The sequence below is a fragment of the Citrus clementina genome, unplaced genomic scaffold, assembly GCF_000493195.1.
Source record: "Citrus clementina cultivar Clemenules unplaced genomic scaffold, Citrus_clementina_v1.0 scaffold_3, whole genome shotgun sequence".
Lineage (NCBI taxonomy): Eukaryota > Viridiplantae > Streptophyta > Magnoliopsida > Sapindales > Rutaceae > Citrus > Citrus x clementina.
Window position 1 is genome coordinate 704,606 of NW_006262339.1, and position 133,207 is coordinate 837,812.

Sequence of the window (133,207 nt, forward strand, 5' to 3'; positions counted from 1 at the left end):
TTTTGCATTTTACTTGGGAATGAACATTTAGGTCCTGTTTGGTAGGAGTGGGCATTTCGGATTTCAATTTCGGTTGCAACAATTTCGAGCTTCAGAATTCACTTAAAATGGGTTCAAAAATTAGTTCCGTTCAAGTCGAAATTTAGATTGGTTCGATAAGGTTTAAATTGTAACTTTGGGTGTAAAATTAGGTTTGGTTTACCCAAGGCCCCTAAAGACCTGAAATTGTAATAAAAAGTGACTCGAACTCTATTGAACATGAAGTTATCTGATTTCTTCTTTCTTCTTGAATTTGAACTATAACTTCTACATAATCAACGAGTTTGTAATACAGTGGTATTCATGGCCTTGTTACTTTGACAAAGGATTCTCTACAATATTTTAAGCCCATCAAAAAAGAAAAAAAAAATCTCAATCTGCTAAATATGGAAATCAAAATACCATGGATTTTAGATGGAAGAAAACTGCGAAGCGAACTTACATTGATGAAGAAGAAAAGTTGTGCGAAGACAATTTCGAGAGCTTTCCTCTTTCAATTTGGAGCCAGAATTGAGGATTGAAGCCATTAAGCTGGGATTCTTTACAAGAATCAAAGGGGAAAAAAAGTCTTCATGGGACATAAAAGATGAAACAAGTCCTAAATCTCCACAACCGTCTCTCCAAAACTCAAAACATAATTGGAAAATAATGTATTAATAATATGAAACACGGAACAACAATAGTAGTTTCCTCTTAATCACAACTACAAGTGAAGAGCTACGACACCGACGAGATGGAAGCTGCAGTAACTGAGCGCCGTTACTGTAAGAGAGTAACAATGACAAGGGGCGCTGACGGGCTGATTGCTGAAAGTGACGACTGGTGGCAGCGTGAAGCGACCGACGGCAACAGCAGCTAGTGAGGGAGAGATAAGTTTGGCGGTAACTAGTATTTTTAATTTTGACTTTTGAGGAAGAAATGGGATTGAGTTTTCATGTCAACAATTTTTTTTTAAGCGTAATGCGATCAGGTATGATATTCAGTTTGATTACGAATTGAAACTGATCGATTTTTAAGATCAAATCAAATTCAACCGAAAATTGAAATTAGTTTTGACGTTGGTTCAACTTAGATTAAATATTCACATCAATAACTTTACTTATTGATATTGAGATTAAACAGATTTACTTTAAAAATTACAATATTAAAATATTTAATTAACATTATTTACTATGAATTATTGATAAATTATTTATTTTCATCCTAAAAAAATTATAATATCTTTATTATTTTTATTAAAAATATTATTTAAAACTCATATATATTTATCAGATACTTTTAATTTTTATTTTGTATTCACTAGTCAGTACGTGAGGGCTCTAACGTTCATGTGCAAGCATCAAAACGCATGGAAAGTAGCCCTAAACGACATGGTTACTGTAAGCGGCGAGCACAAACCAAAAGCCAATTGAGTATTTATTTATTTACCCACCAGAAAGGACTGGCAGTTACTTTTACCGTTACTCTGATGAAATTTACGAAATTGCACCAGAAACACACAATTACCATATCACCCTTTCCTCATCATCAATTTGTTGGTCTGAAGATCCCAACCTTCCTGTCGGTTGCGAGTGGTAACAAGTTCCAGTCTTTCACTCACTTCTCTCTAAAATTAAAAACTCTCTCTCACTTTTATATAAAAAGTTCACCAAACTTGTACTCTCATTTCGATCCGAAATTCAAAACCCCAACTCGAGACCATGCCCGGTTTAGTTTCCGTCAAAACTCCACCGGACGCTCCGCCTCCTCGAATCACCGTTCCGGAGCCCCGACCGGAGCCCCCAACGACTCCAGTTCCGCGCCCCAAGCCTCCCTCCCCCTCTCCCTCATCCCGATCGAAGGCCACCCCAAGCCCGACCCAATCACGAAACAAGAAACCGCCCCCGGATTTCACCGACGCGTCCCTCGACAACCCCGATCTCGGCCCGTTTCTTTTAAAACTCGCTCGTGATACGATTGCCTCCGGCGAAGGCCCGAGTAAGGCTTTAGACTACGCAATCCGAGCTTCCAAGTCGTTCGAGCGTTGCGCCGCGGCTGAAGCCGAGCCGAGCCTTGACTACGCAATGAGCTTGCACGTGCTGGCTGCGATTTATTGTAGTCTAGGAAAGTTCGAGGAAGCTGTACCAGCTCTGGAGAAAGCCATTTCGGTGCCGGACGTCACGCGCGGTGCGGATCACGCGCTGGCCAAGTTTTCTGGGTATATGCAGTTGGGTGACACGTGTTCGATGCTGGGGCAAGTTGATCGGTCGATTGGTTGTTACGAGGAAGGATTGAAGATTCAGATCGAAGCCTTGGGAGAGACGGATCCTAGAGTTGGAGAGACTTGCAGGTTTCTGTTTTTTCCTTAAAAAAATAAATCTTTTGGTTGGATTTTATGATTCTAATAAATTTCGTAATTTGAAATTAACACATTTACAAAGATTTGGAGTGGGAATTTGTCTTTTTTGATAGTATTAGAAAAACAAGGATTAGTGAGAATATTCTTAAAATTTCAAAAATTTGGGAAACTCAGTGTTTTCTTAGGGGAAAAAGGGGACCGCAATTGTGTCCCAAGTTCTGTTATGATTGTTCAATTACTGTAGTGAAATGAATGTACTGGAATGGTTAGGTGGAACATTTATGTTTGGTTTGGATCTGTGGAATCTTGAAGAAATGGAAAGTTGAAATTTTGAAATTGACTGCATATTAAGGTTTGCATTATTTTTACAGTTTCAGGGTTATGCATTTGCAGCTTTTTGTTGCAGTGCACAAATCAATCAAAGATCTGAGAAGCCTTTGAAAGTTAATATTGCTGTTTGTTAAAGCTGAAAATTTTTATGGGATTAAGTTCTTGAATATTTCACTGAATGTTTAATGTTGGCTGTACATTGCTTGATTAAATTAATGTTTGCAATTCAGAAGGAAAAGTGATATTACATTTTTTTTTTTTTTTTGGGAGAGGAAAAGTGATATTACATCTTGATACTTAATATAACAGATACTTGGCCGAGGCTCATGTTCAAGCAATGCAGTTTGATAAAGCTGAAGAATTGTGCAAGAAAACTCTTGAAATTCATCGTGCACATAGTGAGCCTGCATCTCTTGAAGAGTCTGCTGACCGCAGATTGATGGCTCTCATATGTGAGGCAAAGGGAGATTATGAAGCAGCTCTAGAGCACCTTGTCTTGGCCAGCATGGCAATGATTGCGAATGGACAAGATAATGAGGTTGCTGCTATTGATGTTAGCATTGGCAACATTTACCTGTCGCTATGCCGCTTTGATGAGGCTGTCTTCTCTTACCAAAAGGCTCTCACCGTCTTCAAGTCCTCAAAGGGTGACAATCACCCTTCGGTTGCCTCTGTCTTTGTGCGCCTTGCTGATCTATACCACAGGACTGGAAAGCTCCGTGAGTCGAAATCCTATTGTGAGAATGCCCTGAGAATATATGCGAGACCTGTGCCTGGAACCACAGCTGAAGAGATTGCTGGTGGGTTGACGGAAATTTCAGCCATTTATGAGTCTGTAGATGAGCCTGAGGAGGCACTGAAGCTCTTGCAGAGGGCAATGAAGTTATTGGAGGATAAACCAGGACAGCAAAGCACAATTGCTGGAATAGAAGCACGGATGGGTGTAATGTTTTACATGGTTGGGAGGTATGAAGAAGCAAGGAGTTCTTTTGAGAGTGCTATAGCAAAACTTAGAGCAAGTGGGGAAAGGAAGTCGGCTTTTTTCGGAGTTGTGTTGAACCAGATGGGATTGGCTTGTGTCCAGTTGTTCAAGATAGACGAGGCTGCTGAGTTGTTCGAAGAAGCAAGGGCAATTCTGGAACAGGAGTGTGGGCCATGTCACCAAGATACCCTTGGAGTATATAGCAATCTTGCAGCAACATATGATGCTATGGGAAGGTATTAATCTTTCAATACTATTCCCTTTTTTTGTCTGTTTTCTTTGGACCACCTTTAAGAAAATTATTAATTGGCTTTGACCTGGCTTGTATTAGTTGTAATTAATTTGATAGCATCATGATGAGGATTGTGTTTGTATCTTTTCATATCTCCTGATATTTATTGAATATCTGCATCCGCATAAAGGAAACTGACATCTATATCATGAGAACTGAATATCCTAGTTCCCCGAGTATTCAGTAACAGAAAAAAATTCTCTATGGAGGTATTGACCAAATTATTTAAACTTGTATTCCCTTTCTTCAACCATTTGGACAATTAAAATGATGGCAGAGTTTAATAATTTGAGTTATGATAGGCTGGACTATATTCCTTATCAGTCCTTACGTGGTCATACATTCATGTCATTAGTGGATGGCTTATGCATGATTTTCCTTCCATAATTTTTTGCTCTATGTCATTGCAGCCTGGTGACACATGTTGCATTAATGTGTTTGGTACTCCAAAAGTCAAAAATTTGTCTGATTTGAGCTGTATTTTGATGAAATTACTGCAGAGTAGCAGATGCCATTGAGATCTTGGAGCATGTTCTTAAACTGAGAGAGGAACAGCTTGGAATTGCGAATCCTGATTTTGAGGACGAGAAGAACCGGTTAGCTGAACTTCTTAAAGAAGCTGGCAGGGCACGCAATAGAAAAGCAAAATCACTGGAAAATCTCATTGATCCCAACTCAAGGAGGACAAAGAAAGAAGCCACAAAGAGATGGCCAGGCTTGGGTTTTAGAATTTGAAAAAAAAAAAAGAAGACATTATCTTCATCACTTCGACTTTCCAGAAGTGCACGCTTTGTAACATAGAATTTCATTTATGTATAGTGTTCAATGTTGTAATTTGGTGAGGTTTCCTGTTTTTTTAAAGCTTTGAGATCCCATTGGTTTTCTTCTTTTTTTTCTTCTTTAAATTGTTTTATTTGAATGTCCGTGTTGTACCCTTAAAATTATTGGCTGAAAATGAACAATCATCAGAGTGAATAAATTCCTGATTCATGTTTTGATGGCTTCGTTTTTAGGAACTTAACAGTCCGCTAAAGATGAGCCAAAACGAGATCCTGACCTTACATGTCAGTTATTCATTTTCACTAAAAATTGACCTTACATGTCAGTTGCTCATTTTCACACAATTTTTTTTAGGATGTAAGTAACACTAAATGTGACCTTAGGTAAACCACTGTTTTTATTATTAGTAATGTTAGGAACAAACTTTTTATTATAAGTAATGATAAAAATTTTAAATCTCAAAATTACAACTAATTAATTTCTTTCTCTTTCTACTCACGATTCTATAGATTTTCTCTACTCTCATATTTCTGCAAACAAAACTTTCTATTTAACTGTCTTTTCGGTTCTTTTTTTTTTTTTTTTTGCCTTTCTTAGTAAATAATAATCTTTATTTCATGCCTTAGAAGACTCGTCACTATCTCAGTTGTGCTACCATAGCCTCTAGGGAAATTATAATAAAATTTACACCCAGTAACTCTTCCTCGGCTAGGCTTGAGAAGAAGAATAGGTGAGCAAGTATTAGTAGCATAGCAAAAATGCATTTCTCATCATTAATACGGTTTTCGCAGTAATTGTGTCCTCTCGGGATAATTGACGACTGCATCTTTAATGGTAAAATCAGTGAGGACCTGAAGAGATAATGGTCTACTTTGCTGTGGAAGTCAAGTGGTTTGAGTTCACTTATCTCCAACTCATGAACTTAGCCAATACAAAGCTCTATGAATGTCATAGCACCCAATTTTCCCGATTCAGTAGCTTGATCTATGGTTTATCATTTACGGGCGTTGATAAGATACTCATATAAGATTTTTTTTTAATATATTCATTACCTTTTTTTCATTGGTAAAGATTAATTTTTTTATGTTAATTAACTTTCTTGTCTGATAAAAATTTGTTGATGTTTATTTTTTTAATAACAACTATTCCTCCTCTTAATTTATGATAACTTATAATGAACTAATTATTTACAATTAAAAGAAAATATTTGAAAGAATTGATGAGAATGAAAAGAGAAAAAATGATTAATAAATAATTTTATCAAAAATTATTTTGACAATAAAATTCTTAATTAAAAAGATGGTGTAGAGAGAAAATTAGTAAGTTCAAATAACCCTCCCTTATTTTTTTAATATCACTATTTATCGTCGACAAGAGATTTTATGTAAGGAAAATACTTGGTGTAGAGAAGCACAAGAGAAAGACGAGAGAAACAATAAAGAAAGGGATAGAGAGAGAGAGAGAGAGAGCAAAATTCTCTCGTCTTTCTCTCATGCTTCTCTCTCTCTCTAGCACTACTCTTTATGTAATCTTTTTCTGAAAATTAGTGGGGAATCAAATAAAATTGATTACAATTATTATTGCTTAGTTGTAACTGGACAAGAATAGTTAGCGTTTCTTTATAATTTCTTCTGTCACTGTTTATGATGTAAATTTATTTTATCATTTATAATTTCTTTATATTTATGATTGATATTTATACCCATAAATTAATATTCTTGGTTCTAGAAAATGAAGAAGAAACAAGAGGATGACAAGGAATGAAATTTAATTCGGAATCTTAATGCAATACATTGTATTAGTGGTACCGATCCAAAATTACTTAATTTGTGGAACCTGTGACCTGTAGGTGATAATATTCCTGCTTCTTATTTCCATTTTCATGCAAGTATTCATCTTCATTTCTTGAGCACTATCATGATCATCAATTCATACCGTCAAATTGTGATTCCTTATCAGAATTTGATTCAGTACTGGCCCAGAGGCAGAGGAATATATTAACACGTTTAAGCAGCACCATTGACATTTGCTTTCCCCTGTTTACCGATGGAGACTAAAACCTTCTGCCCACCAGTCTTGGACAGCTAGCTCTCTTCTGAAACTGTTTTCGAACTTTGAAAGATGCAAAAATATGGTGATGAATGTGATAAGCTTTTTCTTTTTCAAGATATTATATGTAATGTAATTGATAATTTGCTGATCTCAGGGAAGCATCCATTCCGTTGTGACAAGTGTAACAAGCAGTCCAATTAGCATTAAGGTAGGGAGCGGAATCGCTTTTTGCCTGATGAGTTCAGCAAAAATTGTTAGGATGAAGAATTAGCTTTTGACCTTTTCCAGCCCTTGAAGATAAGAGTTTTTCTTTTTTCCTTTTTTTTTCCCCCAAAAGTTGAGCCCTCCTAATCTCTTGTTCATGGAATAGTAACTAAACCCAATCTCTTGCTAGCTGCTAATAATGTATCTAATTTGTTTAGTAATTCACTTTTGTTTAATAGAATCAATATGAGTTTAAGATCTAATTTCGGTGATGATGGGCAGTTTTTTTAAGACTAAAGTTTTAAGTTCGAACTTTACAAGTATGTGTGAGTTAAATAAAAATAAATAAAATAAAATCATGAGTTTGAGTCTCTTTACATTCATTTTTTTCTTTCAAAAAATTTAGAAACAGTAAATATCTCTTCAATATTAGTAGAGTAAATTATATATATATATATACACACACACACACAATGTCCCAATATTGTAATAGATTATTATAATTTTAAAATAGAATATTTCTCTTTATTAATAACAGTCCAATTCCGAACTAATCAGGCTGATTAACAAAGAAGGTCCCATTAGAACACAAGGACAACGGCGTAGGGTATCTGGACAATTCTACTTTTTATCCGTGGAGTTCATAACTCTAAAGATGATTTTGCAGGATAAAAGCAATAATGATTGTGCATGAAATATATTCTCTGACACTCTCACCAACATTTCCAAAATTGAGCCAATTTTTTCTGCTACATGCACATAACCCTCCTTTTACGACAAGCTACAGCTTGAAAAGGTTCCAAAAAGAATTCGATGCCCATCTTTCCGATCTCTTCTCTTCTTTCATTGACTAATTATCTGTCCTCTCTATTTACTTATCCGAAAACTTGATGCCTGTTAATCCTACACAATTATTTTTTAGGTAACTATTCTGTTTTTTCGTGGAGATAATGCTATATATATATAGGATTACTTTTGAAACCATTAACTAATTGCTAAAGTAGTTAGCACATTGTTTAGATAAAAAGCGGGACTGGGAAAGCAAACACTGGAAATCTGTACTTAAGAAGAATGAGATATATACAGCAACACAATCAAGTTTCACTGCAGCAATAAATGCATGTTATAGAGTCACATCTTAGCCATGACCGACCTATGCAAAATCATCATATTCACGATTGATGAAATGAAATTCAGCTAAATCTTGTCACATGGCCTATTTTATCTATAATCAAACACAACACGTTGAACAAATTTGTACAGTGCCACCTTTGTATGCTTCATTTAAGATTCAAGTGATTATGACTTATGAGCACTACACATACCCAGCTCTTATATCGCCCCAAATTGTGAAAAACCCTATTTTAACGCTACACGAAGCAACATCTTCCCACTTTTAGTTACATGCATTCAGTTCAGGTTAATCAAGGAGGCAGGGAGGGAGCTGAGTTCGATATTTTACATTATTATTAGAAAAAGAATACTCATATCTCTAAGGTTTTCCCTAATGTACAGGCAGCTAGTTTACATTTTAGGAATGAATATGTACACCTCTTTTAATTTAATTAATGTTAGAAATTTACACGGTAATAAGATTTGTTTCGAAGAAGAAGTAATGGAGGAGCCACATGTGCGATGATTGACCACTACATGCAACTCAAATTAAGAGAGAATTTGTCTTCATCTTTAAAACGTTGGAGACCTGTACATATTACATGTACATTAAGATTAAGATTAGGGTAAATTTTGAAGGTGTGAGCGTTGGTTTTCTTCGTATATTAACAGAGTCAGGAAGACAAGTGTCTCTGACAAGCAAAGTTAAAAGCCTACGTGGGTTTTGGATAAGTTCGGGAAAAAAAAAGAAAGGAAATGGATTCAATTGAAGAAATTGCTGGCAATTGGCCAATAGTCCCAGCAGTACTTATGAAACGCCAATAGAGCAATAAAGGGGCTGCCTGAAACCTGTATTTTGAAGGATCTTGAAGATGGTGCCACGAAAGAAAAGATTAGGGTTCCCACTCTCTCTCTCTCTCTCTTTTCTCTCTTCTAGTCTCTTTTTATTTTTTAAATTTACTTTAAAAAAATTGCTTAATTATCAATAAAAAAAAATCAATTAACAATATAAAAATTCAAAGCCCAATCTTAATCACTCGTTTAAAAATGAGAGACTAAAAGAAAATAATTAAAAAAAAATCCTTCACGACTTGGTATTTTTTTCTTCCTCTTTCATAATAAAGACACTCTTTTCTATGTATAATTTTCACGACACATTACATTACATGTCATGCAGGTGATATACTTGCCAAAATTTAAAAAAAAAAAAATCTCATATGAGAATGAGACAGAGCAACACCGAACCTCCTCTTTAACTTTATTGCCATACCGCTATTCTCTTAACTCATTCTCTATATATAACCACCTCTTCTATTTCTTTCTTCAGGTTCTAATTATCTTCATAAATTCTCTAATCCCTTTGCTTATAAGCTCTCTTCTTCTTCTTCTTCTTCTTCTTCTTCTTTAGCTTACAACAATGGTTTCTGCAGTAGTGAACACTATTCGAAATGTAGTGGGTATCATAGGTAGGTAAATATTATATTATGTTGCCGGCTAGTATAAGAAATTTACAATTTTTTAGTGTTGTGTTGTGTTCTTGATTTGTAGTATAGAGAGGAATAATGCACGATTTTACTTTAGTTGGTGGGGTAAACAGATTTTGCATGTAGCATTTTAGCCCTTACTTCTCTTACTAATTGGCGTTTTTAAATTTTCTTTTTTTTTTGGGAGAATTTTTTTTCCCATCTGATTAAATTAAACTGATGCGGGGTTCCTTCTGTTTATTTTCAGGAAATATCATCTCTCTCTTCTTGTTCTTATCACCAGTGTAAGCGAAAACATGTATTTATTTATTTGATTTTGAGAAAAGTATGGACTCAACTTAATTATAATCTTTTGTTGTTGATGACTGTGATTTTTGTAGTTCACGAGTCCCATAACCGTAAGTTGTCACTTCACCATGAAAGACAGTTAAAACCCCACGTTATCTGCCATGTTTGGAATACATCAAGGGGCATTGTTGGGTTTTCGAGTAGCATTCATTGAAACTAGAGCCGTAACTGAACCGTTAATTAATATTTCCACCGAGAAGTAAATTGCGGTTATCCTTTAGGAAAAGTTTAAAAACCAATATCTAGGTGCCAGATTTCTTGTCCTTTTCTTCCCTTCCCAGCTGCAACTTAATTCCATTCCTAACAAGATGAGTGGAGTTTGAAAACATATATGTTATTTTCAAGATAAGAGATTTATGATCTCAATTAGGAGAAGGTTTTTGGTGTTTTTTTGAGCATTACTCCTTCTCCATTCAGTGATATGAATATGAATATTATCGTGATTGGTTGAAGTATCGTCGTATGAATATGAATATTATCATGATTGATTAAAGTATGCACGTAGCAAAGACCGAAGAAAAAAAATCAGTACCCAAGACTTATCCCTACACTAGTTGACGCTCATAAATTATCAAGTAATTATTTTTTCTGTATTCGGTTGACATAGTAGTTATACATGATACACCAATTAAAGGTCTGTCATGTTAAGTGCCACGGAAGTGGTTCCATACATCCCAATTAGTACATAACTTACTTGGTAAGATTAGTCGTACTGAAATTAATATGTTAATTAGTTAATACACAAGATCAATTTTCAATTTCTGCACAATCACCCCTTGAGAAATTGAATGAAAATGAGTTATATATAATAATGAATTATGAATTGATAAAGAAAAATGATTATTTGATAAATGTAATGGTTGGTGCAGGCCAACATTTGTTGAGATAGTGAAGAAAGGGACGGTGGAACAATACTCGGCAGCACCATACCTGGCGACGTTATTAAACTGCATGGTATGGGTGTTGTACGGGCTGCCGATGGTGCACCCACACAGCATATTGGTGATAACCATAAATGGGTCGGGCACGGCCATTGAGGTGGTTTACATAATTCTGTTTGTACTCCACTCTGACAAGAAGAAGAGAATCAAAGTTATGTTGGTGGTGCTTGTTGAGGTCATATTCGTCGCCCTTGTCGCCCTTCTTGTGCTAACCCTACTTCACTCCACCAAGCAACGCTCCATGGCCGTCGGTATCATTTGCATTCTGTTTAACATCATGATGTATGCTTCACCCTTATCTGTCATGGTCGGTACTGATAAATCTCCTTTTATTGCCTTTTAAATATTATTAATTCATTATGATTATGATTCTAATTCTAATTCTAATTCTGATCACCGTCTCATATTTTTATTATTAGAAACTCGTGATTACCACTAAGAGCGTGGAGTATATGCCATTTTTCCTTTCCCTGATGTCATTGGCTAATGGCATTGCCTGGACTACTTACGCTTTCCTTCCTTTCGACCAATTCATCGCTGTAATTTTCTCTTTAACTTGCTAGGTCTTCATTCATACGTAACGCAAAGCCTCAATTTGTTTATTTGCTTACAATTTAATTATTTTGGTGGACTGGATTGGATACCAATCATCAGATTCCGAATGGGCTGGGGACGTTATTGGGGGTGGCCCAGGTGATTCTCTATGCCTGCTATTACAAATCCACGAAGAGACAGATGGCAGCAAGACAAGGCAAGGGCCAGGTGGATTTGTCGGCTGTTGTTGTGTCCGAGTCCGACTCTGGAGATTCGAAGAAGATTGGCACCGCAGTTGCCGATGGAGGTTGATGCGCGTGCGCCCCTACTCTATTCTCATGACGGTGGTTAGCAGCAATCGTGGGAGCCAGTCAGCCAAGAGCTCAAGGATATGCGTCGTTTTAATTTTCAAACTCATCTTTTGAACATTTTTGCTTTTCAACTCTTATTTAATTTTTGTGCTTCATGGTGTCTGGTAAATGTAAATCCAGATGGGGAATGGGCTTCCGGCCCTCGTTCTCATCGCCAACTTTTTCTTGCCAGCCAAATATTTGAATAATTTCTCCATAATGTGATGTGTATATATATTAATAATCAGTATTAGAATTTAGATAAGCTCTTGGGAAAAGTCCCCTCGGCACAAATGGACTGAGTTAGAGAAGCTGCAACATCTCCCATGTCATTCATGGCATGGGCCATTTTGCTCGTTGTTGGTTCTAGATGAGCTTTTTCGCTAGACCATCCTAATTGGCTGCAACGACCATCGGCAATTTATAGTTAAATTGTTTGCTTTCCATGATTTCTCAAATGAAATGCTTTTGCTAGCAAACAAATGAGGGCAATGAAGATTAAGTAGCTTCCCCTCAACGACGAGTTAAAAAGAGGTTAAAAAGAGGTCATTGCGTTCTTTAAAATTTACATGACAATAACTCTATACATCTACACAATTGTGAAACGAACACACACGTCAGCCCAAAACTATGGCGACATTTATTTTTTTGTCTAAAATCTGAATAGATTTAAATTAGTCTAAATTTTTAATATAACTAAATGTCTGAATCTAAATAATATCTTTATTTTTGTGTCTGAATCGCTGATAATAAATATTAAGTTTTTTGTTTTTTAACTTAAAAACTTACAAACTAATATTTTTACATTTATGCATTTACAAATTATAAATGTTAAAAAAATAATAAACATCTCAAAGATATATTAAGAAGATAATATATTACCATAACATAAATTATATTCAATTGAATACAACTCTTTAATATTCTATATTATATATGTTAACTAATTTTATTACAGTTTATGATGTTTTTATAGGAAAAATATCCATAAAAAATTAATGAAAATAAACAATGCTAATTTCAAGAAAATAAAAAGATAAAATAGTAATGATATACCATTATATATTATCACAAGTGATATAGATATGGGTAATAATATAAATTATTAAATTTTATTTAAGTAAGGATGAAAATTAATTAATTAAATAAAAAATATTTTGAAAAATATCTTTTAATGATATAATTCAAACTTTTTAGATTAAGGAAAAAGTTAAAAAAATAGTTTAATAATTTAATAATCTAATTGCTAAAAAATTTTATTACGTTGAAAAAACAGACAGATTTAATGACTTATTATAATTAAATCAACTAAATCATTAAATTAAAAAAAAAAACAAAAAAAAGGCACAATGACTTGTAGAAAACTAAACATAAAAGGCAGTAACTCTTAACACTTCCACTTGCTCGGGAATATATACACATACATACATATATACATACATGTATCAACTCAAGACTGAAAGTCTAAAACCAGAGAGCCAATGAAAATGTTAAATGCAGTTCAGACTTACACGGCGACTTGTTGAAAACTAAACATACATATTAACAATTAAGACTAATGAAATTGTTTATGGCTTGACCGGAAATTTTGTTACTGCTGGAAACAGCCTCTTAGAACCAAAATCTACAATTTCACCCTCCAAGTGCTCTATGACTAGGACTAGGACTACAAAAATGAATTTCTAAGACTAACATATTTACAATCTAATCACAATTCTCCAGTGCTTTCACAGGAGCTTCCGAGATTGGCCATTATGTCATGAATTGACAATCTGATCATATTGCTCCCAGATGATCTTGAAATATCCAGACACTCTTGCAGGTCAGCATCACACGCGATCAAAACCCACTCTTGATCATCATCCAGATACTTAATATCAAAAGTACCCAACTCCAGTTTTAGCCTCTTGGCCACTTCCTCTTTCAACTCAAGAATACCACAACTTAAGGATATCCGAAACCTTATTATATCTTCTCTGTAAGTAGCCTTTATTGTCACACTCTTCATTTCCTGCCTAGAATACACACGTGGCATTGTTTGAGAAAGAGTAGCCAGATGTTGCTTAGGAGAAAGCTCAGCACATGGCAGGTTTGCACAACTATTTTCGGGTAATCGCTCATCTACAATTGCATCTGCCACTGCTGGACACAGGTTTCTCAAATCTTTTGAACTTCCTGCATCCTCGACTAACAATCCTCCAAATGGTTCTTGAGGTTCTGTCGTCACAAGAGCATCAGGTATTGAGAATGCAGCACTTAGATTCATTTCTCCCACAGGCTGAAACACCAATTCAAGGGAGCCCCCTACTTTAAAGCGCGGTTCGTGGATAGAAGAAACAAGTACATCCTTTGCGGGTGCACTTTCATTTGCAGGGTTACCTTGGCATGAACCATGAGAAGTAGGGGACCCAGCACTCTCTTCCCTTGATCCACTCCCTGTTTTGGGGCTGTTTTTGCCTTTACCTATCTCTGGTGAAAGTGCATTTTGCTCATGAATGTGTTCCTCATGAGTTGACATCCTTCCTCCCGATAACCGATCTTCCAGCTCTGTGTGTCCATCACTCCCAGGTGTCTTATAAATGGGAGATAGAATTTTTTCACCAAGAAGTTCAGGTTTCGAGTTTGGTGAATTCTGTTGGTTGGAACCATTCAAACCAGAAGGCCAAGAAATGGAATTAACAGCTACTGGGAGAGGACTTGTAGTGAGAGAAGTTAACCCAAATGTGCCATTGGTACCTTGGACAGATTCAATTACACGCTTTAACTTGGTAAGCGAGCGGTTAACCTTGTTGATCTTGCGAGATGGCCACCTAGAAATCCCATGCTGCCTGCAGATACGCTTCATTGTTGTAGGACAAACTGTAAAGCAAGAATCTTACTCAGAATAAAAAATAAAACCAACATTGCATAAGGAACACACAAGTCAAAAATGAAAGCAAATCTATGAAATGTAATAAGCATACCACCAAGGCTCTTTGCAGCATCTTTAAGACTCCCGGCAAAATACTGTTGGAGAACTTCTAGACTAATTGATTTCTCTGTCTTTCCACGTTTTCTCTCTGATGGCTTTCTCGTATTTTTGTTCTCTAGCAAAGAAACAGGGTTGTCGTTCCCACCAACATTTACGGCATTTCCTCTACTATTCATATAATCAAAATTCTCCATTAACTGCTGCTCAGGTATGTCCAGTTGCCCCAACTCTCCTCCATTGGGTAATGCATGAGGCTGGGGTGGTGATCTCACAGATTGGGGTATTCGGATAGATTCCATTCTCAGATTAAGTTTCTTGTCTGCAGTAGCCTCACCCTCAATGATTTCAATAGTTCCTTCATCATCTTCAAGATCAATCCCAGAGGCAACCTTAAGACTCTGGAAATGTTGCTTCATGGTTGCCAATATGGAACCTAACAAAGTCTGTTGTTCATAACTGTCAGTTATGGCAGGGGGCAAAAAAAATTCTAGAATGTAATCATCATCCCCAGTATAAGTACTCCGCAAGCAGATAGCAAAACAACTTGTTAATCCGAACATGCGAGCATAGTGTACTAAGGGGTACTCAGTTTTGCAGAACTGAGTGATATCTTTGCAGAAGCAAGAGCTGAGGGAGAAAAATGCCCTCCCAGCAACTCCCTGATCTTTCTGTAAGTGATGCTCAACACAAGCTTCCCGGAAACCCCACATGTGACCATCTACTACATAGAAAGCGACATCAGTTGTGGACATGCAGACTTGTCCCATGCAACTACCATCAATGCTACTACAGCTCTTCTTCAGACCACCACCATAAGCCAGAACACTGCGATGCCTGCAAGGAACCCAGGTCTGAGCCAAAGGTAACTTGTGTGTTTCACACACAACTGATAAAATCTCCAAAATTTCAGCCAGTGCATTTTGGCGACCCTCATTGCAAATCTGGTTTAAAAGCATTGCCAAGTAGATACATCTGTGAGAACAGAGGCAGAAAAAGAAGAACAACAGATTTATCTTCTAATTGTTCAACCAAGCACCACATTCAACATGCATTATGGTCTTAACTAACCTGTGTGCTAGGATAATCCAAAATTTCTGAACTTTTAAGATTTACTGCCTGCAGAAAAACTGAAATAATGTGACTGAAGAGTCTTGAAGAGTAAATTTCTACATATTCTGCAAAGAACCATGTAACATGATTGATTGAAATGTGAATACGCATTATGAGCAAAGCAAAAAATTTTCCAAAAAGAAGGCACCAAAGAAAATAAATAAATAAATAACATCATGCAGAGCTCATCAAATAAGAAATCAAGTCGGACTTTATATGGGAAGCAAGGGGAGAAAAACCCAACCTCAAGAGCTTTGCAGACTTTATCAACCTCAGGTGCATAATTAATCTTTTGAGATGTCATTATGAGCTCAATAACAGCAACACAAGACTGCCCAGAAGGTTCAAAGACCGGCAAAGCCATGGTTCCCCGGACATTATGATGAAGAGCATGATCAAGCCGTGAGTACTCTTTGCTGGAGTAGTACTGCACGTTTGGAGTCCACTCTGGCAACTTTTGCCAGAAAACACGCCCAGGAAGCCCAAGCTCTCCGTCACTCTCGCCATCCACAGAAAACATATACATGAGAGAGACCATCCTATACTGATGTAGTCCGTTACTATGTGGATCAAGAACAAAGGGTTGCCCTGAAGTTGTTAGTACATATCGACCCCCAACTTTGACAGGCACCCAGACTTGAGCTAAAACATGTTGCTCTGTCGAATCTTTGAAGTACCGCAGTGCCTGAGTTATCCTCTCCTTAATCATACAATAGCCATCTGGATTCTCCAAGGGCATCAGTGCTGAAAGTGGAGAAGGAAACCTTCTGTTTTCATCATTATCTTTTGGGTTCTCAGTTTCTGAATTCGGATTACCTGTATTGATTAGCATTTTAACTCAAATCAAACTAGAAGAATCCAGAACTTCAAGTGCTGTATCAAACTATATGTTAATCTGTTATCATTCACGATTCAGTTAATATACTGTTGACCTTCAAATGACACACACCGCAGTCAAAGTACAAGAGAAAAAAAAAGCTTTCCTACAGTTTAAAGGAAGAAACCCAATTCAGGATAAATAAATTAATAGTATGAAGGGGGGAAATATGGAAGCCATTTATTTTAGCCAACAAAAAAGTAAAAAAATAAAAAATATATATATATAGAGGTTCCAAGAATTGAAATGGGATGGAGCAAATTCAACACCCCCCCCCCCCCCCCCCCCAACCCAAAAAAAGAAAAAAAGAAAAGAAAAGAAAAGGACAAAGTTTAAAACACATGAACCAAACTAAACTAAAAGTACCAAACATAAAAGCAAAAATTTGAAAGGTACAAGTTTTTCTACTCAGACAGGAAAAAAACCAAGTACGGGTACAAGTGTAAATATTTGAGATAAAGCAAATCCAAACAGACGAAAATAATCGTTTTAAGGAAAAGGAAAAAAAAAAGTGAATGAAAGGAAAGGAGACAAACATTTGAGAAAGAGCGGGTAATTAACGTGGCCAGAAAGTTTATCATCGTTGTCAGCGTCAGAGAAGGCCCAGAGAGGAGAGCAAGGCTGTTCAGAAATAAGAAACGGCGACATGGGGTTTGACACAAATCCATCTGATCGGACGGCCAAGGATTGTCGAGATCAAGGTCAACAACATCCACGTCCATGATCGAGGAAGCCATGAACGTCACCTCCTTTGTTCTCGGAGGAGCAGGAGGCATGTATCGGGTCTGGTTCTCTTCGTCCGGTTCAGGCATTATCCCAGGCTTTGGTTGTGGCTGCGACTTTATAAACAAAACAAAAAGGGAAATGATTTGTGAGGCAGCAAATGGAGGAGAAAGAGAGAGAGAGAGAGAGAGAGTGGGAGTGGGTAGCAGGGTAAATTTTGCAAAGTGTGAAGTGATTCCATCAATTTTTTATATTCCCCTTTTTTCATGGATGGTATCCTAATCCAACAGTTGACACTAGTTGCAATTCAAGATTAAAAAATTTTCAGAAAGTTATCCGCTGCTGCTCCTTACTATCGACGTACTCGCTGCTCTTTTTTTTTTAATTATTATAGGCAGGGTGCGGTTAAATTACATAATGTTATATTATTAAATATTTTAAATTATTAGATACATTTTTTAATTATTATAATATTATGTAATTTATTAATTTTTTAGATAAATTCTTTTTTTTTCTTTAATTCTCTACTTTGGATATTTAATTTGATTTTTAAATTAATCCGATCGAAATTGCAGATTTCCTTGCAGATGTGTGCGGCGAACATGAGCCGGTGAACGGTATCTGAACTTTTTGTACATGCCGCTGCCATCATGGCTTATGTCAATATTTATGGATGATAATAACACCCAAGCTACTGTAAGTTTTTATAATTTCTTGAGGAAGGATGTCCTTGGTCACTTTGCATCAAATAGATCCCTATATTCCATAAAACGACTAAAATAATTCTATAATTTAATTTTTCTCCAGAATATGGGTAAAGATTGATATTTATTTCTCAGAAACAATAGTGTAGAATAAGATTTGTCTCTCACCTTTATAACTAAACTAACTATAATATAAGTGTCATACTATTCAAATTGCATTGTAACGTTGAAATTATGGGTACAATATTATATCAAAGTATTATTCCTTTATTTGTTTCAATTATCTTTTTAATCGCGTTGATGCATCTGCTAATGTGAAAAGTAAGATATTTGGTAAAATAGAAGATCTATCTGTTAATTTTAATTTTATTGTCATATTACAATTTGTTCCCTTTTGATTTTATAAAATTACTCTTCATCTCTTAACTTTTTTATTTTGAGGTGTGTTTGGCATCGTACATGATATGAGATTGCATTGCGTTATGATTGCACCATAATACATTGATTACTGCATTATATAAACCCGACAACAAGTCGGGTTATATAATGTGTTCGGTAGTTTGCTAAACTAGATTTTCCTCTTTTTTTACCTTTTATTTGTAATGAGTAAAAAAAAAAGTTTATAATTTAATGATATATAATGTAATAATATTAATTTTTATTTTCTTTTACTTTTTACACTATCATAGTTAATATATATGAATAAATTTTTAATTTAATACTACAATATTCAATTATATTATATTATAATAATTAATATATAAAATAAATTATTATTAATTATTTAATATAACTAATAATAAGTACTTAAATATTAATAAATTTAAAATCATATTAATTTAAATTAATAGTAATATAAAATATATTACATATAATACAATATATATTGCATCAAACATAATATTACATTATAACTTAACTCACCCTAATATAATACAACTAATGTAATGCAATACTATATGTCAAACACAACCTTAAGTTATATTTTATAACAGTACTATATATTGGGATTACCAAAATGACTAGTTAAGTTAATTTTTAAAACTTCAGAAATATATGTATTTATTCTTAAAATATTAGGGATCAATTTATACAATAAGGTGAACTTTTGGGACTTTTAAATGTCCTTTTATCCTGTCAATAGTTGTAGTATTGTACTAGGGCAAGCACTGAGCAATCATCTTATACTTTGATTATGAAGAAACTAAGTTGAGTCGCTCTTTTGTTTTATGATTTTACTCGTATTTTTCTTTCATGTTACTCTTTCTGTCTTTCTTTAAGAAATTAGAAATGCAGCTTTCTATCACGACATTTTCTCCTGAGCTATCGCTTTACATCATTTACATTTTAATTCGCTTATATGATGCATTTATATTTGGAATGAATCTCACCCAAGGCAAGGATTTAATGGTAATATAATCAAATTTCCAAACAGATTTTATCATTAAACATTTTTTTGGAGGGTTAATTTCATATTAATCACCCATAAAATAATAATCTTCAAAATATTCTTAATTTTTTATAAATTTTAATTTATCCTCACCGTTGTTAAAAAAAATTCATCAATCTACCCGTCGGTCTTTTGTCTTTTGAATTAAAATAGAGATAATTCAAAATTTATAATAATTTAAAAATAATCACATTATAAAGTAATAATTCAAAATTTATCTTCTTTTTTTTCCTTCTGTATTGTAAAGTTTAACTTTAGATGTTCGTTAACCGCAAGCATTAATAATTCAAAAATTTTAATAATTTTAAAATTACCACTTCATAAAATAGTAATTCAAAATTTATCTTTTTTTTTTCATTGAGTATTGTAAAATATTTCTTTAGATGTTCATTAACGGCAACCGTTACGTCATCATTCCTTTTTAAGGAAAGTGTCGTAATCAGATGGAACACAAGGCCATAACAACTAATAAAACATTTTAAATGCAAAATAAAAATTACAAATGCGACTAACACGAATGGCCAATGTTAAAACTAAACATAATTTAATGGGATAAACATTATTTCCATTAAAAATTTGTCTGACTCCACAAAGGGGGTTACATCATTGGTTGTAACAAATTGCAAGAAAAAGCATGCCCATAAGTGGCAAAAGCAATTTCTTAATTAAAATAATTAAGAACCTGTTTGCTTTAACATGATGATTAGCTTAAAGTCCTAGAGCCACTCTTATTGTCTTTTAGTGCTTAATCATTGTTTAAACATTCTTATTTAAGCTCTTAATTTAGTTGATTGACGAAAATGTCCCTCGCTAGGTTATAATTTCAAGCAAAGGAATTTGACTTCTACTACCCTTTTAATTTAAGAAGTGGTGGAAAGTCGAAACAGGGTGCCCAAAACAGTGAATTAAAAGGTTAAAATAAGTGTAAATATCTAGAAGTTGATGTCGAAAATAATAGGTATTGTGTGTAGAATACTAGAATATGTAGTTTAAAGACAGACAATGCCAAAGAGTTTTCAATTGAGAGTATCAATGAGATGGACTTAGCGGATGTCAGTGGGACCATTAGCGATATTGACAAACTAATCTTATCAATTCAGCCTAGAGGTGGAGGGTCTCAGCGGCTAAGCATGTGTTGTGTTGATGCCGCCATGGCGTTATGAAATTGGCTTTCGCAGATTTTCATTAACGTGCTGTGAAGCCTAGAATCTATCTTTTCATTGTGTCGCTGCAAGCTTGGTTTCTACTATCTGCACCATTTTAAAAAATTATAGATACTGATACAAAAAACTTGAGTGTGCAGTATGATGAACTTAGGGGTGAGCAAAATACTCGAAGAATCAAACTGATAAGTGAACTGAACTCGTAGTTTTGATTTCATTTTTAAATTTTAAGAAAAAATTGAAGCAGAACTGAATTCAAATTTCAATTCGGTTTGATTTAAAATTTTTGATAAATTAATTCAGTTCAATTCGATTTCATAAATAATTAAACCGTACCGAACTGTGACAATTCCAAGATAAATTATGAAGGGCGAATGACAGTGTATCAAATATTGTGGTATTTCCACCAATGGGGTCGAAGCCCATTGGCAACTCATGCGCCTAATAACCTTGAGTGCATGAGTTCGAGTCCCAGCAATAAACTCTCCTTCTGATAGGAGTTTATTTGGCTCCCTACCTTGGGGGTAGAATATATTTTCTTTCAATACTAAGTGATGGTAGTTATTCAGACTGTGATATATTAAAATTAATAAAAAAAAGAGTCCCGATTACATTTTGATTGTAATATATCAGTATTTCAAATAAAAAATTTTGTGGTTTTTCAACCACAAATTTGTGTCCAATTTTAGATGTAATAGAATCTTGTTAAGATTGACTTCATAGAACGTTCGATGAGTATAGCTACGTGGAAATTTGAGAACCAAGCACCACTTTGCGCCCGAGTGCGGCACCCAGATATAGTCATGACATGAGTGGTCAGCAGAGACAACCAAAGCCAAACAGAACAACATTTATAATGTGTATGCGCATGTGGGAGCCCCTATGTTACAATTAATGTAATATACACACTCAACAACGACCACACAAATGATGGACCCACACAATTTATGTGGTTGTTGTTGAGTGTGTATGTTAGATTAATTGTAACATAGCATTTGTCTGCGCATGAATGTGTTTTAGCTCAGTTGGTTTCAACTTGGGAGTCATTTTCTAAGGCAGGAGCATTTACGCAAACTATGGCATCCCTAGATATTACTTCCCTTGGTATGAATACAAGTTCAAAGGAAAGAGACAGGAAGTAACGTGTCGTTTTTGTGCTTTTCTTGCTTTCAAATATGCTAAATGACAACAAAATTGCAACTGCTCAAGTGGGCACAATTGCCCCACCACACTCGTCCCACTTGTCTCCGATTTGTTCGTAGTCTCTTTTGTTGAGGCTGAAGATGCATCCATTTAAAATTCGCACAACTGGCATTAAAATTTATCCTGTAAATAACACACTGGTTTTAAATGGCAGCATATTAGAAAAACTTATATGTCGTCAAAATTCAAAATGACCTTAACATTTCTGATTTTTGGAGAACTATGATGAGATAAGGAATCTGTTTGCTGGTGGTACGAATTCTGGTGATGGTGGGCAAAATATATTCCTTCCGCCTTTTCTTCAAGTTGAAAATTGCTAATCCCCAGGTTGCACGAATTCTGTACCAGTAGCATCATAAAAGGTAACTTTGGCATAGAATATGTACCTAATTCTGGTTCTTTGGGGATCTGCAGAGAAGTGAGAACCAACAAGATCATGGCTGATAATGTTTTCTTTGTTCATTATACTAGAAGATGGTAGATTTTTCGAATTACAAAACAATTCAACGCATATACAAATATGAATCATATTAAACTTTTTTTACAATCATCTAATACGATGGATGGATGAGAGGACCAGACCATAAAATATAGATTTTCTAGATTACATTAAAGAATTTGTGCACAGAATGACTAAAATATAGAATAAAGAAAGAAAATGGAGAATCATTGGATCCAAAATATATAAGTTAGCAGTAAACATTAAGAGGAGGTCGGCACTTTAAAAAAAAAAACAAAGATTCAGTGACACAGCTTTAGCTAGTGCGCAGATAACTTTTATCAGTGCTTGACCACGTCAAAACAACATTATAAATAGGGGAGCTGCTAATATAAATAGAAACCTTCAGCCAAATAGTTTATGAAGTCAACCAATTTGCTGAGCATAAAATTATTTTTCTTTGGTAAGAGAAAGCGACATGGAAAATTATATAGTATGCCGATGACATAAGCATGTTAAATGCACTGCGGCGAGGCAACAGCTAAAGAAAAGATCACGTTGGCCATCGATCACTCCATTGACCATCACCGTACATGTACAGGATGTAGATGGGATTCATTAATGTCAACATGTTGCAATATCATATTCTACCCATAATAGGAAACAAGAGAAAAAGAAAGTCAAAATTTCCAAGAGTTTGGGGTCAAATTAAAGCTTGTTATAGCGTGACAAAACAAAACTAATGCAGCTGGAGCTGGCCTTAGCCTGAGTTTGATGAGCCACTGAACCATTAATCATTTTGACTCCAATCAAAATAATAAGAAAACCCCCGGTAAAGTATCTAAAAGACAAACTCTGCAAATTAAGAGCAAAACAATGAATAATTAATTGTATTTTTTTTTCTTTCTTGATCAAAAGAATCATATGGTCAATGCATAGATTTAATCCTACAGAAAGCAATAGGGTTTAAAAGAATTCTCTGACCTTATTGAGGAGAAAAGGATAAATAAGACCAACGTTTTACTGTATTCATGGCTTCAATAGAACCTTGCGGTAAGCTTGGGCCAGGAGAAGAACATAGTTTTGGCCCAAATAGGAGTCCGACATCTCTTGGAAGTATAAAAAGATAAAATAAGAGTGGAACTACAACCACCCCTCAAAAGTAGGGGTGGCAATGGGGAGGGGAGGGGAGGGGACCAATCTTCCCATATCCATCCCCGATATTTTGCATATGTCCCCGTCTCCTCCCCGTCCCTGTTAGAATTACTTGAGAGAATCATCATTCTCTTCCCGAATAATAACAGGGGATCCCCGAGGGTCTCCGGTCCCCGAATAACTAATAGTCTAATACATTTTTTTATTTTCGATTTTAAATTAATCATATTAAAATAAACTCATACCACTATTGTAAGCTCGTAACCAACTTTGACAGCACATTAAGGCCTCCAATGTGCTTGGATGAAGTTTGTTATGGTATGGGCTCACAACTCTACCACTAGTGTTAAAAGCTTATTCAGAAGCAACTGTTGTAATTGGAATTGCCAAAATATCTCTAGCAATTCGAGCTAATGTAGGATACCTATTAGCATTTGTCTTCCACCAACTCAAAATATTAAAATCTTCCATCCGAGGTATAACTTTCTCATCCAAATATAAATCTAATTCATTTGCAACAACTGCACAATCTCCATTGTTTACATAATCATCAAAACCTGTCATCCATTTGGTTGCTTTCTTATAAGAATCCCCTGTAGATCTAGTAGAAGAACTACTACCAGTATAATCAAAGCAATAAACAGTTGGTGAAAACTTCAATTAATACTCTTCAACTAATTCTGGGCAAATGGTGACCACTTTCCCAACATACAACTATTTTGATATTTATTATTTTTAACAATATTTATAATTTTGTTATTTATTTATTAGTAATTTTAAAAATAAAATTAAAATTAAAAATTAAAATGGGGAAATGGGTAGGGGATGGGGATTCCACCTCATCCCCGTCCCCTCCCCGAATAAAAAGTTGGGTAAAAAATTTTTCCCGTCCCCTCCCCGAAAAAAAAAATTGGGTATAAAATTATCCCCGTACCCTCCCCGAATGGGAAAAATCCCCGAGGTTACCCGTCCCGTGGGGATTTTTGCCATCCCTACTCAAAAGTACTCTCAACACTTTTTATTTTTATACCCAATAAAATATTAAAAATAAATATAAATTTTTCTAATGACACCTACCTTATTCCATAACCTTTGTAACTTTAGAAGTCAGAGAAGATGATGATTAACTGAGGAAAAAAAAGCTCATTTTTATAATTATTTTCTTGAATTCGCAGCCACCCACCCAAAAAAAAAAATTGAGATGGGATTCTAGAGTGAGAAAGCTAATAATAGAGAAGAGAAAGAAAAATATAGGCTCTTATCATACCAAGACAATTTCACTTGCAGATCAAATAAAAATAATGAAGAAAGTTGATGGATTCCAAAATAAAATGAATAAAAGAAAAAACCAAGTTGTTGCAGTTATCAACAATGGCACAGATGATGCACCAACAATAAACTAATGAATTTAAAAAACTATGAGAACTGTAGTTGATGAAGCAAGACAATGATGGGTAATTGATCTTCACAATCGTAACAACAAATCATGAATACAAAAAATAAATAAAAATGGAATTCGTGAACCCATATGCAATAGCAAGTTCTTTGCTCTTCCACTATTTTGAATTGGATTGAAAAAAATTAAAAAAGGATATTCTACATGTGGGTGCCAAGATTTCGTAATGTGTAGAAAGTTTGCACAAGACAAGATGAAATTGTGTGAGGTTTTCATGTAATTTTACACAAAGATAAAATTGTAAATCCAAAGAAAGTGTTTCATATTAGAAGTGTGCTAATAGCATCACTCATAAAATAAATACAAGAATTCAAAATCTTCATACCTCTTGACTAGCTACAATGGCCCAAGGTTCATAAGAGTGATACAATTCAAACTTTTCGTCCCGCAGCAACATGGTGTGAAGGGCCTTTAGTTCAATTGTTAAGTAACATCACTAATGATTTATCACCTGTTCATACTGCTAACTTGCTAAGTGATGTCACTTAGTATAGTTATGGCCCAGAGTTAAAAAAAAAAAAATGTAGGATTAAAATAAAAGTTGATAGTGTATGGTAAATATCATTTCTAAATAATAATTTTGACAAAGTAGTAAATAATTATAGATTTTTTATCGTAAAGTGTGAGATAAAATCAATTTAGCTTTCAAACTAAAATAGGAATTGTTTACCAAATACTTGACTGCTGCAGTTCAAAAGTTACGACTATCCAACTACAATATCACACAGGGCATAAATCTCGTTGCAACGATTCCTTCTGTCTTCAGTACAAATTAAAGCTAATACAAACAATAGGGAAAATACTGCAGTTTGGTAATTGATCGCATGCACACTATTTTTACTTTTCTCATGCTGGAAGTGGCTATTTGATTTGTTATAACAAACTGTGCATTCTTTGCAGGATTTTATTTAAAGACAAATGGAAAAAAAAAACTTAAAAATGGCTTTCTTTACACCGTGCTTCAAGATACCAATAAGCAACCAGTTGGCCGATAGCTGGAAAAAAAGTTTGTCAAATCCATCTTGTGTCAGAGTTGCAATGACAGCAGTTATCTAAAACTCCCTCTAGCAAAATGAGGTATGTTGTTATCTTACTAGCAAGACCTTATGTGCTTTTACCAACTAATTGTATGCTCAAAATATCATGTACATGAATGGAATCAATAGCAAACTGTGATGCTTGTGGCAATTACATCAACTATAAGACTTGTTGACGCATATTTCTGGTCAACTAGAGAATTAATTTAGATGAGGGCGATATAATAAAAAAACAGAGAATTAACGTGGTTCGGCTTTTGACCTACGTCATGGGTAGAGAAAATAAATCCTTAATTAAGATTGCGATTACAATTCAACTCTCCCTCTCTTTACTACTTTTTTTTTTTTGATGTCTCATACTATGGGAGACCTCTGCTTTTATAGTCTTCTATAGATAAAGTAATTTTCTAACTTAAATTCTTTCTAACTCTCCTCTATCTTATAGGATTTTAATTACAAAATATTTTTATATTGTTATAGATTGTATCTATGTCAAACTTTATTTAATTTGCTTCTGGACTTAGTAATGTCCTTTAATTGTTGACTTTTATTTTGTTGGACTTGATTCAACGATAGCTCCTCTATTTGAATTTGGTTTTTTTTTTTGTGCGGTCTATAATTAAAAATGAGTCAAGGGTCCCCATGGGTTAGAATCCACAACTTTTGCCATCCTCAACTCTTCGAAATCATGGTTCCTGCTCTCTATTTTTGGGGGAGCATGATTCTGCTCTCTGGGGAGCCTGACTCTCCTGCTCTCCATTTTTAGGGCACCATGGTTCTATCTTTTTATAGGTTGTATCCGTGTCAAACTTTATTTAATTTGCTTTTGGACTAAGTAATGTCGTTTCGTTGTTGACTTTTAAATTGTGAAGCATCCAGCAGCGACCCAAGGGCTCAACCTCTCACCTGTTTCAAAGAAGCAATTAAGGTCAACAACTAATGTCAGATTATTTCCTAGGCAGGCCATTAACCAAAGCTGGCCATACAAAGGCAGGATTCTGAGAGGGGCGTGGGGAAATCTTCTGAACTTTTATTTTCTGCATACTACGTTCTCTCGATTTGAATCCAAGGGCTTAATATTTCAAGTAGCACTGTGGAAACATCTTTATTAATGTCTCTAACATTCATACATGTTTAGGCCAAAATTACTGACAAGAAAAGTATGGCAATCATGGAAGCAAAAAATGATAAGAAACTTGCCTATTCTAGCTGCCTTCCAAAAGAACCCTCGGAACCTGCCAAAAGGAGACATTCATAATAATACATGAATTCGACCATTCTATCGAAAGAGCAACCAATTTTATTCTTCTGTTGGGTGTATAGTTTTAGTCAGAAGTTAATGCAAAATAACGTCCGAAATAAGAATTAATGCTCGAGATTTACAATTATTCGGCCGACCAAAATCAGAAATCAAATTTTACTTATGAGCTAATCAACAATATAGAGGACTCTGATCGAAGATCAATTAAATCTAAAGATCTTCCGATAAGCATGTGCACAACTGAAAATATGAACTCAGAAACGAATGAAAATGAGAATACAGAGCTTACTGATCGAACGGAAATAAAAAAATAAACAAATCAAGACAAAAGCGCACAGAGAAAGTAAAATAACGATTACGGACCCGGTTTTTCAGCTCGAGGATGGTAGGAAACTGCAGCTTCACATAAAAAAAAATAGAATGGAAATTAAATAGCGCCGACTGCTTAAAAAAAAAAAGCAGCTAGTTATTATCAATTACAACTTCTAAAATAAACAACAGAACTAATAACAAATAAATGATGAACTGAGCTCGTCAGATGGATTTTCCATTAACACATATATATATAATATATAGCCTGGTTATTATTGATTTGAACTGATGAACTGGTTGCTACTTTTCCAGTGCAGTTTTGATTTTGTGTGCTTCGGTTTCTGCAGATCTACATGAAAGATAACGGGCTAATATATATACGCGGCTACGATGTCGTTTTGGTTTCCCAGACGTTAATTTATTTGTTTTTATTAATTTGGATGTTCTCCTACTCATATCACTTTTCTTTCAAAAGGAAAAATTACTTTTTTAAGCAACAAAATGAATCAATGAAGAAAAAAGAGGTTTATTTATTTATTTTTATATCAAAATATTAAATTTAAAAAGATTATTTTTGAAATAAGTAGTAAATATAAATGTATAATAACCTTGCAACCCCGCTATAACTACAAAAATAAGGAATTAGTGTCATTTGAACTGCAACTAATTTGGCAAGATTTTTATCGCACAGCCATTTGTATGTCTGGATTATTACTTATTCGTAAGTACCATAAGAAATAAGATGTTAAGCGCCTTTCAATTCAATGCATATGAAATCAGAGTTTATAAATCAAGATAGGAAATAACGAGAAAATTAGAAGTCCAAAATCAACATAATTTGTTTTTATTATTCTCGAATATATGTTCAATTACATAATATAAAAAGATAGATGCATGAATTGAAAGCTCACGGGGAGAACAGGAAGAATAGCAAAATCCCTCAGAAGCTACGGTTCATTCTCCTATGCCCTATCTCTATCAGGGCACTTGGTAGGCCATTGCCTCCACTTAGTGAGCCAGCAATTAAGCTCCTCTGCAGGCACCAATGGAATACCGAGTCTTGAGATAACTTCAAATGCGTCATCCCTCATACGTTGGCACCACCCTCATCTTTCTGGGCTTTTTACTCATCCTCAATAAGAAAATCTGCTCAGTAAAAGTTATCAGATTGGGTTTAAAATCAAATGCTCATAACCGTCTTGACTTCTGCTGTGGAGGGTATCCAGGCAGCCCCATTCCTGGATCTTTCCTTCTCAATTGTTGCTGTTGATGTGCCTGGCCGGGCATACCCCGCTGCATTGGCATGTTTGCAGGATTCATTCCACCTGCTGCTCCTGCCTGACCAGGAAAATTATATGTCATCATGCCCTGAGCTTGCATCCTTTGCATGCCAACACCAGGCATTGGCCGAGGGACATTTCTATTTGACACCGCATGAGCACCTGCCATATTCCCAGGAACAGGTCCAGATGCTGGTTGTGGAGGCTGAAGGGTAGTTGTCCCTTCAAAATCTGTATTTGAGTCTACCGGACGAGTTGGATAATTCACCACTTTATCCCCAGGCTGGGAAGGTACAAGTGCATTGCGCCCTGGTAACGGTTCAATCCGGAAATATTCATGCTCCAAAGCCTGAGCAGCTGTTATACGCTTTCGAGGATCATATTCGAGCATCTTAGATAAGAGGTCATATGCAGGACTTTTCGGAGAAAGGGGAACTACACTATGAAGCCCATTAGTTTCGTACTTGCGTCCTTGAATATGCAGTGAATCTGATTGCCAATGAGGAAGATTTGCAAGAGTTGGCCACTTCTCCGGTGTTGGATGCCCTAATATTTTGAATATCTTGTCAAGCTGGTCAAGCTGGAATGGATTCTGTGTGGATTTGGCTTCTGCCCCTTGAAATAGTGGCTTCAAAGTCAAAAGCTCAGCAAAAATGCATCCAACAGCCCACATGTCAACAGCACTCGTATAGTGCTTTGCCCCAAGAAGCAACTCTGGTGCACGATACCAAATAGTTACCACAACCCCATTTTCAGACAAGAACTTCAGGGGTGCTTGATAAATTCTAGCAAGTCCGAAGTCTGCAATTTTAACAACTCCTTGTTCTTCTCCCTCACCCATAACCAAGATATTGGATGGCTTGAGATCACGATGTATGATCCAATTACTATGGAGATAATTCAGTCCATTAAGCAGCTGCCATAGAATTGATTTCACAGTGTATGGATTCATGGTGTGGTTAACCTTGTCTCTGTGATGTCTAATGATTTCATAGAGGTCATATTCAGCATAATCAAAAGCCAGGTACAGTGACATGTCTGCATGATTAATGTGCACATTAACAAGCTTCACAACATTCTCATGTGTAATCTCCCGAAGCAACATGATTTCGCGGATAGCAGTAGGGGAGACACCATCACCATCTTTGGATTGCTTAAATTTTTTTATGGCAATTGCCTTTCCACGATTTGCAGCAGCCTTGATTCTAGCCAGAAATACAAGACCATATGTGCCTTCACCAATCTTGCCAATTAGATTATACTGTTGCAGCCATTCTGGCTTCTCACCGTGGTTAGAGGTACCTGTGCCACCTCTGCCGGTACTGGTGTTGCCATCTCCCATGGTTTCTGGGATAAGGCAGACAGTCTGCACCTACTAATGTAGTTTTCTAGGGTTGACAAGAAAAAAAATAGCACCGTTTGCTGCCGCCAATAGTAGTTTTAAGCGTCCTGAAGTTTGAAAAGGAATAAGTACAAAGTAAACTGACGAAGATATCAAGAAGAAAAAGTTATAGATGTAATGATTACCAAAACGCATGTCACCCAGTAGTAATGTTTTACATTTATCATACATATGAAATAATGCTTCAATCTACAAAGATTACTTTGAGCTCAGATCGGAGGATTGTTATAGATGGGCCAGCTGGCAGAATAAAATTTAGAGATCGTATGTGCGTGTATGAAGTAAGAAATGCCCCTATCAGGTAGACTGTTATGCCTCTACCCTAGTGTCGGGGCAACAAACTTTTATACCCTTATTTATGATAAGGATACGCTATTATTTCCTCGTGCCATTTATGATCAACAAACACAAATTACAGCATCTTTCTTAGATACATAACAAAATACAAAAGAATTATTCCTCTCTTCCGTCCAAAAAGAAAAACTCCCCAGAATACCATTAATTACAAAAATTCTAGAAAGATATATGATGCATTTATGACTATAGTATCAGTTTTTTTCTTCTGATGGAAAACCAGTTTGAGTATAAAGTTACAATCTTAGCTGAAAATTGAACGCATAACTAGCGTCAAGAAGGTAAAAATTTACCAATCACAGGTAGCCTCTTGTTTCCGTAAAACATTAACTCACAAAAGGATAGCTCAAAAGGCATATTTGCTTAACGCTAGCAGTTACAACATCGAAGTAGCTCAATAGCTTTGCTTGAAGCCCTTAGGATGATCACATAACAACTAAAATTTTGTAAAACATACCAAAAAGAAAAAAGTTACCATTATCCATAACTGAAAGAGAATAAAAATATAATATCACCATTATTGATTATACTTTACAACAACTTTTTTTTAAAAAAAAAAAAATCTAGTTGGATCCTAAATGAGCAGCACATGTGGAAATCAGTAAAAAAAATTCATAATTCAGAAAAAAAGCTTCAGAATTCAGATCCAAATAATTCTGGAGTTCACTAACTCATTATAAAGCAAACTTATAAAATCAAAACGGCAATCGAGCTGAAATTCAAACAATTAAAACGCAAATAAACATAGAAAGCATAAAATTTCGTCAATAAAAGGAATTACGGAGAATTACCTAAAGAACACGTGACGTCAGAGCAATGGCGTTTATAAAAAAAACTTATCGAAGCTATACGATTTTTTATGTGGAACAATATCGGAGAACATTGCCTTTGGGGCGGCCTGACTGGGTTTTTCCATCTTCCTTTTTGTTTTAGCACAACTCAATCTGTTCTCCAACCAAAACGTTCCACGTAAGCATTTTCCATTTAATGCTTGCAAAATTACAAAAAAGTCCGGATGCTAGCCTTCAGGTAATTAATCGACGTCGTTTCATGAGCTAGCTCACCTATTTGGTTTCCCGCCCTCCCGGGGGTATTGTTTAGAAATTAGAATTGTTTTTGAGTTTCTATTCAAAAAAAAAAAAAAAAAAAGGGAATTGTTTTTAAGTTCCGGAATCGCCAGACTTTGAAATTATTGAAATCTCGTGAGATTTGAAGAGCAATGGAGGATGAAAAAACGAAATGGAGCGTTACGTACACGAAGCACGTTAAGCAAAAGAGGAAAGTTTATCAAGACGGTTTCTTAGAGCTTCACATGTCTACCAACAAGGTACTTCTTTTAATCACTGTAACTAAGAATTCTGGTCATTCTTTAATTATATTGTTACGTTATAAGCTCATTCCTAGCTAATTGATTTTTAATTTGTTAATATTAATGCAGATGAATCTGTATGATGAATGTGAGAAGCTATTGGAATGCAGAATCTTGAAGAAAGATGAAGTTGTTAGCTGTGGTCAATCGCTGACGTTTAATGCTTATCTTGTCGATGTTGGGGATCCTGAAAGGGATTGTAAGCCTATAACCGATTTGAACTTTCGAATCAGAGATAAGAAGATTAGTGAGCAAAACTTGAGAAATAATTCTATATCTTCTGGTATCATTTTCAAAATCCGTCCTCTGAATTTATTTAATATCTTGAATACTTAATCATGTTTCCGTTTTGTTGCCTTACATCGTTCCTTTTCCAATTTTAGGAGACAGAAAGATTGATGTAAAGAAGAAAAAAGCACAGCTAAGTCCATCACAAAAATTTATTAGAGGTTAGTTTAAATATATATATGCCTAATTTGATTGATGCAAGGCAGCATTTGTTTGTGAATACAGATTGATGTATTTCTGCATATTGAATTGATGAGTGATAATAATTAATTTAGGTTGGATTATAATTAATATGTTGACAAGTCATTCATAAAAGGTAACCTCATATGTGACATGCAGAGACCTCTACGCCTAATGCTGGTTATTGAGCATTCAGTATAGTAGTCTTATAAATGTTGTTTGTATTTCAGATTTCAAGAAGAGGGAACTGCATAAGTATGGAACACCAAGGAGTAGTCCGGAGACTACAAAATCTGAAACAACAGGTCAGTTATTGCCTTACTGCTTGTGCCTCTTAATAAATGTAGGACATTTTTTCCAACTTGTTAAATTATATGCTCGTTGTTTATTTTCCGTGGATCTGATGATATAGAGAATTGCTTTAATGAGTCAGTGCTGAATTATTGCATCTCACATGTTATATTATCTCTCACGGGTGTTTTACAACTTCCACTTATGTCCAGTTACCTTCGTTTTCTACAGTTTGGTTAACATGTCATTTCACTAGTGCAGAATGGAAGGTCCTTTACACTTCTCAAGTAACTCAAAAGGCCAAGAAATACCATGATGGTTTTTTACGCCTTGCAGCTTGTGGAACCCTGGGAAGGCAGGTTGTACTCCTAAACTTCTCAAGTCTTTCCCCAACTCAAGGCCAATCATCTTGCCCTTTTTATCTCAATAAATTGTCCACTATACTTCAAATTGTTAGTCAATTATTTTTGTCCTATTACTCTCTATTAAGTCAATCTATCATACTGTAGTGGAGCTTTTGTTCTGTGGTATGAAGTTGAGTCAGGCCCATCATAACTTAATTATAGGTTGTCTGTTCAGATTATGCTGTTTGATGAAACAAGGAAACTCTTGGACAGCAGATTTCTTAGGAGAGATGAAGTAATAAGATCTGGTGAATCTGTATCATTTGATGGTCATTTAGTTGAAATTGGTGAGTGTGAAGACATCCATGAACCCTTAGCCAACTTGAAGGTTCAAAGAAGCAGTTGCAACATTGCTGAGAAGTCAGAAGAAATGCAGAGACAGCAAAAATGTATTAAAATCAATAACTCTGATGGTGAGGGTTACCATGAATATTCTGACTTTTGAAACCATTGTCTTATGGTGATTGTTGATCTATTATTGTTTCTCCCATTTCAGTCAGATGCTTAAATACTGTTTGATTTTCAACTTTCCCTTAGTCTTACAAATTCATGGTTCCAGATGATGCCCTATAGCCTAAGAAACTGTTGAAATTTTTCAGTGTTCAAGAGGGGGGAAGTGCCCGCCTGTGGAGCATGCCAGAATAATCCTGTCACAATGGAGTCTATTATAACTGGTAATTTTGTGAATCCGCTGCTGAATCGAAAATAGTGAAATGTCTGAACTGTTATTCTGCCCAGTCATATACATTTATTGACACTTTTCTTTAATTCCAAATTGACACTTCATGCTATATGTTTCAAATGACTAAAATTTCATTATTAGCAGAAGCAAATGGATGACTTGAAGCTCGTACAGTATCAAGATGTCCTTTGGGGTTTATTGCATTTGTTCTTTTTGGTCTAATATCCTTCTCTCTTTTCCATTTCCTCTTTCAATGTAGAATGGCAGGTCATGTACACTACACATGTAACTCAAAAAGCCAAGAAGTATCATGATGGTTTCCTAAAACTAGTTATTTCTGGATCCCTACAGAGACAGGTTGATATTATAATGATTATAATTTATTTTTTCAGAAGGCCAGTGATCTTGGTTTTATGATCCAAGAATCTAATTGAACTTGTGTGCTTGGTGGCCACTCCAAAAGTAGCTCCCCACTTCCCAATCTTTGTTTTGTGATAAATGAAGATGCCTTTATGTTTAATACAGATTTCTGCCTTTTCAGTCATTTTAGAGGTGTGGCTAATGCTAACAATTTCTTTTTTGGGTATCTATTTAGGTCAAGCTGTATGATGAAGGCAGGAAACTCTTAAATAGTAGGTTCCTAAGAAAGGAAGAAATAATAAGATATGGTGAATCAATAGCATTTGATGCTCATTTAGTTGACATCGGAGAACCTCAAGCAAACCTTCAAGTCCAAGTGGATATGCATATTCAAGAAAACAACCACAACGTGTTTCAAAATGCTGGGATGATGCGCAGAAATCAGAATTTTCTTAAAGCCGACAAATCAGGTAAACTAACACTAGCTTTTATGCATAAAATTTTGTGTTCCTTTTTGTAGTTAGGCATGATCTTTCTCATGATCAACCTTCATGATAATTGTCTTCAATGTGCAGGAAAACCTCAAAGCGAGGCTTCCTCAAGGGAAATTGCCGATTCATCTTGTAGCATCTCTGCTGTAGATGGGAGCAAACTGAGCAAGGATGTCCCCGCAAACAAGCCTTTACGTGATTGTATGCTCATTCTTGCCTGGTCCATCCAGTGCATCAACTTTATTCGAGTTTGAGTCATTGTAGTTTTGGTGATTTGTAACTTCAAGAATCATATGTGCAGCCATTCAGATATTGTCCATTCTCCAAAGACCTATGGATGTGAGGAGCAATGATGCAGGGTCTACTGATAACAGCATGATGGGGCAACTATCATCCAGTAAGGGCCTTAAAGGTTCAGACGTTGTTGTAGATGTTCCTGACGGTAATCAAGAATCATGTAAAAAGGGCATTGGTGGACCAAATGAAGTTGAGGACATTGAAAATTGTCCTGATCTTATGTCCTATAAATGTAAGTTTAGGAAGTACTTGTTCTTTTGCATTATTCGCGGTTTAGTATTCCAAATTAGACAACTTTAATGTATTAATTAATTATAGAAAATCTGACGTCGGTTGGATTGTGCAGCTATGGCTATTGGGCCTGGTGATAATAGAGGCATTAGTTCTGAGGAAGCTAAGTGTGCAAGCAAAGTGGATAAATTACCAAGCTTCGACCTGGGATTTTGAGCATGGGATACCACATAATGTATGTTATGTTCGCTCATCTGGTCGACGCAATAAATCTTTGACTGACAAACATGTGCAAGCATATAATTCATTCGTTTGTAATTCTTGTATTGTTGCCTTAGTCTAAATTCTAATTGGCCGTTGAAGGAGCTGATCTGGTAGACCGGTAGTATTGCTTTGACCCCCGCTTTGTTTATAAATTGGGCTTTGGCCCATAAACCTTTAGCGTTAAGGAGACGAAGACCCATTCATTTCTTAGGCTCTTATCTGAAAGGTCCAAACATGTCTCCAGTTTTTCCTTATTTTCAGTTCTCGTCTAAAAATTTGTACAACGCAGAATCCTTTCTCGGATTGCGCATGCTCAGCAAGGCCTTAAATAGTCGTTTGCTTTTGCTCGAATATTGCTCAAATTCTTTGCTCCTGTCTTTTTCAGCATTCGTTGACAAAGAAACTGATCTTCGGGGCTCGGAGGGATACTGCAATTTGAAGCAAACCACTCGAGTGAACAAGTATATAGCGCATCGTACATTAAAATAATAAAAACCCCAAGAACCTTTTTGAATACCTACCCGGCGATTGGCGCTAGAATTGCTAGGAGAGGGAGATCTCTTAAGAAGAGATCCTAAACGCGTAAGAGAAAAATGGAGTGGAGAGGCTGCTCGTCTCTCATTCTCTGATTTCAAAAGATACATAATCACTAGTTTAGTACATAGTCTCCAGCAACAACAATTTAAACATAATAAAAGTACTATTGCTAAACAAAATTCATTAACACAGACCTGGTTTTCGGTTGTTTGAATTTCTTATGAAAGACAAGTTCCCTTGCCTTGAAAATTGTTGTGGAGATTGTAATGTGGAAAGCATTTCTCTGCAGAGAGTACAATCTTGGTGAGACTATGGACACAAGATTCAACGAAAAATGAAACTCTCCTGTGATAAAGATTACCTGACATATAATGAAGGGCTCTCCATAGTTGTTGCTTGTGCAACTACGTAAAACAATCATACCAACAAATCAAAAGATTTTTTTTAAGTAGTTCAACATTGGACATGATCACGCATGAAACATTAATTTTGCATAATCAAGATTGAAGACAAAAATTACCACTTCTAAACTGACTGCAACACTCCTCTTCAGCACTCAGGCTGCTACTGTGATACCTTGATGTGGGCTGCCCAAAATCATCTGTAGTCTCTTCATCTGCATAATCATGTCAACAGTTCAACACATTTTCCTTTGTTGTGCTTTTAAATTCAAAGGTTCAATGAAGGCAAAAGAGCAAACAAACAAATAGTGAATTAATAAATAAAAAGTTAAGTAGGGAATTTTCCTGGAAAGATGTAACGCTTATGGTGCTTGGGAGTTAATATTATTGATGATTGTTGACAAAGGCCCGCTTGGTTGATGAAGTCTTGATATGATTTTACTCTCGAAGTTGCCAGGCAAAAAAAAAAAAAATTGTTACCGACATTGTAAGCAACTAATTTTTTTGTTTTGGTATTTCTCTTCTGTGAAGAGAAAGCACTTTTACAATTAGCAGAAAAGAGAAGGTGGGGGTACCTGTTCCAGGCAAGTGAATTGAAGCTCTGTTTCAGAAACTTCACCAATCTTTTCATCTAAAAGGTTGTTGACTTTAAACGCTACAGAACCCAAGTGGTCCACTGTATTGATCAAGGCCTTGATGGCGTAATCTTTTAAAGTCTCCACCACTCTGCACATTTCTAACAAAAATAAATTTTCATTTACAAAATGAACATCCACGTTGCAGCATGAACATGGGATATTTTGACTGCGTGACTCACATTTGTTTCTGATTCTGTTTCATGTAGGATACTTCAAAAAAATCTGCTGCAGAGCACAATTGTTTCCTTAAGTTCTTCAAATCCTAAAATGAAAAAGATAAAAAACAAAACATCCCGTGTCAGGAAAATGAAATACAAATCCCTAATGAGAATAACACAAAGATGATCATGATTGCAAAGAGAAATGTGAAGAGACCTTTAGCGTGTCTGAAAATATCAAGCTTTGCTGCATAAAGAGTTCATCGTGATTGGAAGCTTTTTGAAGATCACAAAATGAGGAAGTTGAAGCCATTCTAAGATACTGATGAGTGATGAGAGCTGATACAAATTCACTACAGAAAGAACTTTAAATTTAATACCAAAATACCATAAACAAACACAACTAAAACAAAGTTGAAAGAGAAACTTTATAAGCTCAATAGTCTCTTAAGTTACCCAGCGATTTTTTTTTGAGAATAATAACTTTTGACTGAAAGAATGGGTAGTTATTTCAGGATGTAGAAATCATGCAAGCTGGCTGGCTAAAGTTCGTAATTATTGGAAGGTGACAAAGGTCATCAAGGGGACAAGAAGAAAGCAGAGGAAATTAGAAAGTTTGATTATTGTAGTAAAAAGTTCAACTTCCCTCGTCAAAGCAAAAGTACCAGCAGTTGGGGTTGTTGCTCCTATTTCTTCTATAGGCTAATGCGAGAAATTGAGAACGATTGCTTTGTAAACGGGACGGTGTTAGATTCATAAAATTCGGCCACATGTCGGCCATGTGGTGGTTTGATTACATTTTCAAATATGGCCGTGGGGCCCCGAGACAAGTATTGATTGCATCAGTGATGGTGATTGGTGAATACGCCTGAGTTAAGCAATCAAACCATTTTTGCTGGGAGATATTAATTCGGAAAGATGGAGTTGGTACAAAAGCATGCAAAAAACCCATGAATGAGTTGAATGCGGCTAATGGCACAACCTCACAACCCACTTCACATCGTTTATAATTCTCGTCTGTAACAATCATGAGCGAGTAAATAGCCCATTCTTCATTTCAAGCGCGCGCTGTACTTCCTTGAATGTTCAGCCTACAGCCCTACCTCACTAATTAGTTATTACAACGACTTTAGCGATTGGCAGTAGCTACCAGCTAAGCTATTCCAATGGTCCTATTAGGCATTCGGGATTCGTGCCATTATAATGGATTTGACTGTACAAGTCTCACATTGAAAGTGGCTTAAGCTACATAAACAAGCAAGATCAAAACATGGCGTGCCCCGCGTGACATTCCAGTTCGAGTTCGATTGAAGCTTAACAGGAAGAATAATGTTAGAGAAGTCCCGAGTGTTTTTGGTTGTTGAGGGTTCATTATCGGACGGTTGAAATGCTCTGAGCCTCTTGACTTGTGCTAATAAAATTAGCTGATAGTCACTTTTCAACGTTCGCCATTGGATAATTAATAGTGGTTGCAATAGTCTAACCGTGCCTTCGTTCAATCCCTGAAATAGTTATCCCGTCGAAGATTATGTGCAGTAATGACACTCGGTGCCAAATAAACCTCAGTTTGCCGATGAGATAAGACCAGTTTACAATATTTAACAAGAAAATAATCTTGCTTAAAACACGGGTCAATGTCAAAAGTTTCAACCCGAGCTCATGCTAACTAAAACACGGGTTCAATGAAAATGTCCCATCCAAATGGCCACGTAAAAAAATAATACAAAAATGAACAACAATTTTAAGTTTAATGGCACTGCAAACAGCTTGGAGTGATGAAAATAGAAGCCAAAACAATAATGAAGCAAAGGAATGCTGTTTAAACAATCCGCTCCAACTCTCTAGCATAACTGAGTGTCTGGTTGATGAGCTGCAAAGACGGTATCTCCTTGCAAGGTGCAGAATCTTTTGCCTTCTGGAAAAATACAAATCCATCCTTCATCTCCCACTCAGGGTGCTCCTGCATTCGAACAAACAAACTCACCTTTTAACAAACCACAGTAACGTAATTTGGTGCAATATTGACATGTTAAGATGATGAGTAATATCTTATTATGTTCCAACTGAGCTAAGGACATTTGACAGCTCATTCATCTTAGTACAAAATAAACACCTACATATCCTTACATAAATTCGGTTGGCAAGTTTAATTGGACATAAAATCAACGCAACCGAAAATGAGCTATGTTCCAAAGCTTTACCTCCTTGACATATTCCAAAAGCTCTTGGTCAGAAGTGAACAGCAACATTTGGCGGGCATCTTTAATTGAAAGATAATCATATGCCTTCTCACTACATCCAGCTATCTCATCTCTAGAAGCAACAGAATAGAGACAAAAAAAAATAAGCATATGCCTGAATAGATGGAAACATCAGACAAGTAGGTACAATATTCTAGAAAATAGAATTCTACATAACTTGGGTCATCTGGTGAGGCAGATTAAACATAGGATTTGAACAAAATCTAGAATCAAGCCTCTTCTAAGATTGCATATCAGTAAATTATAAGAGATATCAAACCAACAATGTCCTAAAAAAAAAACAGTCCACATTTACCATGAAAGAAAAATAAGGAAAAAGAAAACCTCAATACCAAACAGGAAAGTTGTAACAAGGAAATTGAAATATAAAAGAATAGATGTGACAAGTTAGGTTATAGACCATCAAAATGCACCGTGTGCATGGTGTTAAAATCATGACCTAAATCTCACTTTCATATCATTGCTAGAGGAAACAGCCTCTAAATGCCTACTTATTGCTATTAGTTGCCACCTTAGCTGAACATCTGTTGGTCATCACAGTATAAAACATTCACTGAAGTCACACAGTTTTACCTTACTGTCTTAGCTAGGAGATCCATGAAATAACCATAAGTTTCATTAGGTACATTCTGTTTGGCACTCAAGACACGATTATAAGCCCCTTCCATAAATGATTGCTCCAACTCCACCGCGTGCTTGATGCAAGGATTCTCCAATGCAGTAGATGAAAGCAGTTCCAGTTCAGTATGGAATTCAGCAATTCTGTTCTGGACTAAGAGTCTCAACAAGTTAAGACCCAAAATCATGTACTCATTTGGGGATGGTGGAAGGCGCTTCCTGTTCCATCAAAACAAAGTCAGCTCATATTCACATTTCAGAGAATGAAAAACAAAAAGGTGTAAATTTACATCAGAAACTAAAGCCAAAAGTAATGTCAGAAGTAGCATGTCATCTAAGTCATAAGAACTCTCCAAAATTAGCCCTCAAATACAAAAGAATCTAGTTATTGAGAACTTAACAGAACTTGCACTGCATAAATAGGAATTCAAAAGAAAGAATAGAATCTACTTACCCAGCATCTGTATAATAGGGCTTCAATTGAAAAAAATCCCTCTCAAAAGCATCTTGATCCTCCACCTTCACACTTAGGAGAACAGCGTGCTCGTAAATGTCCCCTGATACCATAAGACCAAAGAAATTATGAGTGGAAAGTCCTTGTAAACAAATAATTGAACATAACCCTCATCTTAAGATTCTCTAAGAAGCAAAATCTCCAAAGATCTAAAGTTTCACTTCTCGTTCAATATTGGGCAAGGAACATATCATCGTCAACTTAAAACTGAGTGAAGAATATTTACTAGCTAACGTCAATTCACGTATTGCATTAGGCGTATCTTCAAACAATGGCGGGAGGCTTCTGAATCCAGTCAGCAGAACCTACAGAACAAGAAAACCAAGATAACACATGCCACTCATTTCAATAAGAATGCAAATAAATAGAATATAAACCAGCAATTAACGGCTTCAACCCCCTCCCAAAAACCACATTCCAAGCCCCCAACCTCCCCCCCCCCCCCCCCCCAAAAACCAATTTCAAACCCCCAACCCCCCCCCCCCCCCCCCCCCCACCAACAAAAAAAGCCCATTAACACGGATTTGTTTGCCAAAACTCAGCTAAATAACAACTTAATCATAGGGCATTGGCATATACACATAAAACTAGGAAGTAACAATTTCAAATAATCTCAATCTATAACACATTAAACCAAAATTCGTACAACCCAGTTATGACCAACAACAAATAAATTCCCAAAAAAAAAACCCAAAAATTAACACACTTAAAACACATATTACTACAAACCCTAACCTAACTTGGTCACATAATCAGAGTCGTAACCTTACCAATTCAAAACACGAAATTACCAAAAACAAAATCCACGAATTATGCAACAAAATAAAAAAAAAATCCGATCATATGGCCAAAAAAAAAAAAATTGGAAAACAAGAGTAAAAATCAAATATTTCAGGTTTGAGACACGAACCTTGAGTTGAGAGAGGAGTTGGGTACATGTGTTATAGTCTTTTCTAGTCATTGCAGCTTTAAAGCGATCAAACTGCTGAGAAACTTCTGTGAGTTTTGGATCCATCTCTCAATCTGCGTGCTTGTCTTCGTCCCTGCGTTAAAGCTTTTGTTTACGCTTTGGCTTGATTTCGAAGAAAGTATATTGCTTTAGTAGGAATTAAAATCTGGTTCGGGTTCTGATTGGGCTTGGACTTCAAAAAGCCCAAAATGTAAGGGTGTATTATTTCGGCCTCCATTGGGCCCATTTGGTTAAGCCTAGCCCACATATAAGGAGTAATAACATCTGGATCTTCAAGTGTATATGATTTATATTTTAAGAATCAGCATTAACCATCATGTCAAACAAGTCCCATGGACTGATTGGCAGCTTTCCCGTTGGGACTAGATTCTAGACATGTCAATATGTTAGAGCATCACCAAAACGTTTTTCAAATAAAATTTTATTATTTATTTAAAGAGCCATATTAATATTTAAAATTTCAAAAGACGCTCCAATTAAAATTCTTTAAATAAGAATTGATTCTCTCTCTTCAAATTTGGAGAGTTAATTTCTCCCTCTTCAATTTGTATTTTATTACTTTTCATTGAAGAAATAGAGATAAATGTTTTAATTACTATTGACTTTTCCTTTAAAAAAATAATTATTTGATTAAAATAATATTAATTTATTTATATTTGAAGAGTCTTTTGGAAAATATCATATTTTTTTAACCTTCTATTTACCACATAGGTAAGCAAATAGGTATTTGAAGAGTAAAATTTATAGAGACTTTTGGAGATGCTCTTATTACTTTTCATTCCCAACTTAAAGGTGGGACGTCGTGTGTTGACTCGTTTACTCTTTTCTTTTAATTTTATTTAAATATATCAATTTTAATATAGAATTTAGCTGTTCCCAAACCTAAAATCTAAAATAATTGAAACTAACATATCCATTTTCATTTTTTAACAGTAACCGCACAATTACCTTATTTAACCATGTGGATATTTTAACACTTTTAAAGCTACTTAACTATTAATTTGCAAATGAAAATGGAAAATAATTTAAATTGTTAGCATGTGATAGTATATCGAACATGCATGTAGTCATTTTATAAGAGACCATACATGTAGTTGATAAGACTACTATTAGATTATTCTATCTCATATTTCTTCAAGATATTTAGTAGAATTAAAGACGATGAGGGACTGTTCGGACAAAGGGTAGGGCTATATGCACTCTAAATATTTCTCTGAACACTCATATTTTTATAAATATTTTCATTACAAAAATACCCATAATAGAAATTACTATTAAAGACACTTTATTCTGAGTATATACAATATTATTACTTTGAACGCTCATTTAAGGCACTGCAATTAATGTTTAATTTTCTTACTATTTTAAATCTTAAGTTTTTTCTTTCAAATGTTTCAAATAAATATTTACAGAAGAAACTCAATATGTGAAGATTTTAACTTTAATGAGACATGTGTGATCCTAATTTTTTAATTTACAACACAAATAATCTTTCTTGTTTTTTCCCTTCCCGATGGTTAGGTAGTTGAATTGATTGCCCTTTAAATTTGGTGGAGTTGAAGATAACAAGATGTTCAAGTATTGAAATTCAGTTTTAAGTATAATGTTATGGCTAGCATGTGTCTTTGTATTCAAGTATTTAAAATTTAGTTTTGAAGTACAATATAATGGCTAGCATGTCTCTCGTTTGAAGGGTCCTGAATTCAAGTATTGAATTTCAATTTTGAAGCTTAACATAATGGCTAGCATGTGTCTCATTTGTGGGGTCTTGAAACTAAACTACATAGCATATATTCTTAATTTCTAGCGGAGGAGTGTGTTCTCATCATCTCATGTGTATGTGGCATTTGTATTCTTTTGATGAACAGGCAGCGATCATTACTTTAAATTATTCTACAATTTGTTATGATGAACGGGCTTAGTATTTACAATTTGTTTCAAAATATCTTATGTATACGTCTGTATTCTTTTACAAATTACTTTAAAATATTTGAAAAATATTCTTTCCATGGGAAGAACCAACAAATGGTTATACCACTTGTCGCCGAGGTGAAACTTGTTGTATGATTTATTAGCCCACCTTTGAGTTTGACGGTGAGACTTCAGTTTGCGACCAGCTCCCATACCACGTGTTTTGCCCATGATTGCTGAGTGTAGTTAATCAACTGCTACGATTAAAAATTTCATCTTCACTTTTCTTCATGATTTTAAACTTCGAATTTGTGAAGCAAGAGCAAACAGAGTCCTTGATTTGGCTAAATGATATATTGTTTAATTGATTTATTTGTTTGAGTGTATATATCATTTTCATATGTGTATAGAGTAACCAAGATGATTAATTTAAAAAAGGATTAAGTGAGGACGTTTTTGGTATTTTAAAGAGTATACAAAGTATAATTCACTTTTTAAAAATTAATAGATGAGTGCACATAGTAATAGAGTGTTCAAAGTAATTTTTAGAGTGCATATAGCCGCTCCCTCAGACAAATGAGGTATGTTTAAATATTTAATGTGAGACATTTTTATATGTCAAATTTATATTTGGGATGGATTGAGAATGGTACACCCTAGCCCATTGCCAACTCATCTAAAAACTTTTATTTATTTTTCTAAAATTATTATATTATAATCTACTATTATTACAATTAAACAATAGTGAAATTCAAAATCCTTACAGGTTATGCTAAAAAGTCGAGAACTACTACCATTTTACCAAGAAAGAAATTCAATTGCAGGAGACTGTACCCAAGTAGCGGAACTAGCTTGGGGATGAATTCGGGAATTTTCTATCTAACTTAGGGCGTTTCAGTTGTTTATATATAGGTCAGGGCCTAAGTGATACAAATGAAAAGATTATGGCTTGACCTGCCAAAACATAAAGAACTCAGAGAGCCAGGTGATATTACTCATTATACCTCCGTAAAATATGGCAGCATGTACCGCGGCCGATGCGTAGCGCGCACCCGCGTTATCCACATTTCCCGAACTCCCCATACCCGAAGACCCACTCTGCTCGAAACAGAGCTCAAAAGAAGAACAGAAAATGGCGAGCTCCTCTCTCACGTCAACTCTCACCTCTCAATCAAAATCTCCATTTTACCCTCAGCAGCTCTCTCAGCTCCCTTCCTCACCTCTCTTCTCCTTCGCTCGCAGCCTCAAAACTTTCCGTACAAACGCAAAATCTCTCATTTTACACAAGAAGAATAGCAACTCTGTTTCTCTAACCGTCAAAGCACAAACCATTGACTTCTCGGGTTCGTTTTTCGAGGGCGGTGGATTCGGCTCGGACGATGACCCGACATCAGTGCCACCCGGGTCGGTCGGAACCGCCACCGCTATCGAAGATAAAGAGGAGCCACAGTGCCCACCTGGGTTAAGACAATACGAGACAATGATGGTCTTGAGACCCGACATGTCCGAAGATGAAAGACTCGCTCTCACTCAGAAGTACGAGGAGGTAACTAGTTATTATATTTCATAAAATACTTTTATTTAATTTGATTTTTTGTTTTCTTCGCTATTTTATTTTATTTATTTAAAAAATCAGTCATTTTACAAGTAAAATGATAAATTGTTACAAAATATAATGGGTTGCGTAAGTTTATCGTTTGTTGTAAAGTATGCTTTAAAGATATTGTTGTTACTTCTGTTGAATATCTAATTTCATTGTGCCTTGTTCACTGTGAGAAGATTCAATCTTACATTCTAGTTTTCATGTTTAATGTTAGTGTTTTGAGATTGTTGGTGATAGGTTGACATTGAATACAAGAACCAAAGTGATTAAGCATATTCGACTAAATACAAGAACCAAATTGAGAAGATTCAATCTTATATTCTAGTCTTCATGTTTAATGTTAATGTTCTGAGATTGTTGGTGATAGGTTGACATTGAATACAAGAACCAAAGTGATTAAGCATATTCGACTACTTTCTGCTAATCAAATCTTTAATGGTTTTATGCCAATTTCTCTGGTATTGATTGCTGCGTCACATATTTTGGTTAGAAATACTGAAAGAGCTTGTGGTTTGTGCTCTGAAATAATCTTTGGATCTTTAGCAAATTTGGTTAAATCTTTGTCTAAATATGATCACTGATGTCTGATGCATATTTTGAAGGTGGGTTTAAATCATTAATTTCAAAGATAAGTATTTGGACTAAGCTGGTGATTTTAATTTCTTACACAAAAGTCTTAGTTAAGGAGCTAAGCCGGGAAAGTTCACTTGCAATATGTCTCTTCTAGTAAGTAAAATTTAAGGCGCATGGCTGGCAATTGGGTTTATCAAAGTTATAAGTGTATTTTATTGCAAGTATTATGTTTTAGGATTTTGCTGATGTGGATCTTCTTGCAGTTGCTTGTTGCTGGGGGTGGCATGTATGTGGAGGTATTCAATAGAGGGGTTATTCCATTGGCCTACAGCATCAGGAAGAGAAACAAAGCTGGGGAGTCCAACACTTACTTGGATGGTATCTATCTCCTCTTCACCTACTTCACTAAACCAGAGTCAATAGAAGCTCTTGAGAGGACAATGAAAGCAGATGATGATGTTATCCGATCATCCAGTTTTAAAGTTAGGAAGCAGAAGCAGAAGGGTTAAATTATCTTGTATCTGTGGAAAAGAGGAGGTTCTGCTTGACGGTGTAATGTTATATGTAATGGATGTTTTTTCGGTAGAGGAAGGTATTTAAATTCTATTCATATATTTTTGTTAACAAAGTTGGATCTGGGCTTATGGAGGAAATTATGCAGTTTAACAACACTATTTGCAGCATGGTAGGGCTGAATGGCCACTCTTTAGTTAGCTTACCGAAAATGTCCTGTGGGGTTTTCGCATGAAGTTACTGATATTTTTGTCTGATTCCTAGTAGGGCTCTTTCAAAAAATTTTCTTTTTCCTAGGTCTATAGTCTACAAAGCTGTTTTTGTTGGAATCAATTAGTCAAATTAATACCAGCCATACCATGTAAGATCATCTGATTGTTTCTCTAGGACAGGCATGTGATCACAATCACACACTACAATAAAAGATCCTGTTTCCAAACGCCCCCATAACAGTAAATCTCCCAGAAAGAAATGCATAAACATTCCAGTGCTGTCTCTACCCTCTTATCCCCATTCGGAAGAAAAGAAAAGAAAAAAAGAAAAAAGAAAAATCTGTTTTGATAAGGGTTTATGCTCCTCTCACGAGCACTAATCATTAACAACCTGATCTCTATAGTTTTTCGTGTCAGCAGCTGCCAATGGTATAGTGATTCAAATTTAATGGCTTGGAAATTAAAATGCCTAAACTCTTCCGGCGTTACACAATGTTTTAGTCAGCATTTTGTCTCATTATCGGTGCTGCTTTTTAAATGGGTGGAGAATCTGACCTAGTGGTGTAGTTTGAGATCTTATCTCTTCTCCACTTTGTGCGAGGGAGCTCTCTTCATGATCCACCAACAACAGTGAGATCTCCTCGATCCAACCGAAAGCTTAATTATTAAAAGAGGAAAAGTTGCACCCCGTAGAATCACAAAATAAATGTTAAATCATTACAGCGCGAAAAAGTGAATAAAAGTAAATGCGGATCTCAAGATATTTGTTAAGCAAGATATCTTTGCCCTTGCTTGATCACATGATAATTAAATAATCGATGTTTGCATAAATACCGGACACTTTGCTGCAGATGGTAGCTCTGTATTTGAGCTATATGTCGCAAGGAAACTGACTAAGCTTTATAGCTGCGGACAGTTGATTAGCTGATAGTTAGCATAATGTTTATGTAATGATAAAAAGTTCTAACAAGAAACATTACTTTTGCGTAATGCATGAAAAAAGCATTCATTCTTTGATTTTCAAGAAGAATAAGTACTTTGTTTCTTTTAAGTACAGAGAAAGAAAATAGGTTTGTGGCTCTAATCAACACGTAGTGGGCACATCAGGCAATTCTTTTTTCCATTTCTTTCCTCCAAATCATAGAAGAACTTTTTGTTTTAATTTTTTAATGAAGATAAAAAGAGGAAGTTCGATATGATGTGATGATTTTTGGAGAAACATCAAAGCATTTGTTAAAGTAGGTTAATATCCGTAACATCAATAAGCCCCTTGTTCACTTGGTTAATATTTGCCTAACTGTTGAACTTAAATACACACAAAGATCTGTAAGGAAGACACGTGTCAGCAAATAGTTCTTTGAAATTGACTATAACCCACTTTGCAAAGCCCCGTAACTCTACTGGTTTTGAAGGCTGTTAGGCCACTGATGTGCTACAAACATAAAAAGACTAATATAGCTCAAGTCAAGACTAACAATCGATATCAAGGTTTCTGGAGCAAGGCCGACCTGCCGTAAGTTATGCTGTCTTCTGCAGGTGGGTTGGTCTTTATATTCTCTTTAGTCAAGAAACTAACAATGTTTCATAAGTTGGATGGTTAGCAATTGCTTTTACTAACCATTTACCAAACAAAACATGCATACCAAACTAACTATTTTCACTTTTACTTCAGGTTTCATTAATTAAGCAGTTGATTTCAGCATCAGTCCTGGCATATGAAGATTGCTTTACGACGGATGGATTTTAGTGCTTGGTGTGAGAGGGTCCAGGCACTAGTGGAGGGTCCATCCAAGCATCAAAAAAGAAAGAATATATACCATATTGCAAACTTGATCAGAAAAAGCTTTTTGCATACCTCTTTTAACTATTAGAAAACATCAGATAATTTTTATGTCCTTTTCTCATCAGACAGCAATCCTTAACCAATAACCACCATTATTTATCTCTCTTTCACAGCAATTACTCCCCATAAATATACTCAACTAGTCCTTCCTCTGCCTCTCCCATCTCTTCATCTTCAACAACGAGTCCTTCCTCTGCCTCTCCCAATCTCTTCATCTTCAACTCTTGTAAAACATTATTCTGTCAGGTTCTAGTTGGGGAATGATGGGGCTTCCTGATACTCCAAGTGAAGCTCCTCACCTATATCCTCAAGCTATTCAACTCAAACTTTACCAGGCCTTCATATTCTCAATTCCCATCCTCTTTTCTATTATTCTCTTTTTGTTGTTTTACTTGTTCTATCTCAAGAGAAGGGCTTCCGTTCTTTCTTCAACTCCTATAGTTCCGACCAGTTCTAATCAGGCTACCACATATGTCCACTCGGTAAGGCCTCTCACTCTCTCTTTCTCATGCACAAACATTGGCACAAAGACAGAAACAGAACAAGAGTCATAGCATTTTCTATTTGCTATTACACATATTAAGTTGAATTGTACAATTCTCACCAAAGTTATTCTTTTCATCTTTCAAAGTTATTCTTTTCATCTTGCACTGAGTTTTCTAATTCTCGTTTTTATATTTTCGGTAGACTTGTGAGCATATTGGTTGGAAAGGGGAAATCAAAGACAGGCTTCCAACAATCTTGTTTGATGAAGAATTAAGGACAAGGGATTCACAGTAAGTTTTGCTTTCTTTTTTGCCATCAATGCAGTCTCTATAGGCAGCAAGCCTTACAACATGTGAAAAAATGGTGGCATTAAATCATGTTCATAATAGTTTGTAAGGCAAATATAATGCTAATTGAAATACTGAAATTCGCCACCAGAAAAGCTTCTTTCAAGTGCCACTAACAGAAGGCATTCCTGAAATTCCCCTTAAAGTCAAACAGGGTTGCTTTCAATAACTACCTGTGGACCAAGGGAAAAGCCGTTTTCAACTACCTATCCCGGTGGAAAAAGTGAAAGTTACATTTGTTGTTCACATGCCAATGAGAAATCTTTAATAACGCCCACTATTTTCAACAAGATGTTTTCTGAAATGACAATTCGTAAAATAAGGTAAAAATTGTGCATTTGAGGGTTCAAGATTCTTCAGCAAAAGTTGCAGCTCAGCGAAACTTTAAGAACATAAAAATAAATGTTGGTCCCTCGTAGGAATTTTTTTCTTTCCCCTAGCATTTCAAGATTTTTGCTTAAATCTCAATACACATACACACATACTGTATATATGCTTCGTGCTAGTACTAATTATACTGATCAAATTCATTTACAGATGTTGTGTCTGCCTGGGGGAATTTGAGATCAAAGAGGAGTTACTCCAGGTTCCATCTTGCAAACATGTGTTTCATGTCGAGTGCATACATTACTGGCTTCATTCAAACACAACATGCCCACTCTGTAGATGCTCCATTGTTCCTATTACCAAACTCTACAATCCAGCAACAGCTAGTGTTGTTACCAGACTACTACAAGATAGTGGCACCAACTCCAACCAGAATCAACAGAACACACCATCCGAACAACAAGAACAACAACAACTAGATGGTATCTGTACAGAACAGCTTACTATACACATTGAAGGTTCATCGAGTACAAGTAGTGCATGTTCAATCAGCTCTAAGAGATTGTCTGAGATGTCTAGCACAGGGAATGATGGTTCTTCGGATCAAGAATCAGTTGTTGCCCACATGCATATTCCAAACGCATAATTGATGAAGCCAAACTCTGCCAATAATACAAGTGAAATAAAAATGATACATCATACAGAACAGTTTTGCAACGTATATGGATGCTTACATACCTTTGCATTTTTTAATCCGCATCACTTGTCTCAAAGATATTTTGAAGGCAGCTATATATCTACTGGAGATCAGCATTTTCACGACGTTGGAGAGGTCTTACTTAACTACTAAATTATATCAGAGGTGATGGAACCTTCCTAATTTATTTATTTTTCTTTTCTGTTTTTTCTATGGAAAAGAGAGAATTTTCATATCAAGGTTGAATCTCCTTCTCTCTCTGTAGTAACCAAAAAAAAGCTGATAAGAATACAAACTGTTGTCATAAATATTTGAAAGTGGGAAGAATTAAGCGTAGCCTTAATGTCATTACTTAGAAAATGAGAGAAGCTGATGTACAAAGAGTCCAAGCAAGAATTGCTGCAATAATAGTAACTTGGGCAGGCATCTTCCCTTTATCACTTCTCAAGACCATGGCTTCATAAATTGGCCAGCAATTGACCATGATAAAACCTGCTATCAACATCTGCAAGACTAACCCCTCCTTATCACTGCCCCCAACCATCTTTAACAACCCCAAGAAAAACGATAATAAGTTAATGATTGCCGCCATTGCTAGTGGCACAAACATGGGTGATGGCACTCCAAAATAAAAAATCTCTAGTTCATATCTTTTGCTTTGGTCATTATCGAGTACTTTGCTGGTCACATTGAATCCAAATGCAGAAATTCCCAGTGACTTGAGTAAGTACTCAAAAGATCCAAAAAGGAAACAAGAGGGTCCCATTATCATCCACATCCTCTGATCATTCCACCATTTTCCGAATGTTCCTCCTTCTAATACAAATTCTAGGAAATCTTGTCCATATGCCCCAAGGAACATAAATACGTATAACAGAAACCATGGCTCTGAAACCTGCAAAAAATATTTCTATTTTAGTTAATAATCAAATGGTACAGTTTTAATTAAATTAACATAAGCCAGTTCAAAATGGTGGTGCAGGAGGTACATACCTTTGGGAAGATACTGACTCCTTTGAGGAGAGCTAGTTGGGGAATGAATGCATAAACCAAAGTAGGAATACACCAAATCGGCCAAATTGCATAATGGCCATAAGCCAGCCCCATCAAGCCAATAGTTTTGGTTCCAACGGTGAACGGACTGTATCTAGCAAAGGCCATCTGAAGGCCACCAATGGCCCATCGCTTGTACTGATTTATGAAATCAAAGAGCGTGATTGGTGCATCACCGTAAAATGCAGGCCGATCAGGCGTGCAATATATAGACCTCCATCCCTCACAATGTAGCCGATACCCAGTGTAGTAGTCCTCAGTTAATGATCCATATCTAAAGCCCATCTGCAGCATGCATGCATGCCCAATTTACAAACAAAATAATCGTTAACAATTATTACATGCTAGTTTGCTAAAATTCTAAGAAAGGAAATTGGAACCAATGATCAATGATAATATAGTAAATAGTATAGCATAGTGACCTTAGAACCCCAATTGGTTCGGTTCTCATAGTTGCAGCTTGCTACATGGTGAGCCAATGACAAAATGGATGGGGACTGAATTGGCTCATCAACAGCATAATTTGGATGCAGCTCAGGGATTTCAGGTGAAATCAGATTTGATGGACTACCAAAAAGTGCTCGTCGACAAAAGAAGGTTCCGGTACCAACATACGTAGCACCCTTTAGGCCGTCGAAACCCAGAAGATTAACAAAAAACAAACGTCTAAACTCAGCAGCATAAATGTCATTGCTGCTTAGTCCGCGAAAACGTTGGGGGAATTGGACAAATGATAAGTTTGATCGAGTAACGGGATTAGATACATAGCATAGCACACGAAGAGGTGTTTGAGGATCATTTGAGGACGTGTCACAATCCAAGGTCAAGATTATTGGTGCATTGGTCATTGTAGCTGATACTCGGAGCTTCAAAAAAATAAAAATGACGAGAGATCAATTGAGCTAATATTTGCCCGAATTATATGTAAGAAATTAGCTAGCTAGCATGTATACCATGGTGTTGAGGGCACCGGCTTTAAAATGGCTGGGACAAGACTTGCTTTTTTCTCTAGAGACATAGATGAGCTTGGGCAAAAAATGGCCAGTGGTGTCTTCGTCTTTGCCATTGTCTATTAGAACCTGCTTGTAATAAATCAGGCCAAATCAGTGTGGCATGAAAATGGGATGTCCGATTTTCTTGCGCTGGTGGCTAGCTGGGTTAAGGGCTAGAAAAAATTTGAATGCAAATTAACAATGAACCTGAATGACAGCGGGGTGATCATAGCGGCTAAAATTATCAGTCCATTTATTGAAAGCCTCGCGTTCTTGGTCTGAAGTGATGTACTCATCGCTAACTTTCCCAGTATTGACAACATCTGCTACCCTGACTTTCATGTTTCTATACATCATCTGTTATTACACGATCAAATAACTTAAGGAGGAGATTAATTAATTAATAAGACGATATCATCATTTAATTCAGAAAGAATTAAACTAGGGAAATTTATGAAATTGTATTGGAGTCGATGAGCAAAAGCAATCCACTTGCCACAATTTTTTCTCAATTTAATTAGCAGGCATTTGAGACATAATCCATGCTATTTTTGGCTACTGATTAAAAGTAAGAGAAATTGTAAGTGGACTATTTTCATAAATTGGTCTTAATTAATTTTTTTTTTCCCCAACACGGAAAAGTACCTCAATCTGTTGAGTTTCAGGGCAGCAAGCTGCATGGTTTAATGAGAAATATGTTTCAGGGTTCGTTTCCAGAACATTGTTCTTCCTGCAAAAAGGTAACCAATGCCTTGCAAACTTAGCCGCCTCCACGAAACCAAAGAGAGTCGCAGCGCAGCCTCCATCATCCGATACATAAACGGAAAGCTTATCGGTTGGATAGTCAAAAGCCATCACGGACAAAGCGGTGTTGACAACATTTATAGGCGGTTCCTTGTAGGGATCCGCAGTGCATACAAACACATCCAAAGCTGGAAACTCACTTGGTTTCATAACCTTTAAAAGATTTTCGGGGAACTCTTTGCGACGAATCGGACGCATGCGAAAGACCTGCATGGTTGCCCACATGAATGCTAGAACAGTATCAGAGAGTAACAGAGACAAAGATGCTAGCGGGGTTCTGCTGTGAATAATTTGTACATGATGATACAGCAGACCGAATATGGCACACGTGTAAACTGCCGCGAACACACGGTTCAAGGCTGTGCGGCGGAGGGGCTCCGTCGTGTTAAGAGGCCACATCTTTATATTTTTGATCAGATAGTCTATAGCATCTAATCTATCAAGGACATTAAAATTAATTAACGTGGTCCGATGCTCTTCTCCCTGTCCACACAACGCAAGTGTCCACTATACTGATGTATTAAAAATTCAAATACCGACTGAAATCGACCCCTGCAAAATTTTGGTACGTTCAGAGGGATCTACCAGGACCAGAAGGCCCCTCAGATAAAGACATTCCTGATAATATCCCCTTATTTAAAAACAAAACACAGAGACTTATTATTCTTTGTAACCCACCAGCCATTTGTTTAGTTTTTCATATGCGAATGAGAATATTCATTAACCTCTCAAATTTAAAATTAACGATTTTTTTTTACTTCCGCAATGTTCAACTTAGGTGGCGTTTGTTTTTTTGTCTGTAATCTGAATAGACCTTAATTAGTCTGAATTCTGAATAAATCTAAATGTCTGAATCTGAATAATATGTTTGTTTTTTTATCTGAATCTCGAAAAATAAATATTAATTTGTTTGTTTTTTTCAACTGAAAAAGCTGAAAATATGTACTTTTACATTTGTATCCTTATTAAATTTTAATGTCAAATAAATAATATATTAAATACCACAATATTTTAACATTTATAAGTAAAACTATATTCAAGTGAATATAGTTTTATTTTGGAATTTTAATATATAAAATACCATAAATTTCAAATTTTGTCATATATAATATAAGAAAAAAAAATGGATATTTTTGTGTGGGGTAAATGTCTATGGGTGAGTTTTGGGATAGACATAAAAAATAAATTATAAAACATGGATATTTTTTACATTAGTAAGTAATTAACCTAATTCAAATTTCTCCATTAAGTAAAAAGCTAAAAAAATTGGCTTATTTTATTAAGTCAAAATTATCTAAAAAGTCTCATTAAGTTATAAAAACAAACACCTCTAATTAACTTAATTAATTAAGTTAAGTCACTTTAAGTCATTAAGTTAAAAAACAAACACCACCTTACTAATTAATTTTTTTATAACGTACTGTATTTTTCTTTGACAAATAAGTTAACAGACATTGGCGTTTTTCTAAAATTTTAGGTTTTTTTTCCAAGTGCTTTTTTTTTAAAAAAATATTATTATTTTAAGACAACAAGGGAGATTTTTGTTTTTATTGTTGTATTATTATTGATCTCATTTAATGCACCAAATAAATAAAGTTCACAATAATAGAATATTTAATTTATTTTCAAAATAAATGCAATGTGGCATTATCGAAACAACTACCTATCTATGATACATACACATATCCATATACAATACATTGCATATTCTTTAGTGTTATTTTTATATTATTAAGTTACGTTATTTTTGTGTTATTAAATTATTTTATTTTAAATTCATATAGTTAAATATTATTTAATTATATTTAAATTTGTTATTTTAAAATATTTTACATTTATTTAATTAAAAATTTCATTTTGTCCCTCAATAAATTATATAATAAACTAACTATAAATTTAAAGAAAAATATTTTAGATCATTATTTAAAAAGTAGAAATGAAATGAATTATTATTTAAAAATAATAATAAATGAATTATTACATCAAACCTTAAATAGCGAAAAGTGCTTTTTTTTTTTACCCTCCAAGCAGCTAAGCATAAAGCCACTACTTAGAGAACGAGATATGAAATGCTGCGGCATAAAGAGTCCATGCTAGAAATGCTGCAATAATAGTAACTTTGGTAGGCATCTTTCCTTTATCAGTTCTCAACACCATTGCTTCATAAACTGGCCAGCAATTCAACATGATGAAACCTGCTAGCAACATCTGCAAGGGTAGTCCCTCGTTATCATCGCTGCCGCAGATCATCTGTAAGAACCCAAAAGAAAATGAGAAAAAGTTAACTATTGCTGCCACTGCCAGTGTCACAAACATAGGCGATGGCACTCCAAAATCAAGCATCTCTTGGCTATATATTTTGCTTTGTTCATCATCAACGACTTTGCTGGTCACATTGAATCCAAATGCAGAAATTCCCAAGGACTTGAGTAAGTACTCAAGTGTTCCAAAAAGGTGACAAGAAAGCCCCCTTATTAGCCATATTCTCTGATCATTCCACCATTTTCGAAATGTACCTCCTTCCAATAGGAAATCTAGACAATCTTGTCCATAAGCTCCAAGGAAAAGAAATAAGTACAGGAGAAACCCTGGTTCCGAAATCTGCAAAAACATTGTTCATTTTGGTATCGTATTTTAGTTAACTGATCAATCATATTCATATATATGATTCTCGAGTAATTTTAATTAAAATTTGCACATGAGGTAGTTGATAGCCCATTACCAGAATTCAATGGTGACATACCTTTGGGAAGATGCTGATTCCACTGGCGAGAGCTAGCTGGGGGAGGAATGCATATACCATTATTGGAATAGACCAAATAGGCCAGAATGAATAATGAGCATAAGCTAGGCCCATTAAGCCCATGGTTCGGATCCCGAAGGTTATGGGACAGTATCTGGAAAAGGCCACCTCAAGGAGGCCAATGGCCCATCGCTTGTGTTGATTTAGCAAATCAACGAGAGTTGTTGGGGCGTCACCATAAAATGCTGGCCTATCAGGATTGCAAAATATGGACCTCCATCCTTCGCAGTGCAGCAGATACCCAGTGTAGTAGTCCTCGACCAAAGAGCCATATCTGATGCCCATCTGCCCAGTTGACACAAGATTAATTAAAAATTACGTACATTAGTAAGTGCATGAGAATATACGGGATGGCATTCTTGAATTTGAACAAGGCTTTGATGGTACCAATGTAACTAATAATGATATACAGAATTCATTGAAAATGCTGATAGCTCTAACCTTAGACCCCCATTTGGTTTGGTTCTCATAATTGCAACCTGCTACGTGATGAGCCAGCGACAGCATGGCCGGGGACTCATGAATTGGTTTATCTTTATCAACGACATGGTTTGGATGGAGTTGGGGAATTTCTGGGGAAATTAGAGTAGATGGGCTACCGAATAACGACCGTCGACAAAAGAAGGCTCCGGTTCCAACGTGATTAGGACCCTTTAACCCGTCCATTCCCAGAAAATTAATCAGAAACAGGCGTTTAAACTCAGAAGCGTAAATGTCGTTCTTGCTTAGTCCGCGAAAACGTTGAGGGAACTGGACGAATGACAAGTTTGGTCGAGTTGCTGGGTCTGATATGTAGCACAGCACTCGAAGAGGTGTCTGAGGATCATTTGAGCTCATGTCACAGTCCAATGTCAAGACCATTGGTGCATTGGTCATTATAGCCGACACTCGAAGCTTCGACAGAAAAGAAAATAATAATAATAATAATGTGAGAAAGAAAGTACAATTAACTGCTTTGTAAATTAAGTTTTCATGCTCGCTAGCTACTACGGGAAGAAATGATCGAAATAATTAATACATAATGTAAATACCAGGACGTTGAGGGCACCGGCTTTGAAACGGTGAGGAGAAGTCTTGCTTTTCTCTCTAGAGACATAAACGAGGTTTGGCATAAAATGGCCTGTTATGTCCCTATCTTTGCTGGTCTCTAATAGAACCTGTACCCATAACTTCAATTAGATTAAATAAATGTGGCTAGCAATGGCATCAATCAAATAAAGGCCTAGATTTAATTGTTAGCAATATTGAGCTTAGTAAGTTAAGTTGGAATACAAGTTAATGACCTGAATGACAGTGGGATGTTCGTGGCGTGTAAAATCATCAGTCCATTTACTGAATGCTTCCCGTTCTCGGTCTCCAGTGATGTTCTCGTCGCCAACTTTCCCACTCTCAACCACATGCTCTACCTTGACTTTCATACTTTCATACATCATCTGTTACATGATCAACAATTGAACTGATGACATCCATCATCATTAATTTTAGATATATCTGCAATTAATGAAATTAAATATGAATATATTTAAATTTTCGAGTAACCGGGCCTAGAATGATAAAGACCGGCTTCTTCAGGAAGGGCGGGGGCGGCTAAGGATAACATTGAGTTTGTGCCCCACACCATACTTTTTGGAAAATTATGGTCGCAATGTTATGTTTGCGGATTTGTATGGACATCAATAATTAACAGCCGCCATCTGTAATATATGCTCCAAAAAATTGTGGCTGGGTCCCGACAGGAAAGCCCCAAAAAAAAAATTAAATAAATAGATAAATAAATAAACTATGCGAGCTAGCTCAGTGTAGTTGTTAATTTATTTATATTGTGTATTTAGTAAATCAGTGCATGTTCTCTAACAATTCATTTGTCCTTAATTATGATAAGATATATAGCATATATATATAATTTAAATACAAAAAATATATATTTCAATACTTTATTTTTTTAATTTATTAATATATTAAAATATGTATTTTTTTCTCGACATCATCACTTGTTAAAATGAGATGATACCATTATATTCTATTTATATGTATACCTTAATCTCGGAGCAACAAGCATGGGTTGATGTGGATGATGATGAGGAGAAATATGCACGAGGATTTCTCTCCATAAGATTGAATTTCCTGCAAAAAGGTAACCAGTGGGCTGCAAACTTAGCTGCCTCCATGAAAGCGAAGAAAGTAAGTGCCGATCCACCATCGTCCGATACATAAACCGAAAGCTTCTCCGTTGGATAGTCGTAAGCCATCACCGATAAAGCCGTGTTCACAACACTGAGGGGCGGTTCCTTGTAGGGATCCGCTGTGCATATAAACACATCCAAAGCAGGAAATTCTCTCGGTCTCACAACTTTTTGGAGGTTTCCGGGGAATTCCCTGCGATGAATAGGGCGCATGCGAAAGGCCTGCGTGGTTGCCCACATCAAGGCTAGAATAACATCGGAAAGTAACAAACAGAAAGATACTACTAGCACCAAGGGGTTTCTGCTGCGGATAGTTAGTGTTTCTACACGGTGATACAGTAGAGCAAATATGGCACACGTGTAAACTACCGCGAACACACGGTTCAAGGCGGTCCGGCGGATGGGCTCCGTCGTGTTAAGAGGAGGGATCTCGGTGCCGCTACTTTTGCCTCTCATTTCTTTTTTGATGTGCTTATATCAGAGGTGATGCATATGATAAGTATTACATCTAGTGGCTTTATTTATAAGGGAAGGCTACAGACTATGCATATCTTTTATGCAGCAGTCTCGATGCACGATTGGCTCTATTTACATTGCTGATGTTCGTAAGAGTAATGACATTTTTACAAAACTTAGGGTACGAAATAATTAAATAACATCTTACTAATCAACCATCGCAACATAATTTTGTGACATAATTTCGTGACTGTGCAATTAGAATTCATAATCATATAACATCGATTATATTCGATACATTTTAAAATAATTGAAAAATAAAAGATCTTCCCGCATATGCCCACGAGAGAAGTCGAATGTTTAAACAAAAAATTAATCTACCTTGAAATGAAATAATTAATAAGAAGAAATTTTTCTCAACTCATACAAAAAAAATTGAAATGTGTACTACTCATATTGAAATTTATTAACTGACTAATAGTAATAGGTGACTGCATTTTAATTATTATCTGAGACTACTTTTCTATCTACAGGATAGACAGGTGTGTGTGCCCCCCCAACATCTACGTCCAAGCACTCAAAACAATCGTCTGTATCACTATCAGTAGTGTCGTGTGGTGTGGTTATTATTCTTGAGAAATTAGATTTCGCTACTGCATTATTGGATGTAATTATTCAATTTGCGACGTTGAATACTAAAAACCAAGATTGCCACATCGAGTGAATGATGAATCATGTCTGGCACAAGTGGCTCTGGGTATATATCGAGGCAGCTTCCAATCTAGGGATCTTGTATTTTATTGAAGTATAGAAACGAAATGAATTTATAATATTGTAAATTATGTTTTTTTAAACATATATATATATATATAAAAGATCGATACGTGTTTTCTCATCGTGATAATGTTGTGAACAGAAGAGAGCTGTCAAAACCATATACTATTCGTACAAATCATCATGCAATAATATGCATGCACGCTATATACATGGGGTTACGCCACATTAACTTAGTCAAACTACGCCTCAAGCGAAATACTTGGAGTAGTTGAATATTATTGTTTTTGAAGTAATCAGTCAATCGATACGGTGGGGGAAGTAAAAGAATTGTAGCTTCCAAACTAACAAACAGATTAAATAGACTTTTTTTCTTGAAAGGAATTTGAGAAATTGGCGCAACACAACAAATGTACCATTTGTTGTGGTCACCGATGTAGCCAGCAGCAACATCAGTTATTGGCAAGGGAAAATATAATATGATCAGCTCAATCAAACAACTTGAATTTTAATTTCGATTCGTCTTTGTCATGATTTTCATGATAGATTACGTCTAATACATAATCTAAGAGATGATCAGTCAATTGCTAAAGAATCAATATGTTGATGATAATGATGATGATGACAATATATGACAAAAATAAAATAAATAAAGTTTAATCCTTTTTTCTTTTGAGTCAAAAAAAGTTTAACGATCCTAAAACAACATTAGGGCAAGCGGGACGTCAGAAGATTTATATTATTAAATATTTTATTTACATGTACCAAAGACGTAAAACATCTCCATTAAACCAAAATTTGTTGTGGCCTATATTGGAAGGGGACATTAAATTATTAATTTCATCAATGCCATTAATATATAGTTATGCGCCTGATAACTATGTAGTATGTACCAGATTTTTGGAGTAATAGTATCGGGAAATGTTATTGCCATGCACCATGCACGTATTAAAGGTGTTCTCCTTACTATATGATAAAGGCACCGTATAAATCAACTAATTCTATGTTTAAGGAGGAACATGAATTTGAAAACTGACAAGTTGCCTAATTGTACAGTAAACACATGCAACTTTGTTTGGATAATTTTACCAAAAATTATATTTTCTTAAAGGGTTATTTTATTATGCTGTGATTTTCAATACCGTAATTAAACATGAATTGTGTGGATCAAATATAAGACATATAAATTTAACATAAAACTTGTAAGTCAATAATAAAAATAAAATATAACAAAACTTATATAAACGACATATAAAACTTGTAAATAAAAGTTTCAATAAGTAAATTAATACTCCACAGTAAAGCCAAAACCTGCTAATTTGTGCAACCAATGTAATGGTAGTCTTCTAATACCGGAATGTTTGAGGTTTTAATGGTCGGTCCATACCACAATTGTCTTCCCAAAAGATACGGCCTCCATTTCTGTACTGCTAGTACCAAGCCAAGAAATATATATATATGTATATATATATATATTATATGTGTTGATAAAAGTATATGCTTTCTAATAAATGCATGGCTAAAAAATGCAATGGGTCGTTACTGTAGTAACAATGCACCGACACCAAACCCAGAAGTATCACATTCAACAATAAATTTTCCGGCAAAATCGGGAAGAGCAAATAAGGAAGCTTAGGTCATGGCAAGTTTAAGCTTTTGGAAGAGCCTCGTTTGCTGGCGCACTCCATTTAAATGAGTCATTCTTTAGCATCTGAGTAGCGCAGTAGCTATTTGGATAAGTTTCCGATAGTATGCTGCAAGACCAAGGAATCCCCGCATTGCTTTTGTTATTTTTGGCTTGGTGGGCCGAGAAAGCATTGCCTCAATTTTTCTTCCTTAGGCGCGAGTTTAAGAAACAAATTTTGTTGCCTCTTTGTCAGAGGAGTAGATTATACCACTTTATGTTTTGAGGCTGTAAGGCCCTTCAAGGTAATTCGTTTTCCATCCATTTGGAAAGTCATGTACAGCTTTTCAAAATCCCATTCAGTAGGTCCTAAAGTCCTTAAACATTTTGTCCCAAATACTATATCATAGCATCCCAAAGGTAAGATTAAAAAAGGAAAATCAGAATTGAATAGTACCCTCTGAAGGCGGATTTAAACGTGTTACATACTCCTAGATCACCAACTTCTCTCCAGAAGCCACCATCACCTCCAACTTCCCATCCTGATTCCTGATTTGGTTTCTAGCCAATTCTATCTGAAGTTTGGTTGCTAATAAAATTGTGTGTGCTATCGGAATCGATAAGAACTACCACTGGTTGGTAATATAAACTTTCATATAGCCTCATGGTCTTTGCAGCTGTAGTACCAGCTAAATCATGCGTGGAGTGAAATTACTGGAGGATATTGTTCTTTTGCTCCTCCGTCTGATTTTTCAATCTCCATTTCTACGTCTCATCATGAAGAGTGTTTTACACACATGCCTATGCCGGCATTTTTCATTGCAACGAAAACAAAGACTTTTCGTTCGTACTTCTTTCTGCCAAATCTTCTGAAGCCATCTTCTTACGTTTGAGCTCTGTCGGTCATTTCCTTAGGTGGAACAATTGAGCTACTGCACTTTTTGTAAAAAAAAAAAAAAAGAGTTTTCACTGTCGTCGTACCTGGGAAGATCAAGCTAGGTATTTTGGGGAAAAAAAACCCACTGAGAATGGTTGCGGTTGCCATGCCGCCCACCATTCCGAAAAGGAGAAGAATTTTCACCCATTTCTTGGGTGTCCGCCGGCCTTTGCCCACTCTTTGAACACTCGATCAATCAAACATTTCCACTAAGTAGCATACTAACTAACTCCTTTTGACCATTGGCCATAGAATCCAACGTCTTTTCTAACTTTTCATGTCTTTGCTGAAGTTTTTCCATGCCCGTCTCTGATATCAAAGTTGTTAAAACTCTAAAGGTGATTAAAATTAAAGTAGATTGAAGTAAACTAAGGAAATTTTGTTGGCACTTCGAGGATCCAGCTCCTCCCCACAAACACTGGCTTCTTCAAAATAATTCTTCAGACCTTTATTCATTTCACTAGTCGTTATATTCAAAATTGAGATAACAAAATCCATAAAATAAGGGCCATTATCTAATCTAGAAAATCAAAAGAAATCAAGAACATGAATAAAATAAAGAACTACAAAGCCGTTATTTGACTCAGTAAGTGGACCTTGACTCAGTAAATAGCAACCAAACCCCACAAGAGTTGCATGCAAGAGCCACATCCAACTGCACAAAGATTGTAACACTATCATCATTGATTAAGGAACCAAGCAATTTACACAATATTTAATCTAAAATAATGGAAAAAAAAGGAAATGGTACAAGACCTAAGTCAAAGGTTGTTGAAAATTAAGGCTGTAGCTCACGCGAAGTCGCAACCAAAAACGAAGGATCTTGCCGGAATTTAGGCTGCTACCAATGCCGGAAGTGATAGAACTCAATGTGGGCGTAGTTGGGCGATGGGAGGTGTTGTCGGGCGATAGAACGAGTAGGGAATGCTTTATTTGTTTTAATATTAGGGGTATTTCGTTCTAAAAGTGCTTGTAAGTGGTTAATGTTTGTAAGGAAGATGGAGATTTTTTTCCCCCCCATCTTTTTTATCATTCAAAGTTGGAAAGTAGTCAAATGCATAAATTTTCTAATATACCCTTTGTGGTCCATAACGATCATTTTATTGGAAGCATATTCCGAATTTTGTTCTTCCAGGTCCCTATCAGAACAACAAATCTGAATGAATGAGTCCTGTTTTCAAGGGCTAGAGCCTTGAAGACACAAGTCTGCGCAAGCATCTTGTGTCCAATTGTCGCGAGCAAGAGACTACTTAAAATGAATATTAGTTTAGGACCAAAATAATAATAATAATAAATTGAGGATTTTCCAAGTAACGCAATCAGTTGGCAACCGTCGGTCAAATTTGAAGATTTTATCGATTGACTGCAAATGCGTCGGTTCCCACACTTTTGGTGGCCCTCCCTCTATCAATTTTTTTCTTTGATAAATCTTTTATGCAGATGCTATTTTGTCAAGAAGTTTACCATCGAAATATTCTTCTAAAATTTTCAAGAAAAAAGCACAATGAGAAGATAAATTGAAACCAATTATTAACTTAAATCCTTCATCTTCAAGCAGATGCAGCAACATTAACATTGCACTGCCAAAGCACAAATATATTTATTTACAAATTACAAGCACAAGAAACAAAGACCGCGCTGCGCCATCACCCCATTTCCCACGCCAACCACAATATTCACATATTTCTAGACCTACCATTTATCTAAGTCCCTCCCAACTAATGGCATCACGACCATTTGGTCCTTCAACCCAGTTAAAATTTTCTTACAGTCTCTTCTTCAATAGTCAGCTCTAAAAAACGAACTATTGAGATTAGCATGCTACCATGTCCTCCCTCCCACTCCACTTTTGCACGTCCTCCAATCCTTAGCCCAAAAATAAACCAAAGCCTACTCCCACCAAAAACAACAACAACAACAAAAACTGAGAAGAACAAAAAAGGAAAGACAAAGGCGTCCCATGTCTCATTTTTCAGCTGAATCCGAGCTTAGTAAAATATCTTCACCTTCAATGGAGAACATAGGAAGTTTGCTTCCAGGACTCATCTTCTTCACATCTTGGCTCGAACATATGAAAATTCTTTTCACCATGTTACAGAATTCGCTGCACCATTATAAAATTGAAAACAAAGACATCAATAAGAGTCTAAAAGGTTTGGACACGAACTGTCCTAACTTTTTAGTAGACAGCAGCAAAGAATACTTACTGCCATGGATCATCGCCCACAAGCATCATATCCCCTTCATCATCAGTATAAACGATTTCCCATTTAGTCCGAGTGTGAAGCTGTCCTTTAATGTCAAACATCTCCTCCAGCTCATCTATAAGATGATCATACCCTACCAGCGTAGTAAGGTCCAGTGCCCGACCTACAGCGACCCCTTGCATTTGAACCTATGGGCATTTTAACATCAAAATAGAAAAGTTTGTTAAAACACTACTAAAGACTGCATAAAATCTTAAATAGATGGCTTTAATGCCCAAAAAATGAATATTTTAGTACCTTGGTGCGGCTTCTGTTAGATGTCAAACAACTTTGCTTGCTCTGACTCTCTTTTGGTGATACCTGCACCTGTTCTTGTTTCTTTTCTTTAAATTCCTTTGCAATGTCAGATTTTCCATCAGAATCAGCAGCTGCTGAAATGGTGCTGATTATGTGCCCTTCTGTAGTTAAACTGGATACAGGTACCTTCTCTGACGGAGCAGAGCTCGTAGCATGATTTATGAGCTCGATACCAAATAACCGGCAACTGGTACCTGTCTCCGTTTTCCTCCCTGTTTCAACTTGTTCAAGCAGTGTGTCATTGTTTGGTTTTGATGGGTGTGGAGTTGAATGGCCAGAGTGAGCTGGCCATGCAGAGATATTCTTATTATCATCTATTGCCTCCTGAAACAATTGTTGGGAAAATTTGACACGGGGAGAAGTAAGCCACTCCCCATCAGACTGAGTCCTTGACATAAAGTTGCTATTGCTGCTAAAATCACTATGCTTGTGATGCCATGCAACATGATTATCAATTCTTTTGTCTTCAGCAGTAACACTCAGTTGCGTTAAATTATGGGACTGAGCCAATCTAGCACTCCAAGGAGCTGATGCAGCTGAAGGCAAATCTAGATCCAGAGAGAAAGAAATTTAACCATAACAACAACATCCAGCTATAAAATAAATAAATACTACAGAGGACGGAGAAAGAGAAATGTCTATTTTCTCATACCAAGAGGTGGAACTTCCATAGGCAGTCGAGGTCTTTTGTTCTTCGCCAAAACTGGTTGAACAAGATTAGGTGTAGCTGAAGCAACAAAGGGTTCTATTTCCCATGGTGAGACCCTATCAGGTCTTGTTATGGATGCAGGCTCATCCCATTGAACCTAGGGAGGAAATACAAACAAATTAATTTCTCAGTTGTTAAAATAGTAGGTAACAAAACTGTGAAGATCTAAGAAGTTACTTTCAGTGATCGCCATTTTGAATCTTTCCAGTGAGGAGAGAAGTCTTCCACTCCAACAACTGTGCCTGAAAACCTAATCACACAAAATATTTTAAGCAAATATTTATTGTACAGTCTAAACAAAAAACAAGTTTGAAATAAGTTTACAAAGGAGTTTTATCACCTTCTGTCAGGAGAGTCCTCCCCTTCAAATCTCATCTTGTATCTCATGCCAACCGCAAATTTGTTATTAACAGCCTCTAAATATTTGTTTAAGCTGATGATGAACTGACTTGTCCTGGTGATAATACTGAAACATATTCAGTAGATATTTCAACAGCAATTTCAAGTTCAATATGCAGACAGTTAAAATTTAATACCTTGGCTTGTAATAGACTACAAACATAGTTTGGGTAGCAACAGCATGAGATGCAGTTGCAAGCACTCCTAGGTGCATGCTCTGACTTGAAATCACAGATGATGGCATGCTGCTCTGTTGACGAGCAAGACACCTTACTCCCACATGTAACTCCCCGTTCTCGCCCCTGGGTAACTCATAGTCTATATCAGAATTGGAACATCAATTAATAAAAAGAAAAAATAAAAGGAGATATAGATCAAAGGACAAAATATATACCTCAAGAACACAAAGGTATCCCCAGCAACTAATCTCTTTGAAGTGACAAACGTACTCCACCCTGTTGTAAGCAGGTGCCTCCTGGGTTGACCTGTTCATTCAATGATAGATAGATGGAACTTGAGTGGGTTTGATCCTACATGAATTTGTTTGACTCTAAAAATCTGAGAAAAAAATCCTCTCATTTTTTCCAAAATATAAATAAACCAAGTTGGCATTACAAAGCACAACATTGCAAGAACGCAAAAGTTATTACCTCTGAAAATATGCTTAAATCGCCACTCATATCCATGAAGATCTTTGGCAACCAATTCCTGAGTTGGGGTTGACTGATTCATGTCCTGAAGAAAATCCATGAATGGAAATCAACTAAATGGATATGTTGAGATCAATAAGATAAAATTTCAGCAACTTCATTAAGAAAAAAGAGTTCCCTACCAGAGGAGGAAGGCATTCAGTAGCATGCTTTCGAAGAACAGAAAACCCTCCATGGGTGCTTGTATCAGAGGCAGTTAAAACCTTAGAGAATGAGTGAACTTTTGGTCTTGGAGAATCAGCAGGGCATGGATCAGGAGTTGTAGGCTCATTTTGCTGTATTGTTTTTAGCAAGATAAAAAAGAAAATAAAAATCAGAAACTGAGAAGCAAAACAAGAGTATATATGTATTGTAAGATAGTAAAATTAGAAAGCAACTCATTTAGTTCCTACACTTGGTTCTGGCAGCAAAGTAATCTGGGCATAAACCTCATCAGTTTCTTGTTCTGCCTACAAGTAGACGAAATCAACATCAGTTTTACTCAAATCAAACCATCTGACAGTTCAATTTGTTGGGCTGTCAGGTTATTGAGAAAACCAAAAGCAGTAAAACCCCAATAAAACAACAAATAACTAAATAGCAGAAATATCATAACTAAAAATAATCCTTACAGTATTTCTTCCTCCTTTTCCCATAAACCAAACAGAAAATAAAAATAATCCTTACAGTATTTCTTCCTCCTTTTCCCATAAACCAAACAGAAAATCAAACAAAAGAAGGAACCATTTTTTTTTTTTTTTTTGCCTTTTCTAAAACGAATGAACTTGGAAGTACCATGAGATGAATGTTAACAACACGACATAGAATCTTCGACGGAAGACGAAACAACGGAATCCTCTGATTCAGTTCTTGATTCGTAGATGCCTCTAACTACACGCCACCCAAAAATAGCAATATTTCAAATTCTCAGCAAAATTAAACCAAACACGTTAAAAAATAAACTTTATACTTCATTATCAATCTAAAATAAAAAATATATAAAAAAAATGAAAAGAAAGAACTCACTTGTTCCATATGGCCTTGAGGAAAATAATAGACCCTCTGTCCTTGCTTCGGCACGTCGACTAGTGGACCAGCACAAGCCTTCCATAGCTCTCTGTACAAGTCGTCTGTGAGAAAACAAATAGAAAACTGTTACCAAATTTTCCCGGGAAATGAAAATTAGGGTCAAAATCAACGGTCATATACATTTCTGTTTTCACCTGAATTACTACTCGGCTGCGACAACGACCCGAGCCGATTTGCCATAATATGAAATAAGGCGAAAGTCAAAAAAACCAATCTCCCTCTGTGTAGCTAAATTTAGCTCGTTATATACTCCTAATCACTCCAGTAATAATTATGATTAATAACGAGCAGTTAATACAATTTTATAAACTCTCAAAGACTTTCTCGATTCCTGAACACGCACTTGAGTCCTGACACGAACTCTCTCTTCAATCCGTAACGATCGCGAGATCTCAAAACTGTAACTGAAAACCACTAAAAGCCGTTACAAAACCGCCTTCTAGTTGCAAAGCTCCAGCAAAACCGCCTCCCTTCTCTTTCTAAAAACTTATGGAGAATCCACGAAAACGCCGTTACAGAGAATCCAGCAAAAACCGATTTGCGCGCGTCTTATATTACGCGACTTTGTTGCTTTTGTCTGCTTTTTCACTGTATTGTTTTTTGTGTTGTAAGCTCAACCTAACTAACCGTAGTTGGGATTTAACCGGAAGTAGCGGTTAAATGGATGGTTTACTTTCATTTCAGTGGGGCTTGACGTTTACTAACGGCGTAATGTAGGGTTCCTTTTATTTAAAAAAATAAATAAATCTTTTTGGGTTAAATTTTTTAAAAAAAATATGGGTCCCTGAAATTTGGTACTATCACGTATAAGACATAATTTACTTTTTTTTTTTTTTTTAGGTGTGTGGGTCTTGTATCTATTTGTTCTATGAAGTGAGCCTTCAGAATTGAAACATAAAAAATATATAAGATAATGAAATGATACTTATAGTTCTACATTGTTTGTTTTTCAATTAAGGTATTAATTCACTCTAATTTATATTGTGTTAGTTAATTTTATTATTAATTATAAATATCTTAATTTCTTAGTGTTAGTAAAAAATAATAATTAAATATCACATAATTTAGTATACAAATTAATTTAATATACAAATTATTTGTGTTTTAATTATGTAAATATAAAATATTTATATAATTTTATAATTAAATGAACAAAAGTCCTTAAATTCGAATGTTTTCAAATAAGGTATTAAATATGTCATTTTCTTTACACAAGAAACTGAGTTAGTTTTAGAGGGGGTTTTATAGTTATTCTAAATACATAAACTACTATGAACATTTAAAAAATAACTAAAGAAAACTTCCTAAATAACTCTTATATGACAGACATAATAATTTTTTAAATTTGGATAGTAATAGATATCTATTACCCATATTTATTCCCATGAATTCATTTACCTTAAGGTTATGTTTGGGAGCTTGGATAAATTGTAGGATTGGATTAGATTTTGGGATTTATAAAATAGTCTAATCTAAGGTATGCTTGGTTGTCATGGACTAATAGGATAGACTAAAATTTAGTCCAAAACAATTGAGATTATTAGTCCTTATATTTATATCAATTTAGGTGGAAAAAAATTAAATGAATAATTTGTGTCATCTTTATCACTCTCATGTTTTTCATTTAACCTAATATTTTAATAAAAATTAAATATAGAAGTTAATTTCATAATTTTTTTAACCTATGAGTTTATTTTATATAGAATATCAAAATTGTATTCATTAATTTATTTAAACTAGTAATTGAATAGCAAACATAAAAATAATCAACTATTTCTTTATATTAGTACTAAATATTAAATATTAGAGTCAATAATTATTGATATAATTTAAAAATACTATATATTTAAATAGTTATTTAGTTTTATTAAATTAAATTAACATAATCATGTCTAATATTGTACCAAATAAAAGATAATATTATATATAATTCAATCTAACTCAATCTAATCCTGTATTACAAATGTAGCCTAAAAGTGTTTTAGGTTATGAATGGAAAATATTGCAAGCTTTTCGGAATGTTGTCTGAAATTGGAGATCTAAATGTTAATTATCACCCAAATTCATTTTTTTAAAAAAATTAATGTCTTGTTGGTTATGGTGAGGTGTATTTGGATGCGTGTGGTTAAGGGTAATGGCTAAAGTTATATCGATTTTAAACGTTACCGTTCATTGCCGTCTGTTTAATTGTCTGCTTCGAAGCAGGCAACAGGGTTGGCTCGGGTTAACCCAATAAAATCAATGAATAGTTTTATCAATTCGAATAAATTGAAATTAAAAGGGAAAATTGGTTGGAAACCAAATGTCCCAGTGATCTTCTCTTGCAACAGAAACAATTGAGTACGCCTAGAGTTGATAATATTTGATAACATTTATCTATCTATCACAAACATGACACAAATAAATGTTTAAATTATGAAATTGACACAATTATTAAATGAGTTTTATTTGAATCAACATATTTTTTTTTTATATTGGGTTAGAGTTCAATTTCTTAACTACTTATTTGATTAAGGACGTGATAATTAAACGATTAAGTAATATTTATTTATGTTTTTGTCATCAAAACTAAAATTTAGACATTATTCATTTTCTTAATGAAGCATAAACATTTATATGATACTTGATTTTCTAAAATTCTAGATAGACTTAAAACTCAATAGTACAAATATATAATATTTTAGTAAATATGTGTATTTTATAATATCCATACATAATATTATTTAGATATATTACAAGGTGTAATTTATGTCAAATAGATATATATTTTTTATACAAATTATATAAAATAAATATTAAATGAGTTATTAAATTATACCATATTAAGGGACATAATTATGTAATTATTAAATGATGGGTCGGATCACCCATTTATTTTACGTGTCAATTTTAAATTTTAATAATTTCACATAATTATTAAATTAAATGTACTTTGGGTCAGTTTAAATTTGATCCCAGCAGGACTTGGCGACTGCTTTGCCAGCTTTAGCCTTTAGGTATGCCATTGAGGTGGGGTCCACTTGACACGAGGAACATGTGGGATCTTGAACTTTTGACCTGATTTTTGTGAATAACTTATGTAAGTTGCCAAATGGAGCATACACGTTGTTTGCTTAAGGTCCACGTGGCCTATGCTCGCCATCATCTTATTTTACTCATGTCTTTAAAGAGAAATTGTACAATGTAATTAAAATGGTCATGTGATTAATAAAAATTATAAAACAATCATAAACGGTGTCGTATCACTTCATATTTTACATAGAAGTTGATATAAATTTTTAAAATGTGTTATCTTTTCATTTTATGCGTTACCATGTCATGAGCTTTACAAATGGCTCTTTTTTTTTTCTTTTTATCAAAATTTTCTTTTTAAGAGTTAGAGATAATACAATGTAAAAAAATTAGTTTGTTTCTTAGAATAATAGAAGGTTTATATCATAAAATATTTCACATTTATACTGGAGAAGCATGTAAAGGATAAACCATGTAAAAGAAAGAGATGAAGAAATAACTAGTTTCCTCATATAAATCATTTAAGACAACTTTACCTTCTTCTTGAAAGGACAATTAAGAGGAAGATGGAAGATGACAATCGTCAAAATAGCCTTAATATATTGTAAATTTTAAATTATTTTTATTTGTATTCAAAAGTTAAGAAAAAATAAGTGGATTGATGAAATTTTTTTACTTCTTTGCAAAAATGGAGGGTAAGTTGAGGTTTACAATATTTGGAGAGTATTTTGTAAATTATCATTTCATAAGTAGTTATCCAAAATCAACTCTTCTTGATCACTTATTTAATTTGAGTGGGGATATTTTTACCCACTATCTTTGTATACCCACCCACCACATAAAATGTTGACAATAATTTACATTATTGTACAAAGTTATAAATTGAGAATAAGTTTGAATAAGTAATTAATTAAATCATTTTTGCAATTTTTTTTTCTAACTTAGGCCTTTTATCAAATTTTGACCATTTAAGGTTGCTCTAAGATAAGTTAAATCTCTTTTCAAAAAGGAAGTTTTATCTAACTATTTTATCCTTATAATATAAAATGACCAAATTACCTCCAAGAAACATTTATTATTATAACTAATAGATTAGGCACTTAGTTTATGTTTTAAATAAAATTTAAAATCTTCAATGGCCCATATGTCATAAATATTAAAATTTGATAGTTTACTTGAATATCAATAATCGTACTAATAAAATAGTACTTATGCTTCGTTTAGAAACAATAAATTTTGTATTTAAAAAATTATTGAAGTTAAGGTAAAATTTTGGGTATTTTGGTACTTTACCCTATGATGGTAAAATAATCATATTAAAGGTTTATGTCAAAGTAACCTTAGGGGCGTTTTTTTTAACTTAATAACTTAATTGACTTAATTTTAATCAGTTAAGTCATTAAGTCTGTTTATTTTTTCAACTTAATGAAAATTTTCAACTACTACTAAGTCATTAAGCTAATTTTTTTTTTTTAGATTTTTGCTTAATCTAAAAAGTCTAATGATATCAATAAAAGATATTCTCCAAAATATCCCTATTTAATTAATTAATTTTCATTCTCACCTAAATAAAATTTAATAATTAGCATTATTACTCATCTCTATATAACTTGTGATAATATATAGTGGTAGACTATTATTATTTTATCTTTTTATTTTCTTCAAATTAACATTATTTATCTCCATAATTTTTTATGAATATTTTTCATATAAAAACAACATGAACTATAATAAAATTGATTAACATATATAATGTATAATATTAATGAGTTGCATTCAATTGAATATGATTTATATTATGATAATATATTATCTTATTTATAATCTTTAAGACATTTATTATTTATTTAACATTTATAATTTGTAAGAGTATAAATGTAAAAATATTAGTTTTCATATTTTGTAAGTTAAAACAACAAACAACTTAATATTTATTTTTAGCGATTCAGAGAAAAAAAATGAACATACCATTCAGATTCAAACATTCAACTCTATTTAGAATTCGGATTTTAGATAATAAAAAAAAAACAAACGCCACCTAAGTCATCAAATACAATAAAAAATAATCACAAAAAAATGAAGATGAATTTAATTGATTAATTCCCTAAATTTCTTATTTATTTGAAATTTCAAAAAATAATGTAAATTTCTTGTAATAATTTGATGAGAATGGACTAGGTTTTCAAAACTCACGGCTAGAAATATCACTACATGTTTAATTTAGGGTTAATTTTTATTCATTCCCTAAAAAATTGACCATCTTTAAAATACTCTCAAATTATTATAAATTTTAATTTATCCCTAATTATTGTTAAGAAGAGTTTTTATTTTATTTTATCAACTTATCCATATTTACCATTATATTTTAAATAGTAAGTGAAGATAAATTAACGTTTACAATAAATTAAGTGATATTTTGAAGATAGTAAATTTATTTTATAATGATACATAAATTACGCCGTCTATCTTCAATCAAACACACAGTGATATGTTTGATTTGAAGTTGCCAACAACAAACTCCATTTTCTCGTCAAATCATTCTAAATTTACGTTGGGTTTCGTATTGGGTTTTGTTCCATAGTCATATTCTAGACCTTTATGATAATGTAAGGTCACAGCAATATACGTTTTTCATATACACACGTACACTTTTGAAGTCAGTACTCGGTAATAAGAAGAAAAAAATTGTTCATGCACGTAGTAATAGTTGTGACAATCCATTAGAAAACCACAAATAAACTTTATTAGCACTTAATTTTTGTATCAATTTGAAAGCGGGTCTCAGGGCAATGAAAGGTTGTCGAGTCCGCATCAGCATGACAGCATGTCAGCCTGCCTTCTTTTAAGCCTGTGGATAAGCATCCTATCCTACTTACTACTTAGTTTGGGTGTTAAAAACTTTATTAGCACTTTACTTAAATTAGAGAGCATAATGGACAAAGAGTAAGGACAAACCCAATCATAGTTTATGTTTGTGTTTCGTATGTGCGTCCTGTGCATAATTGAGCGGCATGGTTACATTTCTTAAACATCAACTTTATTGTTTGATAATTGATGAAAAACGTTTGTTAATTTGGTGACCCTTGCTTCAACTGAGAAGTTACTATTCTTGGCTCACGTTTATCTTAGAACGGTGGCGTTTATATGTGTATATATATATATATATTTCAGAAAACGGAAAAAAAGATTAATCAATCACTTACTTGTAACTAGAGTTAAAAATTTTTAGGAAAATAATCATTTTGTCTTTAAAATTGATTTTTTATTAGAAAAATGATCGTTTTATTTTTGAGATATTCTTTTTTTTTAAAAATGATCGTTTTATCTTTCAAATTTAATTTTACATTATGACGTAAGACATCTTTCAATTAGAATTAAACGAGATAAATAATACCAAATTTTAGTATATAATATTTTATTTTGAAGTTTTCGATGACAGAAACAAAATAAATATCCAATTGTTTGCCGTATTATATTGTTTAGTACCTCAAAAAGTGTTAGAATTTTTTCAATTTTTAAAAAGTTTGTCAGATTTTGATTTTTTTTTTTCTTAGAAGTCGATTTTAAGCGCCTATTTTTGTTATGTTTATTTTAGCAACTAAAGTTTTATTAAGTAAAAATAATTTGGATTTATCTAGTTATTATGTAAAAGGGACAATAAATAAACAGAGTTGCATTGTTTAGTTAAGAGTGAAAAAATAATACAGTTTGCAATCATTAGATTACAATAAGTAAAATATAGTAGAACTGATTTAAGAGGCCATGATTAATTTCTGAATTTTTTTGTTGACAATTTTATTTGGGTTCAGTTTGATTACCAAGTTCAAATGAATTGAAAGACGCCGAAATTAACCAGCCTTAATCTTAAACGGATGATACTGATGATGTCATGGCCGCCCATGATCCAGTGAACAGTGTTGGAAAGGAACATGCCGCTGATTCCCCCACAGGGCCCTCAAATAAGGGACGCTTCTTTTACCGTCGTCACTATATACTATATAGCATAGAATAAAGACAACAGCAATTCTCTTATTAAAAGAATTGCGCTCAAAGTGTTTGTGTGTATGCGTGAGTGACAAAGCGCGGGTTTAGAATTAATATTGTAATCACACCCCCATGTGGAGACCAATTTGGCTGGTGTTCCTTGGCTGCCCTCAGCCTGCACAAATTAAAAAAATTATTGGATTTAAAATGAACCCACAAGTTTGACAGTTCATTAGCTTTGCTTAATGAAGGCTACCATAAAAAAATCCAATTAAGGTAATACTTTTAAGTTTAGTTGGATATCTTTTCCAAAGATTAAAAGCATGCAACTTGGTGCCCATGTGAAGACAATCATATTCGTGGGCTTTTTATATGATTTAAAGCTTTCCGCGTGGAATTTGTCCTTCAATTGTTGCCATGTAAGCCTTTCGTAAGTTTAAACTAATACGCGAGGGTAGGCTCAAGGCTGAGTGGGATTTTGGTCCCCTTCTGTTGTTTTGCTTTGACTTTCTTTTGACTTTTTTTGTTCTCTCCTTTCAAGTTAATCCCAGTCGTTCGACCTGATCATTACCCTTACCATCAGAGAAACGACATTTTTTTTGGGTGGGGGGGCCTCTTAATACGTCATTCTCTTGTCTTCATTGTGAAAAGTACCGAATTTTAGGTAGTCTAATTAGAAGCTCAATTATACAGTTAAAAAAGTTATTCGTTTGAAGGTCTGTATCCAATACACATTTCTCATTTTAATGGAGATGTCAATCTTTTAAAAGAGTGATAATCAAACAAGAATGCAAAAGCCAAGAGCCATCTTCATTTACCTGTCCCAACGGCAACATGTAAAATAATTATAATCAGCGGGTCATGTAAACATGAAGAGATTCGTCAAACTGAGTAGCCTTAGCACTTGCAAAAGTCAAAATCCATGTTACTTTTATCTGATTGGTCATTCAAAACCCTATTAGCGATGAATTTAGTGCTTCAATTAGGTCAATGGGGTACCTGATTCACAATGGATGATTAATTAATTAACTAATCTCCATAAACCTTTTGTGACATTGATTCAGAAGATGATTCTCGATTGCGTTGTTGTTGTTGTTGTCGTCGTCCTTAGAACCCATCTCGGATTTCATTTTCAAAAAAAAAATTGGAATTGCCAAAAACGATTTCGAAATTTATTTCCTGTGATGTTAAAAATGGTATCAAGTGTCATGTCATAAAAAAGAAAAATGCCATTGCCTTCAACATAATGATGCTTATACATCAGACGAGGCCATGGAGATTAATGTTAGCTCACCTACCAACAATGTGGAGGATTAAACATAATCAGTTGTTGAACCATCTTAATTAATTATGATAATTTTCTTAACATTTTTGGGGAAACTGAGACTAATTGTTTAGTAATCTCATAGCTTAACTACCCACATTTTGCCCAGCCTGTTCTGTCTTTTACTTAAATTATAAAAACTGTGTTCTTGTAAATCCATAATTAACAGAGACATATAAATAGAAAAATATGAAATGAAGGGTTCAAGATACTCAAACAAAGGGCTGAATGTTAGAAGGGAAAACATCATTTCATAGTAATGTCAAAATAAGTTTGAAGACTAGTTCAAGGATCTTTAAGAAGCATATTCCCACAATTAATGAAAAAAAAATTATTTGTTTCCTTTGCCATAAGCTCATTATTGCTTTCCTCCAAGGGCCCTAAGAGGTTTGGAAAAGCAATTTTGCCTAATGATGGCCTAATCTATACCCATTATTATTTAATAAAACTCAACCAGCGGAGATTCAGAGGATAAATAGAGAAACTTGTTAAGTTCAGAATGTCAACATCAAGCTACCCATGTGATCTGTCAAAGTCATTCAGGAAAATTAGACAGTTAATTATCAACTCTAAAGCAAGTGGGTTTAGTTAATTACTTTAATGTCGGCGAAAAGCTTGATTAATTTAATCTAATGACAACACCATCTACGAATGGAACCTCGAGGGAACCACAGTAATCCACCCAGAGAGAAAAAAAAAATGAATAAATAAATAAAACAGTTTACAGTGATTCTTCAAAGAATATATTTGTTTGGCTAGTGGCAAAGGTAAGGTTGGCATCCTGAAATCTAAGACCTCATAATAATGCAAGGTATCTCTCTTCCTCTCTTATTTAACAATCATCATTAGCACAGTGACAAGATTTAGGTCATGATCAATGTTGTAATTTTATTGATGCCGGCATTCTTTATACTTGTTTATCTTACCATCCATAAATTAGCACAAATAATTTATTCTAGGCTGAGAAATTAGAATACAAGCGAAACAAGAACAACATAGGGGAAGTTACATGAATGTTATTTATTCAAATCGAAACAACAGAGAATGTGCCCTCACTCGAGCATGGTGATGGATTGAATGAATTGGCAAAAGAAGCTACTGTGACTTCATCACTCGTCAGAGCATTAATGATTTCTTCATCACTTTATGCGTCCCATGCTTTTAAGCAATGTTAATTAAGGCCTCAAATCAATGATTAATTTTCTGTTAAGGAATGGTTGAAATAGAGAAATTCTTTGGCCCACAGTTTATTTATGGTGAGAAGGGAGCAAAAACCACCACAGAGTTGTGACCACCAAAGCCAAATGAATTTGAGATAGCTGCATAAACAAGAAATTAAAAAACAAACCATTAGTTAAAATAAGATATATAATTATTCCAGTTCTAGAAGGCGTACAGCTAAAGTACACTTAACTGTCTGACAAGTTTGTTTGTGTAGTATAGCTAGGTCGAATTAGTAATCAACGAGTATAGTAATATATATTCAAAGATTCTAAAAATATTTTATGCGAAGCCAAGAACCGAAACACGTACCAACGTTAACGTGATGCTGTTTCTTCACATTTGGAACGGTGTCGATTGTAACCTCAGGCTCCAAGTTCTGCCAGGAAAAGTAACATATGTCCACAAAATGTATTAGAAAAAAATATTGTCGGCTCTTTAGATGAAATGGAGAAAAGTCTTAAGGGCTGAGAAACAGTACATCTTGGTTAAGGGTTGGATGCAACCAGCCAGTGGTGATTGCTTTTATGGTTGTTATAGCTTCCAATCCGCCAGCTGCCCCAAGCCCATGTCCAATCATTGACTGAAACATGAAATAAGAAACATAGGGGATTGCATTAGCTCTCATTTAAGATCGTGATATATATGATTAATGGGATATTTATGTATCTCACCTTAGTTCCATTCATCTTCATTTCAGATGTGTCCTTAAAGACCTTCTTAATTGCATTAACCTCAGCCAAATCCCCTGCTAATGTGGATGTTGCATGAGCATTCACGTAGTTAACCTGTATACAAATTGAAGTTTTACATTAATCTAGAGGTCATTCAAATGAAATTTTTTAAGATTTATCTAACCTCTTCAGGGGAAACTCCTGCATCTTCTAAACTCTTGGCTATGCAAGATGAAACTCCGAGGCCATCTGACCTTGGATCTGTCATGTGATGAGCATCACAGGTTACCGCACCTCCCAGATACTCGGCAATTATGTTAGCTCCTCTTTTCATTGCATGCTCCAAGCTCTCCATAACCTGTTCAGTTTCACAAAGAGCAAAGTTAGTACAAACAAAAAATGTCAAGAAAAAATAAGGACGACCAATCAAAGTATGTATATATCCTGCAGAAAACAGACAGGATTTTTTTAATTATAATTATTATTTATAATTACTAACCAGTATGCCACAGCCCTCTCCCATGACAAAGCCATCGCGATCTTTGTCCCAAGGTCTCGAAGCTCTTTTGGGGTATTCATTCCTTTGGGACAGAGCTCGACAAGCAATAAACCCACCAACCCCAGTAGGTATAATAGCAGCCTCAGTCCCACCAGCGACCATGATATCTGCTTCACCTCTTCTGATGTGATTTGCAGCAGCGTAAAAGCAATAATTAGCAGTTGCACAAGCTGTTGAAATAGAATAATTTGGTCCCATCAAACCGGTGTCTATGGCTAACAATGCTGAACCCATGTTGGTGATTGAATACGGTATGAAAAATGGAGTTATCTTCTTATATCCCTTTTGAATAAGAGCTTCAACTCCAGTGGTAAAAGACGTGAGGCCTCCCATGCCTGATCCCACTACAACTCCAATTCTTGTTCTGTCCATCTGCACACATGGATGCAAAAATTAATTTAATTCTGATTAGTGCTGAGTCTAGAAAAATGAAAGGGCCTCTGCCACTGCCACATGATGTAGGGTGTTGCGTGTTGCGAGCAGTGTATTTTTTGGAGATTCTAACTTGGGTTACAGTTGTCTGTTTTCGGCGTATAATATATTGTTTTGAAGCTTATGACGAGACAAACAAAATCCACAACTGTCTAAGCTGTTCCGCTCCGTGATCGAACTGGAAATTCCGTTTCTTTCCTGGTCATTTTTTAGCTTTAAAATTCTTTCTTATTTTTCCTAATTCTTCTGGGATTTTTATCTTTTTTAAAAAAAAAAACTCAGATTTGAATACCATTTGTTTTTCTTTCCTTATTTTGATTAGAATAGTTTAATTATCATATTAGATTTTGGATTTACCTATTTTGATAAATTCGCGTTATTTCAGCTTGTTATAAAAATAGTTCAAAATCCTAATTTTATTCATTCATACTTTTCAATAAAACTTATCATTATTCATAAATCTATTTTCTTATACTAGAAAACTCAATAAAGTTTCCGTTTCGTCACCACATTTTGCTACTAAGACAATGTGACTGACTTACATTTTCGAGGACTTGAGGGCTGAGGCTGGCTTCTTCAAGGGCTCTTCTGCCAGCAACCAAGCAGTACCTCCAGCAATCATCAAGCCGCCGATCATTCTTTCCATCGATGTAGCCTTTGGAAGAAAAATCACGAATCTGGCCCCCAAATCGAACAGAGAAGCTCGAAGCATCAAATCTGTCGATTGGGCTAATTCCGCTCTCTCCCTCTAGAAGTTTGTTATAAAATTTATCAATGTCACTGCCAAATACTGATACAAGTCCCATTCCAGTAATGACAATTCTTTTTTTGGGATCTATTTCCCTCTTGGGAGCTGAAGCCATAACCCTGATGGTTCTGCATTTTGGACCTGTGAGCGGATGTGAAACTAATTTAAAACCACATGAATAGTAGCTACTCGCAGTACTACCCCTAAAGAAATAAGTTATTGAATCATAAAACTTTAAAAAACATTGGGATCACATTCACATCCATAAAACGCACATACGTAGTCTATGTTTAATTCGTATGAGCTGAGCTATAAAGCTTCATATTCCTCATTTGGCCTTAGCAACAAATATTTCTAACCAATAACTGAAATGACCAAGAATGAAATATAAGTAATACCTGAAGAACAAATTAACCCACTTTGCTTAATAGTAGTAGTAATGCCAGCTGATGCAAATTGAAAGTTCTCCGCTGGCCTAAGCCCACTGTACTGAGCTAGAGAAGCAGCCCCATTGCTCTTTACTTGTTTGTTTCCAAAAACCACCCCGAGAGCAGAAGCCGTGCTAACAAAGCTTGCCATTTGCACAACTCTTCTAATCAATGCGAGTCTCTCTCTGTCTAACTGAAACAGGTTATGGTAATTGAATACATATAGAAGAAAAAACTAAAGTGAGAGCTTTGGGTTTGCAGTGAAAGAGGACTTAACAATGAAAGCACTTCGTTTGTTTCGTTCAAGTTTTGTTCATTTTGGTAAGGGACAGATTTTGGCGATGGGAGCAAAATAAACGCAATGCACTCCCCCTTTTTTCTTCATTTCGTTTTAACCGCTTAACTACCCCCAACAACCAAAATTTCGGTAGTTTATTGCCTCGTGTCTGCTGTTTGCCACGTGTCACTCTGTAACCGCCATTTCGTTTCTGTTTTTCGCCTTTCCAATGGCACCGCACGTCGACGTTAATGTCGCGTCCCCACGCTACCTGGGGCCAGGGCCGACCCGCACTCTTTCGCACTTAAATTTGAAAATGAAAGTCCCAAAAAACTGGTTCAATTCATAAATAAATTAGCTGCCTCCAAAATTGGTGTTTGTTTGGGAGGTTTTCAAATAATTTTCTAATTGGTCACCCAATTTCAAATCTTGAACTGCTTACAAAATTATTTAAATTTTGAAAACGTACCAGATTATACAAAGCTATTAGAAACCTGCAATTTTGGTTCGGTTTATTAGGCTTGTTATTGTAAATCAGAAATGGCAACCAATGAATTTGGATCTTGCCGACTTGGGCTGGGGTCAAATAAATACGCGTGTCGGTTTTCTGGGCCCATCTGACATTGGTCCATTTGGTTAAGACAAATGGTTTTAAACATTGGTGTTGGACTGGTCATAGGTCTTTATCACAAGAAATTTTAAAATATAATGAAGAAAATATAACTAATTAATATATTTATGATATGTATAATTAAAATTAATATACTCATCACTCGTATGATAGTTTTTTAAAATAAATACATATACGTTATAACATCATTTACTTATACACAATATCTTTTATATATTTTAGAATTTCTCTTTATCACCAATACTACTAATAGCATTGCATTTTTGCCACAAAAAATAAATTATAGGGGTTTGCAAAATTCTCCAATAGCACCTTTTTTTCCCCTCTCCAATTTTCTTTTAAAGGAATGAATTGCATTTGCTAAACCTAATTTGAAACTTCTTATTCGTTTATCTGTTTAACTGTTTTCTTTGTGTTTGTTCTTCTTCTTTCAATTTGCTTCATTTTTAGAAGATTAGAATCAATTCAAACAGAACCAAAAACAATCGGTCCGGAAAATTCTTATCCGATTTCAACTCAATTAAGGCAAAATGCCTACCTTAAAGTAGATGGTTAAGCTGTCAAGAGCATACATTGCGAGCAACTTTACATAATTAATCTCTCTAATACAATCATATAGATGGATGAGCTAAAATTCTACACTCTTATTATTACACAATATTTATAAAAGAAATAAGAAGTATGAATTTCCCCTACCTAAACCTTTGCCACAAGGCAGTTCACTTGTTGCTGAATTGCACCAGCAACCAGGCCACCCGACATCCTCATATATAGCAATACTTTCAGTTACAAACACCAGCAATAAAATCATCGCCGTTACCATCGAATAATGATAGACTATTTTCCTTTGGGCCTAATTCTGAATGAAGAATCAAGCATCAACTGTGCGAGTTTCTTGATCCCCTAATCAAATTACACGCAGCTACCAGCGATCATGTATTCTGATTTTGGGAGTGTAAGATACGTGAAGTGGATTGCAATATTGTCAAACAAATGTCGCTAAGCAGTTTAATTAATTTAGAAGATATTGGTAAGGAAAATGCTATTTGAACAGTAGGAAGATAAAAACGACAGTATAGTAATATAAACAATACTATCATTTTGTATCCTGTAGTATTACTGTAATATGAACCATACCTATATTTTTGTCTTCCTGCTATCTTGCTACTGTTCAAATAACAGTATTCTAATAGTAAATAAATACTAAAAATAGAGTGAAGGAAAGGCGACTGGCTCTGAGCTCTAGCTCTATTTGTTTTAACTTTTTGACACAATTTAGCTGTCAAAATTAAGCTATGGAATTGTTGTTGTTTAAAAATGATAATAAATCACTTTTATTTGACTAATTATAGTGGTGTCTAGTCTACCAAACATTCGTAAAACAACTAGATCTTTCATTTCACAGCAGTCCACGGGGAACCTGAAACATGTTTCTTTCTTCCATGTTTAATGGTTCATGTACGTTTCATGTCTAAGTAATTGCACTGAGAGGCAATGAAAATGTTGAATGCGTTCGTACAAGCCAAGAAGCCCCAGCAAGCAGCAGCCAGCGGAACTTTTGAAAGTAATTAAGGAATACGGAACCCAGACACAGACACACACACACACACACCCCATCTAACGGTCTGTGATACGACTCTCTCCAGTCTGCCGGTGGCATTATTGCCCATGTCCATTATAAAGCATAACGACTGTTTTGTTTTATCAATCTCTTGCTGGTAAAATCCCTTTTCTAATCATATTGCGTCTCTTTTCTATAGTGCTCTCTTTCTCTCTGAAAGGGGTACTAAGAATGAGAGGAAAATGAGTTGCCATGACTCATCGGTCACTCACTTGTTGAGTGGGTAGGTATTCCAAAGATAACATTCGAAACAATAGAAGTTAGTTTGCAGAATGGATACAGAGGAACTCGTCCGAAAGTGCAGTGCTATAACTTTGCAGGAAGAGGAGAAAGATAAGATTACGATGTTAGGCAGCATGAGAGAAACAAGATTGAAGCTTGTTGCAAATTGTTTGGTGGGTAAAGTTGTGCTAAATAAAGGAATTAACACAGAAGGATTGAGAGCTGCACTGCAACAAGTGTGGAGAACCATTAAAGAATTCAAGGTGGAGAGTGTAGGAAACAACATTTTCATTTTCAAATTCAACTCAGAAGAGGAAAAAAAAAGAGTATTCACGGGAGGGCCTTGGCACTTTGCGGGGGCGTTGATTGTTATGACAGAACCGAAGGGCATAGGAGATGTTCATGATCAACAGTTCACACATGCGTCCTTTTGGGTACAAATCCACAATGTGCCCCTTATGTGTATGCATAAAGGCACCATCCAAAAACTCGGAGAGAAGATTGGAGATGTTGAGGAGATTGAAACGGATGACGATGGGGAGTGCATCGGGCTATATGCTCGATTAAGAATTTCGGTAAACGTTACGCATCCCTTTAAAAAAATCTTGTTCATTGAAGAAGAAGATAAGAAGAAGATTCCAATGGCAGTGGTGTATGAGAGATTGCCAGATTTCTGCTTTTGTTGTGGCATCCTAGGACATCAATACAGAGAATGCCTTAAGTACCGAGGACAGCCAAAGGATAAATTGCCATATGGGAGCTGGTTGAAGGCCAAAACCGCAGCTGAGAGAGCAAAGCTTAATAGAGATAAAGGGGCATGGAGTAAAGAGCACAACAAACCAGACCTTTCACCTTCAAATTTGAAACAACAGCAACTGCAACACTTGCAACCCAACCCGGATGGTGGAAGCGGGTCAGGGGCAACCCATGCTGAACAAAACAACAATGTAGAACAAATGAGAGGCCAACATGTGGCAAAAGTAGGTGAAGGGCAATCAATGCACAATACTGATGAATTGAGGCAGCCGCTGACAAGCAGTAAGGTGCAAGCTAACATAGCTGGTATCATGGACTCAACTAGAACTCTGTGCAAAAAAGAGGGAAAGAGTGGCGGGAAGGAAACTGAGGTTGAAAATGAGAGAGGAAACCTGGTGGAATGGATTACCAAAAAGCCCCTGCAAGCTCAAAAGGAGAATGACAACGAAGAAAAGATAAATGGGCTGAGGGATGTCGCTCTGAAGCCCAAAAGAAAGAAGTGGAAGTCTAAAGCTAGAAATGCAACAAGTGGTGAAAAAAATGCAACTGAGGTAATTGTGACTAAAAGGCCTAGAACCGAGAGTGGTGATCTAAGCCCGGAAAAGAAACGATCAAAACTCACGAGCTCAAGTCAGCCTCTAACTAACAAACCTCAGTCATATTCCCCTGCAACTAAAACTACATCAACTTGGGAAAATCCAGAAGTTGTGGTAAGTGAAGATGCAGCAGATATGCAAGAAGATGTATCGGCGGTGGCTGGGGAGCAGCCCCGCCGGGAGCCATGAAAATTTTAAGTTGGAACGTCCGGGGGCTGGGGAATACCCAGGCGCGCCTAGAAGTAAAGAATATTCTCCAAACGCACAAACCTCAGATTTTGTTTTTTTGTGAAACTAAGTTGCGGGCTGCGCAAACTAGAGAGGAGTGTAGAAGGCTAAGTATTGAGAATTGTTTTGCTGTAAATAGGATGGGCTTAAAAGGAGGGCTAGCGTTATGTTGGAATGCCGAGGTCCTTGTAACTATCACTTCATATAGTAATCACCACATAGATGCTGTAGTTCAGCTGGAGAATGGAAAGCAATGGAGATGCACGGGGATATACAGACACCCAGAAATGCAGCAAAAACATCACACTTGGACGCTACTTCGAAGGCTGTCAGGTTTGTCTAATCTCCCGTGGTTATGCTTCGGCGATTTCAATGAAATTTTAAGTCCAAATGAGAAATGTGGGGGGAAGGATCGAAATTTGAGTATGATGGCTAGTTTCAAAGAGGCTGCTCAAGCCTGTAATTTGGTGGATTTAGGTTGCATAGGCTACCCTTTTACTTGGTCTAACCGGAGATTTGGCCCCCATCTTGTTGAGGAGAGACTGGACAGGTTCCTATGTAGTCGAGATTGGGTTAATAGCTTTTATGATTATGCAGCAACGAATCTCTTAACCGTGAGTTCTGACCACTGCCCAGTGTTGATGGAAGTTCGAGAAAGAGGTAAAAGTGTCCGCTATGAGAGGAAGGCACCTCGGAGGATTCATTACGAGGATATGTGGAGTGCCTATGATATGTGCAAGAGCATTGTTCAAGAGGAATGGAGCAGTCAAGGGAATTGGAAATTCGGGAGTCCAGTGCTTCAATTTCAAAAATCCGCCAAAAGTTCTATGGCTAAGCTTAAATGGTGGAGCAGGCAAGAGTTCGGGGAAAGAGAAAAAGAGCTAAAGCAGACGATGGAGCAGCTACAAAGGTTGAAACAGAATTATGATCATTACGTCAGCGGAGATGAAATTAAAAAGTTGGAGAGGCGAATCAATAATTTGTTGATTGATAAAGAAATGTATTGGAAGCAAAGATCAAGGGCTGACTGGTTAAAAGAGGGAGACAAAAACACAAAGTTCTTCCATTTAAAGGCTTCAGCAAGGAGGCGAAAGAACAAAATTTGGGGGATCGATGATAAACAAGGGCGCTGGACAGAAGAGGAAGCTGAAGTGGAAGCTGAATTTTGTGAGTACTTTCAAGAGATTTTCACTTCTTCAAGGCCAAACCAAGCTCAAATAGATGCTGCCTTAGATGGATTGTTGCCAAAGATAGATGAAACCATGAAGAATCATCTGAATCAGCCGTTTACAGCTGAGGAGATTTCGGAGGCTCTGAACCAAATGTGCCCCACAAAGGCACCTGGCCCGGATGGACTTCCTGCTGTCTTTTTTCAGAAGCATTGGCAAGCAGTGGAGTGTGGAGTTATTTCAACTTGTTTACACATTCTGAATGAACGAGGTGACTTAACTTCGTTAAACCACACTTATATTGCTTTAATTCCAAAAGTTCATAAGCCTAGAAAAGTCACTGATTTTAGACCCATTAGCCTTTGCAATGTAATTTATAGAATTATCGCTAAGGTTATAGCAAATAGAATGAAACCTATTCTTGAACAAATCATTTCGCCGTTTCAGAGTGCTTTCATCCCCAATAGACTCATCACCGACAATATTATTATTGGGTATGAGTGTCTCCATAAAATTAGGCACAGTAAAGGGAAAAGAAATGGGTTAGTGGCTTTAAAGCTAGATATTAGCAAAGCTTATGATAGGGTGGAGTGGGAGTTTTTGAAACAAACAATGACGAAGCTGGGGTTTCCAAATAATTGGGTAGATTTAATAATGAATTGTATCACTACATCATCTTTCTCTGTGCTTGTAAATGGGAGTCCCAAGGGCATGATTCACCCGCAAAGAGGCCTTAGACAAGGCTGCCATCTGTCCCCATATTTGTTCATATTATGTGCAGAATCTTTTTCCAACTTATTGCTGCAAGCGGAGCAGAATCATCAAATCCAGGGGCTGAAATTTGGAAAGGAGATTACTATTTCGCATTTACTATTCGCTGATGACAGTTTGGTGTTCACAAAAGCTTCAGTGGATGGTTGCAAGGCCCTCAAAGCGATCTTCGAATGCTATGCTGCAGCCTCAGGTCAACTCTTCAATTTTGACAAGTCGTCTATGGTTTTCAGTGGCAAAATCCCAGCAGACAGAGTTAATGCAATCAAGGGGATATTTCAACTTAAGGTGGTGTCTAGTCACGAAAAATACCTAGGCTTGCCCTCTATGGTTGGAAGAAACAAGAAAAACTTCTTTAATGAAGTGAAACTCAAAGTGGTGAGCAAGATTTCAAACTGGCAGCATAAATTTTTTTCGAGTGGTGGTAAAGAAGTCCTTATTAAAGCAGTGGCTCAAGCGGTTCCAGCCTATGCGATGAGTGTTTTTAAGCTTCCTATAGGGCTGTGCGATGACATTCAGATGGCAATGGCGAAGTTTTGGTGGAGATCAAAAGAGGACAAGCGTGGAATCCATTGGGCAAGGTGGGAAAAGATGAGTCAAGCAAAGAGTAGAGGAGGCCTCGGATTTAGAGAGATGTCTAGTTTTAATCAGGCTTTAGTGGCAAAACAAGGATGGAGACTTTTGCAATACCCGCATTTATTGGTTACCAAAGTGTTGAAGGCTAGGTATTTTCAAAAGTCAGACTTCTTGAGAGCTCAAACTGGTCATAATCCGTCCTACATATGGAGAAGCATATTGTGGGGAAGACATGTGCTGCAAAAAGGAATTCGGTGGAGGATTGGCAATGGTGAACAGATTCTAATTTGTAGGGATAATTGGATTCCAAGGCCTGAAACTTTTAGGCCCCTATCAATTCAAAATCTGCCAGCAGAAGCTACAGTCTCAGAGTTTATTAATGCTGAAAATCAATGGGATCACAGAAAGGTGCAGCAGTGGTTCTGGGAAGAAGATGCCAATGAGATTTTGAGAATTCAGCTGCCGAGAAAACCGAGAATGGATGAGATAATCTGGCACTTTGATAAAAAAGGAGTTTATGCTGTGAAAAGCGGGTATCAGCTAGCTTTAAAAATGAAGTACCCTGATAAGCCTAGTTGTTCTTACAAGGGCCTTAATCACTGGAACCGTTTATGGACCCTCCAACTTCCAGAAAAAATCAAAATATTTATGTGGAGAGCTGGTCAAAACCTATTGCCCACTGCTGAGAACCTATGGAAAAAGAAGATATTGGCAGAGCCTCACTGTCAAGTCTGCAAACAAGGAGTGGAAAGCGTATCACATGCATTGGTGCACTGTAAAGCTGCAAGGAAGGTATGGATTCATGCTCCCTTTGAAATGCATTTCCCTGATGCTTCTAATCAAGATATGTGGAATGTTATGCTTGAGATAACCAAGAAGATGAGCAAGTCAGACATAGAAATATTTGCTGCATACTGCTGGGCCATATGGTATAGCAGGAACAACAGGATTTTTGAAGGCAAAAAGATGGACTGCTGGCGAGTGGTGGCTAAAGCTGAGGCTGTAGTTGAGGCTTATAAACTGGTGAGTCAGCAAGGGCACGGATCAGGGGGAATGCACAATCCAATGAAGAGCCAGAAGTGGTGCCCTCCTCCTGCAAATGTTTTCAAGGCTAATGTGGATGCCGCTATTAATCATGAAAAAGGAATAGCAGGGTTAGGAGCTGTAATCTGAGATTCAAACAGCAGAATCATTGTGGCTGCTGTCAAGACCACAAAATTTTCTGGAGATGTTAAGGTTGCAGAAGCAGAAGCTGTTGAATGGGGATTAGTTGTGGCAAAAAATGCAGCTCTTAGCTCTTTAATGGTGGAGACAGATTGTCAAGATGTAGCAAAGTTGATTAACAACCAAGAGGGAAGCAAGACAGAGATTGTTTGGGTGATTTCTGAAATTCAAGATCAAAGGAAGGATTTCCAGCACATCAGTTTCCATTACACACCCAGATCATGTAATGCTCATGCCCACTCCTTGGCTAAGCTTTGCTTTAAGGAGTCTTTCAAATGTTGTATGGACAGCGCCGTTACCAATTGATGTGGAATCTGTTTTCTCTTGTTTGCTTTAATGAAAGTTTAATTATCTTCTCAAAAAAAAAAAAAAAATCTCTTGCTGGTTATGAATTTATAATTGGTTTAAAATCTGAGTAAGGAAAGATATAGCAGTCCGTTGATCATCAGATGGTTAGTGGAGAGTGGTTTCAAAGATCTTGTGGTGAGCCACAAGTCTGTTTATCATATCATCTTTAATTGGCCCAAATATACAAAGCCCAAACTCCCTTTTTTGTTTGATTTGGGTCCACAATGCCGGCCAATTCTTTTCAATGCGCCACGTTCATCTCTGCTACAGTGACTTGCCTGTTGAATTGGTTGCATCCATTGCAGCTTTTGCTAAAAAGGAAAGGAAAATTTTATCGGATAAAGAATCCTTTATTGTATATAAAAATTTTATCAGATTAATAATTATAGCTCCGGATTCGCCCACAATAATGATTTGGTCATTGAGCATAATTATAACGTCAAAATCCACGTTTGATGCTGTAGATGTAATTGATATACATGTAACGTCCCAAATTCACATGCCAAGCCAAGTCACAGACCCACAGCACAGCAGTGGAAGATTTAATAATACGGGAAAATTTGGCACTTTCTCAAGATCCTTAACACTTAAGCCAAAAGCACAAAAAAGGAGCAGCCCTCGTGTGTGAACTCAAACTCTCCAAGTCATCGATGCTCCTAGAAGACCTTCTAGAAAAGGGACAAAATATCAAAATCGAAAGAAACGTTTATAGATATAGCCCCAGGCTGAGATAAATTCACAACAATAGCCCTTTCATTATTCTTTATTTTCAATAATTAGAAAATGACCATTTCAACCGACCGACTTTAATGAACATGCAATCAGACAACAAAATTATATAATTTATCTAAATGCTTTTATGAATTGTATGTTGGCCTCTCTTGAATCAGTTGCTTAATGTATTATTATTTTTTGAACTTGGGCTATTTTTGTAAAATTGTCCAGATCGAAGCTACTCCCCCACGAACTCAACTATCCACTTTCTGTGTATTTGTCTCTCTCTCTTCTCTCTCCTCTTCCCCTTCCCCTTCCACCACGTCACCTCCTCAAACCGCGTTTCTGCCGTCACCTCTCTCGCATTCGCTCAACTACAAAATTCAATTGATGAGATATTTTTAAAAAGGGAAAAAAATCAAAATAAATGTAATTCTTTATCGATCTTCTGGTGACTTTCTACTTTGACAAATCCACACGCAATCGTAATACTAACAACCGCTCTCTCTCTCTCCCTCTCTCTCTCTCTCTCTCTCTCAACTCACTTTCTCAGAAATTTCTTGTTTGCTTAATCTAATCAACCCCTTATTTAACACGCGCGCGCCCCCTCTCTCTTCCTCCCTCTTATATCTCTCGTACAACATCAAACTTTAAGATTTGATTTTCCCCTGTTTTTGCTCTCTTTAAATAACCCTTTTTATATATTTGTAGAGATTAGGGATATACAAAGAAAAAAATACCACATTCGTCCCGGATCATACATAAATTTTCTGTTTTCTCGTGAATTAGTGTCTGAGATGGAGAACAATCAGCAGTCGTTTTGGCAATTCAGTGATCAACTGAGGGTGCAAGCATCAAACTTGGCTAATCTGTCACTCAACGACTCGATCTGGAGCAACAATTATGGGTCGAAGAGGCCGGATGAAAGGAAGAATTTCGACATCAGAGTCGGCGGTCAAGTGAATGTGAATCCATTCACTAAAGGGTCTGATTTGAACGCCTTCGATGGTGGTTACAAGAGTATCAGCAGCAACTACAACGATATTGGCCTAGGCCCTATCGGCCAGATTGTGGCCCCTGCCTCGGCCTCTCAAAAGAATGTTGGGATCAACGGTGGATTCAACAAAGGGATTTATTCAAAGTCAGGTCATTTTGGTCTTAGCACCATCAACAACAACAACATCAACAGTTATATGAATGTTAATTTGAAGGGGAATAGGAATAAGGAAGAGCATGATCATCATGGACTTGGAAGCAAGAGTGGCAAGAAGAACAGCAACAAGAAGAACAATAACAAAGATGGTGACAATAATTCCGATAATAAGGACACTAAGACTGCTGCTGATAAGAGGTTCAAGACTCTCCCACCTTCGGAGGCTTTGCCTAGAAACGAAACCATTGGTGGCTATATTTTTGTCTGCAACAATGATACCATGGCTGAGAATCTCAAAAGACAGCTCTTTGGTATGTATATGTTCTCTTTTCCCTTTCCTTTTCTTCTTTTTTTTTTCAAAAAATGTTTTTGTGTAGGAGCAACTTATTTTCTTCCTAGATCAGATTATTATTTATTTTTATTTTTTTGAGATGATCTAGTTGGGGTTGATATTTTTATTTTTTTAACTTTTGATTTTAATTGTTGCGTTTATTTTTCAGGATTGCCTCCACGTTACAGGGATTCAGTGAGAGCTATAACCCCTGGCTTGCCCCTTTTCCTTTATAACTATTCCACCCACCAGCTGCATGGAATTTTTGAGGTTTGTAATTTCACCGTCAGTTTTTGTGTCTCGTAAAGTTGTGTTTATTTAATTGACATCCTGACGATCTTTCTGTGTAGGCTGCTAGCTTTGGAGGTACAAATATTGATCCTACAGCCTGGGAAGACAAGAAATGCCCTGGCGAATCACGATTCCCAGCTCAGGTAATTTTCATCTCTGTTTTATATTTGTAGTCTTTGAACCTTTTTTTTATCGTCGTGGATTGTGAGATTAATGATTTGAGTATTGATGAAAACTTCCTCTGTATTTCACCTCAGGTCCGGGTTGTTACACGGAAAATCTGTGAACCGCTTGAAGAGGATTCCTTCAGGCCAATTCTCCATCACTATGATGGCCCCAAGTTCCGCCTTGAACTAAATGTGCCTGAGGTAATTTGATATTAGTGTTAGTTTAGTCTAAACATTTTGTTCACTGTGACTTCATATTTGATTCTAATTTGTCTTCTGGTTTGATTTTTAACAGGCAATTTCTCTCTTGGACATATTTGAAGAACAAGACTCTTGAGCAATTGCTGCAATACGACCATACGAAACAAAAGCTTACCGATACAAGTACCAGTTAGTGAAGTTACACAGCATAAAAGTGGTTTGATGAAACAATTAGGGAAAGAATTTATGAGTTTGTGGCCTTCATTATATTGATAGTTTAGAGAGAGTATGTGAGGGGAAGTATGAGAGCTGAATATGCACAGCGTCCTTGATGTAAACATTTTGTGAGGAGGCTGTTGCTGGGTGTTTGTCCTTTTTGTTCTTTTGTTTAGCTTATACATAAATAAGAGCAAATTATAAAGACTTTATCTAAAGTTCTGGTATAATACCGGTTTTTATTTGCATATGATGAATGCAATGCAAAATAAGCTTCTTCTTCTGTTCTATGGTTTTCTGGATGTTTCTCTGTACCCTAGCAAGGACATGCTCTTCATTCGAAGGCCCATTCGTTTGTAATTCATAATCCCATTTTATGTGATTTTGTTGAACCCAATTTGTTTATCACGTGATGTGAGCCAAACAGTTTAGAACAAAGATCCCGTCTATATAGCAGGATAGTGGTTGATAGGGTTCATTTGCATTTGCCTTCATATTAGATAAACTACTAAATTTAGAGATGGCAAATATCCAGTTGGATATGGATATTGTCCATCCATGATTAAATGGATTTGCCAATATTTATATCTAATGCAAATATTCCGTTGGATATAGATATTGTCCATTCGTGTGTAAATTCATAATTGAATAGATTTGTTCATTCATGTCCAATTTTAAATATGGGATATAGATATAAATTTTATCTATATAAATATAGATATTCATGGATGTCCATGGACATAAAATTTGTATTTCTAACTTTTAAAAATAATATAACATATTAATAAAGTAAAAGTTAATTAATGATGTATTACATTAAAAAAATTCTTTTTTTTATTTTCTATTTCCTAAAATCATTAATTTTAAAAGCTAATTAAAATTGTTTTAGAAATTTTGAAAAAAAATTGCTGCACAGTTCTGTCGCTGACACTGCCGTCTCTTCCGGCGCCATCGCCATAAAATCACTTGTAGTTGACACATCCCACACGACCAAATCGAAAATTCAACGATCTATCTATCTAAAGGTGTTTTTTTATTTTGAAAATAACAAATGATGGAGGCGCACGCGCATCACAAAGAGACACGACCACCACATGGCCGTTGCACGTTTGCGGCGTGTGCACCTTCGTTCTTTGTGATTGGTGTTGATCGCTTCTATATTTGTATAGATCGTGTAGTTTCCAATATATTTATGTCAGCGGTGTTAACATTGGATGAAGTTTCGCTGCCGACAACGGAATAGATGTGGTTCCGGCGGTGGAATAGTGTCAATGGTGAATTTTTCTAAATTTTCAAAACTCAAAATATTTTTTTATAATTTTGATGTGTGGGTATATTTGACAATAAATATTTTAGTTGAGGACAATTTTGCATTTATTTATTTTTAGTATTTTTACAATTGTTTATTTATTACATTTTTCATTTTGAATTTTATAAAGTTAAAACTTTCTAAACTTGTGTTGGGTTAAATGGATATCCATTAGGTAGAAATAATTATCCATATCCATATAAATATAATTTTAAAATATCTATTTCAAGATCCAAAAAATTTTGAATGGATATTATCCAATCCAATTAGATAAATATTATGAATATCCATTATAGAGTTGTCATTCCTACTAGTACTAATCACCTAATATCTGCATTAGAAGTCTGTGTGCTTTAATGGTCTGTGTGCTTTAATGAAGGAAAGGGCAGGAAAATAAATCTAAGATAAACTCAAGACAAAACCGTCACAGGGGATTGGAAATTCTCAAACCCACAATGAGTCATATTCTGTTCAGTGCAATCCGATAGAAGCAAAAAGTTTTGGGTGGTTGAGAATATCATGTAAAGCTACATCACCAACTAAAGGTAGGAAGTATACTAAATTAGTATTTAAGAGTGGTTAGGATTTCAGCCACTGAACATTTGAACTTGAAATCCAAGACAACGAGTGGGTGTTGTGCCATCTTTCTCAAAAAGTCTTTTACCTACCGCATACATATCTTTCAGAAAGCTAACTCTTTAGTTATGGGGACTGCTTCAAAGTCTACCGTAGCATAGCGTAGTGATGATAAATTATAAATAATGTATTGCACCAATTTCATTCTCTATTGCCCACTTTATTAGTATCATTGACTTGCTCAAGTCATGCGTACAAAGCAAAGAGATTAATGGTTCTGAGACGCGATTGATTTGAATTGTTCAAGGTGGAATTAGTTGATAGGGATCCTAACCAGTCTTGCTGCATTAATTGGTTTACCACTTCAAATAAGTCGAGGGTTCCAAATTAATTGCTCATTCATTGTGAGCAATGGATAAATTACAATTGATCGGTTCAAAAATTTTTAAACCGAACTTGAAACATTGAACTAATATCTGAACTCAAAATGCCAGCCCCTCCGAGTATTGACATTCTTCTTTCTTTCTTTTGGTGGGAGTTAAAGAAAAGGCAAAAGCAATCACGTGATAACATATTGATTTCTTAATGAAAGAATGACATTGAGTATCAGTGCCTTGCCAAATATCTCAGATATCACATGGCCATCACTCATCGTCTTTGTTCTCTTCATTTTATTTCATAATATACCAAACTAAATGGAATGGAATGTTGAATATCAAATTTGTCTTGAAGCTAGGCCAAACGATAAGACGCTGCACATGCTCCTACAAATTAGGACAACATTACTGATGTATGTATAGGACAAACTATTACTCATTCATAAACCCAAGCGTATCTGTTTATTTTCTCCACTTTCTGTGCAGTTAGAGTGTGGTGTCATATTAAATTTAAAAATAATACACTTAGTTAAATGTAAAATTTTAATAATGAAATTTAATAGTCAAGCATTAAAATTATCTGTTTTCATCAAATTTTTACTACGGTCCGATTTGAACTAATTTGGTAGTTCTTATAGGATTTATCTCAAATCTAATTCAAAAATGTATATTTATATCTGAGGGGAGTTTGTGCTAAGTTTGAACTTAGGTGTGTTTTTCTGATGTTTGGGATAATTGGTTTAGTTAAGGTATACTTAGTGATGAGCTAAAGTGACATATAGGAATTAATCTAGAGAGTAACTCAGGTGTCTCACATAATGCTTAAGGTAGTTGGGAAACTTAGGTACACTCATATGTGAAACACCAATTGGACATTAAATTGGAAATATAATTAAACAAACATAAATATAGAAAACACACTATGTTTATGTGGTTCGGCTTTTGGCCTACGTTCATGGAAGCAAATCATCAATCCACTATATAAACGAGAGATTACATAAGATTTTACATTTATACGAGATGAATAAAATAAGCTAGATACCTATATAGAGATGTTTGGTGTTTAAGTAGATTTTAGGTGCAAGAGAAAGTGGCAAAACCTAACTAAAATAATGAATTTATTTTCCGCATGTAGGGTACCTCACTTAATCGAAGTGTGTGGGTTGTTTTAGGCTTTTACGGAGATAAAGAGGAGTAGGAAGAGGATGGTTAAGGTGACAAGTTAAGGTATGAAGTGACAAATCTTAAAAAGGTGCCTTAGGCTTGCAAAATAACGAAGAAGAGATCAGAGGTGGAGCTGTGGTGGCCGGCAACCACACTCCAATGCTGAATCAGAGTTGGGTTATCTAGGGTTTGAGAGCTTGCAAGCTCTCTATAATAAATGGCCGGAGATTGATGGAGACCTTAGTCTTAGTGAAATATGTGTGTCCTTTGTTGTATATATGAGAAAAGTAGAACCTTAGTGTCTTTATATATAGAGTACCTTAGTTATACATAGAGTACCTTGGTTGCCCTGCTATACAGCACATTTATAATGGTAATTTTGATGTCCTTTTCAAGATTTTATTGTCTCTTCAACTTTATCATTATTTTTGGACTGTTAAGAGCATACTTGAGGAGCAAGAAAGACGTTATTTGACATGATTTGTTTTCTTGCACACGTGGTGTACGCTTTAAAGTAGTCCATGATACCTCTGGAAAGGCTACCTTGGTAGCTTCTGAACATGATAGCTGAGGACCACTGTCCTTGGTGTGCTGTCTTTTGCTTTTTCTAGGTGTGAAAACCAGCTGTCCCCTATTTTCCAGCAAGGTATTCCTTATTTGATCTTGCCAAACCAAATATTCTATTTGGGCGATGGAGATATTTCTCATGATTGGTATTTTGGAGACTTTTCTTTACCACTTTACATATGGTACGACATACCTCGCATAGTAACTCGATTATCAGGTGTATTCAGTGTAGGTCGGGTACCTTTTAGTGATTATGTTTAATCACATAATTTTTCATTAACACGTGAAACTTCATTATTAATCTTCAATTTCTTCCCTAAACATTATCCAAACAAAAAACTTGCAATTTCTTTCCCCTTGGAATTCTATACTCGACGATGGAAATTAAATTCTTCATCCTCTCTCCATTCCTCTCCTCTGCTCCCCTCTCGATACTTTCAAGCCGAATCATACGATGAATGAGCTTCCTTTCCAGCGAAATTTCAGCGATGAATTCAAGAGAAAATGTGAAAAGATTCACGTAAAATATACGTCAATTATTTTAAAATGTAAAATGAAATCAGCCAAGGGTCCATAGCTCAGTGGTAGAGCAATTGACTGCAGATCAATAGGTCACCGGTTCGAACCCGGTTGGGCCCTTGTTTAAGTTTATAATTCTGTTTTGTTCAGGCTATGGTAAAATCAAGAATTCAAAATTGTATTGCTAATATGTATTGTTAAGGTTGAATATTTATATTGATCGTATACTGATTTACACATATAAAATAATATATGTATACATACACATTTAATTCTTTTATTTTGTTGGTGATTTAAAAAGTATTTATCATTTAATTAAAAATAAAATCATATCCATGAACTTACATACGGATTACCAATAATTTTAAAAAGTATCGCTTAACTATTAAATAATTAGTTATTCATTTACTAAATTAAACCAATGATGGAGATTGAATCATTCAAATGGGATGGGAGGGATCACAACAACTCCAAGATTAATGTGTGAATTAAAAACGTCATCGTATGAAGTGATGCACTTAGAAATCAACACACTGTAATAAAACAACAACCGGGCATCAGCAACAATAATTAAGAAGAACAAGCAGGACAATGGACCAAGCCGTTCTCATTACAGACACCACACCTCTGCTTATCCCCAGTCGCCAAAACCACCTTACAGCTTCCCCCGCAATCAAAACAAGGCACAAACCTCGCACCCCCACAACCTTCACACGCTTGCCTACCTATCCCCATCTCCACGCGTGCCGACCGCAGCATCCTCCCGAGTTTACCAGACTCGTTCAACTCTGTCAACTCATCAACTCCACCCACATACCTACCCTTGATAAAAACCCTAGGCACAGTCACAGTCTCACCGCCAAACAAATCCTTCAGCTCGTTCAAGAACTGCCCATGCAATGACACGTCACGCTCGTCAGTCACCACGCGGTTCACTTCGAATATGCTCCTCACACGGTTGCAGTCCTCGTACGTGCGCCGCACTCCCCTCAACGACGTCGTGTAAATCACGACCCCATCCGAACCACCCGGCGGACACTTTTCGGGAAAATCACTCAACGGGTCTCGTATGAGCTTCTCGTATTTCGCTTGCTTGCCTTCTTTTTCCCTCTCCATTCTGTCCCGCACAATGAATATATTCTCCTTCACAGGCTTAAACCCTTCTCCTTCTGTATGATGATCAGCTCGGGACCCGGCCTTGTTGTTCGTCTTCAACTCTGTCCCCATGGACTCAGTTTCTCTCAATTCTTTTGATGGCTTTGCATTTGCAGGTAAATTAGGTGATGATCGCAGCAGCTTCTTGTCTAGCTCTTCAAGCGTGTGGAAAGACGCGCTCTTACGTGGCGTTATGTTTTGCTTCTGCGTTGTTGGCGACGCGGCAGAGACACTGTTACTACTAATTCTCGGCTTCAAGTCTTGGAGGACTTTGCTAACTTCGTCCCATGAGTGAGAGTGAGGGGCATCAGTCTCGAACTTGTTAAGCTTCTCGAGTATCGGGGCCGGCACGTGCGCGGGCTTTTCTTGTTGTTCTTGAGATGTGTTATTGTTGTCTGACGTCCGCCATGGCTCTTGTACTGCGTTGATATCGAAGACGGCGAAGCTCGCCGGAGCCGGACGGTAAATGTCAACGGTGGCCTCAATTCTTTTTGAGGACGCGCAGCCCATTTTGTGCAATCGCAGTAGCAGTAGCTGTTTGATAGATAATATTGAATTCTCAGCCCATGCGATGCGTAGTTGAACTTGCGGTTTTTAAGAAGGCTTTGTATCTGCAATGCCAATGCACCACGACCACGTGGTGGCCAGGGCCCACGGGGCCAGCGTTTTATCTAGTTGTAGAAATATGGATGTTAATATAAGCCTTAGGATGATGTGTGGTCAAGGTGGGTTTGTACAGCAGAACTTAGAATGGTGAGTGGCTGCTTCTGCCTTTCGGGGATTGTCAGGGCTTTTCATGTAATTTAATTAATTAAACATTTGGTACGGAAGACAAAATTGATTTTTGTGGAGTGCGGAGAAGGCTTTTGTGTGGACTACACGTGTACACACACTAATCGAAGAAAAACGATTTTTCCGCATAAATAATAATAATCGTCGGCGCACTCCTACTATGGCTGAGTTTGGTTTAGCACGTGCATCCCAAAGTCAGGTATTACATTTGTTGAAGCTCTTAAGCAGCTATTGGATTAGCATGGCCCGGCCCAGTTAACACCGCAATTTGCCTAGCAAAGCCATTTAGCTTGCCGGGGAAGTAGGCACTTTTTCCAAGCTGATTAGCAATCCAATAATAGTTCATCACATTCACATTGACTAATGGCTAGTTCTTCATCTCAATTACCTTCCCTTATCGGTTTTACTCAACAAATAACAACGCAAGTAGTCAGGCTTTGAGTCCCACCAAATGCTGGAAATCTGTTCCTTTCTTAGCTTCATAATTAGGTAGAGGTAGGCGGGTAGTTCCTATTATAAACTTGATTCCAAGTTGTTTCAAGAAATGTCTGATTATATTTCGGTTATAAAAAGGAAAAACCTTACAGCTATATAACATGTACAGATTTCGCTTGCTGAGTTGCTTTCACCATATTTGAAAAAAAAAATATAAAAGAAAGTACTTTTTGTCGCGGGTTTTTGATGCCTATAAGCTTGACGAGGGAATCCGGCACATTAGCCCTAGCCCTGAAATTTGAAATGGCTCTGCTTCTAATATGTCGTTTCTTGGTATTTCTAATCGACCAAGCTACCCCTTTATTCTATTCTATTGCCTTGGATCGATCATTCTCAATCTTTTTCTTAAATAATCCTTGCAACGGTCTAGTATCACATGGCGCCGATTATTATTTTTGAAAAAAATACACAATGTCATTTCTGACACACCGCAATTGTCTCTCCACCATTTTCATTTTTTATTTTTCCAAGATTCCACGGTTTAAATGCAACTAATGAAGAGCTCGAGGCATCAATGTGCAAGATTTTGCAATGGGTAATTGTTCTCTCAAAGGGATAGTTGACACTAACGACTGTCCAAATTTCATTCGGGTTTTAACGGATTCCGGGAGGATACTGGAATTCACGAGTCCCAAATTAGCTCGAGAAGTCCTGGAAAATTATCCAGGCTATGGCATTTTTCCGCGAGGCCAGGCTTCATCGCCTTTAGCTGATCATGAAAGTTTAGTCAGCGGCCTTTTTTACTATCTGCTTCCCCTGGGCAAGGATCATAAGCTTTGTGATGATGTGGTCAGACACAGAAAGCAAGAGGAGCGACACAAGAAGCTAGAGGCGGAGTGCATGGAACTAATGGACCCACCAAAGATGTCCTCTGCAGATTTTGTTGAGAATTTGGCAACTGGATCAGCTCTTGAAGTTCTGCCATCGCATGGGAATGGAGTTTGGAAAGTGAAGTTGGCGATTAACACTAAGCAGTTGGAGGAGATTCTGTCGGAACAAGTTAATACCGAGGCGCTGATTGAGAAAATGAGAATGGCTGCAAGCTCAGCAGCTAGCCTCACGCCGAGGAGAACCAAAAGCTCTTGGGTTGTGGGTTGGAAGCCAGCTCTTTCCAATGTATTCAAGGCCCCCATTATTGTTAATGAGAAAATGAGGCAAAGTTAGTTTCCAGATAATTGTAATATTAGTTGGGGGATCATTATCATTCTTACTCTTTCGTTTTGTTAGAATACTTTTGTGTCCAAGCTTCGTGTACATAGATTGGAAAAAATAAATAAAAATGATCCTTGTGGGAAAATTTGATGACTCGTTTGATTTATGATGCATAAACACTGTTAAGCAAAACACCAAAGCATTTCCATGTCTAACAGTCGAACTACTAACACACCATTTTTTAAGTCTTAATACATGCTAGCATTGATTAGAAATCCACATCAGTTGCGACAGATGATATGCTGCCACTCAACAATAGAGTGGTGGATCAAAAACATCTCCCACCACAAAAAAGATCCATATGGAGCCCCAAAAACTAGAGTCAAATCCCTTAATTACAACTATCCAGGGGACCTCAAGATTCACAAAGTACACATTCAAATTACAGGTCTCCGAGGGATCTCTCACATGATCCGTGACTGCATCTTCTTGACAGCTGTGTCTATGGCAGATACATTCTTCCTGAGGGCTGACCATTGTTCCTCAGTCAATGATATTCCTGAAGATACAACAGTACAAGTATTGAAAGTTGAAACATAATTGCATACTATTGCATCAACACAAAACCTTGGTTTTTTCATTATTCACCAAGCAACCACACATTGCCCAGATAACAAAATAATTTGACCCTGAATATAGATTGCAGTACTATACCAAGCGTGAGAGAGAAAATGGCCACCTCATCTAGCAGTGCAGTTGAAGTAGGCACAATCTTAGATTCAGTAATCACACATGCCTTAAGAATTACAGTTTAAAGTTTATATTTTAGATTGCATTTTGGAACAACATATTTTGTCCAGAAATCAATAGAGTACCATAAAGCTTAACGGAAGCTTAAGCTAAGTCATCCCAAATAATATGATATGCAGACAAGAACTTGTGTTGCACTTAAGGATAGGAAATGTATTGGAATTTTGCAAAAGATTTGAATTGACATAGCCAGTGAAATTCCAAGTTGATTATTTACTATCTCTTGTCTTTTTCAGCAACCATATAGAGAGCAGAAAGAAAAACCAAAAAGAGCATAAAGAAAGTTCTGGAAAAGAACCAAAAACAGTTACCAGCACATGTATTTAACAGATTGTTATGGAAGAAAAGTGAGCTGGGTTATTTAACTCACAGGAATTTACCAATACCTGGAACAGAAGCTAGTAAACAACTTAACAACATTTAGGAAAGTTGAACTAGAAGTGAACAACCCTTCATGTTCTTTATATATCATTATTATGACATAAGTATCCCGTAAGAGCCCACAAGAAAATGGTAAAAACAATTAAACTAAGGCAACAGAAAGAAATCAGAGATCAGATTACGAGCCATGGTATTAAGAAATCAGCCCTTAGTCACAGAGACCACAGGGTTTGCCATACAACTCTCCAACAACTAAAAACCCATTTCACCACAGAGCAACCATGCAGTCCTGTCAACTCCACAAAATCTTGGAACAAAGAGTATCGTTCCTAATTGGACAATGAGCATGCATCATGTCAACTTGAATGCAGACAATAAGTTTCATAAGTTTATAAAAAGAATGGATCAAGAAACAACAGCACACAAACACTTTTCCATTCAACTTTCTCCTAAACATGTAAGGCTAAAATCTGTTAACAACCGGCAACTAATTTACACATATAAACTCCATATAACCTCTAGACTAGGCAATCCACATCAATGAACTCTATTATCATTTAAAATATCCCACAGTGGGCAATGCCATAAATAACTTAAATTAGATTTATATTTTCATTTTCACCATAACAAAGCCATCAAAACACATTTTGCATCACAAAGTAACCCACAATTCTAAAAATCAAAGCAACACATAATATACAAAGGACAAACCTTTGGCAGAAGGAAGTTCTTTGCCGCCTTTTGTATAATATTCCCGTATCGAAACCAAAGTCTTGCCTTTAAAATCTTGAATCGTCACCCTCCTCTTCTTATTCAGCTATAGAGAGAATACACAGAATTACAGAAAATAAACAAATTTTATTAAATCCCACAAAAGAAATAGAAACTTTTTATGTGTTTTTTTAAAGAAAAAACCAACTTGGCAAATAATGAGATTCCCCTCGTCATCATACTCAGCGTTATCATTTTTAACTGCTTCATTTTCCTCTTCCTCTTCCTCTTCTTGTTCTTCTTTGGACTTCTGATCTTGTTCTTCGAGGAAGGTAGTGACTACGTGTCTAACAAAAGCCTTGTACTCTGGTTGTGAGAGATCGAGTCCCATCTTTTCCGAAGCCTGTTTCCGAATTTGAAACTCTGTCGTTTCGGTCATGTCCGATTTCACCAGTATTTCTCGGACCGTACCTTCGATTTTGGCTTTAGTTTCAGCTTTCATTTTTGCTTGTGTCTTTTGGTTCTCTCCCCGTCTCCAAAGGAAATTTTGGGTTGGTGAGCACAATTGGTAACTTATTAATAGCTTATTAGAGTGAAAACGGGGCTATTCACTGAGGGAAGCTGTAGTGTAAGACTTTGACGTGTCAATGAGACGAGAGGGAGAAAATATCCAACCTCACCCGTCAATTTTAGCGAAATTAAACTTGTACCACCACACTTTGGTAGAATTGCTAATTTTGTTCAAATTTAGCGCAGGAAAAATCTAACGCATAGTGTTGCACAAATCAAAACTCCCATTCATTGCCTGCCGACAATGTTAATCTGATCAAATTACTTGAAATCATTTTTTTATAAATCAGAAACATGGTCGGTGGTTGAACGAGTGGATGCCAAACTCGTATCTGATGAAGTTCAACTTTTGATAAACATCCACAGTTTCATCATCCAGTATATTGAGTTTGCACATCAAATTTTAAGAACCAAAAAAGTACAGGTACAGCCATCGATATGTCCAAATTTTTCAGAGAAAAATGAAAAATGGGCAAGGAATCACACATCAAATCTATTTTCTACGGTGGTAAAAAAATATCACCCTCCAATAAAGCTTTAGGTAGGTCCATTCTTCGGTAACTGAAGATCACCTCTTAAATTTTCTTCCCCCTCGGCTCTTGCTGCAAAAGTTTCAATGTATTAGACACAGATATAAACCCAGAAACATTCAAGCAATGCTTACCATTTAAGTGTAATCATTCTGACAACAAAGTGGCCGAGAAAATAGTTATTGAAATGAAATTATAAGAAATAAATTACCTTGGATCAATATTCTCACTGTCAGAACTCACAGGAGCTCTCTTTTCCCCCCTTCCAAAGGCAACTTCATCCATGGTTTGCCCCTGTCGCCTGTACCTACCACCAGATGCCAAAAATCCAGGACACGGCCGGTATGCCTTTATTGGCCACCATCCAAACCCTGGGACTGTTGCAATCCCACCTTGAATAGTGCCCTCACCATTGCATCCTTTCTCCAGTTCCTCTTTCCCACACACCTTACAACCCCTGTTGAAAAATTTGTTTACAGCATTGGAAATTCAACATATATTGTTCTTGTTCTTATATATCCTTGCGGGAGTCACTAATCTCAGAGATTCAATTATTTTCATCCGAGTTTTATACGGAGGGAAAAGTTTTACACCTAAATGAACATGTCTATATCTTTAATGTCCCCAAAAGTGCCAACTTCTTCACAAATGACTTCCAAGGGTCAACTATCAAGCAATAACATAATGTGAATCTTAGTTTCTAAGATTGAAGCAGCGCTTGCAAAGGTTCTCATATATATCCCAGGGATAATCCCATGTATTTTATAGAAAACTACAAGAGTAACTTAAACATCAATACTGCCAAATGATTAAAGGTTTTATTAGTTTTGCAGTAATCAATCCAGACCCTTGATTGCTTAACTTGCAAATGAAGAATTGAAGACCTTGTTTCAACTAAACTCGTTTCTTTTAGTATTGATCAAATTGGACCAAATCAGGTTTGCAGTCCTCCGTGCAAATTTTTAAAGAAAAATTAAAATTCGAGCTATTGTTTTGCATGTGGCATGGGAATGGAATAATGAAAGATGCGACTGTCAATTACAACACCACACTATCTTTTGCCTCGACTATCTGGGCAACCAAAAACCGAACATATTTTATATAAATTGCTCCAAATTGTCCATAATTTGGGTAAGCAGGAAATCAGGCACAGAAGATGATATTTACCTGAAACCGACCTTGTCAGCTCCTTCAGTAGCACCTGCATCAGGTGGTAGAGGAGAGGACACATCTTCAACAACTGATACTGAAGTAGCAGCAGAACATAGAAGAACCGTAGGCCTATTATTATATGGGCATTTTATTGAAGCTACTGAGAGCGAGCGATGAAATATTAAGCAGCTACTGCTAGTGGAAGAACGTTGGGAGACGGGAGTTTCATGACGAGTCGCCGCTGGTAACGAAAGAAGGGCAGCTGCCATTCTTTATCTGCGCTCACTCTTCGTCCCCGTCGAGTGTGCGCAAAATGGATAACGCTATATTGTTCACAAATATTGTAAGGTCACGGAAAAGGATCATCTGTTCGCACAAGGTTCCACCGAGATTTGAACTCGGGTTACTGGATTCAGAGTCCAATGTCCTGACCACTAGACCATGGAACCGTTTGTTGTTAGGTACTTTTAGGTCTTTATAATAAATATTATACTGTTTTACGGGCCAAACTCAGGCATAAATATTACACTGTTCAGCCGATTGGTCGCTATTAAATTATCCATCCTATAACCGGAGAAACATTAAACGCTTATCAAATTGCCGAAGATAAATTGCAGCCACACGATAAAATGAAATGAATCCCATCAGACCAGTGATGGGTTATTATCTACATTTTTGCCGCAAGTGCAGCCCATCCCCAAGCCCGACTGCCTCGCATACAATCATACACAAAAACTACGTGAAGCAGTATTTATTACAATAGAAGCAGCTTAATGAGTACACGCCACTTTTACAGCATTCTCTTGCTGTTTCAATTCCTATGCTCTGTAGTTTCAACCTTGAGAGCTGATCCCCATCCGAAACGACAGAGAGCAAAATCTTGTCCACAGAATAGCCATTAAATTTCGGTCAACCCATTTAATTCAAAGGTGACCAGATATTTCCTTCCAAAATCATACAACTAAGAAATTACAAGACGAATTAAATAATAAGAAATTTAAAAAAAGTAAAGAAAAGAAAATGGAACAAAATGGACCTTTTTACCAGAAAACAATCAAAAATGAGGCCGAAAAAGCTCAAATGGGCTTTCCAGTGAAATCATAAAGAAACTTCAAGCAACGCAGCTTGCTCATGCTAATAAGTATCACTATTTCTGTATCTAGTATAATCAAACGTTAAAATTGGTTTTATCTCGTTTTTCTCTTTACCCATGCACAACCTGTTGCTCCACCTCTCCATCAACGAGCATCACAGAGCTGTGATGATGCACCATGTACCACCGCCCATTATGGAACTCGAATACATTAGTCATGTTAAATGGTCCAGTGTCAATGTCAATGTAGGTTTTCATGGTAACCCAAGCAATATCTGTCAGTACCCGAGCCCGTACATCCTGAACCTGAAAGTCAACACCTTGTTCCCAATTGAAAGCAATCTGCCAACTCTGAATCACAGAATTATACCTGTAGCCAAAGAAATTCTTTTCAAGGGGGAAAAAAATGAAAAAACAAAAGAACAGAAAACAGAAACAAGATGACTCCTGTATATTTCAGTAAGTCATGAAAACAATGTATAATTAAAAACCTCGAAAGCACAATTGCACTAGCAGACAACATTAAGTGCTTAACACTTCTTCAAGAAAAATAAACTGCATAAACCATACATTTCTTGGAAGTGGGCAAGGAACCTGAGTGTGTGGAGAAAATTGCTGAACTTGTAAAACAGTTAGAAAGGTGGATGGAAATTTTGGACATTATCAAAGGAAAACCTTCCTATAAGATCATTGGTACTGAAATTTATCACAGAAGAGACAGATTGTACAATTAACAACATCAGCATATTATAGTAGGCACTCAATGATGCAACAGGGCCTCCCTATCAAAACAGTGTGACAGAGCTTTCCTACAAAAAGCATAAACTCTCTAGTTAGTAAACAATCTGGCCATGCATGCTAAGATTACAACTTCAACCCCTCAATTTCCAAAAATGTAAAGAATTCCCACAATTTTCCTCTTGCGAAAAACATTCAACTGTCAACAATACCTATATACATGTGCCTTTGCAGAATTTGCTCCTGATCTCAATAAACCTACTTAGAATGAGCATAGGTTTACATGTGCGTATAGTTATCATACGTTTAAAGTTTCACCATTTATAACATACACATCTAGCCATCATCACAGTATCACCATTGCATGTGTATATATCCAACACAACCAACATCACATAAACATGCTGCAACAAGTTATGAATGAACTAGAGCAAGAACTTAAACATGATGCCACTGAGCCACATTTCCTAAAACCAAATAGAAGGAATCATACCCTGAAAAGAGCTCTCCTGATGCATGAATACACTTCACATAATCCGCATTAAGCCAGAAACGACTCATTGCTGGAAGGGACCTTTCTCTGATAATGTTGAAAAATTCTGCATTTACATTCACAACAGCTCTTGTAGCTGCATAGTAAGCCTTCCACCCATTAACTGGAATCACGCTATCTTGCTCCAAAGTAAAATCCTAACAAGAAGAATGATAAAAATGAAAATTTATGCATGCCCAGAGTCCAAAAGTCATCAGAATGGTGCAATTTGTACAGAGAGTTCAGCGAAGTTTTTGTCTTTTAGCAATTTCTGCTTCATATTTTAACAAAATGTGGGCATACAATTTACACAATTTTGAGAAGAGATTAAAAATAAAAATTGCAATTACGATTCAAACAAAATAAAAGGTTAAAAACTATAGTTAAATTACCTTATGATAAAGAGCTTTCCAGGCGTTATCATCATTGGCAGCTTTTCTCATCAACGAATTGGTCATCGAAAGCCTACACAAACTTGGATAATCCAAATAACTGAGAGCGTGAGTCGTAATCTCCGGCACTAACTGCTCCATCATCGACGCGCCGCTCCCACGCTCCGCAACCACAGCCGCCGCCGCCGTCGCGGCGTGTCTCCCCACCTCCAGCATCTCCCGCTCGGCTGCACTTGCCGCCGCAGGCCCGTTGCAGGAACACGTGCAGTTGCAAGATTTTTTCCTTGCCGTTGCTGACGTGGCAGAGGTCGCTCCGTCCGATTGTTTAGTCGATTTCGTTGATCGGGCAGTGCGGACAGCGAGGAGGAGAGAGAAAATCGTGAAAATCGCGGCTATGAGAAATTGGGACGAGAAAAAAGTAGAGGTGATAATCTCCATTCATAAGACATAAGAGCTGCTAAAAACATGAAACCCTAGTATTTTCCTTTTATCCAGGCACCCAGAAAAAAAATTGTAAAAGTTGTTGTGTTTCTCTTTTCTTTTTCTTTTTTTTTAATTGTTTTTGCAATAGTTTTGGGAAAAAAAAAACCAAAATTGTTGCGAAAAATGACTTAGCAGTTGCAGAGAGATGGAGAGGGGAAGGTTTGTAACTCGTGACTCGTAACTGACACTGGAAGAAAGTCGAACGTGTGAGCTCCGGTTCAAGATTAAAAAAAAGGGTCACAGTCTTTGAGGATAATAAGGTAATTATAGCCCAAACTGTGTCGTTTTAGATGCTGGGAGGGAAAGTATTTAAAGTTGCCTTTACCTATCGTGAATTAAGATGGTCGGGAATTAGAATGAAGTGGAATTCTTATATGTTAGAATTATAATGAGAATTAAAATCAAAATAATCTATTTATTTGAGTCATAAAAATCATAATCTGTGTTCTTATTAATGGGTTTATTTTTTTGTGTAATTGTAATAGACTAATGTAAGTTATTAGAATGTTCTTAGTTAAAATCATATATTTTTCACTAATAAAATAAATAAGTAAATATTTTTGGAGGAAATTTATGCGTTTATTATAATATTAAGTGTAAGAATATAATTTTTTAAAATAGACCAGTTGTAGTTGTTGTTATTTAAATAGCGTAAAAAATTATTTAATTTTTTTAAGGATTAAATGTCAATTTATTCTCCATTTTTATTATCTTATTTTCATTTCCACCTCGCCATGTTTTTAGGCTCCATCCAAAATTCATATGTTTTTAGTAAGTAAACACAATTACTTATTTTAATTCTCCATTTCTAGAAATAAACATAACTTAAGTGATAACCAGAAGTTATAGATTTTTTTATATAATTAATCAGTGTAATTATACGTCCTATCATGTTTGTTGAACATGATAAATGTACAATTCTGTCTACCAATTTTTTTGTTATTTTATATGATATTTTATTGTGACATATGGGTAATTAATTATCTAGTATGTTTTTCATATTCATATGAAACAGAGGGTATATAAAAGAATTTTATCATTTAAATTTGAGTAAAGTCATGGCCACAAATTTTTATAAATGATTTATACGAAACTAATGTGTCATAACATAATTTATTTAATGAAATCAATATATGACACATATAATTTGTTTCTACAATTTTATACATAATTTACTTCTATATCTCTATTTAAATAATTATAACATAAAGAGAAAGATGACACATGTGCACTCAAAACTTATTTTAATATATGGATTAGACTCCTATCATTTTAAGAGTGGATATATAAATATGCCATTTTGTCAGTATTTTTAGTTTGCTTGGGATGGAACATCTCATCAAATACATCATCAATGCTAGCTATTTCAGAGTGAAGTCACTTAAATAGAGAGGTTAGTCATGCCAAATTGTGATTAAAAATATCTTTTTGAGGCAACAAATTGACAATGAATTTGTATTCCTACAGAAGCGATTTCAGTACAGCGTGGGTAAAAGAAACCAACCAAAAATTTATTCCTCCTACTTGGATTCCTACAAAGAAAAGCAAAATTCACATTTTCTAGAACAGCAGGAGCAGGTTAGCTGGAATAGAGATTAGAGGCAGGCTACACAATTAAAGAGGGTAAAAGCAACAGCCAAGGAAGGATCTGAGTATTCTAAAGCCACAGGAGGAGAGAGACTAGCTAGCCAGAGAGCAAGGTTACAAAAATTGTCATACTGCTGCTTAGAAGTATCAGAACCCAACCTCTATTCGTTCTGCGTACTTTGCTGCATTGTGAGGCTCTCAAAAGTGTTGAAAGTCGAGCTGAAACTAGCTTGAAAATTGCGAAGCAAGCGAAGAAGAGACTCACAGATAGCACAGCAAGTTCTTTACTCTCTAAATTTGCTTGATCACTTGATACCTTTTCAACATCGATTCTGCGGTAGAGGGAGCGAGGGGAAAAAAGGATGTCAAAAGAAGAAAAAAGCAATGCATTCAGCGTGAGGGTAACAAACAGAAACATAGTAAGACGGTTATTAATAGGTAGCAGCACAGCTATTCCAATCCAGCAGAAAGGATCGATTTATTTTCCGAGTGAGTGTTTCTTTGCACGTGCCCCATGCATTATACAAACTCCCAATGGATATTAAGATTTTGACTAACTTAAAATTCCAAAATGAAAGAAGTTAAAATGTGTAGTAGTCACTAGTCTAATATTCACTATTAAAATTTCAAAACAATCGAGTAACCTCTGAACCCAGCCACTCTTGGATAAACCGGATCACATGAAACAATCCTAACAATATACGATATTGTTGAATGAGATATATGTGATGCTGCTGCATATTTTGGAATTTTACACAAATTGCAATAGAAGACTTAGATGTAAGGCTGCATTGAATTAAGTTGAGTTTAGGCAAGCTTTGTTTGTTGTATAATCCAAATGTCTAAATCTGGCACACTGACTGAACCAAAGCATCTAGGGAAATTAATCCATCAAGAGATTAGAGAAATGCAACCTTTTTGTATTGTACTAATAATCAGTAATGTAAACCCAGGAAAAGACTGTAAAAAAACACTGATGAAGAGATGTTTCTAACCTCAACATACTATTTTCTTTGATCAATTCATTCACACGAAATGAGACAACAGTTTTCCATGACTCAAGGTCTGACAACCCTTTTTCCTGAAGAAAAAGAAACAAAAGGGGATATCAAATGGTTATGTGGCATGGTACAAAAAGTGGGGAGGGGGAAGAGATGCATTAGCACAATACCATAGTCTCCCTCCACTTCACGAGTTCTTCAAGTTCCAGTTTGCTTTTCTCCAAAAGCAGAGATATTCTTGTTATTTCTCTGTCAAGTTCTGGAAAAACATCCTGTTGTCTTTGGTTTAATTCTTTGATATAGTCCTCCAGAACAGATAAATTCTGCTCCAGAGACTTTACCTTTTGCATCAAAATTCTCAGAACTGTGTCACCCGGTATTCTGCCAATAGGATGTTGTCTTACTTCAACTACAGGATCTGGAATCTTGGCCCTCGGCAAAGGATTTGCCACATTTTCATTGAATAGTTGTGCATTCTCAATGTTTTCCACCTGTATATTAGCAGTTTTGACACCATTCTGAACTTTACTACTTTTGTTACAGTCACTGGAACCCACTTCGGGTTCCGATGAAGGCATTGTACTTGAGTTAGGCTCTGGCAATTTATTGGGTACCGACCCTTCAGAAGCCACAAAGAGATCTTCCAACATCCGCTCAATTGCATCAACACCGTAAACCTCTACCGCACTCAGTGTGCAGTAAAATTCTGATCCATAATGACTGAGTAAATTTAACTTCAAGTACCTCACCCACTTGGGTTCAGGCAGCTTAAAGCTTTGAAGTTGTTTAACATTTGTGGCAACAAACTTTCCCAATGGAGACCATACTTCTGTTGGGTAACTCAAACTACCAGACAATTCAAATTCCTTGAAATTAGAAGAATAATGCTCGAAATTCGCAATTTTGACAGTATCAACCAAAGTTTCTTCCCCAAGCTCAATCACGACAAACTTCCCTGCAACAGAACAAGGGTTTCTCAGGTATTTGTTATGATCCTTCCCCAATATGTTACTTGCTCCTTTAGCTTCCTTGTTATGGGCAACCAGCTTTGCACCCTTCATTGCTGAGGCGTAGTTGTACTCTGTTCCATCAGGATCAAACCGATGAGTGATGTTAACAAGCTGACTGGGTACGCCCCATCCTTTTTCTTGCCTTGTTATGTTCCGGAACTCATCAAAATTAAGATAAGTATGGTGAGGCACTTTCCCATCTGATAGTTTTGGTTTTGTAGTTTGTTCTTCATGCCTTTGTGCTTCACAGAATAAAGCAGCATAATTTAAAACCTTCCAAATTACTTCTTCTAATCTACTTGTTTCAGGAAGAGTGTATCTGTGAGTTACAAACTGCTGATGAACAACAGAGTTGCCACAGCTTGCTGACGAATTATTAGTCTCCAATAGCACCCCATTGGGACAATTATTAGTTGCATTTGTCACGTAGGAATTTGCAGTGTCACAAAACTTATCATTGCCTACACAAGAAGAAGGCGTCCTTCCCTTATCAGGCGGCGGATTCCCTGAAATTCGTATCCTTAATCAGTACAGAAGTTTTTGAAATAAAGAAACAAGTTTGCCCAATATTTCAGCAGGAACATGAACTTTTTGTTTATCATTTGAACATTATATTCATGAAAGAAGAAAGATGCTTTGCAAACCAGCTCACAAAATATGACTGGTAAAATACAGAACTATTGACTAATATGAATCATGGGAATCTACATAAAACTAGGCATTTTAGAGAAAGCAAATAATAATAATAATAATAATAATAATTCAAAAGTTTTGTTCCATTGCATATTTGTTTTAACGAATTAAACAGCGGAAAGCAAAATCTTTCCTTTCAAAGGAAATGGGTTAGCTAAAAATCCAAAATAAAAAAATGCGCAAGAGCCAAAATTGAAAAACGGGCAAGGCAAAAAATTTGTATATGCACCTGCTGCGTTGTCATGGCTGAGGCCAAGTTTAGAGTAGAACAAGAAGACCAGAAACCAGAGCAAGATGATTAAAGATAAGGAGAACTCATAGAAGCTTCTGTTTTTCTTCCTCTTGTTATCAGTGTTCCAGTTGCTTTTGCTTTTGTTGGTGTCGTTGCTGCTGCTTTGACATTTGATGATGGTGGTTTCATTTGAACAGAAGCCATTCCGCGGTTTCTTCATGTCTCAACGGTACAGCATGCACAAAGGGTTTTGGTTTGGTTTGGTCGGCGTGTGTCTGTTGTTGCCTCTTCTGTTCTGTTTCATTAAGAGAGAGAAAGAGGGTGAGAGACTTTCCTCATAGATGGGAGCAAACGGTATGTTTCTTTGGCTGGTTTTGGTATTTTGACATAATTAATATTTGTTGTGGCCATTTTGCCATTTCCCTTCCCTTTCTTGCGGTAACTACTTTCTGACACTTGAAAACCGATTGATTCGGGATAAGCGATCACGGAAAGTTATGTGATTAAACTTCATCGTTAATTAACGGCCATTGTTAGAACCCACAAATGACATGGGTGTCCACCATCGGAGGGATTGTACGGCTCGGGCTTCCAGTATTACTCTTATTATTTAAATGATGTGATCTTTCTGCTTATGTATAGTGCCAACTAAACAAACCAACCCATTTTTAACTCTTCCGCTAAAAGCTTCACTTCCGACTAAAAGATAACTTGTTTACATTCAACGTGAATGGCTAGTTGCAGGACCACAAAGAATGGATGTAAAGTAAAAAGTAAACAGTGAAAATATACTAAAATCAGTAAAGTAAATCAAAAGTAACAAAATGTGAGCCATTGCTTTGACGCGTTCCATGGGAAAACAAGCTTCGGTAACCGCCCGTGTTTTACCCACCCACACAACGGGGGAAAATGTTTGAAGAATTCATGTGAATCTCGAAAAGCAACACTGAGCTCATCAAGAGATTTCACCTTTTGAATGATTCACAAGAGCGTGTTCCACTTGACTACATTGTTCTTGCTTGATAAAAGGAAGGGTCCCTGGATTTTCTTCCTCCAAAAGGCGACTTATTGGTGTTTGTGGAGGGTAATTATTCAAAATGAAGTCAATCTCTTCTCTTCCGATTTCTTTCTGATTAAGAAGAACCTGTAATTCAAGAATCAGTTAGATTATTCAGAAGCATTAACTGTTCTAGATTATTCGGAAGCATTAACTGTTCTTTATTTGACTAAACGGCAACCAGGTTCACTCTCCAGGAAAAAAATACCTTCACAGTTTTAAGCAATGCTGCATGGTGCCTCCGCAGCAGAGTGACTGTCCTTCCATACATGTCACGCAATAACTCTTCAGTCCGCCATGCAATGTCATCATCCAAATTGAAGTTCACAGGAGGTTCAGTTAGGCCATAATCATCATACAGGGATCCTTCAAAGTCTAGCCGTGGGCCAACAAATTTTACTTTCTTTCTCCATGGAGGTGGTTCTCCATGTATGACCATTGGATTCTCCAAATTCCATCTGTTGGAAAAGCAAAAAAGACTCAAGATATCAACATCCCATAGAAAGTATGACCTCAACAGAGCGTGGCAGTTTAAAAGACACCAACATGGTTAAAATTTTACGAGCCAGCCAAGATGCATCAGCAAGGTAGTTAACAGATGCTCTGGACGTGTCTTGTCCATAAATGACCTCCTCTGCAGCCCTCCCTCCTAGTAAAACCTTCACAAGAACAACCTCTAATGAAAATTCAGAACAAAAACACCAGAATTTAACCAGCCAGCCTAGGGTTCACACCTGAAGGCGATGCAGCAATTGTGGACGCCGCTCAAACATGTATGATTCATCGTCAAGCCGATGAAATACTAATTGTGATAATGTCTGCAAAGCACACTTGACACATGTTACCATGGATAACAAGAGATAAAGAACATAACAGAGCAAAATCTGAGAGGGAAAGAAAAAGGGAAAAAAAAAAATTAATTAAGCTGGCCACACATCAGAGGGAACTTCTCCATATCTGATAGGCACCAAATGTGGACTTAAGCAGTTCATAGTGATCTACTGTTGCTTCATTTGATTAGAAAGGAAATGGATGACCAACACTACAACTTAAATAATAAAACAGGTAATTCCACCTGACGAAATCCATAAACGATGATATAAATTCTTTAGATACTTGGGAAGCGAGATGTCTTTATAGCTTCTCAAAAGCAAAGAGCATCCCAAAGAATTTCTGGACAGAAAGAAAAGATTAAAATAACCAAGGAAACAGGAAGAGGACCTGACCACGAGGAACAATAGAAATGCGATCACAACATTCAACTTTTGCATTTTCATATCGTCTGAGGAGATGAGAAATCATGGCAACTCCAACTTCGGTAGCAGCTCTACGGCTCTGTCCCTGATTACCTAATTCTATACCACGACGTTTGGGTCCCACCGTAAGTCGGTCAACTGCATCATCCATGTCTGACGAAAGAATGGATTCATGCCCTTTCCTAACTGCCACAAGAGCAGCCTCTTGGACCAGCTGAGCCAACCTTGCCCCTGTCCATCCTGGCAACCAAAAACATGACTTAGTAACTGAAATGATAAATTTCAAGTAACCCCAAAGTTAGCAGTATACCGGGTAAGTTTTTGGCGTATGAAGATAAATCAACAGAATCTGACATCTTCACTTTGCTTGCATGAATTTTCAGAATTTCTGTTCTCCCTTTTGCATTAGGAGCGCGAATTCTTATCTACAAGAAGCCATTGCAACAGTAAACGGCAGAGTACACAAAGCTTTGGTAGGATCTTAAGAAAAACAAAGGAACATATGCACATATAATCAATAAGTCGGCATATTTCTCAATAAAGTATCACTAAAAGGAGATATGACCAAAAGATTGTACAGAATGGTGAAAAAAAAAATGTAGTTTTTCTTTCTTTCTCCGCTAAACCACTAGGTAGATTAGCTAGTAATGTCTGCTGATTTGGCAATAGAGATCAGAGACAAACCTTTCGATCAAACCGACCAGGTCTAAGAAGAGCAGGATCAAGCAAATCCCTCCGATTAGTTGCAGCTAAGAATATAACACCTTTACCAGTATCAAACCCATCAAGTTCTATCAAGAGTTGATTCAGTGTGGTTTCCCTCTCTTGGGTGGCAGCATTATACAAGTGGTCCGTAGTATCCTTGAAAATTCCTTGACGCCTGATTATCCACAACCAAACACAAATAGTCAAATTATTCACATATAACTTAGGATGCTCCATCTATTGCAATGGAATTACATAGAAACCTCAAATTAGGACTGGAGTTAAAATTGCCTATGTTGCTGTTTCATGAGATTCTTATGCCTATTAGGGAAAGGAAAAACTAATTCAGCACAATCCATAACAACAATACCCATACCTAGTAGCCAGTGCATCAATTTCATCAATGAATATAACAGATGGTTTGTTTACCTGCACAGCAATAAAAAAAATCATCAGTAAATCGATTCTAAGTAAATGCTAATGCCGATCATCAGTAAATCGATTCTAGGTAAACACTAATGTCCCACAAAATATAAAATCTTCGACATTTAATTTCCACAATAACCAAGAGATGCAAAGTATCAAAAATCTTATCGGGTCAAAGACACATGACAATTAACAAGAAGTCATTATAGCAATCATACAAAAAAATGGGCAGTTTAATCACCTTGGCTCTCTTAAATAGATCCCTGATACGAGCAGAACCAACACCAACCAATACTTCAACAAATTCAGATCCAGCCATCTGGTAAAATGGAACTCCGGCTTCGCCAGCTATGGCCTTAGCTACTAAGGTCTGGAAAGGCACAATTAAACTTAAATATTTATAGAAGATATCCATCTACATTATTTATATGGCTAAGATATAAAACAAACCTTGCCACAACCAGGCGGGCCCTCCAGTAGGACCCCATGAGGAGGCTTTATCCCCATTTTATCAAAAAGTTCTGGATTCTTCAAGTACCTCACCAGCTATTCAGCAGAAAATTAGATGAACTTATAAGCTTCCATCAATTACAATTAGGGATAGAGTTTAAATTTACAGTTCAAAATGACAGTTAAAATTCTCCAAAAATAAAACTAAGATAGGCTCAGGAATTTCCAGTAGGAAATTATTAGTAAATAAAAATAAACAATGTCAAAGGATCAATAGGTGCTTTTAAATAGACAAAGATAAGTATATTTTTATCTAGCCTCAAACAAAAGAATATTCTTAAATAAACATTTGATTGTTGACAACCCTTTGACTTTCAAGATCTTTGAGAAATGTAACAAGAATGAAAGCAAAATGTCCTTGTACTTGGAAAAACAAACAACAAAGAATTCATGGAGATAAGGTGGTAGTGACAATACCTCTTGAAGTTCCTCTACAGCTTCATCAATCCCTGCCACATCACTAAACTTGACTCCTGTTGAACCCTGAGAGAACATTGCAAAATAGTAAAAGCTGCACATTTTAATCTGAATTAACATTAAAAAATTTATTGGGCCACTGGGTCATGAAACAAACTAACGTCAACACGAGCTTCTGCTTTAGAACGTGAAAAATCAATCCCTTGCCATAGATCCTGCAAAATTTAGAGAGAATGTCATGCATAGACCTTGTCAAGCAAATATACAACATGAAATCAGTCAAATCCTTAATGCACGGAATACAACAGATACAAGATTAAAAAAATCCAGAAACAAAGTGACAGTTACCCATTTCCTGAAGTTCTTAGGTCTTCGTGAAAGTGTGAAACGGATAAGGAGAACCATGGTCAAAATGACAAGCGTGATTGGTTTAAGCATCTCAAGACTAGCAGATAAACCACCAAAAGTGTAAAATTCATAGAACTTAGAGAGAATCCCTCCTTCACCGGAAAGATCAACAATATAATCCGAAATATTCTCTATGATGCCCAAAATGAGACCACGGAAAATATTAACAAATGGTCTGGCTATAGGCCATACAACATATACAGTTGTCACAAAGATAAAACTAGTTACAGCAAAGACAGCTGAAGCAAGGAATCCTCCTACAATAGCTGCCGCTGCAGCCATTATAGCTGTCACCATACCCAACTCAACCATCAATCTGCTAGATATGGAAGATGCAACTGGATGGGGGTACTCTGGCAATTTTCCCACCCATGACTGCAGCACAAGATACAAATAATTTAAAAATCAGAAGAAAGGGTTCTCCAAAGGCGAGTTAAGAAATAATCAACAAACTCCAGTTAAGAATTGATCACCGTCATGTGCTTCTCTATTTCATATTGTGGACCTGTGTACTCATCCAAAAGCGCTTGAGCTTCGTTATCGTCCAGCCTCATCGCCCTACCAATGCACACAATCAATGTGATATCAAAAAACCGCAAAAGGTACACCAGAATCAAAACTTTAAAAAAAGATCATGAATGATTCCAACTCACCATTTGGTTCTTTGCAATTTCTTATTACCAGGAATATCTTTCAAATCAACAATAAAATCCCTATACCCATTTGCAAAAGCCATTCCATTAATCCCCCTTGAAGTCAGCAGCTTGACCTTATCACTTTCCATGTATTTCTTAAACTCCTCAATACTCATTTTTGGCAATTCCTTAACATTTTTATCAAATTCCTCTTCCTCGGATAACTCATGCCCGAAAACTTGCTCAGGTACATAAAGCTTTCCTTTATATTCCCTCAAAATGTCCTTCAAATACACACTTCCACTGACATTTTGATTGTCACTCTCTTTCTTTGAATTTTCTTTCGAATTCAACTTTTCCGCTAAACTTTGAAAAATACCGACATCATTTTTCTCACTCAGATTCTGTCTTTCTTTCAAACTGTAAAATCTTTCACCAATTAAGTATTTGGGTTCCACCTGGCTAGGATTTTCCTTCAAAACCCTAGTGACAAAATCTTCTTCGGTGGGTTTGCTAGTGTCCCCAGGTTGTGATAATTCGCATAGTACAGTAAATGATCTGTGAAGAAAATTGGTTCTCGATTGACATTTCCGGGTGAATTTTAAGGGTTTAGCGCTTTTCGGGATTGACTTTGTATAGTTGTAGGGTTTGGGAAGTTCAACCCTAAATGAAATGAGACTGTGAATGGCAGTCATTGTTTCGTTGGATATATTGCAAATTAAGGTTTCTTGAATCAGGGTTTAAGATGGATTGAGCTCGAAATGACGGTATTTGACATTGTTGTTGTTTTTTTGGGGATTTTCAATAGGGTTTATCGAATTAGGGTTTTTTAGTTTACTGAAATGAAATGATAGTGAAGAAAACAATGGAGCTTGGAAAGTTATCCAAACCAGAACCGAGGTTTAGCGTCGCATCGCAATGAAGAATGCCCACCCGCAGGGGTAGTTTAAAAACTGTTCTGCTCGAAGTAGACGGCGCTAGCCATTAGTCTTTTAAAAACAGTGGCGATTCAGCTATAAATTTTTTATAAATTTATTTTATATAAACTAATTTATCATTAGTTTATTAATTAAATAAAAATATAAAATAATAAAAATAAATTATATGAGTAAAAAAATATTTAATTTAATTAATTTTATCATACTATATCAATTTATATAAAATAAATTTATATAAAAATTTATGATTATATTATTACTCTTTAAAAAAATAATATGATTAATTAACTCAATATTTATAAAAAAAATTATCAATTAAATAATGATTCACATGCAAAACAATAATACTATTTCCACTGGAAATAACATAAAAAATAAGATAAAATACAAAAAACAAAATAATTTTTTTTCGTTTTATAGTAAATTTTTATTTATCCTGTAATGCAATTTTTTTTTGTCTTATTTATTGGGCAATTACCACTGTTGCATGCCACATCATATTAAACGAAATTTAGATAAAACTTGTAGGCTTTATTATGTTCATTTTCACTTTTCCAAGGAAAGTACACAAATCGAAAAGCATTGCATCCAATGAATCTAAGCGGTCGGCACCAATCTCTTTTCAGAAGACAATGCTTAAGAAAAGACGTAGGACGGTGTCTCCGTCCAACCAGCCACGTTCAAAAGATTCTTTCGCACAGCCACGGGGCTGTAGCACTTAGCATGATATGCATGACCGAGTTGCCTATTATGACCATTTGGATTCAAGTATTTTCTCTATAATTTTGATTTATACAAAGTCCCTATAGATGATAGATGATGTTTGGATACTCTCTATATGCTCCAATTACAGTGTACATATATATGTATAAAGCTGGAGCTTCTTGGAATCATAGAATTGGAAAAAAGAGCGAAAAAGCTGCGAAAATTTGCATCAATGTATCACTGAGGATAAACTTTTCCCTTTTGTTGGGCTGCCGCATCAACGTATTGCTCGGCAAGTTTCTTCACTTTCTCACCTTCCTTAATAAGAAAATTCGCATTCTTGGCATTTGAGTGGTACTTCATAACCTTGTCAGTAGTTTTTGCCACTGCCCACCGATATTGTTCGGCGGTAATTATACCACTCTTACACAGGGGCCTAATGTGCTCTTTGATGTAGGCTTCCACCTGCCAGCAATAGATTGTCTGGTCAGCTAAAAGAAAAAATTGGCTAACGGGAAGAAGATGAAAAGAAGACAAAGCACAGCCTTTCATATAAATGTTTATTATTTCATAGGAAAACAGAAATAATATATCAAAACAGTGGCATTGACAAATTGGACAAACAATACCTTCCTAGATACTAAATTGACACCATCATGCCGCTTCTCAGTGCTTGTGCTGGATTCCGACTCCTTCCTCAATGTTCCATCACCTGTTTGAACATCATCAGTTAGTTTTTCTTTACCACAAGAAATATCCTCGTCATGTTGTTCATTTCCAATATCAGATGCTTCTCCAGCACATTTGTTCTCAGCTTGAGCTTCCCCATCTAGCAGTCCACATGGCTTCTGTGACACTTCTGGAAATTTGCTAACAAGTGGTTCTTTGTCTGGGCCATATAACTCCTCACATTCTGCAAGTGAAAGATCTTCACCTTCTTCACAAGGTAAGGACTCCAGAGGAATACAAGGCTTGCTAGTCCCATCCTCTGTTGTTGAGCTTCTGATGACTGCATCACTATGACTCTCCAACAAGCAGGTGGAATCCTTATGTTCATTCTTTTCCAAACCTCCACCAACTTTGTTATCCACAACATTGTTCAACTTTTCCGAGTTTAGAGTGGAAAACACTACTTTCACTTTGGACACTTCTTCCGGTTGTTGGTTAGACACTTTCATGGCACTAACTCCGATGAAATCTTCATCTTCTAAATCATACTCGAAATCACCATAAATATCCATTTCTGCATGAGACTCCATTTCAAATACATTATCAGGCTCTCCCTCTCCTGTCTCCATTGAGGAGATATCCACTTCACTCGGGACCTCTGTTGGGTGATGTGGACTATTGGGAGGGGAATCAGATAAAAGACCTGCGTTTCTTAATGCCTCTTCAACTGAATGATCAGTTGAAAGCTTGTCAGTAGCTCGTTCCAATTCATCAATAGGAACTGCAGGTGGAGCTGAAGAATTTGATTCTGTAGCTCTAGTGGATTTTTTGTTATCTGAACGACATGAAATCTCATGGGAACATAGATTCAGATACACCAATTTGCTGTTTGACCTATCAGCAACCTCCTTTTCAATATTGACAGCATCTGCAACAGCCAATTCTGTTTCTGCAGTTCTGCGAATGACTGGTAGATTTGCTTTCCTCAAGAAGAACTCTGTTAGACGGTAAAGCTGAGTCTGTACATCCAGCAGTTAATAGTTATTGTTAAATAAATAGACAAATTACCAAGTTCGGTGAATGGAAACAATTAAATAATGACAAAAGATGGTGGCTAACTCTAAAGGGATCAAAACCATTTGTACAAGAATTTGTTAGAGAACACTTGTCTAATGGAAAGGCAACCAGAGAAGCCCAAGGAGTTAATATAGAATATCACAGACAACCAAAAAAAAAGAAAGAAAGAAAGAAAAAGAGCAGACAAACAGGAAACTGCATACCTGCCTAACTGATATTGGGATTTTATTATGATGACTGGGTGCCAGTACTGGTTTCATATCAGCTGGAAGTCGAGCCTATGCAGAGAAAAAAAAAAAACATAAATAGATATATATTATATCAGCTGATGCACTTGAAACAGAATTATACAGACCAGTTCCAGACACACAGGGAGGGAGAGAGAAGGAGCAGGGTGTAACATACTAGTAGTGGATAATTTCTTTTAAGCATAGCAGTGTCTTCTGGTTTTTCATGAGTTGCACTTTTGCATGCAACAGCAGTTTTCCTAGCAAGAATCTCGAGGGCCCATTTTCTTTTATCCACCTTCACATCATCAGACGTAGCAGTTCCCTTCAGGGAATTAACTTTAGGATCACCTAATTGAATTGGATGAACTTTACTTGGAGCAGCATTACTCTTTGAGCATGACATATTCCTAGTCCCTTTCTCACACGCTGAAAGAACACCAACTTTTGATGAAACCTTATTTGTTTCAGCAACTTTTGAAGCACAGTTATCCGAAGATAGCTTCAAAGGTTTTTCCATGGAAATGGCTTGTTCTTTACTCTGTTCAGAATTATCAGTAGCTTTAAGAGCAGAAAGAGGCATGATATTGTCCTTGCGTGGGAAAACAGATGTGTCTGCCAAATACAATCTTGAGAGAATGGGGTTTGTTTCCTGGCATTCAGTTGACTGCTCAGTATCTGAGCTCTGAGAATTATTTCTCAGGAGGTCAAGAACTGATTTCAAAGTCCCAATCTTCTCCGTCTTCGTAGCTTTCATGCAGCGATACTTCCAAAATTCAACTTCACAATCTCGGTTCCAAGCACGTCGTCGTCTCCCATTGGAATTCCCATAAATTTTCTTAGTTAAACTCTCACGAACTTTACCCTTCTCGAGCATAGACTTTTTTACTTTCACGGCCAAATGTGCTGGCTGTTTGACAGGTTCGCATTTGGGTCCAGCTATTGCAGCCCTAAAGGCAGCAAGAAGTTTAGGGTCAAAAAGGTTTTCATCACAATCTTTTGAGGATCTATTACGAACAGCTTCTCTTATTTCTTTTCTTAGTTCTTGAACTAGCTCAGATGAATCCTTATCCTCAGCAGGTCTCTTCATGATTTTTTTAACTCTCAAGCCAGACACATTTTCTCTGTCTTTTGAGGATCTATCAGCAGAATTTTTGTGTGCAAGCCCTTTGGGAAGCTTACATTTTGTCCCCTTAACAATACTCATTATATCAGAAGTAACATCTACTTTTTCTGGACAAAGTTTTGACTTTTCATGTCTGCGACCCGCTATCAAAGTGGGAAATTTTTTAGAATTAGCTAAAATAGATGCATTGGCTTCATCCTTGTGAGGATTTGTTTGAGTCAGCTTCTCAGCTCTAATTTTCTTTGCAGGAACTTCAGTCACCTTCTTGGTTGTGATTTCTTTGTTAATACCACTGATATGAACAATGTCACCAAATCATATCAATAAATCAGGAATTGAACATTTTGACTGATGAAAAAAAAAACATAAATAAAATGGGGTATGACAACTGACCTGCAGTTGTCATGGTTTCTCTTTCCACCAATAATTTGGGAATTTTCCTCCTTAGCACCAGGTTCAATCTTGTCAGCTGAAAGCATTTAAAGATCAAACAATGTGATAAGATGGATACCACAAGCATTTGACAAAATAACCATAATAATACATTGTACATATGAGAGAGATATAATTTTTCCATATGTTAACAATGGCCATAAGGGACTCGAAAAAGATGCCTATAGGCACTGTCGAGTCTCTTCCATACCTTCGTGCAACGACTCTTCCGAAGGATTTTGTTGCTGTACATATCCAGTAATTTGATCTTCAGTTAGATACTTGTTTGTGTCAGCAACTAGAAAGACATTAAGAATGAGAATAGATGGAGTAAGATATGGAAATGATATGCAAATTTTTAGTTAGTGCTACAGTAATTATACAATTATTAAGCTTAAAAATGAAAAAATGCACGATTATTACATTCACAAAATTACCAGATTTACTCATAGATAAACCAAGATGAAGATCTACATTGGATATACAGTCAGAAGGTTTATTTCCAGGGTAAGGTTCATTAAAAGTCTTGCCCGAGAAGCTTTTAACACCACCACAGCTACTTTGTTCATTCAATTTTTCATCAGCAGAATCTGTCTTCACCTCACTAGATCCCAACGAGGTAGAAGGCAAACAAAAAGATGCATCCTGGGAGAAAGACAGCTCTGGCTCCTGTGCCTGCAACATTGATTGTATATCAGTTCTCTCATTTGATTCTGATTTAGCGTTCCGATCTCCACCATAAGGATTAAATGCTTCATTTCCAACGCCCTTCTCAATTTCAAGCATTGATTGGAAGTTCTCATTTGGCTCTTCTCCTATCATTGAGACAACAACTGCCGTTTCTCCAGCATCAGCAACAGAAACAGACACCTTTCTTGGAAACAGAGACTCAGCCAAATGATCGCCATTAGCATTTTCTGGACCAGACTGATCGTTTGTACTCTGTGTTAAATCAATGGAAGAGTTCTGCGGCACTTCAGCCACACATCTACAACAACCGGAAGGAAACTTTAGGGAGGATTAGTGACCTAGGATTTAAGATAAATACGAACGTTAAACCAAAACATCTAGTTTATCTTCCTCTTAGAGCTGAGCCACATATGTTGAATGTAGAAGCCAAATTCATGGGATCTAACTCTAAGATAATTAAGTAAGAAAATAAGATGACTAAGAAGTAACTGCAGCATCCTTCATTCCTGGATTACTAGTCACCCGAAAAACCTGAAAGATGGGAGATTCCAAATCCCTGGCACTCACTCCTTGATCAACTACTACCTAGACAATTCTATAATACAATATTCATAATTCTATTAAGTATTCATAATTAGAAGGAAGTTTTTTACATAACAGCCCAACAATGACCAGCAAAATAATCAAATGCTTCTACACTACCTTGGGCATAACCATGTATCTTCACACGTGCCTTCAGGATCAAAGCCCACACAAAAAGCATGATACCTGTTGACATGGAAAGCCAGGAAACAATTAGCTGATAACATCTTTTCTCTAATAAATCGCTGTAGTCTAACATACATTCAGTAGAAGTAAATGTTGACTAAATGGATATTATGTTTCTTTCTTTCTTTCCTTTCTTTTTTTTTTTTTTTTTGGTAGAGAAATTTTATGATGCAAGAAGTAAAACATATGAAATAAGTCAAGAGACAAAGAAGAAAAAGAGAAATAACAAGTGAAAAAGAAGTTAGGGAGATTCAAGTGGGACCAGTGTCCAACATTGTTTTAGAAGGTATCAGAACTTGTGGTTATGGACAAATTCTAGTTTGCAGAAATGAGCAATAAAATGGAACCATCAAGGAGTGAGTCTTTCTCTGTGTTTGTGCAAAAGTAAGCAATCACACAAATCCTTACACATTTGATTAAGGATAATATTTACCATAGATCACAGGAGTCACAAGCAATTGATGTATCAAGATTTGAACTTTCCTCAGCAGCCATAGATCCACTTCGAATTTTGCAGCCATCTCCATCCAAGCAGATAACTGCCTACAACATCATAATGAAAATAAAACTTGGATGCAGAATGTACTTTAATATGCTAATTGTTCATGGAATGGACGAGCTGAGTAAATCCTTGAATAATATGATGAAGTCTCAAAGATACATTCAGTAATCTGTACTAGAAACTTTCAAAGGATAACAAAAGGAGGATAAATACATTTTCATCAATGTAGTATGATGGAAAAGATAGAGTGTTGCTTTTCTCTTCAATGGACCAATCTTCACCTCTGCATAGATTAAAGGAGGAAGGTAAACCACGGGTTAGAAACAAAAGAAAGCAGGGGCAATGAGAAAACAGTAAGGTGAAAGACAATGCTAATAACGTACAAACGAACATGAACGTGGTTTACGCAGGAAGAGTTAGCAAAAAGAGTAAATGAACACAATTAATAAGGAAATATACCTAGATAATGAATCCTCGTCAATGTTGTTGCTTCCAATGGTATCATATACCTCCATAATCAAACAGAAACTTCATAAGCAATAGGTACCTCTTGCCATAAATTTTTATACACCACTACAAAATAATTTTGATAATAAAATGTATCAAGATTTTAACATCACTCACAGGAACACATGTAATCAGCTGAAATTCACCCTGACAAAGTGGGCAAAGGTTTGTGATTGTAGACCAGTTGTCAATACATGCAAAACAAAACCTGAATTCAGAATATTTGTTAGGAAAACTGCACGGAGGGTATGCGTGAATGAGCGGTTAAGCACAAAATGAGACCGTGACGCAACAATAACAATAGTTCTCGTCAAATGATGAAGATGAGTGTATTTGGCAACTTGAGGAAATAAGTTATAGAAAAAGAAAACAAAACAAATAAAAAGAAACAATTACGAGATATATACCAGTGCTGGCAGCAATCTAGAACTCCCCTGTCAATAACAACATCCATGCAAATCCCACACCTTCCGCACTCAAAATTCAAAAGATCCTGCACATTAAAACAACCTTTCTAATCTGAAGAACAGCAAATATCAGAAAATGTAAGGTAAATTTAACTTCATTTTTCATGCGTCAGAGAGTAAACAATTAGCTAGATCCTACTCCATCAACAATCTATCTCTCATCACGTCTGAATCAAAGCATATCACTCTTTACTAAACGTCTTTCAACAATGCTTCAAAGCAAGAAGTCGAAAAAAAAAATCAATGCAACAAATGAAATTCCAGCTCTCATGCTTTTGAACTACAACAGAACAAAAATTTCAAAAAAAATTGAAAATTACATTCTCAGTATTATCAACTTGGAAAGTCTCTTCTTCTAACATGCTCTCCATTTGTCTAAAATCTGCACACAAATTTTAAATAACATTAATGATTATGATAATGATCGAGGTTTGCAGTATAATGGAAACCATGATCGAATATGTAATAGCACCTGTAGTCGCGTAATTTTGTGTATCTAGGGTTCGTGGTGTAAAAAAGGAGAACTTGGACGGGCAAAAGACATAATATCGAATAATTGAGCGAAAGATTTCGCTCGCGACTGAGCGATACCGCCAGTCCTGATTCTGACGATCAGAGAGTGATACTGCTTGCAAGGCAATTGACAAGAAAAAGGGCAGGGTAGTAATTGATCGGATTGATGTTTCGGTTTACGAAATAATGAGCCAATTCATATGGCTGACGTGTCTTCTATTTCAGGGGTTAGAAAATACGGGCCTGTAGGTTAAATGTAAGGTGATGAAGATTCGATCCAATTCGATCAAACTAATTGATTCAATTTTAGATTTGAGTTGAGAAATTAAAAAAAAAATTATTGGAAACAGTAGAAATTTAAACTAAAAATGAAACACAAATTATGTGTGATAGGTTAAATTATGTGCGATAGGCATCTCATAATCACATTATGTGTGACGGTACTTTTTAGAGGTCATAGTTTAGATTTCACATGTCTGTTTTGAGTGTATAATATATCGTTTCAAAACTTGCGAAGAGACAAATCAAATTTAGATCTTTGAAACGATATATTATATTATGTAGGAAGTTATTTTGGAAATTTTAAGATTCTAAGATTTTATAATTTTAAAATTTTCTATTTTAATTAGAGTCAATTATGATATTTTATTATTTTACGACTTTTTATTTTTATTTGGGGTCAATTAAGGTATGATATTTAATTAATTTAGGGAAATATCTTTTGATTCCATTATAATTGTGATTTAGTTTTCCTTTTTAAGTTAACTTAGCGAAGTTGGTTTACTCTATTATAAATAGAGAAATCTTGTTATTATTTTCATAATTACATATTCAATTATCCAATAAAATTCTTTCTTTTATAATTCCCTCTGGGATTATTTATCAAAATCTCTCTTGTAGAGTTGTTTAGATTAGAGTGTAATATAATCTCGCTTTAAGCATTATTAAAAATCTCATTGAATCATTTAGATTATAATAATATCTAATCACGTTTTGATTAGAGTGTAACCTAATCGCGCTGGCTTGGTCCAATACTATAACAATATCTAGTTTTCCTATCCTATCAATTTTGCTTTCGCTACACCTCGCTCTATCATTATACGCCTATAACATACATGTGTACTCTAAGTTATAACCTCTTAAATGTATTGTCGCATGTACTGTGATTATGTGCGATAGGTAAGGCAACGGGTGCTTGTTGCGCAATTCAGCTTGTTGCACATAACTTAAGTTTCATTTTTAGCTTGAATTTCTACTGTTTTCAAATTTTTTTTATTTCTCAACTCAAATCTAAATACTTTAACAAATCACATTACTTTGTGATTGAAAAATAATAATATTTATAACAAAACCCCATCAATTTCGAATGTAAATCCTAAACTTAATACATTAAAAATTCATAGTGTAAGAACATACATTAACCTTTAAGATATTCTCCAATTGATGATTTTATATCTTATGTTATGTTGAGAGTGATGAGGTTTGTTGAGAGTGTTGAGAATGTTGAGAGTGTTAAGTAAAACTTGAAATTTGTAAGAATGGCATTGTTTGTAAATTTGCCGAAAGTGACGAGAGATATTTGGTCAAAAATACTAATATTTGGCTGGTTATTATAAGAAAAAGCTTGAGGGGTCAAATTTGAAAAACTGAAACGCTGCTGGCTTTTGCTCTTCATACAATTTATTTTTTCTTTGTTGTTTATTCTGACGAACGAGTTTGTATGTATATGTGTATAACTTGTTGCTGAATGAAATTCTTAATTTGCTTTAATGTAGAGAATATAACAACTAAACCAGACAAGGTTGCAAGTCAGTCAGGTTTCCACTTGTGTTCTAAAGTTTCTTATAAAATAACAACATTAATTTTTATTAAATAAACAACACCACCTGTATTGCACTGGTTTTGTTTTCAGATACAATGACTTTGTCGATAAAATACTACTTAGAGGATAATATTTTAGGAAAATTTTTAAGATTTACAGGTCTTCCTCGTTGCAGATTTATTTATTTAATTTTTAAATTTTTTTTTTTTTTTGGTCCAATGTACGTGAAGAAGCCAAGGGTTTGTAGTAAAAAGAAACTTGTTTGTAGTACGTGGGGTCTAAAGAGTTGTAAAACAAGCCAAATGCGTGCGTCTGCTAAGAATTACACTTGTCTTTTATGTAATTTTGTTTAAGCTTAAAATTGTAAAATACAAAAGTGGGGTCTTGACTATTGGGATTTGGGAGAATTACTGTGGGTGCCCGATGGCTCAACTCAGACGGAAAATGATATCGAGTGTCTTTGCAGCTGACCCCAACAAAACCAAAGGCCCACAAAACTAAAGGCCCTAGACCAGCTAGTTGCCCGCACAGGTGACATTCTAACATTAAATAATGAAATTTAAAACCTGAGAAGCTGAAAGTAAGAGACTAGAATTTTATAATTTTAAAAATAAAACATCCAAACTCCTTTTGTAAATAAATTATTTCTATTTGGATAGAACATTATAATATATTAATCTTACTCGACAATATATTGCATTAATCTTAGTAAGGTTCAATTGTTCATTTGCACGAGGATGGTAAAAATCTAACTTTTTTTATTATAAAAAAGACCTTAGAGTCCATCTGTCTTTTCTCAAAACAAAAGATATGCAACTACAAGCCGAGTCCTTATTTTTGGTAAATTACATTAGGACAAAGAAACTATCGACCAACAAGCTAATTGGGCAAAGAAATAACTCTAGACCAACAAAATTAAAAAAAAAAATGAAATTATAAATAAAACAGTGCATAGAACCACAGAAAGCGATCATATGAAATCCACCAAAATTCTCTCATTCGGCCAATTCAATGCTCAAGTTTTGTGATTAAAAAATGGGGAAAGAAGAAAGGGAGAAGGAATCAAGCTTATAATAACTGTAGGAAAATTGAAAATATGAGGCCAGGCAGATACAAGGAAGTGGCAAATATTAATATATTAAAGCCGACGCATGCATCCACGACTAGAAAAAGAAAAACAATAACGTGTCCATCAAATGTTTCAACTCTTCTCAGTTCTAACACCACCATGACCACCACCTTTCATGTCGGGCCAGGTCAGTTTCATTTTCACTCAAAGTTGTAAATCAAGTAGCACTCTTATCTGTTGATATGTTTGCTGTTATGTTTTTAAGTTCATCTTCAAGCTCGTCAGAAAAAAGGTAAGTGGCTGTTAGTACTTAGTAGTACGATGTTTGATCTTTTGACTGTTCTATTGATTCACTTTAATGGGTGGCTACATATTATGTAAGAATGGACCAGTTGCGCAATAGAGTTCATATCGTTGTATATGGTATCAGACTGTCAACTATAGTTGCTGCTTCATCATTTCCTTTTCCCTTTTTTTGGGGGCAAGAATTGTTGCTGTTACTGTTAAACCAAAGGAGTTGACTTTTTCCGCTTATGATCTCCATCAAGTTAGCAAATTAGATGATTGGAGTTGGGTGCCTGAGATTTTCAACTTCTTGGAGGTCAATTTGTTGTTATTTGGTTGTTGAAAAGTGATCCTGATGTGATGGTAGCTTTTGGGTATTTGTTTGTGAGATCAGATCTCCCCACTTAATGCTTCACATTGTGACTCTTGTGCATGGATAATATTCGAGCATTTACATCTGTAGAATTCTCACTTGTCAAAGTTCAAAACATAATGAGCCCACTAAGTGAAACCTGACATGAGATATTTTTCTTTGTCCTTTTTGAGCTTGACCTAGAGTCTTAGACATGACAAAGTCGAAATCCTAAATCCATTTTAAGAGGTATTACATCAGATGAGCTAAATGTAATTGCCAAGTTGAACAAAAACAGGGCAATGAAAGGGGCCTTATGTATTGTAGAATATAGCCAACTGGATAAGATATTGATCTTGTGCAATTTATAAGCTTAAATCTTAAGTTCATGTATCTTCCCTTTAAATGCGACAGGCATATAGACAACAGCATACTCTGCATGAATACTCAGGCTAAATAATCTTGTACTGAAATCACCATGAATGCTTTTGGGAGATGCTTTTGCATGAAGAAATCCAAACAGATACCTGGGTATGAGGATCCTATCATTCTTGCTTCTGAGACACATTGTAAGTGAAAATTATATAAGGCAATGCATTGAATCAATTTGAATCCACATCTTAAATATCTTGTTTTGAAAGTTTTCACGGTTACCTCTTGCACTTGCATCAATGTAAAATGCCAGAAGGGTTTTAAATCTAGTATTTTTTAGCATATTCTTCTAGTTCTATGGTCTCTCCTTTGAATGCGCGTATGCCATTGTCTTTTGTTGCTGCTGTGTATGAAGTGTGCATGCTTGATATATCAGCCAGTGCTAGGGCCTTGATGTGCCAAAAGTCCCAAATCAATTTGAATTTTACAAGATTTTTGCAATCTGATGTTGATCGTTGTCTGTTTTTTTAACATATCTAAACCAGAAGTGTATCTGATTTTTGGGCAGTTACTGTGAATGAAGTAGAGGCTTTGTATGATCTGTTCAAAAAGTTAAGCAGTTCAATAATTGACGATGGTCTTATTCACAAGGTATCTCCATCTCACTTTGCACCTGTGATTAGTTTTGAATACATGCCCTGCACTCTGAAAGCTTAGCTTGAGATTGCTATTGAGCTCAAATTGACATTGTATGAGAAGTGCAAATTTCATATTTACTTTTGACACTTTCTGCAGGAAGAATTCCAGCTTGCACTTTTAAGGAATAGCAGTAAGCAGAATCTTTTTGCAGACAGGGTATGCATTATATTATCAAATTACTTTCTGTTTTATGTTTTTTTTTTTAATCTAAAGTATTTGACTTAATTGAAGGCCAGTCCTGAACTAAAACCTTACTTCCTCCATTTTCTCATCACTTTTTTATTGCTTTCTCATTACATTGTGGAAAATTTTACCGTCATCATCTGGTCACTTCTTGTCACAATCTCATCAATTTTTCGTCACTTTCTCTTACTTTCTGGTCATTTCTCATAACTTTCACATAACTTTCTTGTCACTTCTCCTCAATTCTTGTAACTTCTTCTCGTATTCTCACCGCTCTCTTCATTTTTCATTGCCTTTCAGTCATTTACTGTCAATTCTCCTCACATCCTTGTAACTTCTTCTCGTATTCTCATCACATTCTTATCACTCTAATGTCCATTGTCAATCATATTGTCTAATTTCTGATCTTGTTCAATCTGACTCCATGCCACAAGTTATTCCATCTTAAGCAAGGGTTTTTATAGCAGATATTTGATTTATTTGATGTTAAGCGTAATGGGGTGATTGAATTTGGAGAATTTGTTCGGTCGCTAAGCATCTTTCACCCAAGTGCTCCTGAAGCAGAGAAAATTACATGTAAGATAATATTATTTATTATACATGACAGAAAATCGTATCTGTTCTCCTTCTTTTATGTTTGGCATTTGTATACTATATGACTTTATGTTCATAAATCTCTATGTTCCCTGTCAAATATGTTATGATCTTAAGACGGAAAATTTTGTCTTTTCAGTCGCATTTAGATTGTATGATCTTCGGGGAACTGGCTACATTGCGCGTGAAGAGGTGAATACTCAGAAAGGCTGAATATACATTGCAGCTTGCAACTGTTTTATATAATTTTAAAGTTGATGCCACTAATGATGAACCTAAACATCTATAAAGCTTTGGAGAATTTGTTTATGTCAGAAGTCTCATGCATAGAATTGCAATGATGTTAATTACTTATTGGTTTACATTAAGCTTTTCTGTGTTCTTGTATAATGATTCTTAAATTAGTTTCTATGATTCTGTCAGATGTCAATGTCATTATTCTTTATTTTAGTTATGCAATATCTGCAAATCTGATACTGACAGTCTATGCTGTAAATATGTATTATTGCTGTGGAAGCTTAAGGAAATGGTAGTATCCCTTCTGAGTGAATCAGAACTGGCACTTTCCGACGATGTTGTCGAATCAATTGTAGACAAGGTGTGCCGGATACTATACAGCTAAAAAATTTCGGTGTATTTCACTCATTCTTCTTTGAAGATTATAAACTGGGTTCTTGTTTTGTACAGACAATGATGGAGGCAGATATAAAAGGAGATGGGAAGATTGATCTGGAAGAGTGGACGGAATTTGCGGGAAGGAATCCAACTATCTTAAAGAGCATGACGCTTCCATATTTAAAGTATGTCCTCAAAGCTTACATTGAACACTGAATTCCCCTTGAGTTACTACTATTTGTACGCTGTTACTAAATTATTGATTTTTCACTTGGGCTTCCATTTTCCAGGGAAATAACTATGGCATTCCCAAGCTTTGTGCTGCACAGTGAAGCTCGATATTAGAAATAATTACCGAAGCAAATATGTGTTCAAGTTTTTTTTTCTTTTTCTTTTTTTCTCTTTAGATGCTCGAAACATGGAGAAGAAATGTCCTAATGCATTTGCGTTTGCACTTAAGCATTGAGAGGAAGAAAATATGGATTCCTCAAGGCCATTGAAATGCAGCTTAGTAAGATTAATTTTTATTAACTCTCGATCATTCTTTAGATGGAACTTGTACATTTGGTTTGTTGATTACTTCCCATGCATTTTCTTAAAAATCAATTGTATGCTGAATGTGGTTATTAAAGTACAAAAGGTTTTCCCTTTTTTTTCTCTCTTCTTTTTTTCCTTCCTTTTTATTACCCTTTTGCTGCCTTGAATTATTTAGAATCACAAAATACATGGCATGTCAAAAAAAAAAAAAAAATTAATTTAACGTGAACAATTTTATTCTACTTGCCAAGCTATTGGCATACAACGATTCTATTCCAAATAGGTTTCTAATCTCAAATAAGAGATTATTAGCCAGTTGATTTGCGCCAAAATAAAACTGGCACAAAATTTAACTTGATGGAAAATGAAATGTACGGGTGAAGAGAACATAAAAACTATCGGCTCTAGTTGTCATTAAATCAGATTCCATAGGTAGCAGCGGCAACTATCAGAACCCAGTAGTGCATTTGAAAGGTGAGCATCAGCAAATGACTTGTCAATTAAAATGCTGAAATTCATCCTATACGCATTTGTGCTACTAGATACGTTACCATAAATAGTGATCAGCATTTGTAATATCAAATTTTTTATTTTCATGGTCTTACAAACAACAGTAATAAAGAGCCGTGACACAAAAACTGGAAAAGATATCATTATTCTGCTTATTGGCAGCTTGCGGTTCATAATTAAGACGTTCAGCAAGTTCATGGGAGCCATGCTTATGAGCATCCTCACGTGGAAGTTCTGTGACTGGAACATGATGCTTGCAAATCTTTCCAAATATTCAGACAGAAACTAGAAAAGCCTAATGTGCGAACCTCTTTGAAAGCTATATACGGAATTTGATTCTTGCATATCTTTATAAATTTCAGCTGGCATGGAGCACGATGCTTGCAAATCCTTCTATTTGAACAATTACATAGTTTGCTTTTGCTTCTTAGCTCAAACAACGCCGGATCTTTGATACCTGAGCATCCTGGATGGGCTGTGTTTGCATGAAGCAACGACTAAAATCTGTAAACCATGCTGCTCTTGCTGCTCAAACCCATTGTAAGCCTCACTTTCATCGAGTAATAAATTTCGTTTGTTAGTATTTACATTCTTAGTTGACTTAGCTTTTCTTCTCTTTCCTTGCTTATGTCATGCAGTTAAAGAAACTGAAATTGAAATTTTGTATCTGCTCTTCAAGAAATTAAGCAGCTCTTTAGTTGATGATGGGATTATAAGCAAAGTAAGTTCCACTCGTTATAAACATGTACAATTGTGAATACATGATACAAGCTAATGCGATATATGAATGCAACAAAATTTGATATCATGAAGGCAAAGGATAATTCATATGTTTTTCTATGGATGAATTCATTCTGAACCTTTTCTTTATGCAGGAAGAGTTTCAGCTTGGCTTATTTAAGAACCACAAGAAGCAGAGTCTAATTGCAGATAGGGTCAGTTTCCCACTAACTTATGATGAATGACACATTTTAAGTAGTGCTGTTTTAATAGCTATGCTAATAATTTTGTTT

The 133,207-nt window shown here is 35.8% G+C and overlaps 23 protein-coding genes and 2 non-coding genes across 35 annotated transcripts in view; 9 read left to right on the forward strand and 16 right to left on the reverse strand.

The window, feature by feature from the left end:
* Nucleotides 1-1,567: 1,567 nt before the first annotated feature.
* On the forward strand, nucleotides 1,568-4,846 carry LOC18047471 (protein KINESIN LIGHT CHAIN-RELATED 1). The gene is made up of 3 exons (XM_006439224.2): nucleotides 1,568-2,368; nucleotides 3,017-3,925; nucleotides 4,482-4,846. Exons 1-3 carry the CDS (start codon nucleotides 1,740-1,742, stop codon nucleotides 4,714-4,716), a joined length of 1,773 nt encoding a protein of 590 aa, XP_006439287.1. The 5' UTR covers nucleotides 1,568-1,739; the 3' UTR covers nucleotides 4,717-4,846.
* Nucleotides 4,847-9,453: 4,607 nt separating this feature from the next.
* On the forward strand, nucleotides 9,454-11,881 carry LOC18047472 (bidirectional sugar transporter SWEET4). The gene is made up of 5 exons (XM_006439225.2): nucleotides 9,454-9,596; nucleotides 9,862-9,898; nucleotides 10,832-11,210; nucleotides 11,323-11,442; nucleotides 11,558-11,881. The coding sequence occupies exons 1-5, from the start codon at nucleotides 9,548-9,550 to the stop codon at nucleotides 11,747-11,749; spliced, it is 777 nt and encodes a 258-aa protein (XP_006439288.1). The 5' UTR covers nucleotides 9,454-9,547; the 3' UTR covers nucleotides 11,750-11,881.
* A 1,369-nt stretch (nucleotides 11,882-13,250) lies between these two features.
* Nucleotides 13,251-17,750, reverse strand: LOC18047473 (protein NLP7). The gene is given in 6 exon segments (XM_006439227.2): nucleotides 13,251-14,646; nucleotides 14,751-15,699; nucleotides 15,827-15,874; nucleotides 16,113-16,684; nucleotides 17,282-17,413; nucleotides 17,416-17,750. Coding segments are annotated over 6 exon segments (2,994 nt in total). The 5' UTR covers nucleotides 17,558-17,750; the 3' UTR covers nucleotides 13,251-13,495.
* A 10,732-nt stretch (nucleotides 17,751-28,482) lies between these two features.
* On the reverse strand, nucleotides 28,483-31,609 carry LOC18047474 (cyclin-dependent kinase E-1). Of its 2 annotated transcripts, XM_006439229.2 has the most exons (3): nucleotides 31,476-31,609; nucleotides 30,978-31,120; nucleotides 28,483-30,377 (listed from the first exon to the last, which is right to left on the reverse strand). In XM_006439229.2, the coding sequence occupies exon 3, from the start codon at nucleotides 30,268-30,270 to the stop codon at nucleotides 28,837-28,839; it is 1,434 nt and encodes a 477-aa protein (XP_006439292.1). In that variant the 5' UTR covers nucleotides 30,271-30,377; nucleotides 30,978-31,120; nucleotides 31,476-31,609; the 3' UTR covers nucleotides 28,483-28,836. The 2 variants fall into 2 exon arrangements, with proteins under 2 accessions (XP_006439292.1, XP_006439293.1); XM_006439230.2 differs by lacking the exon at nucleotides 30,978-31,120.
* Nucleotides 31,610-31,903: 294 nt separating this feature from the next.
* Nucleotides 31,904-35,506, forward strand: LOC18047475. The gene is made up of 12 exons (XM_024188770.1): nucleotides 31,904-32,011; nucleotides 32,123-32,336; nucleotides 32,437-32,502; nucleotides 32,752-32,826; nucleotides 33,074-33,171; nucleotides 33,392-33,605; nucleotides 33,816-33,890; nucleotides 34,158-34,255; nucleotides 34,494-34,728; nucleotides 34,834-34,950; nucleotides 35,051-35,278; nucleotides 35,393-35,506. The coding sequence occupies exons 1-12, from the start codon at nucleotides 31,904-31,906 to the stop codon at nucleotides 35,491-35,493; spliced, it is 1,629 nt and encodes a 542-aa protein (XP_024044538.1). The 3' UTR covers nucleotides 35,494-35,506.
* Nucleotides 35,444-37,655, reverse strand: LOC18046059 (protein ABIL2). The gene is made up of 9 exons (XM_024187653.1): nucleotides 37,493-37,655; nucleotides 37,297-37,379; nucleotides 37,056-37,205; nucleotides 36,825-36,925; nucleotides 36,599-36,694; nucleotides 36,440-36,482; nucleotides 36,273-36,361; nucleotides 36,063-36,166; nucleotides 35,444-35,969 (listed from the first exon to the last, which is right to left on the reverse strand). The coding sequence occupies exons 1-9, from the start codon at nucleotides 37,586-37,588 to the stop codon at nucleotides 35,799-35,801; spliced, it is 933 nt and encodes a 310-aa protein (XP_024043421.1). The 5' UTR covers nucleotides 37,589-37,655; the 3' UTR covers nucleotides 35,444-35,798.
* Nucleotides 37,656-38,806: 1,151 nt separating this feature from the next.
* On the reverse strand, nucleotides 38,807-41,735 carry LOC18046060 (26S proteasome non-ATPase regulatory subunit 8 homolog A). Its single transcript, XM_006439235.2, has 6 exons — nucleotides 41,579-41,735; nucleotides 40,895-40,973; nucleotides 40,609-40,711; nucleotides 40,110-40,373; nucleotides 39,477-39,588; nucleotides 38,807-39,235 (listed from the first exon to the last, which is right to left on the reverse strand). The coding sequence occupies exons 1-6, from the start codon at nucleotides 41,681-41,683 to the stop codon at nucleotides 39,095-39,097; spliced, it is 804 nt and encodes a 267-aa protein (XP_006439298.1). The 5' UTR covers nucleotides 41,684-41,735; the 3' UTR covers nucleotides 38,807-39,094.
* Nucleotides 41,736-44,541: 2,806 nt separating this feature from the next.
* On the forward strand, nucleotides 44,542-46,399 carry LOC18046061 (30S ribosomal protein S6 alpha, chloroplastic). The gene is made up of 2 exons (XM_006439237.2): nucleotides 44,542-45,095; nucleotides 45,989-46,399. The coding sequence occupies exons 1-2, from the start codon at nucleotides 44,682-44,684 to the stop codon at nucleotides 46,232-46,234; spliced, it is 660 nt and encodes a 219-aa protein (XP_006439300.1). The 5' UTR covers nucleotides 44,542-44,681; the 3' UTR covers nucleotides 46,235-46,399.
* Nucleotides 46,400-48,469: 2,070 nt separating this feature from the next.
* On the forward strand, nucleotides 48,470-50,297 carry LOC18046062 (probable E3 ubiquitin-protein ligase RHA4A). Its single transcript, XM_006439238.2, has 3 exons — nucleotides 48,470-48,775; nucleotides 48,981-49,069; nucleotides 49,664-50,297. Exons 1-3 carry the CDS (start codon nucleotides 48,554-48,556, stop codon nucleotides 50,097-50,099), a joined length of 747 nt encoding a protein of 248 aa, XP_006439301.2. The 5' UTR covers nucleotides 48,470-48,553; the 3' UTR covers nucleotides 50,100-50,297.
* Nucleotides 50,298-50,380: 83 nt separating this feature from the next.
* LOC18046063 (cellulose synthase-like protein G3) lies at nucleotides 50,381-53,398 on the reverse strand. The gene is made up of 6 exons (XM_006439239.2): nucleotides 52,841-53,398; nucleotides 52,403-52,552; nucleotides 52,157-52,282; nucleotides 51,626-52,069; nucleotides 51,144-51,488; nucleotides 50,381-51,045 (listed from the first exon to the last, which is right to left on the reverse strand). Exons 1-6 carry the CDS (start codon nucleotides 53,396-53,398, stop codon nucleotides 50,503-50,505), a joined length of 2,166 nt encoding a protein of 721 aa, XP_006439302.2. The 3' UTR covers nucleotides 50,381-50,502.
* Nucleotides 53,399-55,019: 1,621 nt separating this feature from the next.
* Nucleotides 55,020-58,519, reverse strand: LOC18046064 (cellulose synthase-like protein G3). The gene is made up of 6 exons (XM_006439242.2): nucleotides 57,839-58,519; nucleotides 57,086-57,235; nucleotides 56,834-56,959; nucleotides 56,244-56,696; nucleotides 55,743-56,087; nucleotides 55,020-55,600 (listed from the first exon to the last, which is right to left on the reverse strand). Exons 1-6 carry the CDS (start codon nucleotides 58,439-58,441, stop codon nucleotides 55,046-55,048), a joined length of 2,232 nt encoding a protein of 743 aa, XP_006439305.1. The 5' UTR covers nucleotides 58,442-58,519; the 3' UTR covers nucleotides 55,020-55,045.
* A 4,770-nt stretch (nucleotides 58,520-63,289) lies between these two features.
* LOC18046065 (auxin response factor 9) lies at nucleotides 63,290-67,783 on the reverse strand. 6 transcript variants are annotated; one of them, XM_024188413.1, is made up of 15 exons: nucleotides 67,361-67,783; nucleotides 67,164-67,267; nucleotides 66,933-67,028; nucleotides 66,551-66,607; nucleotides 66,281-66,433; nucleotides 66,099-66,183; nucleotides 65,843-65,933; nucleotides 65,586-65,750; nucleotides 65,390-65,515; nucleotides 65,227-65,299; nucleotides 64,993-65,146; nucleotides 64,281-64,888; nucleotides 63,984-64,171; nucleotides 63,783-63,880; nucleotides 63,290-63,666 (listed from the first exon to the last, which is right to left on the reverse strand). In XM_024188413.1, the coding sequence occupies exons 1-15, from the start codon at nucleotides 67,404-67,406 to the stop codon at nucleotides 63,644-63,646; spliced, it is 2,067 nt and encodes a 688-aa protein (XP_024044181.1). In that variant the 5' UTR covers nucleotides 67,407-67,783; the 3' UTR covers nucleotides 63,290-63,643. The 6 variants fall into 6 exon arrangements, with proteins under 6 accessions (XP_024044181.1, XP_006439306.1, XP_024044180.1 ...); XM_006439243.2 differs by having other exon boundaries at nucleotides 63,290-63,880; nucleotides 65,390-65,503; XM_024188412.1 differs by having other exon boundaries at nucleotides 63,290-63,880.
* An 8,636-nt stretch (nucleotides 67,784-76,419) lies between these two features.
* LOC18046066 (3-oxoacyl-[acyl-carrier-protein] synthase I, chloroplastic) lies at nucleotides 76,420-79,992 on the reverse strand. The gene is made up of 8 exons (XM_006439245.2): nucleotides 79,579-79,992; nucleotides 78,975-79,321; nucleotides 77,941-78,372; nucleotides 77,626-77,799; nucleotides 77,442-77,555; nucleotides 77,249-77,350; nucleotides 77,080-77,146; nucleotides 76,420-76,865 (listed from the first exon to the last, which is right to left on the reverse strand). The coding sequence occupies exons 1-8, from the start codon at nucleotides 79,757-79,759 to the stop codon at nucleotides 76,798-76,800; spliced, it is 1,485 nt and encodes a 494-aa protein (XP_006439308.1). The 5' UTR covers nucleotides 79,760-79,992; the 3' UTR covers nucleotides 76,420-76,797.
* A 9,034-nt stretch (nucleotides 79,993-89,026) lies between these two features.
* LOC18046067 (B2 protein) lies at nucleotides 89,027-91,497 on the forward strand. The gene is made up of 5 exons (XM_006439246.2): nucleotides 89,027-90,205; nucleotides 90,395-90,495; nucleotides 90,576-90,659; nucleotides 90,774-90,884; nucleotides 90,979-91,497. The coding sequence occupies exons 1-5, from the start codon at nucleotides 89,539-89,541 to the stop codon at nucleotides 91,018-91,020; spliced, it is 1,005 nt and encodes a 334-aa protein (XP_006439309.1). The 5' UTR covers nucleotides 89,027-89,538; the 3' UTR covers nucleotides 91,021-91,497.
* Nucleotides 91,498-95,660: 4,163 nt separating this feature from the next.
* TRNAC-GCA lies at nucleotides 95,661-95,732 on the forward strand. The gene has a single exon. It is a non-coding gene; the product is annotated as a tRNA-Cys (tRNA).
* A 398-nt stretch (nucleotides 95,733-96,130) lies between these two features.
* On the reverse strand, nucleotides 96,131-97,553 carry LOC18046068 (glutaredoxin domain-containing cysteine-rich protein CG12206). The gene has a single exon (XM_006439248.2). It carries the CDS (start codon nucleotides 97,275-97,277, stop codon nucleotides 96,183-96,185), a length of 1,095 nt encoding a protein of 364 aa, XP_006439311.1. The 5' UTR covers nucleotides 97,278-97,553; the 3' UTR covers nucleotides 96,131-96,182.
* Nucleotides 97,554-98,582: 1,029 nt separating this feature from the next.
* On the forward strand, nucleotides 98,583-99,218 carry LOC18046322. Its single transcript, XM_024189570.1, has one exon. It carries the CDS (start codon nucleotides 98,586-98,588, stop codon nucleotides 99,216-99,218), a length of 633 nt encoding a protein of 210 aa, XP_024045338.1. The 5' UTR covers nucleotides 98,583-98,585.
* A 122-nt stretch (nucleotides 99,219-99,340) lies between these two features.
* LOC18046323 (RNA polymerase II transcriptional coactivator KELP) lies at nucleotides 99,341-101,682 on the reverse strand. The gene is made up of 3 exons (XM_006439249.2): nucleotides 101,317-101,682; nucleotides 101,109-101,214; nucleotides 99,341-99,765 (listed from the first exon to the last, which is right to left on the reverse strand). Exons 1-3 carry the CDS (start codon nucleotides 101,608-101,610, stop codon nucleotides 99,671-99,673), a joined length of 495 nt encoding a protein of 164 aa, XP_006439312.1. The 5' UTR covers nucleotides 101,611-101,682; the 3' UTR covers nucleotides 99,341-99,670.
* A 249-nt stretch (nucleotides 101,683-101,931) lies between these two features.
* Nucleotides 101,932-103,698, reverse strand: LOC18046325. Its single transcript, XM_024189520.1, has 3 exons — nucleotides 103,376-103,698; nucleotides 102,420-102,665; nucleotides 101,932-102,280 (listed from the first exon to the last, which is right to left on the reverse strand). Exons 1-3 carry the CDS (start codon nucleotides 103,627-103,629, stop codon nucleotides 102,247-102,249), a joined length of 534 nt encoding a protein of 177 aa, XP_024045288.1. The 5' UTR covers nucleotides 103,630-103,698; the 3' UTR covers nucleotides 101,932-102,246.
* A 39-nt stretch (nucleotides 103,699-103,737) lies between these two features.
* TRNAQ-CUG lies at nucleotides 103,738-103,809 on the reverse strand. Its single transcript has one exon. It is a non-coding gene; the product is annotated as a tRNA-Gln (tRNA).
* A 572-nt stretch (nucleotides 103,810-104,381) lies between these two features.
* LOC18046324 (F-box protein SKIP8) lies at nucleotides 104,382-106,793 on the reverse strand. Its single transcript, XM_006439252.2, has 3 exons — nucleotides 106,116-106,793; nucleotides 105,685-105,881; nucleotides 104,382-104,823 (listed from the first exon to the last, which is right to left on the reverse strand). The coding sequence occupies exons 1-3, from the start codon at nucleotides 106,551-106,553 to the stop codon at nucleotides 104,565-104,567; spliced, it is 894 nt and encodes a 297-aa protein (XP_006439315.1). The 5' UTR covers nucleotides 106,554-106,793; the 3' UTR covers nucleotides 104,382-104,564.
* Nucleotides 106,794-108,029: 1,236 nt separating this feature from the next.
* Nucleotides 108,030-111,891, reverse strand: LOC18046327 (SUN domain-containing protein 5). Its single transcript, XM_006439254.2, has 4 exons — nucleotides 111,119-111,891; nucleotides 109,357-110,702; nucleotides 109,181-109,266; nucleotides 108,030-108,517 (listed from the first exon to the last, which is right to left on the reverse strand). The coding sequence occupies exons 1-4, from the start codon at nucleotides 111,339-111,341 to the stop codon at nucleotides 108,283-108,285; spliced, it is 1,890 nt and encodes a 629-aa protein (XP_006439317.2). The 5' UTR covers nucleotides 111,342-111,891; the 3' UTR covers nucleotides 108,030-108,282.
* Nucleotides 111,892-111,986: 95 nt separating this feature from the next.
* Nucleotides 111,987-117,529, reverse strand: LOC18046328 (probable inactive ATP-dependent zinc metalloprotease FTSHI 1, chloroplastic). 2 transcript variants are annotated; one of them, XM_006439257.2, is made up of 15 exons: nucleotides 116,554-117,529; nucleotides 116,374-116,458; nucleotides 115,841-116,275; nucleotides 115,654-115,707; nucleotides 115,493-115,558; nucleotides 115,016-115,111; nucleotides 114,807-114,935; nucleotides 114,516-114,568; nucleotides 114,119-114,314; nucleotides 113,745-113,859; nucleotides 113,400-113,674; nucleotides 112,913-112,996; nucleotides 112,725-112,837; nucleotides 112,387-112,636; nucleotides 111,987-112,265 (listed from the first exon to the last, which is right to left on the reverse strand). In XM_006439257.2, exons 1-15 carry the CDS (start codon nucleotides 117,228-117,230, stop codon nucleotides 112,077-112,079), a joined length of 2,817 nt encoding a protein of 938 aa, XP_006439320.1. In that variant the 5' UTR covers nucleotides 117,231-117,529; the 3' UTR covers nucleotides 111,987-112,076. The 2 variants fall into 2 exon arrangements, with proteins under 2 accessions (XP_006439320.1, XP_024043547.1); XM_024187779.1 differs by lacking the exon at nucleotides 111,987-112,265 and having other exon boundaries at nucleotides 112,476-112,636; nucleotides 112,741-112,837.
* A 701-nt stretch (nucleotides 117,530-118,230) lies between these two features.
* LOC18046329 (uncharacterized protein At4g10930) lies at nucleotides 118,231-125,353 on the reverse strand. Of its 3 annotated transcripts, XM_006439258.2 has the most exons (15): nucleotides 125,116-125,353; nucleotides 124,964-125,025; nucleotides 124,584-124,669; nucleotides 124,294-124,384; nucleotides 124,129-124,178; nucleotides 123,883-123,952; nucleotides 123,601-123,710; nucleotides 123,102-123,167; nucleotides 122,147-122,697; nucleotides 121,921-122,007; nucleotides 121,671-121,746; nucleotides 120,330-121,569; nucleotides 120,128-120,202; nucleotides 118,808-119,866; nucleotides 118,231-118,643 (listed from the first exon to the last, which is right to left on the reverse strand). In XM_006439258.2, the coding sequence occupies exons 2-15, from the start codon at nucleotides 125,012-125,014 to the stop codon at nucleotides 118,416-118,418; spliced, it is 3,840 nt and encodes a 1,279-aa protein (XP_006439321.1). In that variant the 5' UTR covers nucleotides 125,015-125,025; nucleotides 125,116-125,353; the 3' UTR covers nucleotides 118,231-118,415. The 3 variants fall into 3 exon arrangements, with proteins under 3 accessions (XP_006439321.1, XP_024043799.1, XP_024043800.1); XM_024188031.1 differs by lacking the exons at nucleotides 124,129-124,178; nucleotides 124,294-124,384; nucleotides 124,584-124,669; nucleotides 124,964-125,025; nucleotides 125,116-125,353 and having other exon boundaries at nucleotides 123,601-123,706; nucleotides 123,883-123,949; XM_024188032.1 differs by lacking the exons at nucleotides 123,883-123,952; nucleotides 124,129-124,178; nucleotides 124,294-124,384; ... (1 more) ...; nucleotides 124,964-125,025; nucleotides 125,116-125,353 and having other exon boundaries at nucleotides 122,147-122,717; nucleotides 123,601-123,687.
* Nucleotides 125,354-129,162: 3,809 nt separating this feature from the next.
* Nucleotides 129,163-133,207, forward strand: part of LOC18046330 (calcineurin B-like protein 7) — a 5,362-nt gene continuing 1,317 nt past the window's right edge. The window contains exons 1-8 of one of the 2 annotated variants that reach the window (XM_006439259.2): nucleotides 129,163-129,253; nucleotides 129,625-129,707; nucleotides 129,852-129,911; nucleotides 130,406-130,514; nucleotides 130,672-130,724; nucleotides 131,050-131,130; nucleotides 131,220-131,332; nucleotides 131,438-131,501. In XM_006439259.2, coding sequence (XP_006439322.1) covers nucleotides 129,163-129,253; nucleotides 129,625-129,707; nucleotides 129,852-129,911; nucleotides 130,406-130,514; nucleotides 130,672-130,724; nucleotides 131,050-131,130; nucleotides 131,220-131,332; nucleotides 131,438-131,492 — 645 coding nt within the window. In that variant the 3' untranslated portion in view covers nucleotides 131,493-131,501. Of the gene's footprint in view, nucleotides 129,254-129,624; nucleotides 129,708-129,851; nucleotides 129,912-130,405; nucleotides 130,515-130,671; nucleotides 130,725-131,049; nucleotides 131,131-131,219; nucleotides 131,333-131,437; nucleotides 131,502-133,207 lie in introns of those variants that run through there. The other variant, XM_024188729.1, reaches the window with a different exon arrangement.

Coding starts and splice junctions, on each gene's coding strand:
- LOC18047471 (XM_006439224.2), top strand. CDS start 1,740: ATGCCCGGTTTAGTTTCCGTCAAAACTCCACCGGACGCTCCGCCTCCT. Junction 2,369..3,016: donor AGAGTTGGAGAGACTTGCAG/GTTTCTGTTTTT, acceptor TTAATATAACAG/ATACTTGGCCGAGGCTCATG. Junction 3,926..4,481: donor ACATATGATGCTATGGGAAG/GTATTAATCTTT, acceptor AAATTACTGCAG/AGTAGCAGATGCCATTGAGA.
- LOC18047472 (XM_006439225.2), top strand. CDS start 9,548: ATGGTTTCTGCAGTAGTGAACACTATTCGAAATGTAGTGGGTATCATA. Junction 9,597..9,861: donor AAATGTAGTGGGTATCATAG/GTAGGTAAATAT, acceptor GTTTATTTTCAG/GAAATATCATCTCTCTCTTC. Junction 11,443..11,557: donor CTTTCGACCAATTCATCGCT/GTAATTTTCTCT, acceptor ACCAATCATCAG/ATTCCGAATGGGCTGGGGAC.
- LOC18047474 (XM_006439230.2), bottom strand. CDS start 30,270: ATGGGAGATGGCAACACCAGTACCGGCAGAGGTGGCACAGGTACCTCT.
- LOC18047475 (XM_024188770.1), top strand. CDS start 31,904: ATGGAGGATGAAAAAACGAAATGGAGCGTTACGTACACGAAGCACGTT. Junction 32,012..32,122: donor TTCACATGTCTACCAACAAG/GTACTTCTTTTA, acceptor ATATTAATGCAG/ATGAATCTGTATGATGAATG. Junction 33,606..33,815: donor AATGCAGAGACAGCAAAAAT/GTATTAAAATCA, acceptor GAAATTTTTCAG/TGTTCAAGAGGGGGGAAGTG.
- LOC18046059 (XM_024187653.1), bottom strand. CDS start 37,588: ATGGCTTCAACTTCCTCATTTTGTGATCTTCAAAAAGCTTCCAATCAC. Junction 37,380..37,492: donor TATTTTCAGACACGCTAAAG/GTCTCTTCACAT, acceptor TTTTCATTTTAG/GATTTGAAGAACTTAAGGAA. Junction 36,695..36,824: donor TAAGCGTTACATCTTTCCAG/GAAAATTCCCTA, acceptor ATGATTATGCAG/ATGAAGAGACTACAGATGAT.
- LOC18046060 (XM_006439235.2), bottom strand. CDS start 41,683: ATGGATCCAAAACTCACAGAAGTTTCTCAGCAGTTTGATCGCTTTAAA. Junction 40,974..41,578: donor AACTCCTCTCTCAACTCAAG/GTTCGTGTCTCA, acceptor CTTGTTCTGTAG/GTTCTGCTGACTGGATTCAG. Junction 39,589..40,109: donor CTCCTAGCTAAGACAGTAAG/GTAAAACTGTGT, acceptor TGTTGCTTCTAG/AGATGAGATAGCTGGATGTA.
- LOC18046061 (XM_006439237.2), top strand. CDS start 44,682: ATGGCGAGCTCCTCTCTCACGTCAACTCTCACCTCTCAATCAAAATCT. Junction 45,096..45,988: donor TCACTCAGAAGTACGAGGAG/GTAACTAGTTAT, acceptor ATCTTCTTGCAG/TTGCTTGTTGCTGGGGGTGG.
- LOC18046062 (XM_006439238.2), top strand. CDS start 48,554: ATGATGGGGCTTCCTGATACTCCAAGTGAAGCTCCTCACCTATATCCT. Junction 48,776..48,980: donor CTACCACATATGTCCACTCG/GTAAGGCCTCTC, acceptor TATTTTCGGTAG/ACTTGTGAGCATATTGGTTG. Junction 49,070..49,663: donor TTAAGGACAAGGGATTCACA/GTAAGTTTTGCT, acceptor ATTCATTTACAG/ATGTTGTGTCTGCCTGGGGG.
- LOC18046063 (XM_006439239.2), bottom strand. CDS start 53,398: ATGTGGCCTCTTAACACGACGGAGCCCCTCCGCCGCACAGCCTTGAAC. Junction 52,070..52,156: donor CCGGTGCCCTCAACACCATG/GTATACATGCTA, acceptor ATTTTTTTGAAG/CTCCGAGTATCAGCTACAAT. Junction 51,489..51,625: donor GAACCAATTGGGGTTCTAAG/GTCACTATGCTA, acceptor TGCATGCTGCAG/ATGGGCTTTAGATATGGATC.
- LOC18046064 (XM_006439242.2), bottom strand. CDS start 58,441: ATGAGAGGCAAAAGTAGCGGCACCGAGATCCCTCCTCTTAACACGACG. Junction 56,960..57,085: donor AACATCCCACTGTCATTCAG/GTCATTAACTTG, acceptor TTATGGGTACAG/GTTCTATTAGAGACCAGCAA. Junction 56,088..56,243: donor AAACCAAATGGGGGTCTAAG/GTTAGAGCTATC, acceptor TCAACTGGGCAG/ATGGGCATCAGATATGGCTC.
- LOC18046065 (XM_024188412.1), bottom strand. CDS start 67,406: ATGGCAAATCGGCTCGGGTCGTTGTCGCAGCCGAGTAGTAATTCAG. Junction 66,434..66,550: donor CTTTGCTGCCAGAACCAAGT/GTAGGAACTAAA, acceptor AAAACAATACAG/CAAAATGAGCCTACAACTCC. Junction 65,300..65,389: donor GAGGACTCTCCTGACAGAAG/GTGATAAAACTC, acceptor TTGTGTGATTAG/GTTTTCAGGCACAGTTGTTG.
- LOC18046066 (XM_006439245.2), bottom strand. CDS start 79,759: ATGGCAAGCTTTGTTAGCACGGCTTCTGCTCTCGGGGTGGTTTTTGGA. Junction 79,322..79,578: donor TGGGTTAATTTGTTCTTCAG/GTATTACTTATA, acceptor ATCCGCTCACAG/GTCCAAAATGCAGAACCATC. Junction 76,866..77,079: donor ACAGCATCACGTTAACGTTG/GTACGTGTTTCG, acceptor TTGTTTATGCAG/CTATCTCAAATTCATTTGGC.
- LOC18046067 (XM_006439246.2), top strand. CDS start 89,539: ATGGAGAACAATCAGCAGTCGTTTTGGCAATTCAGTGATCAACTGAGG. Junction 90,496..90,575: donor AGCTGCATGGAATTTTTGAG/GTTTGTAATTTC, acceptor CTTTCTGTGTAG/GCTGCTAGCTTTGGAGGTAC. Junction 90,660..90,773: donor AATCACGATTCCCAGCTCAG/GTAATTTTCATC, acceptor ATTTCACCTCAG/GTCCGGGTTGTTACACGGAA.
- LOC18046068 (XM_006439248.2), bottom strand. CDS start 97,277: ATGGGCTGCGCGTCCTCAAAAAGAATTGAGGCCACCGTTGACATTTAC.
- LOC18046322 (XM_024189570.1), top strand. CDS start 98,586: ATGGGTAATTGTTCTCTCAAAGGGATAGTTGACACTAACGACTGTCCA.
- LOC18046323 (XM_006439249.2), bottom strand. CDS start 101,610: ATGAAAGCTGAAACTAAAGCCAAAATCGAAGGTACGGTCCGAGAAATA. Junction 101,215..101,316: donor GGAATCTCATTATTTGCCAA/GTTGGTTTTTTC, acceptor TTCTCTCTATAG/CTGAATAAGAAGAGGAGGGT. Junction 99,766..101,108: donor AGAACTTCCTTCTGCCAAAG/GTTTGTCCTTTG, acceptor TTGTATCTTCAG/GAATATCATTGACTGAGGAA.
- LOC18046325 (XM_024189520.1), bottom strand. CDS start 103,629: ATGGCAGCTGCCCTTCTTTCGTTACCAGCGGCGACTCGTCATGAAACT. Junction 102,666..103,375: donor GCTGACAAGGTCGGTTTCAG/GTAAATATCATC, acceptor ATTTTTCAACAG/GGGTTGTAAGGTGTGTGGGA. Junction 102,281..102,419: donor AGTGAGAATATTGATCCAAG/GTAATTTATTTC, acceptor AAACTTTTGCAG/CAAGAGCCGAGGGGGAAGAA.
- LOC18046324 (XM_006439252.2), bottom strand. CDS start 106,553: ATGGAGATTATCACCTCTACTTTTTTCTCGTCCCAATTTCTCATAGCC. Junction 105,882..106,115: donor GGAAAGCTCTTTATCATAAG/GTAATTTAACTA, acceptor TCTTCTTGTTAG/GATTTTACTTTGGAGCAAGA. Junction 104,824..105,684: donor TCAGGAGAGCTCTTTTCAGG/GTATGATTCCTT, acceptor CTTTGGCTACAG/GTATAATTCTGTGATTCAGA.
- LOC18046327 (XM_006439254.2), bottom strand. CDS start 111,341: ATGAAGAAACCGCGGAATGGCTTCTGTTCAAATGAAACCACCATCATC. Junction 109,267..109,356: donor TGAAGTGGAGGGAGACTATG/GTATTGTGCTAA, acceptor CTTTTTCTTCAG/GAAAAAGGGTTGTCAGACCT. Junction 108,518..109,180: donor AAAGAAAATAGTATGTTGAG/GTTAGAAACATC, acceptor CCTCTACCGCAG/AATCGATGTTGAAAAGGTAT.
- LOC18046328 (XM_006439257.2), bottom strand. CDS start 117,230: ATGACTGCCATTCACAGTCTCATTTCATTTAGGGTTGAACTTCCCAAA. Junction 116,276..116,373: donor AAATAGAGAAGCACATGACG/GTGATCAATTCT, acceptor CTTGTGCTGCAG/TCATGGGTGGGAAAATTGCC. Junction 113,860..114,118: donor CTGGTCGGTTTGATCGAAAG/GTTTGTCTCTGA, acceptor GGCTTCTTGTAG/ATAAGAATTCGCGCTCCTAA.
- LOC18046329 (XM_006439258.2), bottom strand. CDS start 125,014: ATGGAGAGCATGTTAGAAGAAGAGACTTTCCAAGTTGATAATACTGAG. Junction 121,747..121,920: donor GGAAGAGTCGTTGCACGAAG/GTATGGAAGAGA, acceptor AAATGCTTTCAG/CTGACAAGATTGAACCTGGT. Junction 120,203..120,329: donor AAAGAAATTATCCACTACTA/GTATGTTACACC, acceptor TTCTCTGCATAG/GCTCGACTTCCAGCTGATAT.